Source organism: Aegilops tauschii, chromosome 7, assembly GCF_002575655.3.
Source record: "Aegilops tauschii subsp. strangulata cultivar AL8/78 chromosome 7, Aet v6.0, whole genome shotgun sequence".
Taxonomy (NCBI): Eukaryota; Viridiplantae; Streptophyta; class Magnoliopsida; order Poales; family Poaceae; genus Aegilops; species Aegilops tauschii.
In genome coordinates this window covers 497,784,734-497,928,912 of record NC_053041.3, presented here as the reverse complement: position 1 = coordinate 497,928,912, position 144,179 = coordinate 497,784,734, and positions in this window count along the sequence as shown.

The window sequence follows — 144,179 nt, the reverse complement described above, 5'->3', positions numbered from 1 at the left end:
AAATCACCAAGTTCTGATAAGTAACAACAGTAAACATCACATAGCACTATTGCACCAGAGGTTTGGGCATCAAGATGGACTCAAACGAGCATGGCATAATGGAACAAAATGAAGAGCATCTCGAGGCGAACATTTCGATATATTACACGCACGAAACGGAGCAGTATGCACGGAGATATGATGCGATGAACGGAGCAAAATTATGCAAAAAACTTCGGGACTTGGAAGATTTCGGGGGGAGGAAGAAGTCAACCGTCTCTGTGGATCGAGATCCGGCGCGCAATCGAGGCAGCGGAGCGAGCTCGCCGGAGATCGGGCGAGGGAGGAGGAGGAGGCGCCGGCGGGGAGACGGGGCGCGGTCGCCGGGGACGATGCGGGCGGTGGCGCGGGCACGGGTGTCGGCGGGGTGGAGCTCTGGCGCGGGCGTCGAGGAAGAGGACGCGGCGGCGGATGGTGGCACAGGCGGCGGCGGTCGCGGACGGCGGCGAGGCGAGGTCCGGCGGGGAGCGGGAACGGCGGCGGCGGGGGGGATCCGCGGGAGGAGGCGGAGGCGCGCGCGGGTCCCCGGGCGGCGTACGGGCTCGGGCGGGCCCGACTCGGGCTCGCCGGGCCGCGGGCGACGAGTGGCGGCGGAGACAGGTGGCGTGATCTGATTGGAGCGGGCGCGGCGGCGGAAACGTCCGGCGCGGGGCGGACGTGTCCGGCGGCGTAGAGGGAGCGGGTTAGGGTTTGGTCTGTGCGAAAAATCCGAGGGGGTTCACTTATTTAGCTAGAGGGAGCTAGGAGACTCCAAATGGAGTGCGGTTTTCGCCCACACGATCGTGATCGAACGACCGAGAGCATGGAGGGGACTTAGGTGGGTTTTGGGCTGTTAGGGGGGGGTTTCTGCAACACCCAAAAGGACTTTGCGGTTACCCGTTTAACCGTTGGAGCATCAAACGACCTCCAAATGGAACGAAACTTGACAGGTGGTCTACCGGTGGTATACCAAGGCCACTTGGCAAACCTCGGTCCATTCCGAGAACATTCAACACCCGCTCATGAAAAGAAACAAGAGGGACGCGCCGGTGCGCGTGGGAGTGCCGGATTGCAAAACGGACAACGGGGAAAATGCTCGGATGCATGAGACGAACACGTATGCAAATGAGATGCACATGATGACATGATATGAGATGCATGACATGAACAAAATGCAAAACGAAAGACAAAACCCAACCACGGAGGGAATATCATAACACATAGCCGAAAATGGCAAGAGTTAGAGTTACAATTATGGAAAGTTACATCCGGGGTGTTACAAGGGTTAAAGTATTTCATCCAGACTACAATGAGCATCGAGAAGTCCTAATGAAGACAGTGAAGGATGGACGAGCAGCCATCACAAGTGGTTGGCCTAGAGTCGTGCGCGCATTACGCATGGAGGAGGGCACAATATGGGCATTCCACTTCACCTTGTGCAGCAACCAGAATGTCTTTCGGCTCTCTCTTTACAGTCTTTAGTACAACTGTGGTTCATCATTCTTTACTTGGTGCTTTTGTAGTTCTTCAGTATATGTACCTGTGCATCGAATTATGCATTCGTGGTTGAACCTATATTTGTAATAAACATGGTTGGATCTGAAATAAGTGATTGCCTACTTTCAAATTCAAAACATGTGATTTTGAAATTAGGGTTTAATTAGGGATTACACTACACACGGTTTGCGAAAGAGAAACGTCTACGATATACGTGGAGATCAGAAACGTTTCTAGGATCCACTACATGTGCAATCAATCTCCACTGCACACACGACTTTCTCTTGAAAACTGTTTGCGTTAGGCCACCTTGCGCAAACGTTTACCACATAAAAACTGTGTGTGATGGACAACCTTTGCCACACAGTTTCTTCTATGCACCGTGTGTGATGCATTCAATAATGCAAACGGTAAAATTATTAATATCGTGTGCAATGGCAACGCTATCACAAACGATTTAACAGGAAAATTTTTGTGTGATGTACCTGTGAACGGAAACGTTTTCCTTGGAGCGACTGTGTGGGATGTACATACGAACGGAAACGTTTAGCGGGGACTGACTGTGTGGGATGTACTCGTTACCGGAAACAATTTCACCTATATAATTGTATTTTTAGCTCTACTATACGTATTTCCGTATTTGAGCGCTCGCCGGTCGCACACGACCTCATTTTGCCGAGCATGTGTGCCAGGAGGGCATATCCCCGACGGTTTCTGGGTCGTGTAGGTAGGACCCCCTATCGCCCACACTCACTTGGCGACAGTTCCAAATGCCATCGCGGAAAGGGTTAAAAGCCGTTTGTACAGCACCGACACGCACCAGTGTTAGAACAAGTTGCTAAATCTCAAAGAGAGTTGCTTATTGAAATGAACAATAATATGAATGACCATGCTAGTAGAGTAATGACTAGAGGAGGTAGAATGACTGAGGAACCACTTTATCCTGAGGGACACCCTAAAAGACTTGAACAAGACTCTCAAAGGATTAATACTGATGCACCTAGTCCTTCTAAAAAGAAGAAGAAAAAGAAAAAGATAGGACTTTGCACACCTCTAGTGAACCTGAAATAGAAAACCTCCTGAAGATAATAATGATGTCTCTATCTCAGATGCTGAAACTCAATCTGGTAATGAACATTCACCTAGTGATAATGAAAAAGATAATGATGATGTTCATGAACAGACCCAACCAGACAATGATAAAGAACCAGATAATGATGTTGAGATAGAATCTGCTATTGATCTTGATAACCCACAACCTAAAAATAAAAGATATGACAAAAGAGACTGTTGCTAGAAAACATGGTAAAGAAAGAGAACCATGGGTTCAAAAACCCATGCCTTTTCCACCTAAACCAACTAAGAAAAAAGATGATGAAAATTTTGAATGCTTTGCTAAAATGCTTAGGCTAGTCTTTTTGCGCACCCGTTTGACTGATATTTCAAAGATGGCCCCTTATGCAAAATACATGAAAGATATCATCACTCATAAGAGAAAGATACCTGAAGCTGAAATCTCCACCATGCTTGCTAATTATTCTTTTAAGGATGGAGTACCTAAAAAACTTGGAGATCCAGGAATACCAACTATACCGTGCTCCATCAAAATAAACTATGTCAAAACTGCTTTGTGTGATTTTAGGAGCTAGTGTAGTGTTATGCCTTTCTTTTTATATAAAAGACTTGATTTGAATAAACTCACTCCTACTGAGATATCATTGCAAATTGCTGTTAAGTCAACTGCCATACCTGTCGGTATTTGTGAGGATGTGCCCGTTTTGTTGCAAATGTTAGTATCTTAACACACTTTGTTATACTTGAGATGCCCGAGGACGACAACATGTCGATTATCCTTGGTAGACCCTATTCGAATACTGCAGGGGCTGTTATTGATTGCAATAAAAGCAAGGTCACTTTTCATATCAATGGTAATGAGCATACGGTGCATTTTCCAAAGAAACAATTCCAAGTCAATGGTATTAATGTTATTGAAAAGTCTCCGATGGTTACACTGGAAGTTTTCAACTACCTCTACCTACTGCCAAAAAGAAATATGAAATACTTATTGTTGGGGATATGCATATCCCCGTTGAGGTAAGTTAGTGTTTCACGAAAGTTCTTCGGTTTCATGCTAATCGAAAGTGGTTGTTAATAAGACTTGATCAACCTTATTAACGGATCACTTCTGAGAGGTATGAAGTTGATGAATTTAGTAGGCACAACCTTCTGCTCCCACCTTTTGTTTCATGTTTTTCTTAGTTAACTAAATAAAATGCCATGTTTATCCTGTTTTCTGGATTTTCCGAGCAATAAAAAAAGTGACTCAAAAATAAAAGTGCTCAGAATGCTATGAAAATTTAATACGGTTTTTTCTGAATATTTTTGAATTGCTGGTGCAAATAACATCAGAGGGGGTGTGCACCTGGTTACCACAAGACACCAGGGCGCACCAGCAACCCTAGGCGCGCCCTGGTGGGTTGTGGTCCCCACATGGGTCCCCTCACTTATCTCTTTAGCCCGTTGAGGGAGTCATGGATTAAGGGGTCCTCGGCCAGCCGGACTATATACTTTGGCCAGACTGTTGGACTATGAAGATACAAGATTGAAGACTTCGTCCCGTGTACGGGTGGGACTCTCCTTTGCGTGGAAGGCAAGCTTGGCGATTCGGATATGTAGATCTCCTTCTCCGTAACCGACTCTGTGTAACCCTAGCCCCCTCCGCTATCTATATAAACCGGAGGGTTTAGTCCGTAGGATGACAACAATCAGAATCATAGGCTAGCTTCTAGGGTTTAGCCTCTACGATCTCGTGGTAGATCAACTCTTGTAATACTCATATCATCAAGATCAATCAAACAGGAAGTAGGGTATTACCTCCATCGAGAGGACCCGAACCTGGGTAAACATTGTGTCCCCTGCCTCCTGTTACCATTAGCCTTAGACGCACAGTTCGGGACCCCCTACCCGAGATCCGCCGGTTTTGACACCGACATTGGTGCTTTCATTGAGAGTTCCACTGTGCCGTCACGATAAAGGCTTGATGGCTCCTTCGATCATCGGCAACGATGCGATCCAGGGTGAGGTTTTTCTCCCCGGACAGATCTTCGTATTCGGCGGCTTCGTACCGTGGGCCAACTCGCTTGGCCATCTGGAGCAGATCGATAGCTACGCCCCTGGCCATCAGGTCAGGTTTGGAAGCTTGAATTATACTGCCGACATCCGCGGAGACTTGATCTTCGACGGATTCGAGCCCATGTCAGGTGCGCCGCACAGTCACGATGAACATGACTTAGCTCTGCCGTCGGACGGTGTTCGGGAGACCACACCTGCGGCTACTCCGGCCCTCAATCCGGAGCAGATCGTGCCATCCGAGGACGGGTGGATGGACCCTGTCACGGAGGCCGCACACTCAGCGGTGGTAGAGCCGAATACTGATTTCACCCCCTGTGAGACCCGTGTCATCGGGCCCTTGGATTCGTCCCCGGCCACAGGCTCCGAACCGCTTGCGTCCGTGCCTATCGAATCTGATTGGGCACCGATCATGGAGTTCACCTCTGCGGATATCTTTCAGCACTCGCCCTTGGGCGACGTGCTAAATTCATTGAGGTCTCTCTCCTTGTCAGGAGACCCTTGGCCGAACTATGTCCGGCTTGAGTGGGAAGCGGACGACGAAGAAATTCATTCCCCACCCACCACCCACTTAATAGCCACTGTCGACGACCTATCCGACATGCTTGATTTCGGCTCCGAAGACATCGACGGTATGGACGACGATGCAGGAGAAGAACAGGAACCACCGCCCACAGGGCGCTGGACAGCCTCTTCATCATATGATATATACATGGTAGACACACCCAAAGAAAACAAGGACGAGGAACGGAAGGATGCAGAAAAGGATAACCTCCTCAAGAAGCAACCAAAGCGACGACGTAGGCGCCGCTCCAAGTCCCGCCTCAGCAAAAACAGCGATAACAGCGCAAGAAAGAATAATACCCCGGTTGACTCCAAAGGAAATGACGACCACATGGACCCAGCGACAGAGCAGGATGAGCCAGCGGACGGCGAACATAGTACGGAGCCGCTGTCCGATCACGGCGACGCCGAGGGTAAAGCTCATCAACCTGTCTCCGGAGAGGAGAACAGTCCGGACGACGATGCACACATCATCCCGGAGAGGCACTTGGAACAAGAGAACCTCCATAGAAGGCTTATTGCCACCGCGAGGAGCCTGAAAAAGCAGAAGCAAAGGCTTAAAGCCGCGCAGAACACGCTCAACAGCAAATGGAACAAAGTGCTCGACACTGAAGAAAAGTATGGTGGCAGTCGCCACACAAAGAGCTATCCAAAGCGCAAGCTGCTGCCTGAATTCGACGACGAGGCTTTAGAGCCCATTGAGCCGAAAATGAAACGACCGATCAGCCGGATCGACCACCCCATGGCCGCGACAGGGCGGCTAACGACGCCGCACACAAGTCAGCGCATGATTTACGCGAGGACCCGCATAAAAAAGCCGGTATGGCCAGGTCCATCTACGGATCTAGGAAGCACGCTCCGGCACAGAATCATGGCCGCCCAAACGACCATACTGACCGAATAACAGTTCGGAATCAAAACCGAACACTACAACCGTCAGAAGAATGCCATGACACATCCAAATAGAGGGGTGCCGCGCACCCCCTATGCTTCACCGATGAGGTGCTGGATCATGAATTTCCAGAGGGATTCAAACCCATGAACATAGAGGCATATGACGGAACGACAGACCCTGGGGTCTGGATTGAGGACTTTATCCTTCACATCCACATGGCTCGCGGAGATGATCTCCACGCCATCAAATACCTGCCCCTCAAGTTGAAAGGACCAGCTCGGCACTGGCTGAAAAGCCTCCCCGAAAACTCAATTGGAAGTTGGGAAGAGCTTGAGGATGATTTTAGGGCCAATTTTCAAGGGACCTATGTCCGACCTCTGGATGCAGACGATTTAAGTCACATAATTCAACAGCCCGGAGAGTCAACCCGAAAGCTTTGGAACAGATTTCTCACGAAGAAGAATCAAATCGACGACTGCCCGGATGCCGAAGCCTTAGCAACTTTCAAACACTGCGTCCGGGACGAATGGCTCGCCAGACACCTCGGCCAGGAAAAACCGAGGACAATGAGAGCCCTAACAAGCCTTATGACCCACTTTTGCATGGGCGAAGACAGTTGGCTGGCCCGTAGTGGCACCAGCGACCCTGTTACATCTGAAGTCAGGGATGGCAACGGGAAACCGTGACGCAATAAAAGCAAGCGTCAAAACAATGAAGACAGCCCAGACAACATGGTGGTAAACGCCGGATTCAGGGGCTCTCGACCCGCTCAACGGAAAAAGCCCTTTAAAGGCAACAAAGATGGACCGTCCAGCCTAAACAAGATTCTAGACAGATTATGTCAGATTCATGGCACCTCCAACAAACCTGCAAATCACACCAACAGAGAATGCTGGGTCTTCAAGCAGGCCGGCAAGCTAAACGCCGAACACAAGGGGAGGGAGACACCAAGTGAAGACGAGGATGAGCCTCGCCAGCCGAACACTGGGGGACAGAAAAAATTCCCACCAGAGGTCAAAACAGTAAACATGATTTACGCAACTCACATACCAAAGAGGAGGCGCAAACGCACACTCCAAGACGCATACGCTGTGGAGCCCGTCACCCCCAAGTTCAACCCTTGGTCGGCTTGCCCAATCACTTTTGATCGCAGGGATCACCCGACTAGTATCCGACATGGAGGATCGGCTGCCTTGGTGCTAGACCCAATAATTGACGGATACCATCTCACCCGAGTCCTTATGGACGACAGAAGTAGTCTTAATCTAATATATCAGGACACCGTCCGCAAAATGGGGATAGACCCGATAAGAATCAGCCAAAGCAATACTACCTTTAAAGGAGTAATACCAGGCCCAGAGGCCCGCTGCACGGGCTCTCGAGTACTAGAGGTTGTATTCGGTTCTCCCCACAACTTCCGAACCGAAGAATTAACCTTCAACATCGCTCCATTCCGAAGCGGCTATCACGCACTAGTCGGAAGAACGACCTATGCTCGTTTTAATGCAGTACCGCATTACGCCTATCTTAAGCTTAAGATGCCCGGTCCACGTGGCATCATCATAGCTAGCGGAAACACAAAGCGTTCCTTACGTGCGGAGGAATATGTGGCGGCTCTAGCAGCCGAACACTGAACGGCCTCTCCAACCAGAATAAATGATCGGTCGTCAAGACCGCGGACACGGTTAGACGAGTCCGGTGCACCACTAGCTGTAACAGCTCAGATAAACCTGAGATTGGGTCGATGAATATACCCCCATAGGTGGTGCTAGGGGCTTCCCGCATGTAAAGAGGGCTACAGTTCGGCTTGGCCCTATTTAGATTGCATTTTAATGGTTCATTAAGAATAACCAATTTTTCGCACGAAGACTTTCACCTAGGTTTTTCTCTTTTACAGATGATCATCATGCTACACCCTTCCAGGATACGGCACAATGGAGACACAGGCGCAGACGTGTAGCAGGGCCCCGCTCCAAGGTTTATTTTTAGATTAAGACCCTGTGTAAACCTTTTTTACTGTCTCTTGTTGCTTCACACCCTCCGGATACTCAACACAACCGAGAGGGATGCTGGCGTTATTGGCATTTCGTCCCGTCAGACTAATGCACGTACCTGGAAATTCAGGGCTCATTATCGAGGGCGTTACTCAGCCCAGTATATGTTGTAAAGTCCGAATACCTTAGGGAGTGTTCGGCGTCGCGAGTTTGGCCTTATATTCATCAGCTCCGAATCATGTCTTTGGTCAATAGTTGGGTTTGCCCGGCTCTTGTGTTTTGCTACCTTACGTTCCGCTCTATCGGCTAAGGTGGCACCGGGAGAACTAATCTGATTGTGCCATGGTTCATTTGGATGAGCACCTCAGTTGAGAAAGCCGAAAACTGATTGTCATGATAAAGCGCGAGACTGGTCAACCACTCGATGACTCAGCGGAATCTTCGCGATTCCTCCGCATTAACGAAGGACCGGTTTTCCGGTCATGTATGTACGCGCACCGTATTTGAATGAGCGCGGAAGTATCAGGGGCTATATAGTAGCCCCACCGTCAAACTCCTATGGCTAAGTGAAAGTGTTAAAGCTATATAGTCCGATTGCCTTGTTCGCCGCGCTATCACCTCCTTAATGGACCAAGACGTTGGATCAAGTGTGAATACGCGCTTTTCTGAACACCCCCGCATTATATGCGTGGGGGCTGAAGCCGACGACTGCAAACTTTTAGGTTATATACATACATAAACGGCTGCATAGGAGGCATCATAAAACTTTCAGGCAAAAGTATAAACACAGCCTTTATAATCCAAATAGCATTGTTTTTACAATTGGGATACGTGTCACTCAAACATGATACTCTTCGAGCACTGAGCCTCTATTAAACGAGCGCCTTCTAGAACTTCTTCAAAATAGTGCTCGGCCGATACCTTGCCTATGGCCGGACCCCAGGTTGCAATAGCGGTGGCCTCCATCTCTGCCCAGTATGTCTTAACACGGGCAAGAGCCATCCGCGCACCCACTATGCATGCCGACCTCTTTATAGCGTCGATATGCGGCACAGCACCAAAGAATCGTTGCACTAAACCAAAATAACTATTCGGCCTTGGTCCCTTCGGCCAAAGATGATCCACGACAGACCTCATGGCAAGTCCGGACAACCTATGGAGTTCGGCCCACTCGGCCATTTGCTCATTTAACAGCAGCGGACGCGTTGGGGCATTGAACTGCGACCAGAACAACCTTTCCACTTCATGATCTTTTTGATCTTTGAAAAATTCAGTAGCATCAGCAGCACTCATTGCCAAGTCCAAGTACGCGTCTGCAGCGCTCCATAATTGATCCAGAGGGGCATACTTCGGATCTCCGAACTTCGTCCGCAACAAAAAAGGCTTCCCAGCCGTGATATCTCCGGCTTGACGGAGCTCCTCCTTCGCCGCCCTGATTTTGAAGTGGGTTTCCTTGGCTGTTTCCATGGCTTTCTTCAGGTCAGCCGCTTTCGCTTGGCTTTCCTTTTTAAGAAGCTCATATCGGCCGGCGGCATCTTTCAGCTCAACAGCCATCTTGGCTATTTATCTTCGCTCTGGAAATGAGCAGCCTGTTCGGCTCTTAACTCTTCGGCCGCCTTTAGGGCGGCCGCATCACTTCTCCTGGCTTGTTCCTTAGCTCGGGCAAGTTCCGCCCGAAGGGTCTCCACAGCGACAGCTCCATCTGCAGTCACAACATATTATAGATACTAGCATCATGCTCCTCTTAATATTTGTTGACCACCCAAAAATACATACCCTGTGCCTCGTCCAGCCGCTTGTTCACAAGCGTGATGTCGGCATCGGCCGCGTCAAGTTGCCGCCTCAGTTCGGCAAACTCAGCAGTCCGGCCAGCCACCGGACCCTCAGCCGCCTGCACATGAAAGCAGCGTGATAATTACCTGGGACTATGATCCTCTGTTTGCCGCCTCTGGACAACAACCAGAGTCTCAGGGGCTACTATCTGTATAGAGCACACCTGCGTGTGCGGTACCATCAAAATATATATATTACTTTGCGTACCTCAAGGCCTCTAAGCAGGCTCGTAAAAGCTTTATGCAACCCACTTTTGGCGGATGAAATCCTCTCAACCACCGTACCCATTAAAGTACGATGCGCCTCTGAGATAGCCGCTTGCTCCAGAAGACCCATCAGTGTGTCCGGTTGAGCACCGGACAGTCCCGGACTCTTTCTGTTGCTCTCCTTAGGAGCCGAATACTCTGGACTTCGGGTGGCCGAAGGGTTACCTTCTGGCCCCGGCGGATCAGGAGAAATCCTCCATGATGACACCTCAGGGTCGTCCGCCCCATGAGGTGGGGAGACAGGGGGAGGTGTTTCGCTCTCCATCATCTCCGAAAGAAGATCCCCCGAAGACGAACTCTGTCGAGAAGGGCTACGAGCCAGACTGCCAGATATATGTCTCGGTTATTGTCCCCGGAGATAAAGCAGGATATATTTGCCAAAGTACTCTTGTTCACTTACAGCTCGGTGGAGGGCAGGCCCCCCTGGCGAAGGTTTCTTCCCTCGTTTGGAAACCTTCGTTTCCAAATCTTCAGAGGCGGTCCTTTTCCTTCCTTGGGGAGAGGGGATTCTAGATTCTTCTCCCCGGTTATCCTCCTTCACGGAGACACTAATTCCCCAGTTTGGATGTGTAATGTGTGAAGCCTGCTTTCGGCTTCTTTATTCCTCCCTTTATCTTCCCCTGATGGCACTTGATAAGGTGCGTGCTCAAGCATCCTGGCTTGTACAGGATCCGGTGAGCCTTCGGGAAGGGGGGCCGAACACCTGATCCTCTCCGCCCTTCTTATCCAGTCCTGGCCGAGAGCGATTTTTTCAGAATGATGTTGTGACAAATAAAAAGACAGCATGTTCGGCCGCAGAATTAGTTACGTGGGTATCTAGACGGTTGCAGTTGAGACCCGCATCCTCGATGGTGTCGGGACACTTTATTCGTGATCCGAAGAACAATCCATACATCTCTTCGAGCGTCACGCCGAAGAATTGCTGAATAGTTCGCGGTCCTTCCGGGTTGAACTCCCACATACGGAGAGATCGACATTGGCATGGCAGGACCCGACGAACTAGCATAACTTGCATTACCTTGACAAGACTGACATCCCTCTTGAGGAGATCTCGGATGCGACTTTGCAATGTCAGCACATCATTAACTGGCCCCCAGTCAAGCCCCTTGTTGACCCATGACGCCAGTTGCGGTGGAGGGCCCGAGTGGAAGGCGGGGGCAGCTGCCCACTTTGTACCTCGGGGAGCTGTGATGTAAAACCACTCCCGCTGCCATAAGCTGGACACCTCCGGGAAGGAACCCTTTGGCCATAGAGCATCGACGCCTTTGCTTATTATGGCACCTCCGCATTCTGTGTGTCGCCCATCGATCGTCTTCGGCTTCACATTGAAGGTCGTGAGCCATAAGCCGAAGTGTGGGGTGATGTGGAGGAAGGCCTCACACACGACGATAAATGACAAGATGTGAAGGATGGAGTCTGGAGCTAGATCGTGGAAATCAAGCCCGTAATAGAACATAAGCCATCTAACAAAGGGATCAAGACTAAAGCCTAGCCCTCAGAGGAAGTGGGAAACAAATACGACACTCTCGTTGGGTTCAGGAGTGGGGATGACCTGCCCTTGAGCAGGCAGCCTGTGCGGGATTTCGGCGGTCAGATACCTGGCTTCCCTTAGCTTCTTGATGTTCTCCTCTGTGACAGAGGAGGCCATCCACCGACCTTGAAGGTTGGATCTGGACATGGTTAAAGGTCCGAAGTGCTTAGCCTGAGCTTTGGGTGTTGGAACTCGAGGTGGGGGAAGGGAATGATCGATCGTGAGAAGAAAAGGACAGGCCTTGGCCCCTTTATAAAGAGGGTGAATATCAAGCGTCCTCCGCGTGGCCATTTGGAACTTGCCTAAAATTGAGGAGTCATACTAACAAGCACGATTGGGTTACCCACGCCCATATTGATGAGAATCCCGTGATAAGGGGAACACGATCTCTGCTTCGACAAGACGTGCCAATAAAACCGCCTCGCAACACGTGAAGTGGCAGGCTGGGAAAAACGGTTCGTAATGACCGGACCACGGCAGGATGTCACGTTATGAAAAGTTGTCGGCAGATTAGATTTGTGGAATATTATACTCTCTACGGTGGTATGTGGAATTTGTTTTGCAGAGCCGGACACGATCCTTGTGTTTGAAATCTTCTATGAAGTATTCGGGGAAGGAACCCGCCTTGCAATGCCGAAGACAATCAGCGCGCCGGACTCATCGTCATTGAAGCCTGGTTCAGGGGCTACTGAGGGAGTCCTGGATTGAGGGGTCCTCGGACAACCGGACTATATACTTTGGCCGGACTGTTGGACTATGAAGATACAAGATTGAAGACTTCGTCCCGTGTCCGGGTGGGACTCTCCTTTGCGTGGAAGGCAAGCTTGGTGATTCGGATATGTAGATCTCCTTCTCTGTAACTGACTCCGTGTAACCCTAGCCCCCTCCGGTGTCTATATAAACCGGAGGGTTTAGTCCGTAGGACGACAACAATCAGAATCATAGGCTAGCTTCTAGGGTTTAGCCTCTACGATCTCGTGGTAGATCAACTCTTGTAATACTCATATCATCAAGATCAATCAAGCAGGAAGTAGGGTATTACCTCCATCGAGAGGGCCCGAACCTGGGTAAACATTGAGTCCCCCGCCTCCTGTTACCATTAGCCTTAGACGCACAGTTCGGGACCCCCTACCCGAGATCCGCTGGTTTTGACACCGACACCCATGTCATCTCCTACCTCCAGGAAAAAAAATCACCATAGCTCTCTCTCTCTCTCTCTCTCTCTCTCTCTCTCGTGTTCTTGCTCTCAAACCCGCGGATTGTGATCTCTTTGCTCGAAGCTCCGTTTCGGAAACTGTTTTGGGGAATTGCTACTTGGTATGTGACTCCTCCATTGCTCCAATTAGTTTTTGCTTTAGTGGTTTATATTTTGAATAATCTGCTACTTTTGGTGCTGCTGTAGATGGGCTTGCATGTTGAATTCTTAGAGTTCTAAGTAGTTTGAATGCTTGATATGGCCTCTAGGCATCCAGATGAGTAGTTGCTATCAACCTTATGAAGTTGTGTTGACAAAAATTTGGTGTCCTATTTTTTCCAGAAATTGTATGCAAATAAAAATGCAATTCTTTAGGAGTTCTTCGAGGAGGAGGTCTACGAAGGAATCATCTAGTAGTGGCTCGATACGTCGGTCTTATGTTGTGCCAAGTGCAAGCTCAATGCGGGATGCTACTATCAAATCATGCTTCTGGCCGTGCAATAATTTCATGGTGAGTGCAGGTATTACGGAAGAGTTTGAGCAATATGTGCACAACGCCGAGCTTGGCCCCTACATCGAAGATAAGTGCATTCAGCATCTCAACCTCACAGAAACATTCACTAAGAAATTGAAATACCATCCTTGTGAGTCTAGAGTTTCATTTAGTCTTTATGATTATCCTTTTACCATGCCTCTAGTCGTGTTCTGTGAAGCCTGTAAAATTCCATATTGGGGTTCGTTGGACGAACTGCCAAAATCTGAGTATGAGTCATTTTTGACAAATCTCTGCTATGGAGAGGATAGAGGAGTGACACAAGGTAGAATAAAAAGTATTCATTCCCATCAATTCAGTAATTTGCACTCTTTAATGGCAAATGCGTAGTAGGCAAGCAAGATTGTAGCACACTATGTGCTCCTGATTTGAGCCTCATAAACACCGCTTTGACTGGAATTAAACATTATAATCTTGGAGCAATCGTTGCACGGAGGCTGCAAAGTAATGCTGAGAGTGGTCACTTTTATGGTGGGATTTATGCTTCTCGTTTAGCTAAAGAGGTGGGTGTAACACCTCTACCTGATGACCCTATCCTACCTACTCAGTACTTAGACTTTGATGGCATGAACCATCATAAGTTCCTTATGGGCACAGTTGAAAATTATACTTATAACTTGAGGTTCAATGAAGAACCCATTGTGCCTGTTGTTTTTCCTGTGCCTACTCTCTTTGATTATCACAGCAAAAGAAGATACTGTGTTCTTGAGAACGAGGCCCGCGTGTACAACACAGAGGTCGAGGCTGCTCGGCGGTCTGAGGAGGTTGTACCAAGAGCCTCTATGAGCTATCATTCATATTACTATCCAGGCTGCAGATGGTGATTACCGAGCTAGGCCAAAAGCCTAAGCTTGGGGGAATACATATTTCCACCAACATTACATTCATGTTCACACATTTCATTCCAGTTTTCTGTGTTCACACTTTTTCATTGTATAATCTATGCTAGATTTATTTTCTCACTTTCTTCTTGTGTGTTTGAAAAACTTTGAGAAAATCAAAAAATATTTCCCGCTTCTTTTCAGTTTTTCTTTCTAGTTTAATTAGTTGTAGTATTAAAAGAAAACCCAAAAAGATTTCTCGATTCTTCTTTTGCTTGTTGGGAGCTTTCCCGTGTAAATAGTTTTTCTCGTTTTTGTTTTTCCTTCTTTAACTTGCTTTCTTCAAGAAAAACTAAAAACTCAAAAAATATTTCAGTGTGTTTCTCTGAATTTCTTTTCTTTTTGTTGAGTTGTACCAAGGAGAAGACCACGATGAAAATGTTGAGAGGCTATTATATGCATTGTTGTTGATCTAACAAAGAGCCCATATTACCCTGTCTTCTCCTTTTGAATAAAATGTTTGCAGATTCCAGCTTAGTCCACGCCACTCTTGCAACATTATTATTTTCGTATCATTCGGTCGTGCAAGTGAAAGGCAATAATGACGATATTTGATGAAGTGACTGTGGCAGAGAGAAATGGGTATGAACTCAACTTGTTTTGTTTTTGTAAATATGTTTAACCTAGTATCCATGATTCAGCATATTATGATCAAACATGTTTGCAATGACAATTAGAGATTATAGTTGCTCATGCCATGCTTAAGTAGCTAGGAGTGGATAATGATTTATCTGGATGTCAACATGTAGTATGACGATATGGTATCCTCCTCTGAATGTTTCAAGTGGCTTGACTTGGCACATGTTTATGCATGTAGTTGAATCAAAACCAACATAGCCTCTATGATATTTATGTTCATGGTGTTCATATCCTACTCATGCTAGTGTTCAATGTTGATTATGTATAACGCATGTTCATGACCGTTTTCGCTCTCTAGCTGGCCGCTTCTCAACCTATCTGCTAGCCTTCGCGTGTACTAAGCGGAAATACTGCTTGTGCATCAAAATCCTTAAACCCAAGTTATTCCAGATGAGTCCACTATATCTACCTATATGCGGTGTCACCCTGCCGTTCCAAGTAAATTTGCATGTGCCACCTCTAAAATTTCAAATGAACATCTGTTTTGTGTGCCTGGACCGCTCATGGAGCGACAGGGGGCGGCCAGTATCTTCCATGTTAAGCAGGTTATTCTCATGATGAGTGTTTATTCACTCATCCTTGCACGCGCGCGGGGGGGGGGGGGGGGGGGGGTAATAGGGATGCCTAGTCCCATATTCAAAAATTGCAAATAATTAAACAAAACTACCCCAGGATTGTTGTTGGTATGGACGGTACCCGTGGATTTGGCTAGCCGTGGAGTGTGTTTGCTGGTGGAGGGGGAGTAAAACTTTACTTTTATCGCTTCGGAACCGCCACTAGTGTGTTTAGCACGGAAAATATTGATAACTCTTGGTCGTAACGTTGATAGGAAGGGTGCACCTCCCAAAATTATATTTATCTCTGTTTTAAGCTTTGAGCTCTAGCACCTCTGCAAATCCCTACTCCCCTCTATGAAGGGACCATCTATTTAATTTTATGTTGAGTCATCACCTTCTAAAACAAGTGCTAGATCTGAGAGCACTATTGTCATCCTCATGCATTGTGTATAGTTAATGTTGGATGCATCATGACTAGATCTTTTCTACCATGAATTACAATGTTTAGTCGCTGCTTGAACTTTGGAGGTGCTCTGCATTTATGTTTTGCGGTCCCAATAAGGCTAGCGAGATACCACTGTTGTCATATTATATCATGATTGTTTTGATAAAGTGCTCGCATTTGATATATCTTATTATTGCTCTCTAGTTGATTATGCCATTGATATGAGTTAATATAATTTCTAAGAGTTATTGTTGACATGGTTAGTCATAGTCTTTGTTGAAAACCTAGGTGCTACTTAGGAGGTGTTTGTTTCAGCAATTTTCATCAGTCACATGTTTAGGCTGTAAACGGGTACCGTTACCTGCTTTTGGTGACAAACCTATGTAATCAGGTCCCTCCGTAATCAGTTCCAGGCTAGCTATTGATCGATACCCCCACCCCCACCGTTAAAGGTTTCCTACCACTCGCGAGTGCTCCTCCCCCGCGACTCCTCCTGCGCTCAATCTGTCTGCACTGCCGCTACCTTCCTTCAAGTCCAGCGCCACCACCTCCCATCGACCTGCTTCAAATCAGCGCCTCCACCTCCGCTCGACCCTCTTCGAGTCCCGCCTCCAGCGTCGCTGCCTCCCATCGGTCCTCTCCTTCTAATCCAATCGCCGGAAATGACCACGCCAGCCGCCGGCGGCGGCGGCGAGGATGGACCCATGAAGCCGTCGACGTGGAGGAGTAAGGCCTATATCTGGATCGATCTCTTCCTCCTCCATCAACCTCCTGCAGATCTTGGGGTTACTTGTCCATCCCTTCTTGATCTTGAAGGGACCTATTTCGTTTACACAGCTCAACCAAACAAGATATGGATTTTCCACTTTGGAGCCATTACGTCCTGTATCCTGATTCCCTTTACGATTACGTTAACACTCCTCAAAACAAACACCTGTTTAAGATTATTTATGTAAACAAGAGCAAAAGAGTTCATAAAAGTTTTTCTTTTTCACTTTCAATTTGTCAACTGAATTTCTTGAGGACAAGCAAAGGTTTAAGCTTGGGGGATTTGATACGTCTCCATCATATCAACTTTTCCTAACGCTTTTTCTCTTGTTTTGGACTCTAATTTGCATTATTTGAATGAAACTAACCTGGACTGACGCTGTTTTTCAGCAGAACTACCACGGTGTTGTTTTTTGTGCAGAAATAAACGTTCTCGGTTTGGAACGAAACTTTTTAGAGAATTGTTTCAGAATAAATAAAAAATACTAGAGCCAAGAACCACCGAAGGGGGTGTCCTGGCTGGGCACAAGACACCAGGGCGCGCCCCCCGCTGGCACGCCCTAGTGGGTTGTGCTCACCTGGTGGTCCCGCTGACCCTAATTCCAACTCCATAAATACTTATTTTCGGAGAAAAAAATAGGGGAGGAAGTTTCATCGCGTTTCATGATACGGAGCCGCCGCCACATTGAAAGTGAATTGTATTCCATGAATATGATATCTATCTAATGTGATATATGGAATATATGACAAAGCTGGAGTCTTGGAGTATTTCGATCGATCGGTCATGTAGGCCTGAGTCAGACATCAATGTTCTTCATTGGGAGGCAAAATCTGGAGCCCGTTCGAGGCTCCAGAGAGGGGAATCTTCGGTCTTCGTCATCACCAATACTCCATCACAAATTCCATTATGCTCCCCACCGGGAGTTAGTAATTCCTTCATAGGCTCGCTCACCGCTGAGGAGCTGGATGAGATTCATCATGTAATCGAGTTAGTTTTGTTAGGGCTTGATCCCTAGTATCCACTATGTTGTGAGATTGATGTTGTTATGACTTTGCTATGCCTAATGCTTGTCACTAGGGCCCGAGTGCCATGATTTCATATCTGAACCGTTTATGTTTTCACCATTATATCTATGTACTAGATCCGATCTTGCAAGTCATATTCACCTATTACGTGTTATGATCCATAAACCCCCGTGTGACAGTAATTGGGATACTTTCCGGTGATGACCGTAGTTTGAGGAGTTCATGTATTCACTATGTGCTAATGCTCTGGTATGGTTCTCTATTACAAGGAGGCCTTAATATCCCTTAGTTTCCTTATGGACCCCGCTGCCATGGGAGGGTAGGACAAAAGATGTCATACAAGTTCTTACCATAAGCACGTATGACTATTTGCGGAATACATGCCTACATTATATTTATGAACTGGAGCTAGTTTTGTATCGCCCTAGGTTACGACTGTTATATGAGGAATATCATTCAACGAATCCACCGATCCAATGCCTACGAGTTTTCCACATATTGTTCTTGCTAAGTTACTATCGCTATTGCTACTGTTACAACTTCTACAAAATTTTTACTGCCGCTACTGTTACCACTGCTATTGTTACCACTGCTATCAAAATTATCATACTACTATGCTACTAATCACTTTGCTGCACATATTTAATCTCCAGGTGTGGTTGAATTGACAACTCAACTGCTAATACTTGCAAATATTCTTTGGCTCCCCTTGTGTTGAATCTATAAATTTGGGTTGAATACTCTACCCTCGAAAACTATTGCTACCCCCTATACTTGTGGGTTATCAATGATCCATAGCAGATCTATCAGGGCCGACACTGTCCAGTCGGCTCACAGCCCAGTTGCCCTGAGGAAGAACAGATAGTCGCCTCCGCGATGAGATGATCGAGACCGCCACCAGGATCAGTACCTAGATCAGGGCCGTGATCAGTTTGCACCTCAGAGACATCGTGATGACCACCATAGTATGCCAACCCCCCTCTGAGGGATGACTCATACGCGCCCGGGCCGTATGATGGTAGACGTCCGTATGGTGATGACCGGAGGGCCAGCCCTCCTTGTTATGGTGGCGGTGGTTACCATAGGGAGCCAGTCGATCTCCGCGATCCACGGTTCAATGTGAGATTAGTTCTCACCTAGAATCTGGTTGATAGAGGTAGAGCTCACAGAGAGAATATGGACAAAGACCATTCTAGTGGAAGCGGGGCATTCATCTTCGGGCCTGAGTGTTTCAGCAGAGCCATCAGGGCTGTAGAGATTCCCCCTAACTTCATATTGGCAGCAGGAATAAGTAGTTTACCAGTGAGTCCAAACCAGAGACGTGGTTAGAAGATTACGCGCGGTTGTGTAGATTGGAGGAGGCAATGATTATGTAGCCATGAAGCATTTGCCCCTGATGTTGGAAGGGTCAGCTCAGGCTTGGCTAAACCAACTAACCCCTGCTAGCATATACTGTTGGGAAGATCTGGCTCGAGTGTTCATCAAAACATTCGAAGCCACGTGCAAGCATCCTACTGGGTTGACTGAATTGCAATACTGTGTTCAGAAGCCGAATGAAACTTTAAGGGAGTACATTCAATGTTGGACTACACTGCATCATGTGGTTGAGAATGGCACCGAGCATCAGGCGGTCTGTGCCTTCTAGGCAGGTGTCAGATATAGGGAGCTCATCCTGAAGTTTGGTCGGTCAGAACCCTTGACCATGAGCAGAAAGATGGAAATTGCCACTCGGTATGCGAATGGCGGAGAGGAAGACCATCTTCGTAATGGCAAAGGAAAGACTAGTGAGCCCAGTACGGGGAGCAATAACCCCAGTCGAAAGCAGAGGCGCAAGGCCGAGGGCCAAGGTCAGGCTAAAGCCGCGGCTTTGGCCGGAAAAGCCAAGAACAAAGGGAAAGCCAAAGAGAAGTGGATCGTCAAGAAGAAGAGAGATCAGTTAGGTCAGGATGTCCTTGATTTGCTGTGTCATTGTCGTGGGTGAACACGGTCACCTATGGGGCCATGAGCCTCTTTGTGGTTCGGCAAGGGGGAGATCACGTTGCACAAAGAGCGGAAGCCATGGAGCAGCACGACAACGATGACACTAGTGGTTTTTACGCAGGTTCGGGCTGCCGAGAAGCGTAAAACCCTAATCCTACTTTTGGTGGATTGGGTGAAGGAATCACAATAACATGCAATGCTCAAGCCCGGCAAGGTGGCCTCGGGGGAGCAACTATGCGTGTACAAGTGTGAGGGGGTTCGAATCCCTCTAAAGGTTGCCTTGGACCTCCTTTTATAGCTTAAGAGGTAACCACAGTGGTAAAACAGTCAATATCCTGTGATTAGATAGCAAACAATGCTATCATACCTAACTCTGGCACTTAGGACAAAATGCCAGAAATGTTGTTTAGGTGGCGTGCGGGGGTGCATCCCTGGCAAGCTTATGTCACCGCTTAACACCTTTTGCTTATCATCTTGACACGCCTTTGGACGGGTGTCAAATGGATATGATCTGCTTTCTATCATTCTCCCATGTGTTTAGTAAGAGCCACTTAATCACCTGGGGGGCTTGACACCGCATGGACAAGTGATTGGCGTTGCGACGCGATGGAGCGGTGGTGATTATTCTGTGCCTGCCGGGGGCGGTGCTTGCCGGGCCTTCTTGGAAGGGATGTGCGCCTGGGTCCGTGGTTGCCCCGGAGGCACGACTGGCAGGGGCTTGGCTTGCGGTATCGACCTTGCCGGCCTCTCCTGGCTGGCAAGGGACACTTCTCTTTGAACCTTGATTTATATGCTTGGCTTGGTCTTCTTGATCCGCTCCTTGATCTCACGAAGATATCTTACTTGCTTCTTCATTAACCTGTGATTGAATCAGTTTCCGGTTTTCCCGTGAGTCGTGTGGGACGACGTGGTGTTATCCACATAATGGCCCGCAGGCTGCCCACGTTCACGGGGAGGTAACTGGCATTTTACCCATCCCACTACTCCTGCCGTTTCCGCCACGTACGCTACATGCATTGCGCAGGGTTGGTGGCAGACGCGTAGGGTGCGGGAATTAGTGCCATGGCAGAAACCTTAGCACCGTGGGTAGGCACAGGAGGGCGGTCGTCGATTCTGGATGTCGTTAGCGGTGTAGAGGGAATGGATTGGCGGAGTGGGGCGGTTGCCTTCTGGGTGGTGAGGAGCCAACCCTCGGCCATGCTCCTCTAGAAAAGGAAGCGTGGGCGAAGAGCTCACCCACACACATCCACTCCTTCTTCTTCCTGCGTCCTTCTCTCACTATGGTGAGGGGAAGAGTACGCGGTCGTGCTCCAGTGGTGGCGACAAGGGTCTCTTCTCGGCAGTGCCTCCCTGGCCCAGCTGGAGATGCAAGGGTAGAATCCAGCGCACAGGGTGGTGCCGCAGGACGTGGGCGCGGCCGGCATGGCGCTCTGGGCCAGGGAGGACGCGATGGAGGCCCTGCTACTCCCCCTCCAACTGTTCCTGCTCCGATGGAAGGCCACGTCAGGGACACGTCGTTGTAGTTCATTGTCAGGCTACGCAAGCCCCCGCACAACCGTCTTCGGCTTCCTACCCCTTTTGCAAGGGTAATGGAGGTTGAACAACCATATGCGTTCAAGCTGCACATGAGGGGTTGCTGTAATGGCAACATGCAGGCGGACATGGAGTTCCCCGTGCCTCATGTAATGCTTCTCTGGCATGGCTAGAAAACCTTCACTCGTCCCCATAGCTTGGCAGAGGGGCACATCCTCCATTTTAAGTTAATGGAGGCAGATTTGCTCTTCATCAAGGTCATTGGGTGTTCGGGTGCTCGCTTAGGGAGCTGCGCAGAGAGCTTGACCGACGATGAAAGCTTTTCCTCGAGCGACAGCGACGAAGAGGATAGTGACGACGATGACAATGATGCCAAGCTGGAGGACGACGGCTCTGACTCCAGCTGAGCGTCGATCGCACCGTCACCGTCATCTAGGCACAGGTAACACCATCATCTGCACCAGGCCTTCTCTCCGGCAGAGCGATTTGCCAGGGTGTTGGGTGTGGATGCCTCCGCCTTCTCCAGCTGAACTCCGGCAGACTTCCTTGTGTACTCCGGCTTCATCTTGACTGCCAGTGTTCCTCCTGCTGCGTTCCCCTGGTCTTGGCGGTGGTGACCAGGGCATCGCCTAGCCACTCCTTTCGTCCGTCGTCTTCGTCCTCGCCCTCCCGGTCTTGTCAGGCTGCGTCCCGCGGGCCCTAACAGGGTTAGGCTGCGCTTCTGCCGAAGCACTTCTTTTGCCCTTTTCACCTCCCACTGTAGCTCCTAGGAGGAGAGGGACAAGAAAGGCATTAAAGGGCACTTATCTTTTTTTAATTCCAAAGATGTAGGCATGTGCCAAACTTTAGTCTAAATTATGTAATATTCCACCCATATTTGGACCCTGTATGGTGTGTACTTGTTCAGCAGCGTATTAATGAAAAAAGATATGCTTGCCGGGTGTTTGCGCATGTATCATGTCCATGCTGAGGAATGACTCATTATTTCCCAATAAACAAATCTTTCCGACAAGATATCTTGCCAGTCCCTTCTCATGCTGCCGCGGGAACCGGCCCCTTGTTAACCCTTCTCCAAATGCTACTGCAACCACCCTGACTGAATTAATACTTTGAATCAAAAAAGGGGCGGGAGCACAAATGTTGAGGGTTACTAGGTTTTTCTACGGACAAGTTTTTCATACAGAGGTACACTATGGATGGCTAGGGGAACTTATCTGCTTTATGCTGCCGGGGGTCGATACGCAAGCTTGTTCTCACTTTTTCTCCTTGGGAGTTTATCCACGGCAGGGGCCCTGTAGTTAGTACAGGGAAAAAAATACTAGCCTACGACCCTCTCTCAATGATCATAGCAAAGTTACACTGAAATAAACATGCATGCAAGTTTTTAGGCACCAACGCTTCGTTTTATTATCTTTGCACAAGGTCTGCGCCTGGCTTTGTACAAAGGGTTACATGCACATCAGCAAGGCATGTACAAAAGGTGGTTGCCGAGGCTGAGCCCGGCAGCCGCGCCTTACGGGTAGAACTTGCGAAGATGCTCAATATTCCATGAGTTTTGCACTTTAATGCCATCTTCGGTCTCTAGACGGACTGTGCCAGGTCTGGTGACTTGTGCTACCCAGTAAGGGCCTTCCCACTTCGGCGTCAACTTTTTGGAACCCTTGGCGGATTGAATACGCCTAAGGACAAGGTCGCCTTCCTCAAGGCTCCGGGCATGAATCATGTGGCTATGATAGCGGCGCAGGGCTTGCTGGTTGCGTGCAGCACACACAACGACCCGGAGACGATCTTCCTCGAGGAGCACGACATCGTCATGCCAAAGCTGTTCTTGCATTACTTCATCATAGGCAAGTACTCGAGGTGCCCGTATATGAGTTCCATGGGGAGCACTGCTTCTGCCCCATACACTAGGGAGAAGGGAGTCTGACTGGTGGCTCGATTTGGTGTCGTACGGAGGGACCAAAGAACCACCACAGCTCATCAATCCATCGTCTGCCACATTTCTGCAATTTATCAAAAGTTCTCGTCTTGAGCCCACGCACTACTTTAGCATTCATCCTCTCAGCTTGTCCATTGCTCCGGGGATGAGCAACAGAGGTGAAGGAGACCTTCCTCCCAAGGTTTTGGACGTACTGCATGAAGGTGCGGCTCGTGAATTGGGTGCCATTATCTGTTATCACTCTGGCATGTACTCCAAAATGGCACACCAATCCTTTCAAGAACTTGACAGCTGATTGTGCGGTCACCTTCCTCACTGGCTCCACCTCAGGCCACTTTGTACACTTGTCGATTGCAACGTACAAGAATTCAAAGCCCCCGGTGGCATGGGGGAAGGGGCCCAAGATATCGAGCCCCCAGACCAAGAATGGACAGGACAAAGGGATCATCTAGAGAGCTTGAGCTGGTTGATGAATGTTCTTGGAGTGTAACTGGCAGGCTTCACACTTGGTGACTAGCTTAGTTGCATCTTGGAGGGCTGTGGGCCACTAGAAATCCTGCCTGAAGGCTTTTCCGACCAGAGCTCTTGATCCAATGTGAGAGCCACACATACCCCCATGAATCTCCGCCAACAACTTCAGCCCGTCTTCCCAGCAGATGCACTTCAATTTCTCCCAATTTGGCCTTTTTTTGTACAGAGTGTCATGGACAAACTGGTACATACTGGATCGTCGGGCTACTTTTTCAGTTTCTTCATGCTCTTCGGTAAATTCTCCTATTTGAAGGAAATGGGCTATGTGATGCGCCCAAGTTGGAGCCTATAGCTTGACAACAAGAACCAAAGGCACCTCCTCATTTGTGGGAGCGCTACCTTCTACTGGAAGAACTTGTGGTTCTGCAGGAGGGTGCGGCTAACCAACCGAAGCAAGGCTACCCTCGTCAGCCTCTCTACCAGCAGCTTCGGGGAGGTTTGCCGGGAAATGCTTGTCGGGGTTCAACTCTCTCCTTTTTGTGGCCATCATTGCAGGAGATACTGATGGTTGAGTTAGGTGGAGGACAAAAGTTCCTGGTTCCACAGGGAGCTTTTGTGCGGCACATTTTGACAAGTGATCGGCAATGCCATTTTCTGCTCGTGGCACGTGCTCAGCTTGTAATCCATCAAAGTGCTCTTCCAATTTTCTCACTTCCTCCACGTATGCCTCCATCAACGGACTTTGATAATCTTTGTTGACTTGCCTCATCACCAGTTGAGAATCTCCATGAATGATTAGTTTCTTAATTCCCAATTCCACTGCAATTCTAAGTCCGGCAAGGAGGCCCTCATACTCAGCCGTGTTGTTGGTGGCCTTCTCCCGGGGAAAGTGCATTTGTAGCACATATTTGAGATGCTCTCCAGTGGGCGTGACAAGAAGCAAACCGGCTCTGGCACTCTGCAATGAGAAAGCACCATCAAAATACATGATCCACTCCCGAGGCGCCTCCTTGCTGGGGAGAGTTGTCTCTGGTACACTTCGTCTAGGGTGGGCTTCGATTCTGCAATGAACTCTGCCAATGCTCTGCTCTGAATGGTTGAAGTGCTTTCATATTTTAAGCCAAAGTTTGATAATTCTAGAGCCCACTCGACTATTCTGCCTGTGGCTTCGGGATTCCTCAATATGCGCTGTAGTGGGAAACGGGTGACAACTGTGATCTCGTGAGCTTGGAAGTAGTGACGTAGTTTCCTCGAGGCCATGATAAGGCCGAAGATCAGCTTTTGCACTCCAGAGTACCTTGACCTAGCCCCCTGTAACAGGGAGCGGACAAAGTACATTGGCCGTTGCACCACTTTCTTCCTTGCCGCGGTTTTGGTATTGCCTTCACTGACCAGCTCTGCCTCCCTCTGATCTGTGTCCAGTCCTGCCGCCACTGGTTCAGTTCCATCTCCTGCGGGGACAGTCGCTGCGGCTGCTTCCTCATCCACTTCTCGCAGCGCCACTAGCTCTGCACTAACCATGATTCATTGCCTCTAAGTATAGCAGCAACGGTTCTTGTGCTTTAGGCGCGACTAAGGTGGGAGCAGAGGAAAGGTAGGTTTTCAAATCTTGCAGCGCTGCTTCTGCTTCCAGGGTCCACTTCATCGGGCATGCCTTCTTGAAGATTTGGAAGAAGGGTAAGGCACGCTCGCCAGACTTGGAGATGAATCTACTCAGTGCGGCAACGCATCCAGTCAAATGCCTTACATCTTTAACAGTCTTGGTGCTTGAATTTGCTTTGCCTTGATCTTGTCGGGGTTTGCCTCTATCCCTTGCTGGGACACAAAGAAACCAAGGAGCTTGCCGGATGGGACACCAACCACATATTTTTCAGGGTTTAGCTTCAAATTGATCTTGCACATATTTGCAAAGGTCTCTTCCAAGTCTTGGATGAGCGTTGATTTATCCCTGGTCTTGACCACTATATCATCCATATAAGCTTCTACATTCTTGTGCAGCTGGGGTTCGAAGCCAATCTGCACTACCCTTGCAGAAGTGGACCCGACGCTCTTTAACCCGAAGGGCATTCGTACAAAGCAGTACGTGCCACATGGAGTTATGAACGCGATCTTCTCTTCATCTTCCTTGGCCATGAATATCTGATGGTACCTAGAGTACGCATCCAAGAAGGATAGAAAATCACACCCGAAAGTGGAATCAACAATTTGGTTAATACACGGCAAGGGGAAAGGGTCTTTTGGACATGCTTTGTTGAAGAATGTGAAGTCAATGCAAAGCCTCCATTTCTCGTTTGCCTTGCGTACTACCACTGGATTCGCTAACCAAGTTGGATGTAGTACTCCCCTGACCAAACCGGCTGCTTCAAGTTTCTTGATTTCCTCGGCAATAAACTGCTACCGCTCCAAAGCTTGCTTTCTGACCTTCTGCTTGACGGGCCGAGCATGAGCGCAGACATCAAGGTGGTGCTCTATTACCTCCCTGGGAACACCGGGGATGTCAGATGGTTGCCAAGAAAACACATCGACATTCGCCCGCAGGAAGGCAACGAGTGCCATTTCCTATTTGTCGCAAGGGTGGCGCTGGTGGTGAATGTACCGCCAGCGCCATCCCGCCTAGCCGGAACCCTGTTCACAGCAGGTGAAGCAACCTTGGGTCTCTTGCTAGTGGAACTCTCCGGCAGGTCATCAACAGGCGTGGCGCACTCCGAAGAGGCGCGCTTCCCAGAGTCCTTGCCGGCATCTCTGCTAGCCTTTTTTCCTTCTTTGTTTCCTTGGCAGGGGCTAGGGCATCAACTGCCTCAGTTGCTACCACATCCCGGTACATCTTGTCCACACATATGATTGCATCTTTCTTGTCTGATGGGATGGAAATGACGCCCATCGGACCTGGCATCTTCAAAGTGTTGTAGGCATAGTGGGACGCCGCCATGAACTTTGCCAGAGCTGGACGACCAAGAATCCCATTGTAAGGCAAAGGAAGTTAAACAACGTCAAACATGACCCTCTCGGTCCGGTAGTTTAGTTCGCCGCCAAATGTCACATGCAATGTGATCTTCCCCTTGGGTCGGCTCCTGCCGGGGGTGGCGCATGTGCTTTTCGAAAGTAAAGTGGGAACATTAGCTGACCAATTAAACATTCTCTGTTTTAGTACATGTCAGCATCATATCAGATTCGGTTTGAGCAATTAAGTTTGGAATTATGTGTGGCATGTTGTTTAGCTTGATGGGTTGAGGAGCACTGCTTGCACGTACGTCTCGAAGCGCCTACGATGATGGTACTGAATATATGGGAATGTCTACATGCAAGTCGCCCGACTTTCGTCATTTGGGTCAGTCGACCATTTCAGGCGGTTGGATGAACATCCTACGTCTGCTAACCCTTCTTCTTCCTTGCCTCTTATTCTTCCCCTACAGACCACCGCACGGGCCGCCGGCCGAACCACCGGCCCTCACCCTCCCCTGAACCGCCCACCACCTCCGGTCTTCCGCCGCCCCGGCCCTCCCTCTAGCTAACCCCACCCACATCGAGTTTTTCCTCCGGCGAGGCCCCACCATAACACAACGAGAGCCCCCCACAACCACTGTCCCCACCCGAAACCCTAAAATAGATAATGGGGCAGCCCTTCGGTGAGCCCCTTCCTTCCCTCCGGCGAACTCCCAAAAATGGACTGACCCCAATTTGAAATCCAGTCGCCTGTCATTTAAGCTAATGCGGAATATAAAAGGGGGAAAAGCATAAGCATTGCGAGTATAGTGGTGAGCGTGCCATGGCGGATCTGAAGGTGCAAACCGGACAAAGGCAACTTCGCAACCAATGTTTGGTTTCAACTAACAAGTAAGATTCTAAGTGATGGACAAGAAATCACAGTAAAGAAGTGGCAGTCTATTTTCTTGCTGAGATAAATAACTTGAGCAGATACGATAGAGTACCGCCTTAGTGTGGCGGCATGTAAGCATCTGCTGAGGCGTTGAGGGTGCTGCGGTAGCGATGGCTGTCGGCGGCGTGGAAGCAGATCTAGGAGGGTAGACGGTGGCGGCGAGGGAAATATCCCGGCATGGTGGACGAGACGGTCATATGAGCGGCCTCGGCAAGGTGGACGACAGCGCAGATGAAGCGAGAGGACACGATGCAAGGATCCTGGTCCGAAGCCGTGGATTAGAGAGGTCAATCTCTTGTAATGGATGACGGCGTCATGGTATTAGCTCCGGCATGGTGGAGGAGGACGGTGGTGGATGGGTGGCGAACTGAGGAGACTGCGGTGGAGAGGGTGTTTTGGCGCCCACAGAGTATGAATGGGGAAACAGAGGGAGAGAGGTAGGGGGAACTATGTCTTCAGGGCGCGCTTGTCTCAAATGATAGGAAATTTACAAACTTATCCCCCATTTAAAATTTCCTACATGACAACAATATTAGTCGGATGGTAATCTCGCATACACCGAATATTTGCGGACAAAGATTTTTCGTCCGAGGATAGTTTGTTTTGGCGCGCACCGTGCATGAATCGGGGAGGTGAGAGGCAATTTCGGCCAAGGAGAAGTTGTGTTTTGGCGCACCGTGTATGAAAATCCGGGGAGGTGAGAGGCGGAGGCGGTTATGTCATGTTTGATTGAAATTACAAGCCTACCCCTATCGAAACCTATAGAAATCAAGCAGATAGGCTTTGCGTGTCAGGGATAGGCAGTAATTTCCATCTCACAGATTTTGGTTTTGGGCGGTTACTGCAAGTTTCCGCACTTCATTCAAATTTTTGCAGAAAAAGAGTGCACGTTTACTGTGCCAACTCAATTCAAATCCATTTTGTATTTTTTCCAGGGAGGATCCATTTTGTATTCGAATACAAATCTATGTACATCATTTTTGAAATATACTTTCAAAAGCACAACACCCTTTATACATAAATATGGTTTACAAATGGCATGATCTTAGATTCATAAGGCTGGATCCATCTTACTTTGGATTTTCAAATATTTGAAACCACTATATGTTGAAATCCAATGTATGCATTCCTCGCTAACTGTCTCCAATTAATGTATCTTTCATGCGGTTTATTTATTTATTTCTCAAACACGTATAATGTGTTTGACACATGCAACATATAGTGTAACCCCGTTTAGACATTAATTTCATATAAACCATGCATTGTCTCTAATTAAAGAATCCATAGATCACTAATATTGGTAAACTATATAACATTACATGTGTCCCCAAATTCAAATAAATATGCATGTTTGATAGACCAATTTTCGTTATGATATTATCGATGTCGTGATCTCTAGGTTAAATATTTGAATCCCCTTTAATCCAGATATTCGTCTCATATAGCTATCACTCATGCTTATATCTCTCTAGACCTATACGCCTTCACCGTCTCTCGAGTATCACTCATGCTACTTGTATGTCGACAACGGTCTTTTATCTCCGTAACACACTGACGGTACTCGCTCCCTCGACCTTCATTCTATCTCTCTCTAAGTATATCTTGCTCCCTGCTGTGTGTCTCTAACTATGATTCTCCCTGTGAAATCTCTTTCTCTCACACAAACACAAACTTCGTCTCCCGGGGTCTCATTTCTCTCTACTATTCCCCTGTATGCCGCTCGCACACCCCCTCTCACACAGACATGTCTTGCTCTCATTAGGTATGAGAAGCTACGACTCTCCCTCTTAAATATCTCTTTCTCACACGCAAACACAAACTCTGTCTCTCAGGGTCACATATCTCTCCACCATTCCCTTATATGTCGCTCACACAATCTCTCTCCCTAGGGATATCTTGCGTTCCTTGATATGTCTCTCTAGCTATGGCTCTCCTTGTGAAATATCTTTCTCTCTCGCAAACATAAAACTCCGTCTCTCGGGATCTCATTTCTCTCTAATATTCGTTTGTATGTGACTCACATGCACCCTCTCTCTATCTCTCTCACACCCACAGACATAACTCAGCCTTCTGGTCCACTCGACTCTTATCTCTAACACACGTACTTGCTAATCTCCCTCTAGCTAGCTAGCATCTCTATCTTTCTATTTATCTGTTTCTCCATCAACCTTCTTTCTCGCCCTCACTCTTGCTTCCTATCACACACACTATACATGTTTCTCTCTACATGCAGTCATGCGCCCTCTTTTTATCTTTCTCTCACACACGCATAACTCACCCCTCTGAACCACTCGGCGGTTATCTCTAACACACAAACTAGCAGATGTCCCTCTAGCTAGCATCTCTATCTCTCTATCTATCTGCACTTTCTCACTCAACCATTCTGTCTTGCATGCACTCTTGCTTCCTATCACACACACTATATTTGTCTCTCTATACATGCATCTATCGGTCGATCTCTTTTGCACAGTCGTTGTGTCTCGCTCTCTCTGCTCGCCATAGATGCATGCTCCAGCCCACGCCACTATCTATTAAAGACAAAAACACATGCTCAATTATCAGGCCTTCTTCCCTCCACTTTCACATGCATGCATACTGTCATACCAATCCGTCTCTCCCATGTCGTTGATCTTATGACTTATGTCTTCTTTCTTTTATCTCGACCATGCGCGCACGCACACACACACATCCCATGTATACATGTATACCTCTTGCACATGCACGTTCAAGGTTTCCTATGTCTCCATACGTAGTTAATTACCCTCAGCCCTCACCCCACATCGAATCGTTCTCTTCTTGTGTGCACATGACTTCCGCCTGGATGGGTCTCTTCTCTAAAACATACACTCACACCTTGACAATCTTCTTCTAGCAACCCCCCTCTCTCACTCCTTGCCTATATCCCCGAAACCAATAAGACTATCCCTTCGTTTAATTCCCGCCTACATGCAGCATCGATATATAGTAGTCTTCCTCGTTGTCTCTCGAACAAACACGTTATCTCGATGTCCACTCCTCTCACGCACACACGCCTTCTCTTCCCTCTCTACGGGCCTCTTGTCTCTCGCACCCCCTCGTTGGAGGCCTCTGCCATACACATCACCTCTCTATAATGAAGCCACACACACTTAAATTACTTTCCCCACCGACGAATCCGCTTGACACACACACACACACACTAAGACTCCATTTCACACACACATGCTCTAGGTGGAGCATTTGTTCCTACCACCCTTCGTCCAACCTTACCCATATGATAAACAATCACCTTAATTTACTTATATAACATGGACAAATTCCACTTTATTTTAGTAGTTAGCAAACTTCTCATAATTATATAACGCCAATCACGAGTAGGAAGTGACATTTTTTTACACAACCACATTAACATGGCCACGTAAATCACAAGCTAAAGTGTAAATACCATTATACTTATATCCGGATGCAAAAGGTGGAGTACATGTCCGAAGAGTAGAGGCGCACACACGCACTCCGCCTCTCGGAATCTCACACACATACAAGTTATGTGACGCCCCCCTAAGCAGACCCGTATGTTACAATTTGTGCACCCGCGGGTACACGTGATGGTGCACATTTATTCAAGCCGGACGACAAACCCAAACAGTAGCTGCATTCATTCCCCTCTCGCCGCCTCTTCTCTGGTCACTGTCACCCAATAGCCATGGCCCGGCCGAAGGTAACGACATACGCCATGCTCCCGCAGGAGCGGCGCTTTGAGCTGCTTCCAGAGATCAGGAGGCGGCGCAAGGCCCGGATCGCAGCCGCCCTGCCTCCGGATTTTGGACTAGCCCGAGCCGGAGGAGGAGGCGGTGGAGGAGGAGCAGCTGTTGGAAATATACCCTAGAGGCAATAATAAAATGGTTATTATTATATTTCCTTGTTCATAATAATTGTGTTATCCGGAAATTGTAATACATTTGTGAATACATAGACCACAACGTGTCCCTAGTAAGCCTCTAGTTGACTAGATCGTTGATCAACAGATAGTCATGGTTTCCTGACTATGGACATTGGATGTCATTGATAACGGGATCACATCATTAGGAGAATGATGTGATGGACAAGACCCAATCCTAAGCATAGCACAAAGATCATGTAGTTCGTTTGCTAGAGCTTTTCCAATTGTCAATTATCATTTCCTTAGACCATGAGATTGTGCAACTCCCGGATACCGTAGGAGTGCTTTGGGTGTGCCAAACGTCACAACGTAACTGGGTGGCTATAAAGGTGCACTACGGGTATCTCCAAAAGTGTCTGTTGGGTTGGCACGAATCGAGACTGGGATTTGTCACTCCGTTTGACGGAGAGGTATCTCTGGGCCCACTCGGTAATGCATCATCATAATGAGCTCAATGTGACCAAGTGTTTGGTCACGGGATCATGCATTACGGTACGAGTAAAGTGACTTGCCGGTAACGAGATTGAACGAGGTATTGGGATACCGACGATCGAATCTCGGGCAAGTAACGTACCGATTGACAAAGGGAATTGTATACGGGATTGATTGAATCCTCGACATCGTGGTTCATCCGATGAGATCATCGTGGAGCATGTGGGAGCCAACATGGGTATCCAGATCCCGCTGTTGGTTATTGACCGGAGAGGCATCTCGGTCATGTCTGCATGTCTCCCGAACCCGTAGGGTCTACACACTTAAGGTTCGGTGACGCTAGGGTTGTAGAGATATTAGTATTCAGTAACCCGAAAGTTGTTCGGACACCCGGATGAGATCCCGGACGTCATGAGGAGTTCCGGAATGGTCCGGAGGTGAAGAATTATATATAGGAAGTCCAGTTTCGGCCACCGGGAAAGTTTCGGGGGTTATCGGTATTGTACCGGGACCACCGGAAGGGACCCGGGGGTCCACCGGGTGGGGCCACCTATCCCGGAGGGCCCCATGGGCTGAAGTGGGAGGGGAACCAGCCCCTGGTGGGCTAGTGAGCCCCCATGGGCCTCCCCCTGCGCCTAGGGTTGGAAACCCTGGGGGTGGGGGCGCCCCACCTGGCTTGGGGGGCAAGTTTCCCCCCTTGGCCGCCCCCCATGTAGATGGGATCCCAGGGCCGGTGCCCCCCCAGGGGGCCTATAAATAGTGGGGGGGGGGAGGGAGGGCAGCAGTACCACAGCCCCTGGCGCCTCCCTCTCCCTCCCGTGACACCTCTCCTTCCCGCTTGCGCTTGGCGAAGCCCTGCCGGGATCCCCGTTACTTCCACCACCACGCCGTCGTGCTGCTGGATCTCCATCAACCTCTCCTTCCCCCTTGCTGGATCAAGAAGGAGGAGACATCGCTGCTCCGTACGTGTGTTGAACGCGGAGGTGCCGTCCGTTCATCGCTCGGTCATCGGTGATTTGGATCACGACGAGTACGACTCCATCAACCCCGTTCACTTGAACGCTTCCGCTCGCGATCTACAAGGGTATGTAGATGCACTCCTTCCTTCTCGTTGCTAGTAAACTCCATAGATGGATCTTGGTGATGCGTCGAAAATTTTAAAATTCTGCAACGATCCCCCACAGTGGCATCATGAGCCAGGCCTATGCGTAGTTACTATGCACGAGTAGAACACAAAGCAGTTGTGGGCGTAGATGTTGTCAATTTTTCTTGCCACTACTAGTCTTATCTTGTTTCGGAGGTATTGTGGGATGAAGCGGCCCGGACCGACCTTACACGTATGCTTACGTGAGAGAGGTTCCACCGACTGACATGCACTAGTTGCATAAGGTGGCTAGCGGGTGTCTGTCTCTCCCACTTTAGTCGGAACGGATTCGATGAAAAGGGTCCTTATGAAGGGTATATAAAAATTGGCATATCACGTTGTGGTTTTACGTAGGTAAGAAACGTTCTTGCTAGAAACCTATAGAAGCCACGTAAAAACTTGCAACAACAATTAGAGGACGTCTAACTTGTTTTTGCAGCATGTGCCTTGTGATGTGATATGACCAAAAGGATGCGATGAATGAGATATATGTGATGTATGAGATTGATCATGTTCTTGTAATAGGAATCACGACTTGCATGTCGATGAGTATGACAACCGGTAGGAGCCATAGGAGTTGTCTTTATTTTTTGTATGACCTGCGTGTCATTGAATAACGCCATGTAAATTACTTTACTTTATTGCTAAACACGTTAGCCATAGAAGTAGAAGTAATCGTTGGCGTGACAACTTCATGAAGACACGATGATGGAGATCATGATGATGGAGATGATGGTGTCATGCCGGTGACGAAGATGATCATGGCGCCCCGAAGATGGAGATCAAAGGAGCAAAATGATATTGGCCATATCATGTCACCATTTGATTGCATGTGATGTTTATCATGTTTTACATCTTATTTGCTTAGAACGACGGTAGTAAGTAAGATGATCCCTTATAATAATTTCAACAAAGTGTTCCCCCTAACTGTGCACCGTTGCGAAGGTTCGTTGTTTCGAAGCACCACGTGATGATCGGGTGTGATAGATTCTAACGTTCGCATACAACGGGTGTTGACGAGCCTAGCATGTACAGACATGGCCTCGGAACGCACGCAATACACTTAGGTTGACTTGACGAGCCTAGCATGTGCAGACATGGCCTCGGAACACGGAAGACCGAAAGGTCGAGCATGAGTCGTATAGAAGATACGATCAATATGAAGATGTTCACCGATCTTGACTAGTCCTACTCACGTGATTATCGGACACGGCCTAGTTAACTCAGATCATGTTTCACTTAGATGACTGGAGGGATGTCTATTTGAGTGGGAGTTCATTGAATAATTTGATTAGATGAACTTAATTATCATGAACTTAGTCTAAAATCTTTACAATATGTCTTGTAGATCAAATGGCCCACGTTGCCCTCAACTTCAACGCGTTCCTAGAGAAAACCAAGCTGAAAGATGATGGCAGCAACTATACGGACTGGGTCCAGAACCTGAGGATCATCCTCATAGCTGCCAAGAAAGATTATGTCCTAGAAGAACCGCTAGGTGAAGCACCCATCCAAGAGAACCAAGACGTTATGAACGCTTGGCAATCACGTGCTGATGATTACTCCCTCGTTCAGTGCGGCATGCTTTATAGCTTAGAACCGGGGCTCCAAAAGCGTTTTGAGAAACATGGAGCATATGAGATGTTCGAAGAGCTAAAAATGGTTTTCCAAGCTCATGCCCGGGTCGAGAGATATGAAGTCTCCGACAAGTTCTTCAGTTGTAAAATGGAGGAGAATAGTTCTGTCAGTGAGCACATACTCAAAATGTCTGGGTTACACAACCGCTTGTCTCAGCTGGGAGTTAATCTCCCGGATGACGTGGTCATTGACAGAATCTTTCAGTCGCTTCCACCGAGCTACAAGAGCTTTGTGATGAACTTCAATATGCAGGGGATGGAAAAGACCATTCCTGAGGTATATTCAATGCTGAAATCAGCGGAGGTGGAGATCAGAAAGGAACATCAAGTGTTGATGGTGAATAAAACCACTAAGGTCAAGAAGGGCAAGGGTAAGAAGAACTTCAAGAAGGACGGCAAGGTAGTTGTCGCGCCCGGTAAGCCAGTTGCCGGGAAGAAGCCAAAGAATGGACCCAAGCCTGAGACTGAGTGCTTTTATTGCAAGGGAAGTGGTCACTGGAAGCAGAACTGCCCCAAATACTTAGCGGACAAGAAGGCCGGCAACACCAAAGGTATATGTGATATACATGTAATTGATGTGTACCTTACCAGTACTTGTAGTAGCTCCTGGGTATTTGATACCGGTGCGGTTGCTCATATTTGTAACTCAAAACAGGAGCCGCGGAATAAGCGGAGATTGGCGAAGGACGAGGTGACGATGCGCGTCGGGAATGGTTCCAAGGTCGATGTGATCGCCGTCGGCACGCTACCTCTACATTTACCTACGGGATTAGTTTTAAACCTCAATAATTGTTATTTAGTGCCAGCTTTGAGCATGAACACTGTATCATGATCTCGTTTAATTCGAGATGGCTACTCATTTAAATCCGAGAATAATGGTTGTTCTATTTATATGAGAGATATGTTTTATGGTCATGCCCCGCTGGTCAATGGTTTATTCTTAATGAATCTCGAACGTGATGTTACACATATTCATAGTGTGAATACCAAAAGATGTAAAGTTGATAACGATAGTCCCACATACTTGTGGCACTGCCGCCTTGGTCACATTGGTGTCAAACACATGAAGAAGCTCCATGCGGATGGACTTTTGGAGTCTCTTGATTACGAATCATTTGACACGTGCGAACCATGCCTCATGGGTAAGATGACCAAGATTCCATTCTCCGGAACAATGGAGCGAGCAACCAACTTATTGGAAATCATACATACTGATGTGTGCGGTCCAATGAGTGTTGAGGCTCGCGGTGGCTATCGTTATGTTCTCACTCTCACTGATGACTTAAGTAGATATGGGTATGTCTTCCTAATGAAACACAAGTCTGAGACCTTTGAAAAGTTCAAGGAATTTCAGAGTGAGGTTGAGAATCAACGTGACAGGAAAATAAAGTTCCTACGATCAGATCGTGGAGGGGAATATTTGAGTCACGAATTTGGCACACACTTAAGGAAATGTGGAATAGTTTCACAGCTCACGCCTCCTGGAACACCTCAGCGAAATGGTGTGTCCAAACGTCGTAATCGCACTCTATTGGATATGGTGCGATCTATGATGTCTCTTACCGATCTACCGCTCTCATTTTGGGGCTATGCTTTAGAGATTGCCGCATTCACTTTAAATAGGGCTCCATCGAAATCCGTTGAGACGACACCGTATGAATTATGGTTTGGGAAGAAACCTAAGCTGTCGTTTCTAAAAGTTTGGGGATGCGATGCTTATGTTAAGAAACTTCAACCTGAAAAGCTCGAACCCAAGTCGGAGAAATGCGTCTTCATAGGATACCCCAAGGAAACCGTTGGGTATACCTTCTACCTCAGATCCGAAGGCAAGATCTTTGTTGCCAAAAACGGGTCCTTTCTGGAGAAAGAGTTTCTCTCGAAAGAAGTGAGTGGGAGGAAAGTGGAACTTGATGAGGTGATAGTCACCCCTTCCGAACCGGAGAGTAGCGCAGCGCGGGAAGATGTTCCTGTGGTGCCTACACCGACTGGGGAGGAAGTTAATGATGATGATCATGAAGCTTCGGATCAAGTTACTGCTGAACTTCGTAGGTCCACAAGGACACGTTCCGCACCAGAGTGGTACGGCAACCCTGTCCTGGAAATCATGTTGTTAGACAGCGGTGAACCTTCAAATTATGAAGAAGCAATGGCGGGCCCAGATTTCGACAAATGGCTAGAAGCCATGAAATCCGAGATAGGACCCATGTATGAAAACGAAGTATGGACTTTGACTGACTTGCCCGATGATTGGCGAGCCATAGAAAATAAATGGATCTTTAAGAAGAAGACAGACGCGGATGGTAACGTGACCATCTATAAGGCTCGACTTGTCGCTAAGGGTTATCGACAAGTTCAAGGGGTTGACTACGATGAGACTTTCTCACCCGTAGCGAAGCTGAAGTCCGTCCGAATCATGGTAGCAATTGCCGCATTCTATGATTATGAGATATGGCAAATGGACGTCAAAACGGAATTCCTTAACGGCTTTCTTAAGGAAGAATTGTATATGACGCAGCCGGAAGGTTTTGTCGATCCTAAGAATGCTAACAAGGTATGCAAGCTCCAGCACTCCATCTATGGGCTGGTGCAAGCATCTTGGATTTGGAACATTCGATTTGATGAGATGATCAAAGCGTTTGGGTTTACACAGACTTATGGAGAAGCCTGTGTTTACAAGAAAGTGAGTGGGAGCTCTGTAGCATTTCTCATATTATATGTGGATGACATACTATTGATGGGAAATGATATAGAATTCTTGGAAAGTATAAAGGCCTATTTGAATAAATGTTTTTCAATGAAGGACCTTGGAGAAGCTGCTTATATATTAGGCATCAAGATCTATAGAGATAGATCAAGACGCCTCATTGGTCTTTCACAAAGTATGTACCTTGACAAGATATTGAAGAAGTTCAATATGGATTAGTCCAAGAAGGGGTTCTTGCCTGTATTGCAAGGTGTGCAATTGAGCACGGCTCAATGCCGGACCACGGCAGAAGATAGAGAAAAGATGAGTGTCATCCCCTATGCCTCGGCCATAGGGTCTATTATGTATGCCATGCTGTGTACCAGACCTGATGTAAACCTTGCCGTAAGTTTGGTAGGAAGGTACCAAAGTAATCCCGGCATGGAACACTAGACAACAGTCAAGAATATCCTGAAGTACCTGAAAAGGACTAAGGATATGTTTCTCGTATATGGAGGTGACGAACAGCTCGTCGTAAAGGGTTATGTCGACGCTAGCTTCGACACAGATCTGGATGACTCGAAGTCACAAACCGGATACGTGTATGTTTTGAATGGAGGGGCAGTAAGCTGGTGCAGTTGCAAGCAAAGCGTCATGGCGGGATCTACTTGTGAAGCGGAGTACATGGCGGCCTCAGAGGCAGCACAGGAAGCAATCTGGATAAAGGAGTTCATTACCGACCTAGGGGTGATTCCCAATGCGTCGGGCCCGATGACTCTCTTCTGTGACAACACTGGAGCTATTGCCCTTGCCAAGGAGCCCAGGTTTCACAGGAAGACTAGGCATATCAAGCGTCGCTTCAACTCCATTCGTGAAAATGTTCAAAATGGAGACATAGATATTTGTAAAGTACATACGGACCTGAATGTAGCAGATCCGTTGACTAAATCTCTCCCTAGAGCAAAACATGATCAACACCAGAACTCTATGGGTGTTCGATTCATCACAATGTAACTAGATTATTGACTCTAGTGCAAGTGGGAGACTGTTGGAAATATGCCCTAGAGGCAATAATAAAATGGTTATTATTATATTTCCTTGTTCATGATAATTGTCTATTATTCATGCTATAATTGTGTTATCCGGAAATCGTAATACAGGTGTGAATACATAGACCACAACGTGTCCCTAGTAAGCCTCTAGTTGACTAGCTCGTTGATCAACAGATAGTCATGGTTTCCTGACTATGGACATTGGATGTCATTGATAACGGGATCACATCATTAGGAGAATGATGTGATGGACAAGACCCAATCCTAAGCATAGCACAAAGATCATGTAGTTCGTTTGCTAGAGCTTTTCCAATTGTCAAGTATCATTTCCTTAGACCATGAGATTGTGCAACTCCCGGATACCGTAGGAGTGCTTTGGGTGTGCCAAACGTCACAACGTAACTGGGTGGCTATAAAGGTGCACTACGGGTATCTCCAAAAGTGTCTGTTGGGTTGGCACGAATCGAGACTGGGATTTGTCACTCCGTTTGACGGAGAGGTATCTCTGGGCCCACTCGGTAATGCATCATCATAATGAGCTCAATGTGACCAAGTGTTTGGTCACAGGATCATGCATTATGGTACGAGTAAAGTTACTTGCCGGCGACGAGATTGAACGAGGTATTGGGATATCGACGATCGAATCTCGGGCATGTAACGTACCGATTGACAAAGCGAATTGTATACGGGATTGATTGAATCCTCGACATCGTGGTTCATCCGATGAGATCATCGTGGAACATGTGGGAGCCAACATGAGTATCCAGATCCCGCTGTTGGTTATTGACCGGAGAGGCGTCTCGGTCATGTCTGCATGTCTCCCGAACCCGTAGTGTCTACACACTTAAGGTTCGGTGACGCTAGGGTTGTAGAGATATTCGTATGCGGTAACCCGAAAGTTGTTCGGAGTCCCGGATGAGATCCCGGACGCCACGAGGAGTTCCGGAATGGTCCGGAGGTGAAGAATTATATATAGGAAGTCCAGTTTCGGCCACCGGGAAAGTTTCGGGGGTTATCGGTATTGTACCGGGACCACCGGAAGGGTCCCGGGGGTCCACCGGGTGGGGCACCTATCCCGGAGGGCCCCATGGGCTAAAGTGGGAGGGGAACCAGCCCCTGGTGGGCTGGTGCGCCCCCCATGGGCCTCCCCCTGCGCCTAGGGTTGGAAACCCTGGGGGTGGGGGGTGCCCCACCTGCCTTGGGGGGCAAGTTTCCCCCCTTGGCTGCCGCCCCCCCATGTAGATGGGATCCCAGGGCCGGCACCCCCCCCAGGGGGCCTATAAATAGTGGGGGGGAGGGAGGGCAGCAGTACCACAGCCCCTGGCGCCTCCCTCTCCCTCCCGTGACACCTCTCCTTCCCGCTTGCGCTTGGCGAGGCCCTACCGGGATCCCCGCTACTTCCACCACCATGCCATCGTGCTGTTGGATCTCCATCAACCTCTCCTTCCCCCTTGCAGGATCAAGAAGGAGGAGACGTCGCTGCTCCGTACGTGTGTTCAACGCGGAGGTGCCGTCCGTTCGGCGCTCGGTCATCGGTGATTTGGATCACGACGAGTACGACTCCATCAACCCCGTTCACTTGAACGCTTCCACTCGCGATCTACAAGGGTATGTAGATGCACTCCTTCCTTCTCGTTGCTAGTAAACTCCATAGATGGATCTTGGTGATCGGTAGAAAATTTTAAAATTCTGCAACGATCCCCAACAACAGCACGCAGAGCCGGAGGAGGAGAACAACGACGCGGGTGACGCGGAGCTGGAACAGGAGCACGACGACGTGGGAAAAGAGGAGCAGGAAGAGGAGGACGATGACGCGGGCGAGGCGGAGCTGGCGCCATCGGCTGCATGCTTCGCCACGGCGGATTTGACCCAAGCAGAGGGGGCGGCGGAACAGGGCCATCCTCGAGTCCATCCTGTTGGAGGCCGATGTGGAGGCCAACCGCCGCTTCCACCGCCAGCGGGAGTGGGGGATCAACGAGATGTTCGCCAAACTGGAGGAGGAGCAGGAGGACCTGGAGTTGCAGCATGCGGCCGCCTACCCATCTCCGACGACGAGTAGTGTGGTCTAGCTTAGGTTATGTACTTACTACTAGTTACTACTATTGTATGGTAATATGTAGAGATATCTAGTACTCCCTCCAAAGCTAATGTCATCTTTAGGTTGTGCACCGTGACCAAGGCGAAGGAAAAAATGAGATAATTTAATGCTTATTTGCTAATTAATAACATTTCATGCAATGAACTGACCACCGCATGTCATGTTTGAAAGTCTCAAGTCATTGAAGTCATACTCGCCCCACATCTCTTATTGGTGAAGAAACAAGAAACGAGGTGAAATTTAATGCACCGCGTCTAAGTGTTTTGGGATTATTTGGTTTTTGTAAGATGACTTATACAGTACTACTCCTCGATGTAAACTGCTTTTAAGATGAATGAATGAAATCTTGGCGAGTGCCTTTTGTTTGTTAAAGAAACATACTTCTAGTACTCCCTCCTTTCTTGTTTACAGGGCTCGTCTAAAAAAATAGATTTCCATTATACTCAGACTTAAAGGGCTTTGAGTTTCACGCCACATTTATTTCATTGAGATAAGAGAAAGGAAAGTTTAGTGGTCATGCATGCATCTTTTTGTGCTAGCACCCTTATATAAGGGTTGACAAGCCCCTTCCCGTGGATGTGCGCGGGCGGTGGAAGAGGAAGGAGAAGGGAAGCGGGCTGTGGAGTAAGCCAGTTGCAGCATGAACTCCAATGAACGTTCGTGCCAAACAATGCATAGTAGTACAGTATAGTCCAGCGGAGTATGAATTGGCCTTTAGGTTGTGTGTGGATGACATGGCTGCAGCATGCATGCTGTAGTTCGATAGCCTATCACTCCGCCTCACACGGTTTAGTCATGCAAGATCTGCATGCACGCATGTCACGCACGTACTTGTCGAAGGTGTGCTCAAAAAAGGGCAACGAGGTCCACTAGTCCGCGTTGGTCCATGCGCCCGAAAAACAAATAATGCCAATCACTATAAATGCTGCGCGTGCTTTAATTCCGGGCTAGTGGATGGAGGCGAATGTGCCTTACAACGAACCACCCACCAGCTCCCTAATATATACTCTTATAAATCTCTACTCTTATAAAAAACCGAGTTGGTGATGATGGTGTGCCTGCCATCCTACAATATAGACTGTCCGATCTATATCTGACGGATAGAAAGCAAACTATGGCAATTTTGCAAAAAGATAGCCGTACCCCTCTCCACATTTGCAGATAAGGCCTTTCCTCATTCATCTTCATCTCCCACAAGATAAACAATTTGTATAAATGCATCTTGATGTTCCATGCAACGCATGGGCCTCTTGGTAGTCTCAAATATTAACTGCACTATTGCGCGCCCGCAGAACATCCTTTCCGAAGGGACGAAGCCCTGGTTACCATCTCCTCTTGTGTTAACTAGCTTCACAAAGGACAAGGCAGTTCGTTGCCATTGCCAAGGATTTGCAAGGGGGTGGTGCTTCTCGTCCTTGTCGAGGTTGGGAGGCCTTGGACGACGATCCTTTGGGAGAAATCGTAAGTCGCTCCGACTTCCTCACATCCACAAGACTTAGCGGTACTTGCACCAAATATTTTAAGAGGGTGCGTAAATATGCGTGGAGAAGGCCATGCTAGTTGGTCTGCCATGCATCCTCGGGGATGCGGATGTTTCCTTGGGGGTCTCTCGAGCACTGCGTGGCCATAGTTGCAAGTTGACGCCCCTTGAGATGCCGTCGTTGAGGGGCACTCGGATTTTGTCTGATGAGCATGTAAGTGATGAGTTTGATCACGTAGTAAATGCATTGTAAAGACTACTTCCGTGCCCATTTCCTAATTACCCCACTGCCCACGGTTTCACAAGTTAGGCTTGGTGCCAGTGGAGATTGGCTTGCATATGTACAGGAGGGTACCAACATCAATTTGCACAACATCTACAATGGTGACACTGTTCCCGTAGAACCTTTGTCCAACATTGGGATCATCCCTGCAATGGGCCATCACATGAATTGGTACGATGGAAGCACAGTGAGATTGAAGTAGATAGCAATCCAGGAAAACCCGATAAGGTCGTCCGCCAACCAAAATTACACTCTCATCGTGGTGTTCGACATCGCGATTGCTTTCATGAACCCTACACACGGCGGTCAAAGGTGGACCATGCTGTCTGCAGTAGATTTGTTGCCGTACGAGTACGAAGACGTTGTGCTCCTTTCTAAGCGCATCTTCGCGGTGACAAACCAGGGGACTTGTTTCGTATGGGACACATCCTATGGTATACTCACTATCTTCCAGTTTATTTGTTTTGAATTTTTCCGTTTTAGAACTTTCAAATTCAAATTTAGAGCTCCCCATCACATATTGAGATTACAATGTGCATTAAATCGTTGCGTGCATGTAGTAGTTTTTTATTGGTCATTTATATTGGTCACGCATGCATGCATTGCAAGTAACGTTTTTTACCACAATTTTTTAGGAAACTGAGTGCAATAATTGAGTAGTTTTGCAAACTACCAGTACTACACCTGAAACGGTACAAAATCAATACCACCACCACGCCCGCGTCTGACCGCCCTGGCCGACCCAAACCCCCTCCCTTGTCGGCGCGCGCTTCTCGCCTGAAATGGTCAGCGCTGCCCCAGAGCGTCAGTGCCGCATTAATGCCCGGCTAGAGTGGAGGCAACCTCTCACTGGCGCCGGCTTCCCGGTGCAAGCGACTGCTCCACGTTGAGGCTTGCCATAGTGGTGGTAACTTAGCTGGTACATACACTCGGGAATAGCATACATGGTGATGTGGAAGAGAATTAAAGAAGAGACACGGTGTCATGCATGGCAATAAATATGATCATATATGATACTACACTATGATACTATGCACTATAAAAGTAGTATATCATACACTAGTATCATGCACTAGTATATTGTATATGACACTCCCCACTATGAGTAGCTCAAACGACACCACAGCCGGCCGTCGTCCGTGCGCCGCCCCCATTACAGTTGCAACTTGTTTAGAGTAGGTTTTACTCCGGTTTGTATGAAAACTGTAATGTATATCGTCCGATTTATATGAAAAGTTTTCGAAATGTAATGATTTTTGTCCGGTTTCTATGAATTCCACCTTGTTTGCACGATTATGCAGGGCAAAGTCATCCCCCGATCAAAATTATATCGCCAATCATGGATGTGCATGGGGCATTTGGTCTAACTTGGAACCTTCTAGCTGATGACACCTAGTTGGGACGTACTATCTTAGCAGTCGTTACCCATGGTACCATTGAAGGGCCACAAGGTGGCACAATCTATCACGATCAGACCCTGATCATGTACCCAGGTAATCCCTTCTCTCTAATCCAAGGAGCTATCATATATCTTATTGCCATGTCATTTTATAACATTTCGGTACATGTCTCTTTATACTCCAGGAGCAGGAGTAGTTCTTTCCTTCTTTTTTTATTGATTGGGATAGTCATCTACGCAACTTTATAACGCAAGTTGTATAAACTATAAAGGACTTAACAATTTCGATTCTGTGTAGTACTAGCTAGGTAGCCATAATCCCATCAAACAAAACTACTCCTACTTTAATTAATGTACATGGCCCAGGTAACACTCTCAAATTGTTTGTCGTCGCCCGTGCCGCAGCTGGTCTATACATTGCTTCCCTCCCCCCTCATATAAATAAGCAATATAATGTATTTTATTTTAATCTGTATCCTCTGCTTACGTCACCTTATTATACAACATGGACCATAACCATGCACGTCACCATGTATCTAGATTTGAGATGTCAGGTGTACCAGATGGACGGCGGCGTGTTCGACCCCCGTGATGCTACCTAGGTGCGGATGAACACACTTGAAGAGTACTCGATTTTCATTGGGGACAACTACCCCATAGTGCAAATGATGCCACCTTCCGTGCACGATGCCGACGGCCTGCCGTTCATGAAGAATGGGTGCATTTTGATTGCGCACCGACGGATTCATATCTTGAACGCCCCTATCCCTGATCTATGCCACTTTAGTTTGGATGACTCTCCATCATGGGGAGCCACACTAAGAAGCTGTGATGATATGGACTCCCGTTGACCACCGTTATGGATCGTGCCATCTATACAAAATCGCGGGACTGGAACTATGAGACGAACATGTACCAAGGGATGTACGAACCTGAGTAATGTAGCACATTAAGTGAAGTAGAAAGGCACAAATAGTATGACATGCGTGGCATATAGGCATTTGTCTTACTACCACTAAACATTGTACATGCAATGCATGATGATATTATGATTTACGTGCCTAAGTACTCTACTACTATATTAATTGGAGGCTCATATTAGGTTTTATATTTGTTTACGTGTATGATCCGATACCTTCCAACTAGACGCGTCTGTCTCTTCGGGTCGCACTTTGTATCGTTATATACTACTAGTACTACGTGTGGTCTCTGACCTATAAGTGGAAGAAGTGGAGATGCTCTACCACGCTGTTAATGTCCCACTCCTTTCACTGACGTGTGGGACATCTAGCACGTGCCGTGTTTCACACTCCTTCATCGTAAGAGTTGAAACACTAGCTTTCATCAAAAATAAAAAATAAATATAAATCAGTAGTGATACTATACCATGCGGTTTCCTTGCTCCTCGATATCGGAAAGAATACTTTCGTTCGCCGACATGTGGGACGTCGACCATCCTGGTCCACTTGCCATGCACGCAGAACTCCAAGGGAGAGTCACCCCGGTCGTTGCCCCGCAGTAATAATGACTAATGAGCCGTCAAATCACAGGCCCAAACTTTCCTGCTGTAAAGTTGCTTGAACGAAGGAACCATCATGACTTAGTTGAATTCCGCTTCTTGAAGAAAACTACTTTGCCAACAATACTGCTAGCTACAGTAGTACTGTACAGCAGTGGAGGCCTCCTTTGGTTCATAGGATAGGAATTTTATAGGAATAGGAAAATCATAGGAAGTGAAATGACATGCATCTCAATTCCTTTAGAGAAAGAGATGCCATTTGATGCATAGGATAGGAGTTTTTCCATTGAGTCTAGGCTAATGTACTGGTAATTTGCTCTAAAAACTACAGTAGTAACTAGTACTGTTACATGCTCGTAATTAATTAAAAAAATGTATTGGCGACACAGACACACACACTAACTACTAGTACTACTACTTCTCACATGCTGGCCATACGTCGTCGTTCTCCTTCCCGGCTTTGTCGGCAACACCCCACCCGTGCTTGGATCTCCGCCGAGCTCTCCTCAGTAGCGCGTGTGTCCTCTTCTTTCTTGCAGCGGCGGGACTCTCTTTTCTTGAGTGCTTTCTGCCTTTTTCGCTCCCTCTGTGCGGCTTTGCCGCCTCTTGCTCTATCGCCCATTCGGCCTTGGCAGCTTCAAAGTCCGCCCACGTAGGTGTGAGGTCGCGAGCGGCGATGAACTCGGCACTGCGGGATGCCATCACTTCCCTACCATTTTGTGTGCGGTCGTGGGCGGCGAGGATGTCAGGACCCCGATCCTAAGCCACATCGATCTAGCATGTAACACATCATATCACTTTACGGACGCACGCATGGTATTCCCACGGGTGCCACCTTACCTGGCCCGGGACCATTTGCGCCTTTTGGCTCACGTATATGATAGTGTCGCTAGCATCCATATGACAGAGAACCCGGGCCGACATGACTCGTCGTGGACCCAAAGTGGCACTAACTTACATGGACAGGCATACATGACCCAGCAACGAACGTGTCGGTCATCAGCGAGTGAATTCGGGCTGTAGCAACTGGGCTAGCAGGACTCCGGGAACCCGGGCTATAGCAGGCTAACAGGACTCCGCAAGACATCACATGACATTTCCCGAAGGGACAGACACAGGATCGAAGAAGGAGACATGCCGGCCAGTCTTAGTGTTCCGAAGCAGTAGCAACTGGGCTAACAGGACTCCGGTAAATCGGGCTGTAGCAGACTACCATGGCTCAGTGGAAGCACTAGACTACATTTCCCCATAAGAGAGACTACCAAGGATAGACAACTAGGTTGGCGGATCCCACACATACCAAGCATTTCAAAATCATACACACAATATGCTCGATATGTGCAAATACAACATGGCATCACAACAAAACTCTACGACTCAAAGTATTTATACATTAGGCTCCGAGGAGCGAGATATTACAATCATGGGTCTGATGACCCAACATTCAAGTCATACAAGCAATAAGCACAAGCGGAAGCTTAACTTGTTTGAGTACAGACAACTACAAATGAAAAAGGCTGAGAAGCCTGACTAACTACAAGACCTTGCCGAGGGCACAAGATCGTAGCTGAGGTAACAAGCTAAACGTCGAAGTTAACGCAGAACTACTAGCGAGACTGAAGTCTCTCTACAAAACATAAATTAAGCAAACGTGAGTACAAATGTACCCAGCAAGACTTACATCAGAACTAACTACATATGCATCGGTATCACCAATGGGGTGGTGGAGTTTAACTGTAGCAAGCCAGCTTTGACTCAGTGGCTTTCCTAAACTACGACTGCAAGTAACTCTTTTGAGGTGGCGCACACGAGTCCACATATTCACCATATCAATACACCACTATGGGTCCGCTCTCGTCTCCCTACGAGAATGCCATCCATAGCACTCACGCTTATCTTGCGCATTTTAGAGTATCCACTTTCACTTGTCTATGAACAGTACAAGCAACCAAGAAGTCCTTTACCGCGGACATGGCTATTCGAATAGATCATTTATAACCCTGCAGGGGTGTACTTCTTCACACACGCTCTCGCCACTTACCACCATGTACACGTCGTGTATCTCGGCAACCTTCAAGCGGAAGCCTGGCGAAGGAGTCGGCCACGACCTGACTAACCACACAAGTCTCTAGTCCAGCTTTATCGCCTATTCGGGTTCCATCCGCAAGGAGATCCGGCCGGGGTGTCGCTCACGGCCCCAAACGATGAGAGCAGGGTTCCCGAGGCACCAAACGGGCGTCCCGGTACACCGTGCCTCGTGTCTCTACTGCATCATAGCCCACCCCTAGGGTCAGTGCTACGCACGGCCCCCAACACATATCCTACAAACACCAGAAACTAATTGCAACTCCTGGACAGAGATCAAGGCGATTAATAAGTCGAGAGGGGCACTTAAGCATTCCAATGCATGGTAGTAGCTGTTCATGGATCACAAACACAGAACTCCGTTCCTGAGGACGGCTGCATTGAGACAACCCACCATGTACTCCTACATGGCCTCTCACCGCTACCTTTACCAAATCGTGTTCACACACTTAGCTCTCAACAGTAGGACATGTTCACCACATTCCAATTCATCCCCGATGAATCAGACCTGACACAACTCTAAATAGTAGCTGGCATGACAACAAGCATGAATGAGTAGGCACATCAGGGCTCAAACAACTCCTACTCATGCTAGTGGGTTTCATCTATTTACTGTGGCAATGACAAGTCATACAAAGGAAAGGGGTTCAACTACCGCAGCATGTAACAGTTGAATCGTTGTTGTCCTAATGCAGTAAAAGAGAGCAAAAGCGAGGGAGTGGGATTGTATCGGAATGAACAAGGGGGTTTTGCTTTCCTGGCACTTCTGAAGATAGTATAGTTCTTCATCAGTGTCATCGATCTCATCGTCGAAACCACGTCTATCGAGAGGGGACAAATACCGGCAACAGAGAAGGAAACACAATCAATGCAATGCACAATATGTTGCATGACCATGACATGGCAAAATGAGTGTGTTGGGCTAATGCAACTACAACCAGATGGGTTTGAGTCATTTTGAACCAAAGGTTCAACTCCAAACTCAACCTATGAATTCAAATAGTGCATTATCATGTTTTGATCTAAACAGCAAGGTTAAGTTGTTTAAACATGCATGAAACCAGTACAGATGGATAGATTCGATTTTTCTGATCATTTTCATATATAACTTATGTCATTTGGAGCTATGGTTGAATTTCTATGATTTTTAGATGTTTTGGGCATTTTCTGGAATTTCTTGAATAAGAATAAATCCAGAATATAATTAACTGCATTAGCACTGCCTCAGTGTGACGTCAGCAGGTCAAACCTGACGGCTGGGACCCACATGTCAGTGTCTAACAAATTAACCTGAGTTAATTAGCTCTAAACTAACACTAAACTAGACTAGTTAAGGCCCTGGTCCCACATGTCAGCATTAACGGGGCTAATTAAGTTCAGTTAGCGCTTAACCTAAATTAGCAGGGGCCTGGGCCCACTTGTCAGCGACCCTAGGGAAGTCAAACAGGGTCAAACCCTGGGTCAGCGGGGTCAAACCCCTGGTCAACTGGGTCAAATTCGCCGGCGTTTAGCCGCCGGCGGGTCAGCGGCGCTCTTGTGCCTCGGGTTTCCTCTACGGGGCACCTTTCGATGCGCCGTTGGGCTCTACGGAGAGCTGGCGTGGCGGCGCGTCGGTTGGTGGTGGTTTCCGGGTCTGGGGTGGCCGGAGTCAACGGCGGCGAGGTCATCCGCGGCGGCCGGAGTTCGGGCGACCACGGAATAGCTGTTGCGGCATGCAAACGGAGGGCTACTTGCGCTAGGCATGCTCTGCGGGGTGCCACGAGCGCGTTGGAGTCGTCGGGGTGACCAAATAGTCATCGGAGCTGTGTCAACGGCGAGCTCGGGCGGCGGCGTGCTACGGTCAGCAAGGGGGCGACGGCTACGGAGAGAAAAGGGCAGCGGGGTTAGGGGGGTTAGATGTAGGAGCTCACACCGGGGTCGACGGTGGTCTTGGAGAGCTCGTGGAGGGGCTGATGAGGTCGTGCGGCCGCCGGCGATCTCGGGGCAGAGGCGGCGAAGATGGCGGGGCAGAGGGTGATGCAGGGCGTCCGGCGTCGTGTGAGCTGACGGAGAGGCGCGGGCGATGGATGCGGAGCCCGTGGGCAGGTCGGAGATGCGAGGGGAGCATGGTGGCTGCGGGTTTCTCGGTGGCGAGCGCTTAGCGGTTGCAGCCATGGCGGGGAGAGGGCGAGAGAGGGGACGAACAGAGGGGGGAGCAAACGTGAAGGCTCTGGGGGTACGCGTGGCGCACCTAGCGACGTCCAGGAGGAAACGGCAAGCAGGAGGTGGCCGGCGTGCGGTGACCACACGCCTCGCGTCCTTCTGGCGCGAGGTAGGCGATGACTGGCAGCTGGGCTGCACAGCACTGGGCCGGCGAGTGGGTTGGGCCGCAAGGTAAGCCAGGTAAGTTTCTCTCTCTCCTTTATTTTCTGTTTTTCTATTTCTTCTGTAACTTTGTGGCTTTAATTAAAATACTAAAACTATCTCACAAATCATGAAACTGCTCATGCCCACTGTATGGAATATATCCAACAGGAAACATTTTGGTTTATGATTATTTGGACATTTAAAATATTTTATATCATATAAATGTCCAGATTCAAATAACATATGATTTAATCCAGTGACCTTGTGATGTCCTAGAAACGTGTGCACCATTTTTGTCAGAGGTTCGAGACCAAGGCAAAGATGATGAACATTTTAGAAGGGCATTTCAGGTTCATTGAAAAAGATTTTGGTAAACCCTAGTTGTTTAGGGCGGGTGCTGGGGGTTCTGTCATCCCCATTTCAAGTTTCTGAGGGAAGGTAAACATGATGCATGGAGATTATGCAATGACAGGCAAGACTAAGCTAGGGTTGTGACAACTCACCCCCACTAAACAAGAATCTCGTCCCGAGATTCAAGCGTAGGATAAGATGAAGGGGATTTGTCACCATCTTCATGATCTAGGTTGCACTTTGTAAGAACGTTGATTTGTCACCATCTTTGTCTCGACGTCTTGCTCTGAGAACTCGAACCAACATGACAATGAGAGGAAAAGGAAAAACTCTAGAAGGATCGATCTTCTCGAAGATCGAACAACCGATGATCAACTCACGGAATGAGACATTGAAACATCTCTCGAGATGAGACATGAAACATACATCCAGAGGGATGGAGTGTAACAAATGACGAAGGTTCACTAGGTAGACAACAATTTCACGCTTAAGAAGGTGGTGAACGGTTGTCAATGTAGCGAGGAGTTGAGTTGCCATGATACCATAACGAGACATCTCAGAGGAAGGTGATTCGCAGAAATATTCCCTTAAGTGGCAAAAAGAATTTCTTTTGATTCAGAGATCATTGAAACTCTTTATACCAGCCTAAGGCAAATCACAACAATCGTTTGGCGGAGTACGAAGGGATGGCATACCCGGACTAGAATGGATGATGTGGACTACCTTGTTGAAGACATCGCAAGGGATGATTTTCGCTTATCATCGGAAATGGATGGAACCCGTGGTAGGACCACTTTGAAGATGATCCTGATCAGTAATTACTGAGAAGGGTAGTCCATAGTAGGATGACACAATGGCGGTGCAAGCTGGGAACAAGATGCAAATGCTAGGAATGATTCTAGTAACTAGGGAGAAACCCAGCAGTAGAGAGAGATTCCACTATTGGAAAGGTTATACCATAACCGAGGAAACTGAGAGCGGATCCCAATTAATGCCGACGATAAATCCTAGTGATTGCACATGCTCTCAAGAACTTGAGAATTTCCATATTCATCAAGTTTTACTAATATCCGTGTCAAGGATCCTGGCAACACAACATACTACCATGATGAATAATGGTGGAGGATGCAGATGCAAAGAAAGATAACACTTTCTCAGATTTCACCTTAGCGAGGCCAAGGGATCAAAATCTAGATGATCGACCGAGAGACACTTAGCACTCCGCTTCTAATGTTCTCCTTGATGTGCTAGCGTCACCCATTTATTGACATGGTTTGGTATCTAGAACATCAAGTAAAAGGTCGGACTTCGGGAACCCAAAAATCCATAAGGAACAACTACTGGAATAAATTCTACGAGATCCTTATGGGGAGGTGGCCAACTTCTTCAAGCAATATACTACAATAATAGGTCTTCCGGTTGGGTGTGTTGGCCACGACATCCACTTTGCCGGTTACGGAGAGACCAATATTATAGTTCTTGGGAAATGTTCCAACCATCATATCTGCCTGAGATTCAGATCTGGTTGGTGTCAGAATAATCCAGACTCATCGGGTATGGAAAGAAAAATGAAAGTTTTGCAACGCAAATCAACGAGATGACGTTGCAAGATTCTTGGGGAAATGAACTACGATAGCAAGCTCCAAAACATGAGCTGGTTCTACTACACACATGTGAACACGCTGTCCCAGACAAGCATGACCACATAGTAGTCTTACAATAAAACACTACTGAGTTCTAGTTGGGAACCATCATTGGGGATATCGAAGTCCTTGTATAAGCCTGGGTCTTAAGAAGGAACTTCTTTTCCTTGAACAAGTCAATCAGTGGCTTAGTGTGCTAGGAAACACATATAGAATGGAGGCAGCCAACCTATCAAACCATAGAGTACTTCGCATATGCGTGACTAACTTGGGACAATTCCAGAGGAAGCAAAAACAAGCTTTCTCGAATTTACGGCGACAACTTGCATCAACTGCACATGAATTAGAGGAAGTCACTTCTTTCATCCAAAACATATGATTCATGAGCTAGCATGAAGAAATGCTTTCCAAGATTCCAATACTAGCTTAATGTTCAACATGAATCATGGACAAGATGAAAATATTGTCGATGGGCTAAACAACAGGTCATCCAGATTTCCATGAAGATGGAATCCCACAACTATGTGAAACAAGGCGATAGTATTGGTCAGACCCAAAAGATATAATGGTGTATGCTCGAGGGAGAACCGCGAGTAAGACAACATTACGAACATCGTTGGTTCTGATTTGATTTGACGATAGGACATACTCAAATCAAAGTTTTAACAAGACAATAGGCCCAACAACTGATCATGAGGAACATTTGATGAAGATATCATCTTACTTCAACATACACACAAAAAGATATCCCTTAGTGATGATCTAAGTCGGACAAGCTTCCATGTTCCTACTCTCCTAGTTGTTGTTTAGCCTATCCAACTAGCTCAGGGGTATTCAACACAGATTCTTGGAGAAGGAGTGGTTTATAAGAAAACCAACTTGATCGCAAGCTCAACATAACAGCCAGGGGGCAACCTGGTGATACTTCCGAGAAGATATTCAGAAAATCACGAAACACCTATATGTTACTAAGCTCGAGATCAATCTTGCTTTCAAGGCAAGATGATGTGATCAAATAAGCAAGCGATTAACACAATCCTAACTCATTGATCGAAAAGTGCTCCGGAAATAAGGACTAGGTGGCACGATCAATCTTAGGATGATGATTCAATAACCAACACCCTGAGGATGAGAATGCAAGCAACGGAGTTGCTAGGAGTATTGATTTCACACATCATGGTTCAGTTGTCGGCATTCCGGTTGCGACAACACAGGACCGAGGAATGAAAAATGATGGCAAGAAGTATCACTGCGTCAAGAATTCATGAGAGATGGTGCAATTCTCATGACAATCCTGACATAAAGGGGGTAATACTTTGAGGTAGAACAGAACAAAAGCTGGATTGGCATCTTGATCTGCGGAATACAACTACTTTGACCAGTTCAAGGAATGGATGAGGTGCTGGAGTTTGTTTCTCCTAGTCATTCTGGAATAGAATGGCTTGACGGACCACAAGAATAATAGGCATCGATAACACGAATGCATAACTAGCCCTGACTATCAATTGATAGACAGAGGTCATAATACAACTAAAGAGAGACAACTCAAAGGAACATATGGCTTTCTGAGTTGCGGATGCATAGATCTAGTATGTCAAACAAGTTCAACATATTTCTTCCAGATAATCCATGCAGAAAGGTAGAACTGGCAGAGTCACAATATGAATGGAGTACTCCTCAAGAGCACCCTGGTTGTGATCTTTTGGTTCAAAGAACTTCTGCCATCATGGTTCATGGTATTGGAAGAATGAGATACCACGGACCTCGAGGTCTATCACAAAGGTTACAAATATCATAAAGGTACGAGCAACACTATCAACACGAGGTAAGTAGAGTGAATCTTGGGCTTAAGAACCGAGAAATAGAATACCTACTATTAAATGGCATCACGGGATGCTTTCGAGAATGATGGCCAGAATCATCACTTTGGGAACACTAATCATGGCTAGATTACTAGGTGGTTCTCTAAGACACGTAGGGTCATAATAATAGCTCCAACATATATGTCGAGGTAATGGAGTACCTCAACTCAGCAATTAGTGTGGTTAATCTGGCCCAAAAGGATCATCGGGAACGGGAAGAAGGGATTTGCAAATGCATCAGACTATTTAGAAACCTGGGATGACTCGGACAGCATAACGGCTGTAAATGCTAAAAAATATTGAGACATCCTGCAAAAATGGTGGCAAAACCACTCAACATCACAATATCAAGGTTCTGAGATCAACTGTCAACACACAAAAGTAGTAGAAACTAAACTAGGGCTTGAGACCAACAATCCTAAGAGTCTACGGATTAGTAACACGTGATCCTGATAGAAAGACGAGGAAGCCTAGTTTCTTAAGCCCGTAGAAGAGAAGACGATGACTCAGATCAGAAGGGCATAAGGTGAAGGAGTAAAAAGAGCCTTACGTTCCCTTCCACAATCAATTCCCTTATAGAACTAAAGCATTTCAAGACACGACTTCGACCGGTTTGGCTTGGTAATCCTACAAACAGTCATGCTCTGATACCAAAGCTGTCAGGACCCCGATCCTAAGCCACATCGATCTAGCATGTAACACATCATATCACTTTGCGGCATCACGCACGGTATTCCCACGGGTGCCACCTTACCTGGCCCGGGACCGTTTACGCCTTTTGGCTCACGTATATGATAGTGTCGCTAGCATCCATATGACAGAAAACCCGGGCCGACATGACTAGTCGTGAACCCAAAGTGGCACTAACATACATGGACAGGCATACATGACCCAGCAACGAACATGTCGGTCATCAGCGAGTGAATTCGGGCTGTAGCAACTGGGCTAGCAGGACTCCGGGAATCCGGGCTGTAGCAGGCTAACGGGACTCCGAAAGACACCACGTGACATTTCCCCGAAGGGACAGATACAGGATCGAAGAAGGACACATGCCGGCCAGTCTAAGTGTTTCGGAGCAGTAGCAACTGGGCTAACAGGACTCCGATAAACTGGGCTATAGCAGACTACCATGGATCAGTGGAAGCACTAGGCTACATTTCCCCATAAGAGAGGCTACCAAGGATAGACAAATATGTTGTCGGATCCCACACATACCAAGCATTTCAAAATCATACACACAATATGCTCGATATGTGGAAATACAACATGGCATCACAACAAAACTCTACGACTCAAAGTATTTATACATTAGGATCCGAGGAGCGAGATATTACAATCATCGATCTGATGACCCAGCATTCAAGTCATCCAAGCAATAAGCACAAGCGGAAGCTTAACTTGTCTGAGTACAGACAACTAGAAATGAAAAAGGCTGAGAAGCCTAACTAACTAAAAGACCTTGCCGAGGGCACAAGATCGTAGCTGAGGTAACAAGCTAAACGTCGACGTTCATGCGGAACTACTAGCGAGACTGAAGTCTCTCTGCAAAACATAAATTAAGCAAACGTGAGTACAAATGTACCCAGCAAGACTTACATCAGAACTAACTACATATGCATCGGTATCAACAATGGGGTGGTGGAGTTTAACTGCAACAAGCCAGCTTTGACTCAGTGGCTATCCTAAACTACGACTGCAAGTAACTCTTTTGAGGTGGCGCACACCAGTCCACATATTCACCATATCAATACACCACTATGGATTCGCTCCCGTCTCCCTACGAGAACGCCATCCATAGCACTCACGCTTATCTTGCGCATTTTAGAGTATCCACTTTCACTTGTCTATGAACTGTACAGGCAACCCAGAAGTCCTTTACCGCAGACACGGCTATTCGAATAGATCATTTATAACCCTGCAGGGGTGTACTTCTTCACACACGCTCTCGCCACTTACCACCATGTACATGTCGTGTATCTCGGTAACCTTCAAGCGGAAGCCTGGTGAGGGAGTCGGCCATGACCTGACTAACCACAACAGTCTCTAGTCCAGCTTTATCGCCTATTCGGGTTCCATCCGTAAGGAGATCCGGCTGGGGTGTCGCTCACGGCCCCAAACGATGAGAGCAGGGTTCCCGAGGCACCAAACGGGCGTCCCGGTACACCGTGCCTAGTGTCTCTACTGCATCATAGCCCACCACTAGGGTCAGCGCTACGCACGGCCCCCAACACATATCCTACAAACACCAGAAACTAATTGCAACTCCTGGACAGAGATCAAGGCGATTAATAAGTCGAGAGGGGCACTTAAGCATTCCAATGGATCACAATCACAGAACTCAGTTCCTGAGGATGGCTGCATTGAGACAACCCACCATGTACTCCTACATGGCCTCTCACCGCTACCTTTACCAAATCGTGTTCACACACTTAGCTCTCAACAGTAGGACATGTTCACCACATTCCAATTCATCCCCGATGAATCAGACCTGACTCAACTCTAAGCAGTAGCAGGAATGACAACAAGCATGAATGAGTAGGCACATCAGGGCTCAAACAACTCCTACTCATGCTAGTGGGTTTCATCTATTTACTGTGGCAATGACAGGTCATGCAAAGGAAAGGGGTTCAACTACCGCAGCATGTAACAGTTGAATTGTTGTTGTCCTAATGCAGCAAAAGAGAGTAGAAGCGAGAGAGTGGGATTGTATCGGAATGAATAAGGGGGTTTTGCTTGCCTGGCACTTTTGAAGATAGTATAGTTCTTCATCGGTGTCATCGATCTCATCATCGAAACCACGTCTATCGAGAGGGGACAAATACCGGCAACAAAGAAGGAAACACAATCAATGCAATGCACAATATGTTGCATGACCATGACATGGCAAAATGAGTGTGTTGGGCTAATACAACTACAACCAGATGGGTTTGAGTCATTTTGAACCAAAGGTTCAACTCCAAACTCAAACTATGAATTCAAATAGTGCATTATCATGTTTTGATCTAAACAGCAAGGTTAAGTTATTTAAACATGCATGAAACTAGTATAGATGGATAGATTTGATTTTTCTGATCATTTTTCATATATAACTTATTTCATTTGGAGCTACGGTTGCATTTCTATGATTTTTAGAAGTTTCGGGCATTTTCTTGAATTTCTTGAATAAGAATAAATCCAGAAAATAATTAACTGCATCAGCACTGCGTCAGTGTGACGTCAGCAGGTCAAACCTGACGGCTGGGACCCACATGTCAGTGTCTAACAAATTAACCTGAGTTAATAAGCTCTAAGCTAACACTAAACTAGACTAGTTAAGGCCCTGGTCCCACATGTCAGCATTAACAGGGCTAATTAAGTTTAGTTAGCGCTTAACCTAAATTAGCAAGGGCCTGGGCCCACTTATCAGCGACCCTAGGGAAGTCAAACAGGATCAAACCCTGGGTCAGCGGGGTCAAACCCCTGGTCAACTGGGTCAAATTCGCCGGCGTCTAGCCGCCGGCGGGTCAGCGGCGCTCTTGTGCCTCGGATTTCCTCTACAGGGCACCGTTCGATGCGCCGTTGGGCTCTATGAAGAGCTGGCGCGGCGGCACGTCGGTTGGTGGTAGTTTCCGGGCCTGGGGTGGCCGGAGTCAATGACGACGTGGTCATCCGCGGCGGCCGGAGTTCGGGCGACCACAGAATAGCTGTTGCGGCGAGCAAACGGAAGGCTACTTGCGCTAGGCATGCTCTGCGGGGTGTGATACGTCCATTTTGCATCATGCTTTTATATTGATATTTATTTCATTATGGGCTGTTATTACACATTATATCACAATACTTATGCCTGTTCTCTCTTATTTTACAAGGTTTACATAATGAGGGAGAATACCGGCAGCTGGAATTCTTGGCTGGAAAAGAAGCAAATATTAGAGACCTATTCTGCACAACTCCAAAAGTCTTGAAACTCCATGGAAGTTACTTATGGAAATAATGAAAAATACTGAGCGGAAGATATACCAGAGGGGGCCCACACCCTGGCCACGAGGGTGGGGGCGCGCCCTACCCCCTGGGCACGCCCCCTGCCTCGTGGGCCCCCTGTTGGCCCTCCGGTGCCCATCTTCTGCTATATGAAGTCTTTCGTCCGAAGAAAAATCATATGCACGCTTTCGGGACGAGACTCCGCCGCCACGAGGCGGAACCTTGGCGGAATCAATCTAGGGCTCTGGCGGAGCTGTTCTGCCGGGGACACTTCCCTCCGGGAGGGGGAAATCATCGCCATCGTCATCACCAACGCTCCTCTCATCGGGAGGGGGCCAATCTCCATCAACATCTTTATCAGCACCATCTCCTCTCAAACCCTAGTTCATCTCTTATATGTAATTCTTGTCTCTAAGTCTGAGATTGGTACCTGTAGGTTGCTAGTAGTGTTGATTACTCCTTGTAGTTGATGCTAGTTGGTTTATTTGGTGGAAAATCATATGTTCAGATCCTATAAGCATATTAATACCCCTCTAATTATGAACATGAATATGCTTTGTGAGTAGTTACGTTTGTTCCTGAGGACATGCGAGAAGTCTTGCTATTAGTAGTCATGTGAATTTGGTATTCGTTCGAAAATTTGATGAGATGTATGTTGTCTCTCGTCTAGTGGTGTTATATGAACGTCGACTACATGACACTTCACCATTGTTTGGGCCTAGAGGAAGGCATTGGGAAGTAATAAGTAGATGATGGGTTGCTAGAGTTACAGAAGCTTAAACCCTAGTTTATGCGTTGCTTCGTAAGGGGCTGATTTGGATCCATATGTTTCATGCAATGGTTAGGTTTACCTTAATACTTCTTTTGTAGTTGTGGATGCTTGCAATAGGAGTTAATCATAAGTGGGATGCTTGTCCAAGTAAGGACAACACCCAAGCACCGGTCCACCCACATATCAAATTATCAAAGTACCAAACGCGAATGATATGAACGTGATGAAAACTAGCTTGACGATAATTCCCATGTGTCCTTGGGAGCGCTTTCTTCTATATAAGAGTTTGTCCAGGCTTGTCCTTTGCTACAAAAAGGATCGGGCCACCTTGCTGCACTTTATTTACTTTTGTTACTTGTTACCCGTTACAAATTATCTTATCACAAAACTATCTGTTACCTATAATTTCAGTGCTTGCAGAGAATACCTTGCTGAAAACCGCTTATCATTTCCTTCTGCTCCTCGTTGGTGTGGCACCCCGGCTCAGAGTGACCGGTTTACCCTGCATTGCCAGCCCAGAAATCATGTCTTCTGGCAACACACAACATATTGGTACAGAAAACAACCGCTTTATTGATGCTAGCGGAACAGAGTTCATATTACAACAGTGCTCGAGGCCAAGCGGCACACTCGGTGCGGCGGAACAATATGTACATTATTTAGTGAACAGAAAGGGGTCTCGACTCGAACAACTACGTGGCAGCAGAATAAAGTCGTAGCGGAAGCTCCATATCACAGGGACACTGATGTGGACACGATCTAGACTCGAACAGTGCTCCTTTCCAATGAGACTTTCCTGAAATCTGGCATGACACGCCAGGTTAGTACATTGAATGTACTTGCGAGCTCACAACAAGCATAATCATAATGACAAACAATATCATGATATTTAACCAATTATTAATAATGCAACATTATATGTCAACATGCTGTGATCAAGCCCGAACGTCCCTCTGGACAGCTTACCAACTGTGATCATCTCTAGACCACAAACACACCACCATAGTGGTCTTTCTCAAGAACAACTCGTGATCCTTACGGCGATCACAACCACGACCATCATTTGGTCCCAAATACCTCGATGGCCTTTCTGCCATCCATTGACAATGCAAAGTTCATAGCTTAGTGTGCAATTTTTATTAAACGTTGACTCATGGTGGGACCTACTACGAGGTGTCCGTAACCGCGGACTCGGCTATCGATAGATTATACACTCTGCAGAGGTAGCACACTGTACCCACACCACGGAACCCATGGCCTCGCATTCCCATTCAGGTGGACCAACGGCATTCCGACAAAACCCCTCCATTGCCACAGCACTCTCCCGGCCACTCCGACCCAAATCCCCAATGGTCTGGTCCTGGGTGGCCCCGTGTCTACCAAAGACACCCCGACCACCATCGTGGTCAAAACACTCCCACTTGGGGACTCAGTACCATAATCTCATCAACGAGCACACAAGATTATGTGTGCTTACCGGTCCAGGGCAAACACGACATAATCTTCCCTAGATGGAGGCACCGACCAGAGGCCGTGTCAATGGACCGAATCAAGGCCTTCCCACAAGGCAAATGTAGTTGCGTTGGAAAGAAACTCGATTCAGCGGCACCATGACCCAATCAACGGTATATTCAAGTTGAGTTATATTCAGGATTAACTTTAAACTAAAAATGACCGGTGTCATAGCATGCCATGAAATGCAAAACAACACATGCATCACATATTGATAAAAATGACCGACGTCATCCGTATGCACACCAAGCCTAAACGTCAACAACTCATATTACTCTACTTGCTCAAAATGACTCACAACTTAACCAAAATATTTTGCAACAAGTTTTATTAATTTCCTACGCAAGAAAGTAACTCCGATAAATTTTTCATATGCTTGACCAAAAGATATCATTATCAACAACTCTTAATTTCTTTATCACTAAGTTGGGTTCAAACATTCTGTAAGACAAGTAATATGATTAAACAAGTATTTAACAGAATATTTTCTAACAATTTTTTATCAATTTAAGAATCCAAACACAAAGCTTTAAATAATTACTAACATGCAAAACAAAATTATTTCTAACATCACCACAAATAAATTTTAACTTGCTTTACCCACTTAAACTAGTTTCAACTATTCTGTAAATCAAGAATAACAACTGACCAATACTTAACGGAATACAAATAATTCAATAATTATTTAAATGCATGGGTTAATCATTTCATTTAAGTGAGAAAATCACAAATATTGAAATGGCATCATAAAAATGTTTCTGTGGCTTGCCTTAGTGCAGATGAGGTTCACAAGCCTCCTGGTGATCCTCAAGACAAGCCTCACCTTGTGAAAATAATTTTAAACACAAAAAGAAAATATCAAGAACACTTCTGAAATTCACCAGAAATTCTAAACAGCTCAGAAAAATCTCATCTTTGGTGAGCTGTTAGATTTCCTTTCAAAGAATACAATGCAAAAAGAATCATCTCATTTGGACTTATGGTCAAAAAGTTAAAATTGTTTGAAGCTGTCTGGAATATAAATGAATTCGAATAAAAAGAAATAGCTGGGGGGGTGATGTCGAAGGCATAAAGCCCAGGGGCGCCACCACTCGTACCGTTTCGCGCGTGTACTGAGTGGCTGACTAGCGGGCCCCGCTAATCAGGTGGGGGAAGAGGGAGAGAGAAATAGAGAGGGCCGCGGCTTCGCCGGAGCTCTCGCCGGCGACGAGGGCTCCTTGGCCCAAACGAGAGGGAGGGATTGAGAGAGGGGACGATGGCGCACCTGCCCATACCCGTAGCGTGGCTAGGGGTGGTGGGACGGCGTCGGAAACTAGCTCGCAAGCGGAGGCAGAACGTGGAGGTCGCCAGAGTTGAGGAAGACGACAAGTAGAGGTCACTCCAGAGGCTCCAAGCGGGCGAGATGGCCTCACCGGAGAGAGGCGGAGGCCCTGGAGGGGTCGCCCAGGCCTGGGAGGGGCTGGAGCTACCGCGGCGACCAGAGGGGATCACCGGCGAGCTCGAGCTCGGGGACGGCGGCCCGAGGCCTGCCCGGCCGGGCTACGGCTTCCTACTTGATCGTCGGGTGTGTGTGAGTGCTGGATGGTGCTCGAGGAGGCTGGGGGTGGCTGTATTTATAGGCGAGTGGCATGGGTGCTTCAGGCTCCGCCGGTGGACACCTGTCCACGGCGCCCGGCGACGAGCGGCGTCAGTGAGAGGGGGAGAAGGCGACGGAGGTCACGCGGCCACTGTGGGAGAGCGGAGACGAGCACATGATCAAGGGGATGGCGACGAGCATAGTGCGCTCCGTACTGTTGGGCTGGCCGGACCTTGCCCGTGCTCGCTGCAGCGAGCTCCGGTGTCAGCGAGTGTCAGGGAGGAGTTAAGGACGTCGAGACGATGATGGTGGCGGATTTTGGCATGGTTGGGCAGGCGGGGGAGGCGAGCACGCTCGAACAGAGCGCTCGGCGTCACCCAGAGCGCGTCGACACGCATGCCTGGCATCATGGACACGCGTGGTCACCGCGCGAACTCTCTCCTCAGGCCAGCCTTCGTCCAAAAATCATGTCTGGGATGTTGTTCGTGGTAGTTTTGAAGTTTACCACGGTTTGGTTTGGATCCAGGTGCAGTTGAGAAGATTTTACAAGCCAGGTAAGTTTCTGGTCAGTAACTTTGTGATGTTACTGTGGTCAAATGGCTGGGAGTTTGGGGCTGTGCTTTGGAGGCTAGTTGTAAGTTACTAAGGTAAAGATGCACAAGAAAGTTCAGGTCAAATGGAGCAATTAAAATGGTAGTTGCTGTAGAAACCACCATTTCTGTCCAGAACAGAAAATATTTTCTGTAGAAAAATATTCCAAAAAGTGATGAAATATTTTTGCTTAGGGAGGTGCCCTAGGGTCCCTAGAATATTTGTGAATTATCTTAGAATTTTCTGAGCCATAAAAATTCGGGTTGCCTTGAAGCAAACAGATCTGGCTTAGGGTTTTTGGGAGAAAATGAATATTTTTCATTTAAGAAAAATATTCCAAAGGTTATTTTGTGGTGGATCAGAAGTGAAGTGATGGTTTGGGAGAGAAGTGAACACTTGGGTGAAAGCCAAGGATGCCCAAGTGTTTAAGTCCAAATGAAAAGATTCAGAAACTCCAAGTTTAAAAAACTTTCAAATGAAATTTCAAGCAAATAAGAAAGGGCAAAAACCAGGCTGTCACAAACGTCCCCCACTTAGAATGAATCTCGTCCTCGAGATTCGGTTGCTTGGGAAAACCACTCTTGATACTGACTCTTAAGGAACTCTTCCTGCTCCCAAGTTGCTTTTGACTCGGTGTGATGCTCCCACTGAACTTTGAAATTTTTTCTGACTTTGCTGCGAGTGACCCTTTCCACTTGATCCTAAATTTTGGACAGTCTTTCTTCATAAGTTAAATCCTTTGCCAATTCTATCTCAGGCATTGCAGTCCTTTTCTTAGGCGGGGATATGCATCGTCTCAATTGCGAAACATGGAACACATTGTGTATTTCTGAAAACTCCGGGGGTAGTTCCAGTTGGTATGCAACCGTACCCACTCGATACATAATTGAGAATGGACCAATGAATCTGGGTGCCAGCTTTCCACGAGTTTGAAATCTCTTAACTCCTTTCATAGGAGTGACTCGGAGGTACACATGTTCTCCGGGTTCAAAACTGACCTGCCAGTGCTTTGCATCATAATAACTCTTCTAACGGGATTTGGCCAATTGCAGTCGGTCTCTGATTTCCCTGACTTGTTTCTCGGCTTCCATCATGAGATCGGTTCCGAAGATATGGCTATCTCCAGCTTGAGACCAATTTAGAGGAGTGCGGCACTTACGACCATATAGAGCTTCATAGGGTGACATCTTTAGACTGGTCTGGAAACTGTTGTTATACGAGAACTCGGCGTATGGCAAGCAATCTTCCTACTTCGCCCCGTTGGCTAGCACACAGGCTCGCAACATATCTTCGAGTATTTGATTTACTCGCTCTGTCTGACCGTCCGTCTGGGGGTGATAAGCAGTACTATATTTTAGTGCTGTCCCCAAGGCTAGATGGAGGCGGGACCAGAAAGCGGAGGTAAACAAAGAACCTCGGTCGGAAGTGATAGTCCGGGGTAACCCATGCAGACTGACGATTCTGGATACATACAGTTGCGCCAGTTCATTTGCTCTGTATCTGGTGCTAACCGGGATGAAATGAGCAACCTTGGTTAGGGTGTCCACTATAACCCAGATTGCGTCTTTGCCTCGCTGAGTCCTAGGCAATCCGGTGATGAAGTCCATGCAAACATCATCCCATTTCCATTGTGAAACTGGCAGTGGTTGGAGAAGTCCGGCTGGCTTCTGATGCTCTGCTTTCACCTTGTTGCATATGTTGCAACAGGCTACAAAATAGGCAATGTCTTTCTTCATCCCATTCCACCAGAATATTTGTTTAAGGTCTTCATACATTTTCGTACTTCCCAGATGAATGGAATACGAGGATTCGTGTGCTTCTGACAAGATTTTCCTCTTCAAGTCCGGTTGATTTGGTACACAAATTCGTCCACGAAATCGGAGGGTACCAAAGTTGTCCTTGAAGAAATCTGGGGGCTGCCTTGCATGTTTTTGTAGCTTGGCGTCATCTGGCTGGGCCTTGCGGATTTCCATCCCAAGTGTGGGGGTAACTTCCAAATATTAGTGAGGCCAGCATCCACGATGACCAAGTTGAGCTGAGCGATCTCCTCCTGAAGTTCGGTAGGCAATGATTTTAACATGACATTTAAGCTGACGGGCTTTCGACTGAGCGCATCAGCAACGACGTTGGCCTTGCCTGGATGGTAATTTATTCCAAGGTCATAATCCTTGACCAACTCTAACCATCTTCGCTGACGGAGATTTAAATCTGGCTGAGTAAAGATGTACTTGAGGCTTTTGTGGTCGGTAAAAATTTGGCACCTTTTTCCAATGAGATAGTGTCTCCAAATTTTTAATGCATGAACCACTGCAGCCAATTTCAAATCATGAGTAGGATAATTTCCCTCATGTTGTCGTAGTTGTCGTGATGCATAGGCTACTACCTTGCTGTCTTGCATCAATACACAACCTATACCTTGTCTGGAGGCACCACAGTACACGTCGAAGCTGCGATAAATGTCTGGAAGAGTCAATACGTGTGCGGTTGTCAGACGCGTCTTTAGCTCATAAAAACTCTTCTCACAGTCCTTGGTCCACTCAAACTTTGTATCCTTTTTGAGCAGTTCCGTCATAGGTTTAGCAATTTTGGAAAACCCTTCAATAAAACGATGATAGTATCCAGCTAATCCAAGGAAACTCCGGATCTGTGTTACAATCGTGGGCGGTACCCAATCGAGCACATCCTTTACTTTGCTCGGGTTCACGGCTATGCCTTCGGCGGATAGTACATGCCCGAGAAACCCTACTTGCTTGAGCCAAAATTCGCACTTACTGAACTTGGTGTATAGCTGATGGTTGCGGAGCCGTTGTAGCACTGCCCGGAGGTGATCCTTATGCTCTTCTTCACTCTTGGAGTAAATGAGGATGTCGTCGATAAAGACTACCACAAATTTGTCGAGGAAGTCCATGAACACCTTGGTCATCATATGCATGAAGAAGGCAGGGGCATTGGTGAGACCAAAGGACATCACAGTATATTCGTAAAGACCGTATCATGTAGTGAATACGGTCTTAGGAATATCTTCCCTTTTAATCTTGAGCTGATGATACCCGGTCCGTAAATCGATTTTTCAGAATACTTTAGCCCCACTGAGCTTATCGAATAGATCATCAATCCTTGGCAGTGGGTATTTATTTTTGATGGTGACCTCATTCAGCTGGCGATAATCTATGCACATACGGAGACTGCCATCCTTTTTACCCACGAAGATTGCAGGTGACCCCCACGGTGAAGAGCTGGGACGAATATAACCTTTCTGGAGTAATTCGTCAAGATGTTTCTTTAGTTCCACTAATTCTGATGAGGGCATCCGGTAATACTTCTTGTATAATGTAGCGGTTCCGGGCACAAGATCTATGGCAAATTCCAGTTCCCGATCCGGTGGCATGCCTGGCAGTTCTTCTGGAAACACATCAGGGTACTCACTGACCACAGGAATAAATTCCAATTCGACCACAGCAGTGCACACTAGTTCTGGCTTGGGTATATGCTTGCGAGCATAGAATTTGGTGAGCTGCCCATTCAGACTGGTTAAATTGACTTCTCGGGTTGCGCAGCTTATACAAACTTGATATTTGGTTAGCCAATTCATTCCCAATATAATATCCAACTGTCAGACTCAATGATTATCAGAGATGTTGGAAAGTGGACCCCGTTGATATTGATCTCCAGATCACGGCAGACTAGATTGCTCTTGATTATAGATCCCGGGGTTTGTACCAGCATATTTTTGCCCAAGGCAACGAAATCGAGATGACAGACATCCAAGAATAAAATTGGGGAAAAGCCAGCAACAATTCTCGAAAAAGACAAAAGAGCGAAGAGAATACGGCAATTAATGTCCCATCATAATTATACATAGACTCATACATGAAAATTTGACAACCATCTGGTTCCACTACTCTCATACATGAAGCATCATGACTCGTACAACTACATCCGTACACCATCTAGACGGCTGCGAATACTCAAAGACACTACTGCTCTGCTGGTGCTGCGGTGTCCTCCCCTGAAGCGGTCTCAGATCCCGAACTGACGTGGTTAACAGAAACCTCCGGGTTAAAGGTAACACGACGACGCTGCCTCGAGGGCTCTCTCTCAGGGGCAGGGGTAGGATGAAGCATCGGGGCTGCAGGAGTAGCAAGAAGTGAGACCCACTCGGCAGGAGTACTGAGAGTGTTCACGGCCGGAATGCCTGTGCTACTCGGGGGAGTAACCGGCGAAATAGGGGAGCTAGAGCTAACTGGGACATAAGGGGTAAATCCTAGTGAGGATGGAGTAGTGGTGGATCTAGTAGTGACCAAGGTAGCGGCTAAAGCAGTACGGGCATGAGTCAGCTCTCGAGCCAGCTCGTGGATCATCAGATAGTTAGCAGTGATATAGCGAGCAAGATGGCTAGCAACACTATCAGACTCCGGGTTAACGAGAGGAAAACGGACACGACCGTTGTCGTGCAGAGATGGGTAGTAATAGAATCCTGGGTGATGCTGCATTTGGACCTTGGTATAAAGAAGCTCGACAAGGACCTCAAATGCGGCAAACTGGACAGCCTGAGAAGCGGTGGAGGCGTAACCGCTCCGAGAAGTGCGAGTGTAAGAGCCGGAATCGGAACTGGTGCGCAGAGTAACCACTGCGTGATACTCATACACTGAGTTTGCTAGATGCTCCCGGTACAAACGGTAGACTGGTTCGTCTCCGTGAGGGTACAGCCGACGCCACACATTGCGGAGAAGGTGCGGTGACGTGTACGGCATCAACTGCAACTGGCACGGATACGGCACCGGAGCCATCTGCACTCACAACCATTAACAGGTTAGCATAAAAATAATAATCAAATGACTACAATGCAACAACCAGCTATAACTACTACCGACACTCACATTTACTCGTGTCTAGCATCCAGTTAACACGTCGTAGTCTAGCATGGCCTACAGTCAGCGCGGCTCTGGTACCAACCGGTGTGGCACCCCGGCTCAGAGCGACCGGTTTACCCTGCATTGCCAGCCTAGAGATCATGTCTTCTGGCAACACACAACATATTGGTACAGAAAACAACAGCTTTATTGATGCCAGCGGAACAGAGTTCATATTACAACAGTGGTCGAGGCCAAGTGGCACACTCGGTGCGGCGGAACAATATGTACATTATTTAGTGAACATAATGGGGCCTCGACTCGAACAACTACGTGGCAGCGGAATAACGTCGTATCGGAAGCTCCATATCACAGGGACACTGATGTGGACACGATCTAGACTTGAACAGCGCTCCTTTCCAACGAGACTTTCCTGAAATCTGGCATGACACGCCAGGTCAGTACATTGAATGTACTTGCAAGCTCAGAACAAGAATAATCATAATGACAAACAATATCATGATATTTAACCAATTATTAATAATGCAACATTATATGTCAACATGCTGTGATCAAGCCCGAACGTCCATCAGGACAGCTTACCAACTGTGATCATCTCTGGACCACAAACACACCACCATAGTGGTCTTTCTCAAGAAAACTCGTGATCCTTACGGCGATCACAACCACGACCATCATTTGGTCCCAAATACCTCGATGGCCTTTCTGCCATCCATTGACAATGCAATTTCATAGCTTAGTGTGCAATTTTTATTAAACGTTGACTCATGGTGGGACCTAGTACGAGGTGTCCGTGACCGTGGACTCGGCTATCGTTAGATTATACACTCTGCAGAGGTAGCATACTGTACCCACACCACGGAACCCATGGCCTCGCATTCCCATTCGGGTGGACCAACGGCATTCCGACAAAACCCCTCCATTGCCACAACACTCTCCCGGCCACTCCGACCCAAATCCCCAACGGGCTGGTCCTGGGTGGCCTCGTGTCTACCAAAGACACCCCGACCACCGTCGTGGTCAAAACACTCCCACTCGGGGACTCGGTACCATAATCTCATCAACGAGCACACAAGATTATGTGTGCTTACCGGGCTAGGGCAAACACGACATAATCTTCCCTAGATGAAGGCACCGACCAGAGGCCGTGTCAATGGCCCGAATCAAGGCCTTCCCACAAGGCAAATGTGGTTGCACTGGAAAGAAACTCGATTCAGCGGCACCATGACCCAGTCAACGGTATATTCAAGTTGAGTTATATTCAGGATTAATTTTAAACTAAAAATGACTGGTGTCATAGGATGCCATGAAATGCAAAACAACACATGCATCACATATCGATAAAAATGACCGACGTCATCCAGATGCACACCAAGCCTAAACGTCAACAACTCATATTACTCTACTTGCTCAAAATGACTCACAACTTAACCAAAATATTTTGCAACAAGTTTTATGAATTTCCTACGCAAGAAAGTAACTCCGATAAATTTTTCATATGCTTGACCAAAAGATATCATTATCAACAACTCTTAATTTCTTTATCACTAAGTTGGGTTGAAACATTCTGTAAGACAAGTAATATGATTAAACAAGTATTTAACAGAATATTTTCTAACAATTTTTTATCAATTTAAGAATGCAAACACAAAGCTTTAAATAATTACTAACATACATAACAAAATTATTTCTAACATCACCTCAAATAAATTTTAACTTGCTTTACCCACTTAAACTAGTTTCAGCTATTCTGTAAATCAAGCATAACAACTGACCAATACTTAATAGAATACAAATAATTCAATAATTATTTAAATGCATGGGTTAATCATTTCATTTAAGTGAGAAAATCACAAATATTGAAATGGCATCATAAAAATGTTGCTGTGGCTTGCCTTAGTGCAGATGAGGTTCACAAGCCTCCTGGTGATCCTCAAGACAAGCCTCACCTTCTGAAAATAATTTTAAACACAAAAAGAAAATACCAAGAACAGTTCTGAAATTCACCAGAAATTCTAAACAGCTCAGAAAAATCTCATCTTTGGTGAGCGGTTAGATTTCCTTTAAAGAACACAATGCAAAAAGAATCATCTCATTTGGACTTATGGTTAAAAAGTTAAAATTGTTTGAAGCTCTCTGGAATATAAATGAATTTGAATAAAAAGAAACAGCTGGGGGGGGGGTGATGTCGAAGGCATAAAGCCCAGGGGTACCACCACTCGTACCGCTTCGCGCGTGTACTGAGTGGCTGACTAGCGGGCCCCGCTAATCAGGTGGGAGAAGAGGGAGAGAGAAACAGAGAGGGCCGCGGCTTCGCCGGAGCTCTCGCTGGCGACGAGGGCTCCTTGGCCCAAACGAGAGGGAGGGATTGAGAGAGGGGACGATGGCGCACCTGCCCGTACCCGTAGCGTGGCTAGGGGTGGTCGGACGGCGTCGGAAACTAGCTCGCAAGTGGAGGCAGAACGTGGAGGTCGCCGGAGTTGAGGAAGACTGCGAGCAAAGGTCACTCCAGAGGCTCCAAGCGGGCGAGATGGCCTCACCGGAGATAGGCGGAGGCCCTGGAGGGGTCACCCAGTCCTGGGAGGGGCTGGAGCTACCACGGCGACCAGAGGGGATCGCCGGCGAGCTCGAGCTCGGGGACGGCGGCCCGAGGCCTTCCCGGCCGGGCTATGGCTTCCTACTTGATCGTGGGGTGTGTGTGAGTACTGGATGGTGCTCGAGGAGGCTGGGGGTGGCTGTATTTATAGGCGAGCGGCGAGGGTGCTTCGGGCTCCGCCGGTGGACACCTGTCCACGGCGCCCGGCGACGAGCGGCGTCAGTGAGAGGGGGAGAAGGCGACGGAGATCACGCGACCACTGTGGGCGAGCGGAGACGAGCATAGGATCAAGGGGATGGCGACGAGCACAGTGCGCTCCGCATTGTTGGGCTGGCCGGACCTTGCCCGTGCTCGCTGCGGCGAGCTCCGGCGCCGGCGAGTGCCAGGGAGGAGTTAACGACGTCGAGACGATGATGGTGGCGGGGTTTGGCATGGTTGGGCAGGCGGGGGAAGCGAACACGCTCGAACAGAGCGCTCGGCGTCACCCAGAGCGCGTCGACACGCATGCCTGGCATCGTGGACACGCGTGGTCACCGCGCAAACTCTCTCCTCAGGCCAGCCTTCGTCCAAAAATCATGTCTGGCATGTTGTTCGTGGTAGTTTTGAAGTTTACCACAGTTTGGTTTGGATCCAGGTGCAGTAGAGAAGATTTTACAAGCCAGGTAAGTTTCTGGTCAGTAACTTTGTGATGTTACTGTGGTCAAATGGCTGGGAGTTTGGGGCTGTGCATTGGAGGCTAGTTATAAGTTACTAAGGTAAAGATGCACAAGAAAGTTCAGGTCAAATGGAGCAAGTAAAATGGTAGTTGCTGTAGAAACCACCATTTCTGTCCAGAAAAGAAAAGATTTTCTGTAGCAAAAATATTCCAAAAAGTGATGAAATATTTTTGCTCAGGGAGGTGCCATAGGGTCCCTAGAATATTTGTGAATTATGTTAGAATTTTCTGAGCCATAAAAATTAGGGTTGCCTTGAAGCAAACAGATCTGGCTTAGGGTTTGTGAGAGAAAATGAATATTTTTCATTTAAGAAAAATATTCCAAAGGTTATTTTGTGGTGGATCAGAAGGAAGTGATGGTTTGGGAGAGAAGTGAACACTTGGGTGAAAGCCAAGGATGCCCAAGTGTTTAAGTCCAAATGAAAAGATTCAGAAACTCCAAGTTTCAAAAACTTTCAAATGAAATTTCAAGCAAATAAGAAAGGGCAAAAACCAGGCTGTCATAGTTGGGTTCGTCACTCTTACTTATCGAAAGGACTACGATATATCCCCTATACTTGTGGTTCATCAAGACTCTTTTCTGGTGCCATTGCCAGGGAGTGAAGCGCCTTTGGTAGGTGGAATTTGGTAAGGAAAAATTTATATAGTGTGCTGAAATTTACTGTCACTTGTTACTATGGAAAGTAATCCTCTGAGGGGCTTGTTTGGGGTATCTTCACCCCGAAAATTAGAGCAAAGAGTTGCTCCTCAACCTACTGAACCTACTGAAAATGAAAATGTCTACTTTGAAATTCCTTCGGGTATGATAGAAAAACTGCTAGCTAATCCGTTTGCAGGAGATGGAACATTACATCCTGATGAGCACCTAATATATGTGGATGAAGTTTGTGGATTATTTAAGCTTGCAGGTATGCCCGATGATGTTATCAAGAAGAACGCCTTCCATTTATCTTTTAAGGGAGATGCATTGACATGGTATAGGCTATGTGATGATATGGGATCATGGAACTACAAACGATTGAAATTAGAATTTCATCAGAAGTTTTATCCTATGCATCTTGTTCATCGTGATCGTAATTATATATATAATTTTTGGCCTCTCGAAGGAGAAAGCATCGCTCAAGCTTGGGGGAGGCTTAAATCAATGTTATATTCATGCCCCAATCATGAGCTCTCAAGAGAAATGACTATTCAAAATTTTTATGCTCGGCTTTCTGACAACAATCGCACCATGCTTGATACTTCTTGTGCTGGCTCTTTTATGATGAAGACTATTGAATTCAAATGGGATTTATTGGAAAGAATTAAACGCAACTCTGAAGATTGGGATCTCGACGAAGGTAAGGAGTCAGGTATGACACCTAAGTTTGATTGTGTTAAATCTTTCATGGATACCGATGTTTTTCGTAAATTTAGCACTAAATATGGACTTGACTCTGAGATAGTAGCTTCTTTCTATGAATCTTTTGCTACTCATGTTGATCACCCTAAGGAGAAGTGGTTTAAATACCATCCTCCCATAGAAGTCAAAGTTGCGGCACCTATTAAAGTTGAAAAAAAGACTATCACTTATAATGATCCTATTATTCCTACTGCTTATGTTGAGAAACCACCTTTTCCTATTAGGATAAAAGATCATGCTAAAGCTTCAACTATTGTTCGTAAAAGCAATATTAGAACCTATACAAGTCCTGAACGTGAAGGCTCTAGGGGTCCGCATGGCGCACCTAGCGACGTCCAGGAGAAAACGGCAAGCAAGAGGTGGCCGACACGCGGCGACCACGTGCCTCGCGTCCTTCTGGCGCGAGGTAGGCGATGACTGGCAGCTGGGCTGCACAGCCCTGGGCCGGCCAGTGGGTTGGGCCGCCAAGTAAGCCAGGTAAGTTTCTCTCTCTCTCCTTTATTTTCTGTTTTTCTATTTCTTCTGTAACTTTGTGGCTTTAATTAAAATACTAAAACTAACTCACAAATCATGAAACCGCTAATGCCCACTGTATGGAATATATCCAATAAGAAACATTTTGGTTTATGATTATTTGGACATTTAAAATATTTTATATCATTTAAATGTCCAGATTCAAATAAATATGATTTAATCCAGTGACCTTGTGATGTCCTAGAAAAGTGTGCACCATTTTTGTCAGAGGTTCTAGACCAACGCAAAGATGATGAACATTTTAGAAGGGCATTTCAGGTTCATTGAAAAAGATTTTGGTAAACCCTAGTTGTTTAGGGCGGGTGCTGGGGGTTCTGTCATCCCCATTTCAAGTTTCTGATGGAAGGTAAACATGATGCATGGAGATTATGCAATGACAGGCAAGACTAAGCTAGGGCTGTGACAGAGGAACTCGGTGCGGCGGGATGCCATCGCTTGCTTACTGGTTAGTGTGTGGCGCGGTGGCATGAACGACGCTGGTGAGAGCTTTGGGGCGGAGTGGCCGGACAACCGTATAGCGCATTGGTTTGTCAAGAGCTCAAGGACAGACGATGAAGCAAATTTGGATTTTGAAAGTGCGTTATATCGACTAGAGGGGGGATGAATAGGCAATTTTTACAAATTCATCACTGAGAAAATACAGCTTGAGGAATTTGCTAAGTGGCGAACTACTAGCAGCGGAAAATAAGTACTCAGGTGCAAGCTTAACATGGCAGTAACACAGTCGTCATGATGATATGAAACAAGCACAGAGCACAGGTAGAATTTAAACAGGATAAGCAAGCAGAAGACAAGAAGACAAGAGCACAGGTAGCGTTTAAATAGGATTGAGGAAATTGAGAAAATCTTCAGTCAAAGTATTCAAACGATAATGATCAAGTTCATCAACACATGAATGAAGAAAAGGAAGGGTTGAGGAAATGAAACCAGTAGCTTGGTGAAGACAATGATTTGGTAGGCCAGTTCCAAATGTTGTGACAGTTGTACGTCTGGTTTGAGCGGCTAGGAATTTAAACCTGAGGACACCCAGTCCTCACCGTATTCTCACTGAGCTAAGGTCACACAGACCTCGTCCAATCACTCGTAGTAAATCTTCAGTTGACTTCCCTTCATAGACCCGGTCACTCGGCGATCCACAATTCCTCTTGGATGCTCTAGGCCATGACGCCTAACCATCTGGAAGATGCACATTCTTCAAAGGTAACAAGTGTCAGTTCCACACAGGAACAATCTCTTCAGTGATGCTCAATCACTTTGGGTTTTAGGTGTTTGGCTTTTGGTTTTTCCTCACCGATGATTTTCTCTCAAAGTCCTCGGAGGATGGGATGCACTCAATGACATGATTGGTTTTAGGTGTTTGGCTAGTGGTTGTAGGGGGCGGCTATTTCTAGCCGGGGAGCAGCCCGACATGATAAGACATAAATTCCCTTCAATGATATGACTATTAGGTGGATAAGATATTTTGGGACAGCTGGCGCGTAGCACATCAACGGTCAGAAATTTGAGCTCTCAAATTCCTCAGGGCTATCATGTTCCTCACTTGTAGGCAATCCGCAATGGCGAATTCCTAACTCCTTAGTCCGTACAAATTCCTCAGAGACTAGAATATCTTCGCCTCTGTCACTGAAGAAATTGATTGAATTGTATGAGATTTCCAATGGCTTCACTCGAAAGGGTTGGATATGTGTAGGCTTTGAGATGAGCATCATTTGGAAACTTTTCCTTAGTTTTACCTCGACCCCCTATGACTCAAGAAAGAGAAAATGAAACTATGAAAAAAAGTCTTCACGCGTCATAGTCCTCGCATCAATATCAAAGTCTTCAAGGTCACACCAATTTCCTCACTTTCGATGTCTTCAAGAAAACCAAAGTCTTCAAATGAAGACATTCATTTTTAGGGGTCGACTTTCATCGTAAATATCAAACACCTCATAGACTTATAGAACCTGTGTACACTCACAAACACATTGGTCCCTTAACCTATAAGTCTTCAATACACCAAAATCACTAAGGGACACTAGATGCGCTTACAGATTCCCGTTCAATCCTGGCCATTTATTACCGCACACGGTTAATTGGCGTAGCCTCTGGAAACTATGTGCGTTGACCCTATTGTGGGTTGCTTTCCGATTGGCCGCCACCCCAACCACGCGGATCGCGTGCGTGCATCATGATCGAACGACATTCCACGTCCATATCATCGCACCCATGTAGCTATAGCTGGGATTTCATATTTCTGCGCTACTACCTCCGTCCTGGTTGATGCATGTAAGTACAAATAATACCACTAGAAACTATGTTTATTAGCAAGGTACACGTGCATTGCACGCATGAAATTTGGCAACCAAGTTATGAATAAATACCACACTATAGCATGTAAGCTTTGAGATATATATGCATGATGTAGATGTTCGTTTAATTCTTATAGTTCATCTCATCCAAAATCAATTACTTCTTATAAAAAAGTTAATCTATTTTAAGATTCATGGAATTGTGCGTTGTAAACCATAAAGTAAAAACAAATAATGGCAATTCATCTAGAAAAAAAAGTTTTGGCAATTATGATACGGAAGATTCTAGAACAAAGGAGAAGTGCTTGTGTTTTGAGTTTGTGCATTATGCTTAAGTTCAACCATGGAGACTTCTAGATTGCACATGTGGCAGAATCTGGTGGAATGTAGATGATATCCAACGGGTAGTAGTGCTCGGATTTGCCATATTTGCACCGTCGGATTGGCTTCATCCAACGACCATCTTTCAAAGTTATTCACACACTATATAGGGGTATAGAAATATGAATCAAACGATATAATTTTTGGTGACATGCATTATTATTTTCTTAGTTCAATCTGTGGTCAAAGTTTGGCACAAAATACTAAGGGGACAAATAAATCGGGATGGTGGTAGTAAATTTCTACAAAATGCACATAATGGCCTAAATATGGTAAATGAACCTAGAGAAGTACCAAATTTGAACACGGTGCTTTGTAGGGTCTATGTTGATCATAGAAAAAAAGTGAACTGCCACATTAATTGAGTACTGTTTCAAACTAGAAAAACAATATACCACCACACCAACGTCTGTCCGCCCTGGCCCAGCGAAACCCCTTCCATCGCTCGCGCGCGCTTCCCGCCTGAAATGTCACCGTTGCTCCAGAATGTCAATGCCGCATTCACGCCCAACGCGACATCTCACTGGCACCGGCATTGCAGCAGCGCGACGGCCGAGAGGGTGCCACCTGCGCAGCATCCCGGTGCAAGCGGATGCTCCGCGCTAACGACACCATGGCCATCCTTCTGTCTGCCAGCCACGTTAATGACACGTGGCTGCCGATGAACCTACTCAGGCGCCAGCCGTCTGTCCATCTGCCGCGCCTCATTGCCATTCGCCCGCTATATTAACTTCAGCCCCAACCATAGACAAATACCCACAGTCATTCTCCTCTGGTCCCTTCCTTCTATCGGCACCACTCCAACCATGGCCTCCTCACGCTCCAAAGCTCTCTTGGACATACTGTCACAGGAGCAGATGAAGGACATCGCCGGCTTCGCTTCGGGCGTGCTCGAAAGCTCTCTTGGACGTACTGTCAGAGGAGCAGACGAAGGACATCGCCAGCTCCCCCCGTCCGACCTCCGCCGCCATGACCATGAAGTCGTCATGCGTGTGTTGGCGCAGCCAGCAGCGAGGAAGAGTAGTACATGGTAGGTCACCGCCGCTCTAGTCCCAGGCAGGCCACCACTCCTCCACTCAGTCGACGCCAAGCTTGGTGGGGTAAACATCGATGGCCGATTAGCCGCTTGACGGCGACATGGAGGCATAAATCTTCAGAACCTTGTGCTCCGAAGGAGGGGGTTATGGAGGCGGAGCAGGACAAAGCCGAGGTGAATGAGGAGGAGGCAAAGGCAATAGCCGAAGCATCAGTTCTCAGGGCTCATGGCCGGACATGGTGCTCGGGCGCCGGCGATCGTTTAGATTAGGTTTACAGTAGGTTTTAGCACAGTCTGTGCAAAATATGTAATGAATTTCGCCCCGTTTATAGGAAAAGTTTTCGAAATGTAATGTATTTCATCTAGTTAATATGAAATTTGCTTTCTTTGCATGAATTTCGTCCGGTTAGTTCATATAGTTGTCGAAAGGTATGCGGGCAACATTTGATGGCATTCTGTGGCATCAGTGTCCTCGGACAGATGCTGATGTAAAATTTGTGGGTCAGCGCTGGGGATACCCTAACTATCATGCTATAATCGCTAACAGTGCTCCATTATTTCATAGGGAACAGTTATCCCTCGATCAAAATCAGATCTGCCGTGTTTCGCACTCCTCCCTCGTAAGAGTGGAGACACTTGATTACATAAAAATGTAACAAGTGGACGGCACTGTAGCGTGTCATGTCACTCAAACCCACTAGGCCAAACTAGCCCACCTAACGCGTGTGAAAGCCCCGCCCTTATCATTTTGTTCTGGATTTCTATCGATCGATCGCACAAAAATGTTAAACTTTGCAAGTTTAAAAGGAAAAGGCGACACACTTAAAGCACACATGTCGCGTTCGCGTCGCACCCCCGACAGTCAGCCTCGGAAGCCGCTCACCAAAGGGGACACACGTTGTCTTGCATTTTCACTAACATGTGGGACTGCAATTAATTGAATAAACCGTCGATAGCTGAAATCCAATCGCTCGGCGGGCGTAGGCTGAGAAGAGAGAGACGGGGGAGGGAGAAGCGATCGCCCGCCTGCCGCGCACGGACTCGATGAAATATGATGATAATGTGAGGTGGGCCATGCGGGAGTCCGGACCGCTCCCAAGCCCGGTTCTGACCGCCCTGGCCCACCAGAAAATCCCTCCCCCCTCTCGCGCGTGCTCCCCCAGGCGCTAGCTGCCCACATTCAGAGCAAGTACAATACTGGGCTATAATCCCGCTTATGTGGAGGAGATGAGAGGCATTGAAAAAGTGAAGGAGTGGGCACTAATGCAAGAGACCGTCTCTACACGTGCTCCTAGGTATTAAAAAATATTTGTGTCTAAAAAAAGATGGTAAAAAACATTTGAGAGGAAATAGATAGAGAGAAAGTGAGAAAATTCGTAACCTTATAGTCAACACTATGGTACACGAGGAAGGAGGGAGTTGTGCACATGCCAAGTTCACTGGGGTGCCGTGTTTCACAATCCTCCTCGTAACAGTGGAGACAATATCTTTCATAAAAATAAACAATGAATACTCCTTGCTTGTCCTTGATATCAGAAAGAATACTTGCATTCGCTGACATGTGGAACATCGACCATCCTGGTCCATTTTCCATGCACAAAATTATAGTGCACCACACAATACTGCAGGGGAGAGTCACCCCGGTCGTAGCGCCGCACTAATAAGGAACCATCATGACTTCGTTGAATCCACTTCTTCAAGAAAACTTACTATACCCGCAATACTGCTACCACGCGCGAAGACTGGACTCCACTGTAGCACGTCATATCACTAAAACCCACTAGGCCAAACTAGCCCGCCTAGGATTTGTTCGTCTATGTACTGCTATGATTTTGTAGCACACATATCCTTTGTCAATCTAACTACTAGAAAGAAATAGAGGGTCTTTCTCTCTCTCTCTCTAGATCTATCTCCATCCCACAACCCCTCTAGCAGACGTACACACTCTCTGTAGCCACTCCGAAAGTAGGACATCACTACACTTTCACGCTTCCAGCAAAAAATTACACATTCATGCATGTTACGAGTACGTGCCTATTTTGCTGGCTATTAATGTGAATGTATCCGTGAACCAACTCTTTGAGTTTGATGTGAATTAATGTATAATTGTGGACTATTGTCTGATCAATCGCTAAACCTACAATTTTAGGAGCTTTGGCTATTGCCAATTGACGATGGATCATACCTATAAGCGTACCACGAGCTCATCAGCCCCAACGTTTCTCTTTGGTGAGTGTTTGCAAGTACTATAGCTCGCACAATAGCTAGCCTACTAACACCAAGAATCATTAAACAAGCCCTGCTAATATGGTAAACAATTCAAACTTACATCCAAGCATGCCATATATTACATCAAAAGCTGGTGAGGATACATCTGTTTCCATAACTCGGAGAGGGTTCGCATGATTCACTATCAAACAGAAGTAGCAAGTACCGCCCACACAACGCAGTGCACTAGCCCTAAGATGGTTTGATAACACGCATCGTTCTAGTAATTAAACACAATGCAAACTAAGTTGAAGGATTAGCGCGACCAACTATTTCTTGTCATCAATCTCTCGGGCAATGTCCACAGCATGGACAGCGGCATGGGAATCGATCTCTGGGGCGATGTCCACAGGACGGACCGTGACATCAGAACCGATCTCTGGGGCAATGTCCACAAGAGGGGCAGCGGCATTGGAATCGATCTCTAGGGCGATGTCCACAGGACGGACCGTGACATCGGAATCGATCTCTGGGGCGATGTCCACAAGACGGACCGCGACATCAGAATCGTTCTCTGGGGCGATGTCCATAGGACAGACCGCGACATCGGAATCATCATGACGTCCACCGGCAGCTGCGCAACCCTAACATATTAGCAAGCACATTGCAAATAATCAAAAACCACAACTATGGTAAGCCATTTTTTTACCTTGTGCAGCTCACCGGGGGATCCCATCCCTCTGGGGCCCATCTCCTCGATAGGGGCCATCGCCTTGTTAGGGAAATACTGCTTCTCAACGGTGAACATCTCCTCAAACTCGGCCTTGAGCCTCTCATAGGTGGCCATTAGAGTTTCGGTGGTAGGCATGGTGGGCCCTTGCTGTTCTTCCAGATTTCTTTGAGGAGTTCGTCCGCCAACGTCGTCAACTCTTTGTCCAGTGCTTGTTTCTTGGAGTTCTTCGTCTCCATGGGTTGGCCCGCCAACATGGCCAACTTGTTGGCCAGTGCTCGCTTCCTGGAGATCTCTGTCTCGAGTGGGTTGTCCGGCGGCAACTCTTTGGCTAGTGCTCCAGGATCCATCAATAAACTGACAAACGAAAAGCAATTGAAAGGAAACCATGATCGCAATGAAAACGGGAAAAGAATAGGCAGTGAGAATCGGTTGGTGCTTCTCAAAAAGAAGATTCTTGGAATGAAAATATAGTACCATCACTGATTCGCCCACCTTTCCTTCGTCGATACAAAAGAAAAATGGCAGAAGTGAGTAGCTTGGAGTGAGGTTTTCTTCAAGATAGGGGAGAAAGGGCTTCAATGAGCGTTCCAGTAAAATGATGGTTGCTTCGTCCCATCCAACTTCGAGGCCAGTTTACCACTGCTGGTAAAGGTGTGGGTTTTGTGATATGACGGGTCATGACGTCCACACTGGGGTGACTGGTGAGTCTGGACTGTAGCACCTCGTTGTGATTTGTTGGATGGCACACGGGCCCGGATGCTTGATGGCTCACATGTAATAGGGCGGCTAGTCATAGAGTTTGGACGATAGACAAGGAGCTCCGTCCTGGTTTATTGGTCCCTATGATAATCTATGCGAAATTTTGACGATAAATTTAACTAACCAAAAGTTCATGCATGTCACAAAAAATTACATCATTGAAAACTATGTTCAAATACGAATCCAAGGATATAATTTTTGTTAACATGCACTAACATTTTGTTAGTTAAATCTTTGGTCAAAATTTAGCACAACTTACAAAGGGGACCAATAAACATTGTACTCTCACATTTTGTTTTGAGGATACCCCCACATAGAAAATATAAATAATATTGCATGTTGGTGCAGCCCACGTTTTCGATAATTTGAGGCGTGGGCTTGTTCACAATTTTTACGAGGCGGTGGTTGTTCACTTAATGGAGGGTCTAGTACGAGATTTGAATGATACAAAGTGCGACCTGACACACCATTAGGGCTAGAACAAAAGCTCGTAGCTCGCGACCAATGATCCCTCGATAGTTCGGTTTGTTATCCTCATGGGTCGCTTCGTAATGAACAAAGCCAATCATCAATTTGTTAAGGAGCTTAATGAACCAGCTAACAAGTTTCACGCTAAGTTCGTTAGTAACAACACAACACATGTTTCATCTTACGTGAATTTTCTTTTAACGAGCTTCGAACGAACCGAGCCGAGCAGGGTTTTTTGCTCGTTAATCTTTCAGAGCTTAATGAGCCGAGCCTTAATGACCATGAGCTTAACGAGCACGAACCTAACGAGCCAAGCAACTCGTTAATCCACCCCTGCACACCACTTGGAATAATCAGGTAGCTATCTCAAAAAACAATCAACAACTCAAAAAAGGCGACCTAGCACGTACACAATTTTAAACGATTGTTTTGATGGAGTGATAAAAGAAAACTGCCCCACTATACGTATATTGTCGGATCATGGGTTCCGGCAAAACCCTTGAGGTTCGAACACTGGGGTGCGCACGAAGATCTCTCCCCCCCCTAAGCTCACACACTCCACGATCGCACGGTCTAGCTCATCGAACCCAAAGAACAAAGGGACACAAGATTTATACTGGTTCAGGCCACCGTTGTGGTGTAATATCCTACTCCAGTGTGGTGTGGTGGATTGCCTCGTGGGCTGATGATGAACAGTACAAGGGAAGAACAGCCTCCTGAGGACAGGTGCTCTTGTGCTCGGTGAGCTTGTGTGGTGCTTGAGGATGGAACGGCTCCGATCCGAGGTGAGTTGCCTCCTGAAGTGGTGGCTAGTCCTATTTATAGAGGCCCTGGTCCTCTTCCCAAATATTGAGCGGGAAGGGATTCCACAACGGCCAGTTTGAAGGGGAACAACTAGTACAAGCAATCCTGACTAAAGGTGGTCTTCGCCTGATAAAGGCCCTAGTGGTGACGCCGTCTTGGGCTCCACGGTGACCTCCATCTTGCCGTCCTGCTGGTCTTGGTCTCGTTGCACCGATATGGAAACCTTTGCCTGATGGCTCGGGACTCCTCGCCTGCGCTTGCCCCTTTAGCACCAAAGAGGAAACGAGGACACTGTGCGCGCTGGCACCCGCCTGCCGCCTGCCTGGCCTTGGTCTTCATGGCTTACGACAAGGGAACCTCGCGAGGTTCCCCTTTCCCTTGATCTCTCCGCCCCTCGCGAGCCAGCCTTGTGAGGCTGCTCCCGAGGAGGTCTTGTGTCGCCCGCCTCGCAAGGCTTGGCCCCTCGCGAGAGTCTTGGGTGTTTCCTGGTGAAGACGGGTCGCACAGGGCCGCTAGCGGAGCCACGCCGTGCGCCGCAGGCAGGCAAGTCTGGGGACCCCCATTCCCAGAACGCCGACAGTAGCCCTCGGGCCCAAGGCGCGCTCGGACATGGCTTCGAGGCGAAGCCAAAGGGCAAGTGCGTAGCGCCGCGGGCCCCAACAGCCTGCGGCCTTGGTTGACGCATGGCGATTGATTGGACGTGGGCATCTCCGCTTCCCCACGCTGCCTCGGCAACTGCCTGACTTGACGAGTCCCTGCTGCGTGCAAGGAAAAACCATCATTACCTGTGATCGTGGGGATCGCCGGTTGGCCTTCTCCTGGTATAAATGAGGAGGGGGGCGGAGCCCCCGGCGCCCATCTCTTCCCGTTTTCGCTTGATCCATCTCCCTTGCTCCATTGCTAGCAGCGACTTCCATGGCGCCGATCTGAAGGTTCTCGGCCGCGGAGAAAGGAAAGACCCCCCGCGGTGAGCCCGGGCCACTTCCACCAAAGAAGAGGCCAGTCCCCTGCCCTGGCATGGCCGGGGGGCTGGAGGTGACAAGGCCTTGGTGCGAGCGGCCTCCTCCCGGGTATCCGCCGCCTCTGTATGCCCAAGCCGAGGGCTCAGGAGGAAGAGGCGGCGGGCGGCACCGCCCACGCCGCAACCATGGTCTCCGTGCCACGGTGACACACGCTGTCGCCCCAGGAACCCACGTCGCGGACTCCTCGCGCGAACTCGTGATATGGGCGGCGATACCTCCGCGCACCTGGATCCGCTTCCCGCAATTCTTCTCCGCCGAGATGCCGCCAAGGGGGCCCCTTGAACTTTGGCTGCAGCATGCCGACTACGACTCCACAGCGACTAGAGCGGAGGTTGAAGTCGTTTCTCCGGGCAAAATCTTCATGACCCGCGGCTGGGGTGAGGTCGCCCGGGTTTGCCGTATGGAGGGCACCCTCGCGATCCACTTCGAGTACGACGGCGCCTCCAAGATGCTCTTCAAGGTCTTTGACGTGGAAGGCCGTCGCTTGGAGTGCAGCCCCGGAGAGGGCCGCCTGGACGGCGCCGCGGCAGGAGCCGGGCCGGCCGCCTGCCATGCTAGCGGTTAATCAAGCAGCAGCGACGCCGCTTAGGAGTCCAGCGACACTCCCGAGCCCTGCGAGACTCCGGAGACGAGCGATGACAGCTACGTGCCCTCGAGCTCTCGCCGTGCCCGCATCAAGGCCGCGGCATCCCACCGCCGCCGTCGCTGATCTGGATGGGGTTGGCGCCAGCCTCCTGAGGCCAACTATTGATGATGGCGTCGGTTGCACCGGCGCGTGTAGATAGGACCCCTAGAAGCTCCCTTCTTTCGTTCCCTGCGAGGAATCGAGACAAACCCCACGGGGGCGTGTAAAGGGTCTGTAGTATCTTTTGTTGGTATTGTCCTTATTATGAAGATATGCGTGCGCACGTCCTGTTTCGGCTCGGTTTCCCCTTTCCCGCCCCACGACGGCTTGATGCTCTATGCTGACAGGTCCCGGTCGCCAGGCAGGCTGCAGCCGTCGATGGCATGCCAGGTCGCGATGCCGTGGTCAAGGCCGGGAGGTGAACGGCCCGAGGTCCAGTAAGAGCTCCTGAGGCGTGATGCTCAGGTGGTCCCCTTTAGTGCGCAAGCGGCCGTCGAGAGGCAAGAAAGGGAAGCGACGTTGCCACAACAGGACTGCAGCAAGTGAGAATCCTATGCCTTAGTGATTGGTTGACCCGGGCGCGAAACTTATCTTTGCAGTCCAGGGTCGGTTCCTTGTGATGTGCCAGACTCGTGCGTCGGCGGTCGTAGCGCAGCCTGGCCAGGTCTGTGCGAGCCTCCCCCTCTTCTCCATGCTCTTCTAGGTGCTCTACATCCTCAGGTCCCGGCCCTCGAGCGAGCTCAGCTACCGCTGCTATGCCAGGTCGCGATGCCGTGGTCAAGGTCAGGGGGTGAGGGCTGGAGAGCCAGTAGGAGCTCCTAAGTCGCGATGCTCAGGAGCCCCACTTTTAACGCGCAAGCGAATCGCATGAGAAGAGGGAGCCCGTTGTACCGCCTGTGTCATCCTTGGGAAGTTCCTGTAGGTTGGCGCGAGGAGGGACAAAAGTTGCCACTACGATTGCCGGTCCGCCTCAGGTCGCTACGCAAGAAGACGAAGGCACTGAGGGTCTGGTGAGGTGACGTGCGCGGGGCGTGCCGCGAGCCAGAGCTCGACCGCTCAGATTTGTCGGTGTTGCAGGGACGATTCCGAGCACAAGCGCCGTGCCAGCGTGAGCAGCTCCCATGGTGGGTGACAATCAAGCAGGTGATAATCATAGATAGATTATGCATGGAAAGTGAATTAGCTTAGGTAAATGCAGGAATGATACATGCCACTGGGTCAGACCCGAGCGGCTTGGGGATGATGCAGCCGGGGGGCGCCCCCAGCAGAGTAAGCTAAATATGCAAAAGGATACATGCCGCAGGGACAGGCCCACGCCCCTGGGAATGATGCAGCCCGAGGGGCGCTCCCAGCTAAATAAACTTGGGAAATGTCACCTGGTTTCGTTGTCGAAGGGGTGTTGGGGTAGCTGAAGATGCGTGGCGAAGGGGTTGCTCCTCACGAGCCACCGGGACCCTGAGCCTCAGGAGGCTCTCGGGGTCCAGGCAGTTCCTTGAGGGCCGTCTCCATCTCCTCCAGGTCTGCGTGATGCCTGGCCTCCTGAGCCGCCAGGACGCTCCGCAGGCTACGCTGATAGGCGGCCACCATGCTCGGTAGGCCGAATGGCATGCGGACATAGCTGTGAGGCGGGCCCTCGCAATGTCCCACGCGCGAAGGCCAGAAGAGCTCCTGAGATGCGGCCCTGTTGAGCCCTGGGATGTCGATGCAGACGTGCAGCCCGCCATCCTTGCCTGGATGGGGAGCTGCGCCAGGTGGGCGGCGGTCGCCGCGCATGGCTCTTGCTTCTTGAAGTTCCTGGGTAGCCTGGGTGATGAACTCTTGAGCGTCATGCGCTCCTCGCCTGGTGCCCTCCTAAGGGAAATGTGCCGCAAAGCACGCCTCCATGTGGTGCCCAAGCGCCTCCCTCGTGATGTTGGCAAGGTTTGAGGCCCTCTAGAAGAGAGCCCCCGAAAACTGCCCGAGGAGGGCCCTGGGCGCGCCTTCCTATGTGTGGGAGGGAGGCGCCCCATCTGTGGGTGCATGTCTTGAGGTGATGCTGTTGGCGACGCCGCTCTCCTGAGGCCCTGCATGGAGCAGTTGCTTCTTCTTCTTGGGGACGGCCTCAGGAGGGTACAAGATTCCTTCGTTGTCGGGGTCTTCGATTGTTGCGGCCTGGAAGGCACACTCAAGGGAGCACACTGCATCCCTCTCTTCACAGGCGACAGTGATGACACCCCCAGTCCCTAGCATCTTGAGGACGTTGTAGCCGTGGTGACTCACCGCCATGAACTTGGCCAACGCTGGGTACCCGAGGATGGCATTTTGTGGGTGACGTCGAAGTCGATGAGCTCGGTGTGGTAGTTATCGTGTCCACCGAAGGTGACAGGGAGGCGGACCTGCCCGATCGGGGTGGTGGAACCATCAGTCACTCCTGAGAAGCGCTTGGTCGGCTGCAGCTGGTCATAGGGTACTTGAAGGCGGTCGAACATATTGATGGACAAGACGTTGAGCCCCGTACCACCATCGATGAGGGTCTTTGTGACTTGGACGTTGCTGATGATAGGCGAGCAGAGCATTAGGAGAGCTCCAGCAGTTGCCGCGCACTTGAGCTGATCTGCCGAGCTGAAAGTGATGACGTACTTGGACCACCTGAGCGGGCGCGTGGCCTCAAGCTTGGGAAGAGCCGCGTTCACCTCGTGAGCAAACTGCTTGAAGATGCGCTGGGAGGCCGGGGCTTGGGCTCCGCCCAAGATGCATGCGATAGCGCACGGCTGCTAGAAGCCCCAGCCCCCTCGTCCTGGTGGTGGTCGTCGTTCCTTCTTGGCGGTGGCGGCAGCGGAGGAAGGTCAGCGTTGCCCTGGGGGCGGTCCTCGCGAGGCTGATCCCTCCAGGCTTTCTTGTGAGGCCGATCCTGCCAGCGGTCCTCGCGAGGCCGGTCACGCCACTCCTGGTGGGGGCCTCGGTCATCCCAACTTCCTCCTCCTCGGCCGTAGCCCCGGTCATTGCGCTCGGGGCATCGACTGAAGCATCCATCTCGAATGGCCCTAAGCTCCTGACAGCCGTTGTGGCTGTGTACGTTGTGGAAGGCGCAGAACGGTCAGCTGCTCTTGGACGACTCGGGGTGATCCCGACTGCGCTTCATGTCTGGCTCCGCCGCAAGCACGGCACTCCCTTGCACTTCACGTCCTTGGCCTTGGCTTTCTTCTCCTCCAGGTCAGTAGCTTAGAGCTCGAGGAGGGAAAGGCGCCCTTCCTCAGCCCTCGCGCACTTGGTCGCCAGGTTGAATAGCTCCAGAGCCGTGCACAGCTCCTCGTGGATGGCGAGCTCCTCCTTCATCTTGACGTCGCGGACACCATCAGAAAACACCGAAATGATGGCCTCATCTGTCACCTTGGGGATCTTGACGCGAACATTGTTGAAGCGTTGGATGTACTTCTGCAAGGTTTCTCCTGCCTGTTGCTTGATGCGGCCAAGATCACCCACAGCCGGGGGGCGATCGCGTGTGCCCTGGAAGTTGGTGAGCTTTCACGCATCTCACCCCAGGAGGAGATCGAGCCCGGGGCAGGTTCAGGAGCCACGAGCGAGCACCATCCTTGAGAGCCATGGGGAACCAGTTCACCATGACTTTCTCGTCACTGTTGGCCGCCTCGATTCTTAGCTCATAGAGCTGCAAGAACTCCATAGGGTCGGGTGTGCCGTTGTAGCGGGGAGGTAGATCTGGCTTGAACTTTCCCGGCCAGACGACGCCGCGCAGCTCAGGAGTGAAGGCGCGGCAGCCCGCCATGGCCACCGGGGCCCGTCGTGGAGGCGGAGCTTGATCTTGGTGTCCCCGTGCTGCCACGGCAAGTGGCGCGTGGGCCTGCCGCGACAAGCGATCCTGATGTGGTGGCGCTGGGAGCGGTGGAGCGTTCTCTTGCGGTCGGGGAACTTCTTGCCAGCTTCCTTCTTCTCACGCAGGCGCCCGACGCGGTGGGTCTCGCCGGGGGACTACACGCCTTTGCGCCAGGATGGTGTCTTGGTGCGGAGGTGGTGGAGGCGCTCCACGAGGCACGTCGCCCACAGCTGGTGGAGGGCGCGACAGTGAGAGGGATGGCGCAGGGGAGCCCCCTACAGCGCTGATGAGCTCGGCGATGCGGTCCAGCTAGTCCTCGTAGAGGTCGTCGACGGGGCGGTAGCGCAGGAGCTCGCGTGCCATGAGCGGCGCGGCCTGCGCGTCCGCAGGAGCGCGACGGGCGTGAGACGACGAACCGGCTGGGGTTAGCGACAGAGTGGCGGTGCGGCCACCCCGCCGCACAGAGGGGTGCAGAGAGGACGCCTGCTGCTCGTTTCCCGCATGACCGGTGGCGGCATTGGCGGCGGGTGACGGAGAACGATGGGGAAGCCCGCCGACAGGGGCCGTCTGAGCGACACGGGTGGAAAGAGCGGCCCGACGCTCAGCGCGGGCCCGGCGAGCGTCGGCCGTGAACTTGGCGGAGTGGCGAAACGCGGATCAACGAGAGGAAAGCTTCAGCGCACCCCTACCTGGCACGCCAAATGTCGGATCACAGGTTCCGGCAAAGCCATTGAGGTTCAAACATTGGGGTGCACATGAAGATCTCTCCCCCCTAAGATCACACACTCCACAATCTCACGGCCTAGCTCGTCGAACCCAAAGAAGAAAGGGACACAAGATTTATACTGGTTCGGGCCACCGTTGTGGTGTAATACCCTACTCCAGTGTGGTGTGGTGGATTGCCTCTTGGGCTCATGATGAACAGTACAAGGAAAGAACAGCCTCCTGAGGAGAGGTGCTCTTGTGCTCGGTGAGCTTGTGTGGTGGTTGAGCATGGAATGGCTCTGATCCGAGGTGAGTTGCCTCCTACAGTGGTGGCTAGTCCTATTTATAGAGGCCCTGGTCCTCTTCCCAAATATTGACCGAGAAGGGATTTCCTAACTAAAGGTGGTCTTCGCCTGATAAAGGCTCTGGTGGTGACGCCGTCTTGGGCTCCACGGTGACCTCCGTCTTGCCGTCCTGCTGGTCTTGGTCTCATTGCACCGATATGGAAACCTTTGCCTAATGCCTCGGGACTCCTCGCCTGCGCTTGCCCCTTTAGCACCAAAGAGGAAACGAGGACACTGTGCGCGCTGGCGCTCGCCTGGCCTTGGTTGTCATGGCTTACGTCACGGGAACCTCGCGAGGTTCCCCTTTGCCTTGATCTCTCCACCCCTCGCGAGCCAGCCTGGTGAGGCTGCTCCCGGGGAGGTCTTGTGTCGCCCGCCTCGCAAGGCTTGGCCCGTTGCGAGGTTCTTGGGTGTTTGCTGGTGCAGATGGGCCGTACAGGGCCGCTAGCGGAGCCACGCCATGGGCCGCAGTCAGGCATGTCTGGGGACCCCCGTTCCCAGAACGCCAACATATATATATATATATATATATATATATATATATATATATATATATATATATATATATATATATATATATATATAGGCAGGAGCCTCTGCGCTTGCTTGCTAGGGTTGCTCTATTCACACACTCTCTACCTCTCCAGATCTAAACAAGATAGCGGTGGTAACACTGCTTTCTATCCTCGCCGTTGGTTACAGATCCGGACGTATCCCCTTCGCCCGTGAAGGGGAGGCGGGGCAGCGTTTAGGCCGTCTTCGACAGCGAGGGAGGAGAACCACTGTCGGTCGCACCGTTATCTCTGGTCGAGCGCCGGCGCGGGAGGTCCTCCGATCCTTTCGTCGCCGGCCTAGTGTGGGTGGATCCAGCTTCCCGCCGTCCACCTATCGACACCTTGACCTTCAGGTATATCTTCATCGTAATCGGCCTAGCTCTACTTCCCAGCTCGCTACGTCGCTGCATGTGCATCATTTTCTACCTCTGAGCCCCCCTTGTAGCTAGGCTCGATCGGATGGTCCAACGTCACCTATTTTTTTCCATTGTTAGAGGTAAAGCTACTTCATGGAGTCGAATCTTGTACTTGGTTCAACCAAGAAATAAAGGGAAAAAGTTAGTATGTACATCAGACTTGGTACAAATAGGAATGAAAGGGGGTGAAAGTAGTACAGATTGGTCATCCAACTGGTCTCTCGGTCGAAAAGGGAAATATAGGGGAAACGTTGTACATAGTGGTATGACCAGGACTAGAATAGCTATCCACGCATACGAATAGGTGGCTAGATTGAACAAAATTGGACCAACCCAGATATGTTGCTTGGATATTGGTTTCTCGAGGCAACAAACTCTGAATCACCAATTTATGCCTCGGTTTAGGTACATGGTGCTGGATTGCTGGTGTACTGTAAGTGCATCTAGTGCCCCTTAGTGATTTTGGTGTATTGAAGACTTATAGGTTAAGGGACCGATGCGTTTGTGAGTGTACACAGGTCTATAAGTCTATGAGGAGTTTGATATTTACAGAGAAAGTCGACCCCTAAAAATGAATGTCTTCGACTGAAGACTTTGGATTTCTGAAGACTTTCTGAAGACTTTGAAAGTGAAGAAATTGGTGTGACCATGAAGACTTGATATTCATGCGAGGAACATGAAGCGTGAAGACCTTTGTTTTCGTAGTTTCATTTTCTCTTTCTTGAGTCATAGGAAACACCGTACTGTTAAAGGGGGTCGAGGAAATACTAAGGAAAAATTTCCATGTGATGCTCATATCAAAATCCTACACCTACCAATCCCTTCGAGTGAAGCCATTGGAAATTTCATGCAGCTTAGTCAATTTCTTCAGTGACAGAGACGAAGTTCTTCTGGTCTCTAAGGAATTTGTTCTGACTGGGGAGTTAGGAATTCGCCAGTGCGGATTGCCTACAAGTGAGGAACATGATAGCCCTGAGGAATTTGATTGTCAAATTTCCGACCGTTGCTGTGTTGTGCGCCAGCTGTCACAAAATATCTTATCCACCTAACGGTCATATCATTGAAGGCCATTTATGTCTTATCATGTCGGTCTACTCCCTAAGCTATAAATAGCCGCCCCATACAACCACTAGCTGGTTGGCTGCTCCGAGAGAAACTGACACTTGTCATTTTAGAGCATCCCATCCTCCGAGGACTTTGAGCGAAAATCATCAAGTGAGGAAAACCCAAAACCCAAACCCAAACACCTACTGTCGGTGTCAAAATTGGTAGATCTCGGGTAGGGGGTCCCAAGCTATGTGTCATGGATCAATGGGTAACAGGAGACAGGGGACACGATGTTTACCCAGGTTCGGGCCCTCTCTATCGAGGTAATACCCTACTTCCTACTTGATTGATTTCTATGAATATAGGGTTACAAGAGTTGATCTACCTCAAGATCATATGTTGTGGTCTAAGACCTAAATGTATGATGAGTAATGTCATAATAATCTATCGACTAGCCTGGCCTTAGCTTATATAATGTACCAGAGGCCTAGGATAACAAGAGTCCTAGCCGGATACGTTGGTGGAGAGGAGTCCTTGTCTTGATCACCAAGTCTTGTGGAATACTCCTTGTATGCGGCATGGGCTGCCCGAAGTGGCCCATGAGTGAACCGCCATGGGGGTCCTCGGCCCGATCCACCTAGTCGGGAGACGATGTGGTGAGTAACCCCTAGTCCAGGACACCGTCAGTAGCCCCCTGGACCGGTCTTCAAGTTGGGGACGCTCCTTGATCCTTCCGAACTGTTCTTCATCTTCGGTCGTCGGTCTTGAAAACTGGTTCAACAAATCTTCTCATCTTCTTGAGGATCGCCAAAGCAAATCCGAAGAGTTTACACGTTGGGTATCTGAGGAGCCCCTTTAAGTTATCGGCCTTTATCAATGCCTTGTTATTTTTATGCCACCCCTCGTGTTTGAAGTTGTTCCCGGGCAGCAGTGTCCTCTTGCGTCCGGGCTCCAACGCCGGACTGTATTCGAGGTATCTTTTGCAGCCGAGGACCAACACCGAACCGCTTCCGAGCTCCAACGCTGGAATGTATCTGAGCTCCAATGCCGGACTGTATCCGAAGAGTATTGTTACAGCCGAGCTCCAACGCCGAACTGCATCCGAGCTCCAGTTCCGGACTGTATCCGAGCTCCAACGCCCGGCTATTTCCAAGCTCCAACGCCGGACTATATCCGAGGTGTCATAGATCCCCTTGGTTCAAAAAAGTTGAAGGAGTTTAGCCGAGCTTAATGCCGGAAGTGCCCTCTATGGAGCCACCACTGGTGCCCGAGCTTTATGCCGGACTGCTTCCGAGGTGGTGCACCAACCCGACTGCGGGCCGATTTTTCGTCAATATTTTTTATTGGTGCAATTTATTCTCTGCTGAGATATAGCCAGTAGCCCTCAAGGTGTGGATCAGTCAAAAACCCGAGATGCACCTGAAGGATGACATAAGACCGCTAATCCCAGTAGCCCCTGAGACTGAGGTTGATTCGCAAAATCGGCCTGAGGATCAACTCCTAGCTCTGCAGAATACTTCGGGACACAAAAAGCGGTGTGCAAAGTCCTCGAGACTCAGGTTGGGTGCGGCCGACCAACCTGAGGATCATAATCTCCTCGAAAACTATATTGTACTTAAATTTTCTGCATTGGATTGCCAATGCAGTAGCCCCTGAGACACAGGTCGGGTGGCAACACCAGATTAGGGGATCGATGTGCCACTTTAATATTTATAAATAATGAGCGTGAAGCCCAGTAGCCCCCGAGCCTTAATGTGGGCACGCGTGGCCGAATTAAGGATCGATATCCGGAGTAAAATCACAAATTATGTGTAATGATTCTATGTATCCATGTACTTGACATCATTAATGCTCGGATCCGCATTGTCCAAAATTTTGTTGACCGACCATCGGCTTCAACCTCCTTGGCCAGTAGTTGGGGAGTGTTTGTCCTACTTTATTAAGCCTTTATAAGGGCAAAGGTTTACGGCAAACAAGGCAATCCAATCATACAGTTTTATAAACAAAGGTACGCGGAGAGATATGTTGTATTACTTTTTAATGTAAGAACCATCTTCCAAAGAAAATAGTCCCGCTATCGGTTCCTTTCTTTGGGTCGTCATGCTTATCATGATCATGAAACCTCACCTCCGATCAATGTGGGAGGAAAATATTGAGGATTTAGGTCAGGGAAAGTTCCCGAACTCTATGGTATTAATGAACCAAAATTTTCACTTTCGTCGTTGCCGACCAATGTGATCCTTCAAGATTGCTAGCTTTCGGCTTCACCCAGTCTTAGGTACTAACTCGGATGACCCGGTAGTAACAATCACAGAGGTGCTCCCTTTACTGCCTAGCCGAACAATCCGGAACGTAGGGGTAAGCACATGAGCCAGGCAACCCATCTTGACCAAAATCTTAAGTCAAATTGATGCATATTTATGGCTTTATAACGATGATTATGGAAGGCGGCCCTCGTCTATTAAATACAAACACCAATGATATGTTTATTTTGACTCCGCTGCGGCAGTTTATCAGTTGAAAGTGGCCCATCGTCGGCTTCCACCCCCTTGTAGATGCTACACAGGGTGTTTCCGTAATAACAAAACAACCCTTAGCCGACGTCTCGGTGCCCGAAGGCGGTTGTGTTAGCGGAAATGAGGCGATCAGATATGCGAGATTTATAACTTTCACTTAGTCATAGGAGCTTTAAACTGGGGAAGCTGGCTATGAGCCCCCGGTTAGTGTTCGGCGACAGCTGAGGTCAAGCCGTAAACACTTTGGCCAATGTTATGAACGGCCCGTCATTTAACATGGGGTGACCTCTATCGATCTTATAGTTTAACACAGTCATCGGATCGCTGACCAGTTTGCGCTTATTGTGACAGCCAATTTTCGGCTTTCTCCACTGAGGTGCTTTAACCATGCTAGCTGGAAGCACAATCGTAGCAGTTCTCCCTTTGCACACCTAGCAGAATAAAGTGGAATGTAGGAGGCAAGCACAGGAGCCGGGCAACCCAACTATTGACCGAAGTCACAATTTTAAACCGACGAATATATAGCAATATCCGAGAATGTTTTTGTCGAATCTCTAAAGGTGTCCGGCGTTGCACAGTGAGACTTATGATGGAAACACACAACTAGTTTAAAAGTGCCATAGGCTTGGAAGACCAAAAAAACTCCAGTAAAAACTTGACATCTGAACTAGATCAAGTGTTTGGTGCCAATCCGAAAATTGGCCTTAGAAAAAAATTGTGCTTCGTCGTGCTTTAACATGACACATCCCATCTCAACACGTAAAGCGGGTCAGCCTGCGGCTTCAACCTCCTATCTCGAAGGCGGAGAACTTCTCATTAGGCCAGTTTAGCAAACTAAACTCTAGCGGCTTTGAGAGAGAAGTTAGGCTCCCCGGCTACTGACCACACACTCGCGTCGAAAAAAGGAGTGATAGAAAAAGACTTTGCAACGACTAAGAAGAACACTCATTATAAAACAGCTCATACTAATTTAAGAGCGCCCAAGTGACTTGGGCAAAAGAATTTTATGTATAATGATTGTTTGTACCGAAGTACTTATATCATATCTGCGTTCACCCGAACTTTAAACGCGTCTTAACCGATTGTCGGCTTCTCCCTCTTCGGTCAAGGGCCGAAAAGTGTTATGTACTCCACCTGTCGAGAATATCGACGGTGTTTCCGATAACCAGGCAATCAGGCCATAAGGCTGTAACAGACAAAGCGCGCTCCGGGAACTTATGCTATATTACTGACGAAGTGTAAGAAGCATCTTCGAAGAAAATAGTACCCCCACAAATACCTTTCTTCGGTTGCTCATTGTTACTATGAGACTTGTGCAATAGATTTTTTGTACTCGTGAGTTCTGTTGTGTGCCGACCATGATTGAAAACAATAAGAGCGCTAGATTTCGGCTTCACCAAGTCTGAGGTCCGAGCTCGGATGACCCGATTGTGACAATCGCAGAGGTGCTCCCTTTACTCCCTGGCCGAACAATCGGGAATGTAGGGGTAAACACAGGAGCGAGGCAACCCAGCTTGCGGAACACTTAAGTCAACATGGAGCATATTGTGGCATAATACACGAACAAGGAACGAAGCCATACAAGTATAATCACGTGCAAGAGGAAAGGCTTCATAAAGGAAGCCCCCAAGCAAACGGTGTATTTGAGTTTGTGTGTCACAAACAACTTTTTGCCAAAAAGTATAATGCTTGGTCGAACCGAACAAAATTTAAAACTGAATGTTTTTGAGCATGAAAGCGACTTAGCTGGTTAATGTGCTCGGTGTTGATGCCTGGCTCGAGCTTGCGGCGGACAATGTCCCAGCCCCCAAGCCGGTCCTGAGGTGGCGGAGCGAAGAGCTCGACACTCCGAAGTGGCGACATAGCAAGGCCAATGCAAGCCGACACTGTGACGCCGAAATCCCCGGCGTGGGTTAATGAAGTGATGACGAAGCCCCCGGTCCAGCCGAGGTGACATGGTACGTCGGTACGCCGAGGTGACGGTGTTGCCCGTCCCGGATCATTTACCTGTGCATAGAAAATAGTGCATGCCAGAGATAATAGGAATAATAAAAAAATTGTTGCATATTTATTAACTTATGCAAAGTGAGTAAAGAAATATGGCCCGTGTGCCGAACACTCGATGAGGTAGGGTTCTCTCAACGATGCCGAAGTCCCCGAGGCAACCGAACATGTCGGTATGGCAATTCAACCTACAAGGTGATCACGCGAGCCGATTTATGCCGATTGGGATGACGGCGTCGGCTTGCAGAAGTGACCGCGTGATGCAGTCAAAGTCGATCACCTACACATATAAATAGTGCGGTCCAAAAAGAACAATATAAATATATTTATAATCCTTGCATAATTTCTTTTTGCAAAAATAATCTATTCAAAGAGATGTGGCCTGGCGCCGAAGTCAATGTCGATGCAGGGCATCGGCGTGACACGGTGAAGGCGTGGCAAAGCCTGAATTCACAAGCCGGTCCGAGTTCCGGATGCGGCGTTCGCCGAACGGTATACGGAAACTGACCGAACCACCACGTGACCGTTGTTCATGCGGCCACCCTTTGACAGACCTGTGTACAGATGATGGAACAAACCAGAGTAAAAATTCCTCGGGAAAAATAAACCCAGGCAAGAAAATTACTAGGATTAATAGCACCTGGTTTATCTGATGTAGCAATATGAAGAAAGGTTACTCCAAAAATTGGGACTTCACCCGCACACCCATTGCATGATGGGCGATGAAGCGACGGCATGGCTATGCTGACAAAGGTTGGCTCGCCGAGGCAAAGCCCCCGGTCCAGCTAACGTGACGAAGCTGGTTGGCTGGTGACGCCGAAGTCTCCGGAGTAGGTTGATGAAGAGATGGCGAAGCCCCCGTTCTAGCCGAAATGACGGAGCGGGTCGGTAAGGAGATGTTGTAGCTGCCATGTTAGCCGAGGTGTTGAGGCAGTTCAGCGTGATGGACATCGGCTTGAAGAAGCAGCAGTGCGGCCATGCCGATGCTGGTCATAGCTTGTGAGGCGGTCAATGCCGGATTGATGAAGTGACCGAGCGGCGATGTCGGCGCGCCTGACCCGTGCAAGAGGCAATGGTGTTGGTGATGATTTAGCCTTCGTGATGCCGAACTCTTGTCTGGCTTGCCGAGCTGATGATTCAATAAGGTTAGGCTCGGCTCAATGAAGCGACGATCTGTCTAGCGCAGGTCGGCTGACGTGGAGCAATGTTACCGGACTGGTTTGACACCAGCGTCGGTGAAGAGTACCTCCAAAAAGGAGCAAAATTTGTGAGCATGTGTTCAAAAACAAAACACGATACCCAACAAAGAGATTCTTCCAAAAAGGTTGTCCAATAACCCGTTCATGAAGAAAGATGAACTCAGGTTGGATTCGTATTCGCACAGAAAACAGATCCGAAAATTGATTCACTAATCGAAAGGTTCGCGGAGTTGGGCGGTCGGATCGAGCTGAAATTTGGAGGGGTGGTAGATATAGGAATTCCACAGCCGATCAACGGTTGGATCTTCCAAAGGACGCCCGAGCTAGATGCTGGACACCATGCTCCAAACTCGTCCAGATTCCCGTCCAGATTTGAGAGGGCTCCGGTATATTGTAGATTGCCGGAGATTCCTCCATCAGAATTCGACGAAATTTTACAGGCTTGTTGTAGACTCAATTCTGCAAAATTCCACCAAAGGAATCGTCAAAGCGATGCTCGAGGAGGTGGTGGCAGGGGATACAAGTTCGCTGTCCGAAAAAACAGCACGGTCGCTCGAGGGCAATGTTGACGTTGAGCCCCCGAGCTCCAAGGGTGATTCCTCCATGATCATGATAGAGATCAGAGTCGATGTTGATGAAGGCCCTCGTCCGAACATGATGACCGGAGGCCGGGCACGGTCCTTGGTCAAGCCAAGGTGACCAGTCTAACCGACGTCGCAGTTGATCTGCGGGCGAACCATTGATCCTTTGTCGATCACACAGCGGAACTCTCAATGAAAGCACCATTGTCGGTGTCAAAACCGGCAGATCTCGGGTAGGGGATCCAAAGCTATGTGTCATGGATCGATGGGTAACAGGAGACAGGGGACACGATGTTACCCAGGTTCGGGCCCTCTCTATTGAGGTAATACCCTACTTCCTGCTTGATTGATCTTGATGAATATAGAGTTACAAGAGTTGATCTACCTCGAGATCATATGTTGTGGTCTAAGACCTAAAGGTATGATGAGTAATGTCATAATAATCTATCGACTAGCCTGGCCTTGGCTTATATAATGCACCAGAGGCCTAGGATAACAAGAGTCCTAGACGAATACGTTGGTGGAGAGGAGTCCTTGTCTTGATCACCAAGTCTTATGGAATACTCCTTGTATGTGGCATGGGCTGCCCGAAGTGGCCCATGAGTGAACCGCCATGGGGGTCCTCAGCCCAATCTACCTAGTCGGGAGACGATGTGGTGAGTACCCCCTAGTCCAGGACACCGTCACCTACAAACCTAAAGTGATTGAGTATCACTGAAGAGATTGATCCTGCATGGATCCAACGCTTGTTACCTTTGAAGACTGTCCATCTTCCAGATGGTTAGGCATCATGGTCTGAGCATCCAAGAGGAAATTGTGGATTGCCGAGTGACCGAGTTTGTGAAGGTTTGGAAGTCACCTGAAGACTTACCGCAAGTGATTGGGCGAGGTCTATGTGACTTTAGCTCAAGGAGAATACGGCGAGGACTGTGTGTCCGGGACTGTGTGTCCTCATGGTTAAATACCTAGCCGCTCCAACCAGACGTACAACTGTCACAGCAGTTGGAACTGGTCTACCAAATCATTGTCTTCACCAAGCCTACTGGTTCTATTTCGTCAACTCTTCCATTTCCTCATTACTCTGTTGTGTGCTTGTTCATATCTGTTTGAAGACTTTGACTGAAGACTTTCTCAATTTCCTTAGTTCAATTTCTTCAGTTTGTTTGTCTTCATCCTATTTTATCCTGTGCTTACGCTTTCTGTACTCTATGTTTGTTTTCATTTCATCATGATGTCTATGCTTATGTTATGTTATGACTGCATCTGTACTCTGTGTTTGTTTTCATTTCATCACGATGTCTATGCTTATGTTATGTTATGACTGCATCTGAGTACTTATTCCGCTGCAAGTAGTTCTTCGCTAAGGAATTCCCTCACCCTAAAATTCCTCATTGAAGAATTCATAAAAATCGCCTATTCACCCCCCTCTAGTCGACTTAATGCACGTTCATGTACCCACTGTCCCATGCCCTTATAGAAAATATTTAGATGCTCTTAATCTAATGCCCTTGGTAAAGTGAAGCCATGCCACTGTTATAAGCGATGACAAGTTTAACCAATTGTTTTTGCCAGTAATTGTTTGAGACTCTGACTGTTTCCTCTTTTTCTTTTTGTGCAAACAGGGATATCCATTTCACCTCGTTGCTATTGTGACCTTTTGGTGCACTGCACAAAACACTTCTTAAAAGAAGTGACTTTTGTGCTGTTTAACTGGAATGTCACAACGGAACCGTTGGTCCATTTCGGTGGAACTGCACAAAGGGAGATCTGTGTTTCAATCTTCATCCTCCATATTGGCACCATAACCTTCCTTTAGGTAAGAATGATATTTAATGCATGTGTTCACCTCTATTTTGCGACTGCCATGAGAAAATAATGCTATTGTTTACTAGTACACTTGTACTCCCTCACTGACAAAACCAAATCTAAAATAGAAGGCGAATCATGTACTTGGTTTCACCAATTGGCGAGGAGAAAGAGAAACAGAGCAACAAGAGGAAGAAGAAGAAGGAAATGAAGAAGATCACACGATGGTACCGTCCTATGTTATCCTGACATCTTGCTAGTGGTATTGTATTGCTGCGTTGCTACTAGTATTAATTTACATGAAGAAATGCACTTGTAGTACATAGCAGAGTAGTACTTGGATTGACGACACATCATACTAATTAACTGGATTCTGGATGCATGTGTGACCCAACTCTACATGATCAACAGTGCCAAGGTGATCTTGCTGAAGCCGAGGCCTCAGTCGAGGCCATTGAAGGGCTCCGACAACGTCTCCCTTACATGTGAGATGATCCTCCAGGAGCCCTTCCACTTCTGCTGTCAATCCTGCAAGGTCACTTAATCCATTAAGAGTACTTAAGTAGCACTAGATTGCTGCCTAATTTTCCTGTCGGAGTTAAACAAATCTTTAGTAGCACCCTATGCTGAATCATGTACGTGTGTATGTGTGTCTTTGGAGGTGAACCATGTGGTGGAGCAGGTAGGGGATCTTGCTAGTGTCATGACATAATAATACTATTTTTTTGCATGTCAATTTATTGCCAATTGTTCAATGAGGCAATGTTTTGCTATTGTATTGTCCATCATGAATTTGATGCTATTGTTAAAGTAATATGCTAATGTCTTTCTATCCTTTCTCACTAAGCTAATGAAGGTTTCACCTTGTTCCTACTTGTGCAAACAAGGATCATGTTGTGCCAATCGTACATTTTAGTGGAACTGCACAAGAGAATACAATGAACTGTATCCCAGTCAGTGCTTTAACTCTGCTGGAAGTTCTTGATAATCTTTCGATATAATCTCACCACTGGTAAACAAGAGTGATGTCAACCATACATTTGAAGTGCACAAAAATATATACTATTGAATGATTCAAGTGAGTGCTTTATCATCTCTTCCGGGACTACTTGAATAAGCTTCTTGCTCAGGTGGGTACGGGCCTAAGGCCTTCATCCATATTAGTTTGTTGTCATCTCTATTTGTATCGTGCTACTGTGTTGCTACTGTAATGAGAAACTCATTTATCTTTGCATGTTAAATTTTTGCAACCTATGATACATGGCAATGCTTTGAGTACTGAGCTAATTGGGACTGATTAAATAGCCTAATACATCTCTTTAAGAAAGATTACTATGTTGCTAACTTTACCCACTAAGATAATGAGGGTGCTTCTATTTGTTAGTGTATGTTTCGTCAACTAGTCCCACTATTACAGTAATCTCACTCTCTCAATATATGTGCCAACAGGGATGCTCGATTTTGGTGGAACTGCACAAAAACTTTGGGTGCTTCATTGCCTCGACTGCATCCTTCCTTTCCTGTTAGTCACTTATCTCGGCTTCCAGCCAAATGAAATAGTAACTGATATGCTTCCTCACACAAGTTCGTACCGGTCTTTATCCTGATTATTGTGCTTGTCATACGTATTGGTAATTTGGTATTGTGCTACTCTTTGACGATTTCATAAAGGAGTAACTTGGAGCTTGAACTCGCAGGCAAATCATTACATTGGGCGATTTTAGTAGAACTGCACAAAAAGATCAGATGGACAGATAATTATGCTGCAGCTATGTACTCCAAAGTTCCTCAGACAAGCATCGATGTTGACAAGAAGAGTTGCCAGAGTGAACGCCAACAATATTGCTTGGCGCATAGCCCAGAAAAACACAGTCTAGTCTTTGGTCCCAACATATGCCTTTTGGTTATCGGCGCACACTACAAAAAAGGACACATCCGTGACATTTTGGGCCGAACGAATTTTTTTCCTGTCATGCTTATGACACTCCTATGACGATAATTGTGAAAAAAGCACGTATCATCATAGATGTGGTGGGCTCCTACTTCTATGACAAAAAATCCTGACAAAAAATCATGACAAAAAATGGGCTTTTCTTCCTTGGCGGGCCAGGGACGCACCTGCATGACATTCTTTGGGCCGTCCATGATGGAACAAATCGTGGTAGAAGCAAGGGCGGGGAAAATTTCGGGGAGTTCCCGGTTACGGTGGGTGGTCGGGGCCGAGCGATGCACGTAGGGATTGCGTGTTTCTCTTGTACATGTACGCGCGTGTGTGCAAGGCGTTGGGCTCTAACTGAACCCGACTAAGGCGTTCACTTACTGAATCCGAGCGATTCCACTAGCTACGTTACTGAACTCGAGCGATCGATCCCTGGTTGTTAACTGAACCCGAGCGATTCATTCGCTACTGCTGCTAACTGAAGTGATCGAACCTGCTGCTGCCTCTTGATCAAAAGTGATCGCTGTTGGGGTTGGATGAACAGTTCCCGGTGGGGGTTGGATGAACAGGACCCCATGGTAGTAGAGACCATTGCTGCTGGATGAACAGGACCCCGATCGAGAGGAGGCCGCCACCCACCTGAGCCAGTTGGGGGTGGATGAACAGGACCCCATGGCGGGCTGGTTGAATAGGACCCCGTGTGGAGGGCTGGTTGAACAGTAGCCGGTGGAGGCTGGACGAATAGGACCACGTGGTGAACAGTAGCTGGTGGAGGCTGGAGGAAGTCGACGGTGGATGAACAGTAGCAGGTGGAGGCTGGAGGAAGTCGACGGTGGATGAATAGTAGGCCGTGGAGGCTCGAGCGAGGCAGTAGACAGTTGATGAACTATAGACCGTGGAGTCTTGTTTTGCGGTAAGCCACACCCCTCCCGATGAATAGGACCATGTTTCGACCGTAGGCGCTCCAACACAACTCTGTTTCCTCTGTTTTGCGGTACGCCACACCCCTCCCGATCAACAGCACCCTGTTTCGACCGTAGGAGCTCGAACACAAGTCTGTATCCTCTGTTTTGCGGTACACCAGACCCCGTTTCGGCTCTTCCGTCCAAGCCGGTTGGCTCCCGATGAACACGACGCATTCCGACTAGTCTGTTGCCTCCTGAGGAACACAACGTTCTTTCTCCGTTCCGACCCAGTCGGTTGGCTGTCAATGAATGGGACGCCATCGCAGTACACGTTCGTGACGCCGCCCGTATGTACGTGCGTAGCCGTATTTAGTTTCTTGTAGCATGGCTATACGTACTTGTAGACGATATAGACGGGACTGCCTAAAGAACTACCGCTCCTTACTGGGCCACGGTTCATCGTGGCAGAAAGACCGATGGACCAGTATGTACGTACACGTTTGCGACCAGAATGACAACGCTACATACTCTTCGATCTGGTGGGTCCCGACTGTCAGGGAGGATAAGGAGGCACTTCCTTGCGTGCGAAGATATTGATGGTGGGTCTGAGCTGACAGGGGGAGGATTCTTTTTTTTTGCCCATAATAAGGAGGCACTTCCTTGCGTGCGAAGATGTAGTTGGTGGGTCCATCTGTCAGCCTCACCGCGTATAGTCCTCTTCCGATGGCTATCATTCGTTGACCACTTTGACCACACCGTGTAGGCAGCACCAGGTGGTGGACGACGGTGAGGTAGGGAATGACGTGAAGCCTAGGAACACACGGAGCCTAGTACGAGGGTTGACTAGTTCGGCTGCGGTGTGACGCTGCTGTCGCCGCAAAATAACAGGGGGTGTGGGTGAGTAGAGGGATGGCCTTGCCAACGGTGGGAGTAGTTGGGGGCGGTGAGGCCTGTGCGGCAACACAGCCGACCACGTGAGGCAGGAGCATGCAGTGGTTTGGATGGCTGGAGCAAGAAAATCAGAGGTTGAAGAACAGGACAACCGTGGGATGTTAACAATCCAACGGTCACTGGTGATAGAATCGTTTATTGACTAAGTTGACAAAGCCCTGCGTACGCGTCAACTTAGTAGGGCCACAGGTCAGCCTCCAAATCTGGTGGGCCCCAGTTGTCACGGGGAGCACTCATTATTTTTTCCTTAATAAGGAGGCACTTCCTTCCAGGCCAAGATATAGCTGGTGGGTCCCAACTGTCATGGGGAGGATTCATTCTTTTTGGCGTAATAAGGAGGTACTTTCTTGTGTGCAGTGATGGACAATGTAGGTCCCAACTGTCAGCCTCTCCATGTACATCCCTCTTCCGATGTTGTCGTTTGTTGACAACGTTGACCACGCCGTGCCGAGAACACCAATGCGATGGACGATGGCGAGACCCAGGAAGGTAATGACCTGGAGGCGGCAAAGCCACAACAGTGGAGGGATGTGGGTGAGTAGAGGGATGGCCTGGCCAGCGGTGGGAGTAGTAGGGGCAGTGAGGCATGCGCGGCAGCACAACCGGCCATGGGAGGCGGGAGCAGGCGGTCCCGCCGGCGCTGGATTTGGCTGTTGGAGCAAGAAGATCAGAGATTGAAGAAGCACGATGGCCGTTGGATTGACATCCAACGGCCACGTCTGCTAGAATCGTTTGTTGACATATATAATAAGTAAACAAATCTTGCATACGCGTCAACTTAATAGGCCCACAAGTCAGACCATTCCTTATTTTTTTAATAATTTACAGCTCATTGCAACTTCTTATGCAATTTATTGCAGTTCATTTTTTTGTTGGCCAGGGCCAGGGTTAATAATTTAAATGAAATTTCGCATACTTCGGTGGGGTCCAAACTATTTTTAATACCAAAATGTCGAGCTAGATTTAAAGTACTGTGAAGATATATTTAAATTAGGTTAAAGCCCAGTGAAATTGGAATCTGAAAATGTGAAAAAAATCAGAAATTTGAAAGTAATTGCCAATTTGTCGTGTGTTTTTATATTTATAGCCCATTTCTTATTACTTTCAAGATTTGCAGTCGTCTTGAAAGAGTTGCTGCCCAGCACGACATAGAAAAATAAGTAGGCCTGGATTGGTATTCTCCAGAAAAAATAAACTGGGGTCATTTTCACAAAGAAAAAATAGTTGGGTTGTGGTGAACGTAAAATAGAAGCCTGGGCTAGACGGGCCACAGCCCAGTTGAAACCCTGCTCCGTCTCAACAATAACAAAAAAATATTGCTCGAGCAGCTACGTCCCAGGTGTCAGCCGATCTTATGTTGTTCTCTTTTTTGAAACTAGGCAAAAGATTTGCCATTTTCATTGATTATGAGGGGAGTTTAGAGTTCGTGGTCCAAGGCCAAATTACAAGACGCTACTCTCGTGGCATTATATTACACAAATGCATTGTGCTGTTCTCTTGTCTATTGACTATACGCTGACAATGTCGTGGGTCCCAGATGTCAGCAAACCACTAGGAGGAAGCATTTTCTTTTTCTATAAGCTGACAATGGAGTATATAACAAAAAATGAGGAACTTGCTTGCATACGACCATTGACATGGTGAGCCCCTACTATCATGCTCTCCACGTACAATCCTCTCCCGATTCCTGTTGTTTGTTGACCATGTTGACAGCGCGAGAGGGTGGCGCCACGACGAGCACACCAAAGCGTACGGAGGACGACGACGAGCCCTCGATCGTTAGCATTAACAATTTAGGAGACGGTGGGGTGGCGATGCGTGCACTGAGGCGCAACCAGCCATGGGAGGTGGAAGTTGGCGGCCCCGCTAGTGCTGGTTTGGTTTGACGGCTGGAGGAAGATAGGACTGAAGAAACACGACAGACTGTAAAAGCAGCATGAGTACTTAACAACCTTAACTGAAACCAGCAAGGGCACTCAACAACCATTGCTGAAAGCAGTATGAGTACTTATATAGGTTCAACCATAAAAAGCATGCCTTGAATAGTGCTACTTTGCCTACATTTAACCAAGGGTGAGGCCACCAAGCCCCAGGACAAGGCCCAGGCACAACGCTCTGCATCCACAACCTTCTGAAAGTGGCTTCATCTCGCAATGTGGTCAATAAACATGATATTCGCTTTAGAGCCACGGAAAAGCACGAGCATAACCTTTTGTCCTATTCTTCAAGATGGAAGGGATTCATTATTTGAGACCACCCATGAATAAGTATCTTTTCACCTCCAAGGGAAATGGAGTAGTTCGACATAAACATCATGTTGTGACCAAGCGCAAGTCTGACCCGACCATGGTCAGGCATCTGTATAGGAACAATAGAACTGAGCAGTTTCTGTTTCAAGAAGATCACAGTTGTAAAACTATGTATAAGCAAGAGTTTATGAAGAACATATATAACAGAAAATAGCTCGTAACATAAGTTTCTTGACACAGTTGGACCTGTTCAACGTGTGCAGGAGTGGCACACATATCCCATGTGGCCTTCCACCATTGAAACGCCCCACAAGGACCTCAAGATGATCAATAAAGTGTAGGAACTGGTGGATGTCGTCCCAGTCAACTTCAGTGCCATCAGTAACAGTCGAGTTCTTATAGAATAACAAATGAGTAGCGTGCATAACTATGAAATAACCTACACGTGCCACCAATTATAAGAAATATTAGTTAGAAGTAGCATCTTTGTGGGAGAAGGGAATCACAAATAGTTGGTACTTCTAAAGTTAAATTGTGATTAGTTAGACAAAATAGGTGGATTAGGAAGTAATCGAGGCAACATGAAAGAACCAGATACAAAACTAACATGGATGAACTACTGGAATGACGCCGGGGTGGACGAACACAGTGAAGATGAGACCAGGTTCTGCTATTTCCATCAACATTTGTGCGCCAACTTTCAGTCTGTAACACTTGAGAAAGTTTATGCAAGTTCGGCCATAAAAAAGCAGCGATCTTATTGATTCATGAACCCAACTCAGAACTTGTATCCATGGCTTGTCTTCAATGTGATAATTAAACTGGTGTATTCAATCATGGCAAGGACGACCATATTGAGTACATGTGTTCTGGCAGAGCAAGGAATGCACTGCAGGAAAAGTAATATGAGAACACAATGTATTCGCTATCCAAATCTAGAAATAATTTCCTCTTTCACGTCAGTGTTGACCATCGTACTAGTACCTTTTATCCAAATATAGCAATCCACATTTCCAAATTAGTCGACATCATGTTCAAAAAAACCCCACCCTCCTAGATAGAAAAGAGGATTCTCGACACAGTTGGACCTGTTCAAAAAACTTACTATGCGCGTTTTAAAATCTTGTGCTAGGATGAGAAGGAACAAGTGTGGTGTCTCACCGAGGGCGCAGAAACCTATAGGGTCCTCGCACATTGGGCACTTCAAATGAAACACACTAGATTCAGTAGGAAGAAAAATGCATCAACGGCGGCGGCTGCCATCCTAGGATTACCCGCGACCAAGGGACTAGGATTTATCAGGGATGGCTGAAGAACTCCTACCTGGTTCTCCATGAGAAAACCCTACGCAATCGCCAAGAGGGGGTTTTCTCTGAACAAGCAGACAAGGGAGAAGGGGATTCAGGCCCAGTGAATTATTTCTACTTCGTCCGTCCAGCTTACTGCTAAAGCTGGAAAGGTGGGGGTTTTGTGATTTGACGGCTCATTTGGCATTATTGCGGCGCTCTGACCGAGGTGAGTCTACCTTGCAGTTGTGCACTCTAATTTGGTGCATGTTACGTGGACCCCGTTGCCGGATGCCCCGCATATCAGCGAAAGGAAGTAGAAAGGCAGGAGTAACTAGTTACACATAAATATTTTTTTGATAGAGAGATACTCCCTTTGTAAAGAAATATAAAAATCTTTTATATCACAACTTTATACATAAGAAAAATCAAGGGGAATATATATAACATAATATGGGGGTTCAGCTGAGAATATAATACTCAGACAGGCTCACGGTTCTGGACTTTGGGCCACAGGCCGGTGGGCCTGCAGGTTTGGGGGCCCATTTGTTCTAACTCAACATATTTCATATTGCAAGCGATCGGTACGGCGCTGGTTTTAGATGTTGTCGCTAGGCGAATACATAAAATTAAATAAAGCATGACAGCTGTTAGAATGAAATCGAACAACAATTCCTAACCAGCTAACAAAGATGTAATTCTTTCATGATATCCTACGTGATAAATAATACTGTCGTACTACTTATACACATAGGACACTTGTTTCACCATGCCATATTATTACATCAAAATCTCTCGGAGGATAGATCAGTTCGGCAGTTGCATGATGCTACTGAAGAATTTCAAAGTTGATTTGGACCAGCTCTCCTTCCCGAGAAAGTTTGATTTTGACATCATCCCCTACCGCAAGATTTGATAGAGTTTTGAACCTTGACCATCCTTTAGCATCAATCATCATGCGACCATCCTTTGTACTTCTGGTATATTGAGCAGGTTCATTCACACCAAGGTTGCGCATGGTAAGATTAACTTGGCCACGGTCGCCCGGATTATTGAACGACTCCCTCATTGCTCTAGGAATTCTCTGTTTGCAAACAAGAAGACCTACAAAAACGGTTAGATCAACACAGTGAATCATGTGAAACAACATGGAAAGAAAAAACGAAGCACTTGGGCGGTCAAGGCTTACCAAGAAGGTGGAGATGTCGGTTTTTAGAAGGACTTTGGTATATGAAGTGCGAACTGTAGCCAAGTCTGTTGCCGGTGCAACTATTGGTTCCGGTGCCACTACATGGGCCGGAGCAGATGCAAATGCAACTTCAAGTATTGGTGGAAGTGCCAGGGTCGTTGCTGGTGCCCGTGCCGATGCGACTGGTAGTGGCGCTGCTGCTGCCGGAGATGGTGCTCCTTGTGGAGCTGGTGCCGGTGTCGGAGCAGGTGCCCGTATCGGTGCCCGATCCTCCGGTAGATCAGCCTGATCCGCTGACGCGGTCGGTGCCCAATCCTCTGGTGGATCATACTGAGTTGCTGCCGCTGTCAGTGCTAGAGCTAGTGCCATCTGAGAACGTGTCGGTGCTCGATCCGATGCTGAAGGTGGTACCGATGTGCGAGACAGCAGCGATCGTCTCTGGTCTGCTGTGATTTCATACTTCAGCTTTCTAACTTCACTAGGCTCCGTGACCTTGATCCAGTCTTTTTCTGCACTTCTTTTAAATGACAAAAGGACTGATTGTGGCGTGTTTGTTAAGCCAAACAACAGTTCATCATAGGACTTCAGATTGTACTCAGACAACAGACTGATCCAATTGTGTCCAGTAATATAAGTGATGGATGGTGCCTTCATTACTGACATGACATAAGAAGTGAAACCTGCAAAAATAACCATCATAGAGCAAACCAAACGGTTTATTCTGTAACGAATGTGACATGTAAAAACCTGCATCGTAAAATTACAGCAAAAGTAAGAAAACATGACAGTAAATCAATAAGATTTACTTGATGTGACATGAGTGAATCCTTACCAGGATATCACTATGTTTAATATCTAAACTGAAGGTTGATCGTCCCATTACGGGTGGCTTGCAGGGCCCCCGCTTACTCCCACAAGCAGGACAATCCAAAGGTCGTGACAAATCGTATGGACCAAACATCCATGGGACTAGAAATCATGGTGGTCGCGATAAACCCTGCAATGCATACAGATATTGGAGTGTAAGCTTAATTGATAAACCGTCCTCACAAAAAAGATGATCTGGATACTTCAAAATATACAGACTGAATTGAGTGGACAGACATTAACATAGACTATTCTCAGGAGTCACCACACAACAAAAGTGATAGTACTAAACAATACAGGGTTCACACACACAAATCAAGTACTGACCAATAGTACTTACTACAAACAAGCAAAGTTGCACTAATTAAACTACGCAGACTATTTCTTGCCACCGACCTATGGGATGTACCCCACATAACTGACTAGGCCACGAACTTTGTGAGAGATATCTACCGGCACCATCGCCATCCTCAACCATGGAGAACCTAACCGAATGGTCTTTCCACTCATAAACATGACGATGAAGACGGTCCGCATCAGATTTGCCGGGAAGCTTTACAAGAACCACACCCTTCGTAATTGAAGGCACAACTAGGAAATTGTTGTGGTGAAGTACACCCTGGAGAACACGCCTGACAACAATGCTACAGGAAAACACTAGCACTACAAAAAAAATACACTTCTGTGATGATACGTGTTTGTCACAGTAGGTCACGTTTTCTGTCATGCATGTACATCCACGACGATTTTATGTCAGAATCAAGATAGTCATACCTGTGCTGTCGTAGAAATGTTCCATGACATTACCAAAATTATCATCACGGAAGGGTCCACTTCCATGACGATAAATCGCGAGTCATAGAAGTGCTTTCGTCAAAGGTGATCGACACGTGGCATCGATCGTAACGGGTCGCTGTTAAGCTATCGGGTCCGGTTTGGATCCAATAACCCGTTAACAGCCTAGACCAATGGGGATTTTCCACGTGTAAAATTCTCATTGGCCAGAGGAAATACGTGTTTGCTCACCGTTGGGACAGATGTCATCCACTCATTGGACAGGAGGCGCCTATGATACATTGACACGTGGCACGGCCCAACAGTGGCCCATTATGGTGAAAAGGCCGGCCCAGCTAAAGGCCCACCATGTTTTTTCAGACACTAGTGGGTTGGCCCGATAACAGCCTACCATGTTTTGGGCCAAATTGAGGCCCATAGCAGATCAGACATGTTCATAGTCTGCCGTGTTTTGGGCCAAATTACGGCCCATATCAGATTAGACCCGTTAACATGCCGCTGTTCTTTTGGCCCATTCTAAGACAGGTTTGTATTTCAGCCTGTTAAATGCCCGTTTACCAGTTCGACCCGGTAATAGTTTCGGCCTCTTAGCGGCCCGTGGTGCATCTGGGATGTTGTCAGACCGGTTTAACTTTAGGCCCTTTAACGGCCCATGCAGAAACTGGGCTATTTCTTGTCCAAAGTAACTTTAGGCCTCTTAACGGCCCATAGTTTTGTGGATAAATTTCAGCCCAATAGGCCTATCGGCCTGTTAATGGCTCGTGTAACAGTTCGGCCTAATTATAGCCCGCGTTGAATCCGGCCTGCTTACAACCCACTTGATAATGGCCCATGACACTTTTGGGCCTATGGCCCGCGTGGATAGCAGCCTACTTAAAGCCCATAATTTTATTGGGCCAAACTTTGGCTTGTTAACTGCTCGTCCTATTTGGGCCAAACATGGGCCTTAGGCAGTTTCGGCTTGTATTGGCCAGTGAATTTTTCGGCAAAACACTGGACCAATCTAGGTTTTATCCTGTTAAAAGCCCATGGTATTCTCCGGCCCAGCTGGCTAGAACTTTACTTGGCCTGTTAAAGGCGGGAAACTACTATAGGTTTAGACCTGCTAATGGCCCAACATGATTATAGGCCCATGTTTTGGCAAATATGAGTAACGGGCTGGCCTGAAGATCGACAACACGGAGATCCACTGAACCTTCCGGCCTAAATTACAGCATACCGACCAAAGAATAAACCTAGACTATACAATAAAGAAATCACAGCATATTACATCCACTGAGAATCAAAGTTCGCTATCGGTGATAATAAAGTGCAACGTGACCGCAGATTACGTACAATGGGCATCAAAGATCACCACCAGTGCATATAAACGCGCTGACAAAAGAATATACAAAACTGAGAGCACTTCAGAAGGCACTAGGCCTGGCCAGGACGGGCCCCGCAAGCAGCCGAACAAGCTGATGACACCTCAGTTGTGTCAATGATAGATGCTCCATCCCTAGTTGTATGGCACCATAGTGTGCAAGGCAGTCCTCTGACATCTTCTTTGAATCTTTGACTTCAAGTCGGAGCTGAGTTGACGCAAGGCTTTCCGCTTTAAGTTGAGACTAAAGAAGTCGAACTGATTTGTCGGAGTAAATGGCCACGGGTAGCCTAACCGACTCCCCCTGGCTCTTCAAAAATTATCAGGTCAATCGAGCCTTCAAGCATCCAAAGCTCAGGGCCACCTTCCCCTGGCCGGCTATCTCCCGAGCTGACTCCTGGAAGGCGACCCAGCTTCAAAAACCTTCCCGAAGAGAACCACAAGATGGCTGACTCCAGGAAGCCGGCCCCAAGAGGTCCGACTCCCAGAAGCCGGCAACGAAGAAGACCGACTCCCATAAGCCGGCCAAGACAGCACCCTCAAGGGCTGCACCCACCTAACGGTGATGAGACGAGATGTGGCTACAGTACAACCTGCCACCACCAAATCCCGGAGCACATGTGGCCACAGTGCGTCGTACGGGTCGGACATCCCCCGTCCGGCGCGGCACTGTTGCCATGTTGACCATGACACCACCCACGACAGGCGCCAATACGGCCCGCGGGCGGCGGGCCCCTTCAGCCAGAGAGACGTTCGAAGGCGGCCAAGCCTTCCCCAGTCGGCCTGGGGCATAGCCGGCTCCTAATAGCTGGCTACCTCCCTCCCTCGAAGTATGTGCATCATTAAGGAGACAAGACGAGGTAAGGCTATAGTGAGAGCCCGCAAGGCGGCGGCACTGTGGCCATGCTTACCTCGACAAAGCCCTCGTCATCAGAGGCGAGGCTACAGTTACCAGCCACCAACAAGACCCCCAAGTGGCGGGGCCGGTTTGTCGGCCAAGAGGCCAGCAACCGGCGGGACCCACCAGTCGGCGGGCCCCAGCGGTCGGCAGAGAAGCCGGCGAACACAGACACTGACGGCTGGGACCCGCGCCCAGCCGGATTACCATTGTATCCCTGGGGGTAGGCCTATATAAACCCCCCAGGGCACCCATGCAAAGGGTTGATCACTTAGAGTTTTGACACCACGTAGAGAGAAAAGGAGAGCTAGCCTTGCCCTTCTTCCTCCTCTAGCCAAACAACTCAAGGAGCCTCTTGTAGCTACTTGTATTGATCTAGTGATCATGCGGAGACCCCGCAGAGCAGGATTAGGGGTGTTATCTCCACGGAGAGCCCCGAACCTGGGTAAGATTCGCCGGCGTGCATGTCTTCGCCTTATCCCGTTTCCACGCACCGGCGATGTCTTACAGGATCCCACGATGATAAGCCACCCGTTGGCATATGTCGCACCTACCACCCGACATTTGGCGCACACCGTGGGGTCAGGTGCACCGTCGTCCGGAGACCTGTTCTGGACGGGAACCCTTTTCCTCCCGCGCGAGCGTAGCTAGCCTGCCACGCCCGATGGCGCTTGCCCCAACGCGCTGCAGGGCGTCGACGACGCCTGCGCGGCGAGCTGCCTTGCTGATCTTCCTGGCGAGGCTCGCATCTCCGACGAGCCTGCGTCCGACGCGGGCACAGACTACCCCGAGAGCCGCCTCGTCAGCCTCCTCGACCAGCTCCACGTCTCCAGCGAGCTTGCTGTGTACTTGGGGTCGGTCGGCTCCACCGACCCGGTGCTAGTCGACTCCGACACGTCATCGCTTGATGCCTTCCCCACCAACGTGGTGATCATCGACGACCCTCTCCCTCGAGCCGATAGTGGCAGCAGCGCTGTCACTGAGGTGTTGGTCATCAGCCACGGCACCGTCTCCGGCGAGAAGGCCCACGACGCCCTACAAGCGGCGCTGCACGACTTGTCCATCCCCGTCCCGGCCGACGCCGATGCCGAGACACTGGAGGCACGCCGCCTCGCCCTCGTCGCGGAAGGCCAGAAGATAGCATCCATGAGACGCCTCATTGAGGCTCACCAGCGCGAAGTCGACCGCGCTGCCTTTGGCACGCCGCCCCCTGGCGGGCCGAGCCGAGCCGGTTTCGTCAAGAAGCGTGGCGCAGCCATCGCCAGCATGCAGTCTACGCCATGCCGCTCGAGAACCTGCGTGCCGCCCAGGGGGCCACAGACGAGCTGAACGGGCTGGGGGCCGACGAGCTCCCCTACATGACTAAACGCATCCAGCAGCTGATCGACGCGGCCGCAGGGCAGCATGAAGCCAGCGCCCGCGCTGAAAGTCCTCACCCACGCCGAGAGCATGGTGCGACATCCCGGACGCCGACTGCAGATGGCGCCCACGCAAGAAAAGACAAGGAGTCGGCTGCTAGCCGCAGCCGGACTCGGCTCACCACCGAGCGCGACGCAGAAGGCCGCCCCCGAGTTGTGGAATGATGAGGCGATCTGCCTCCTCCCCCGCCTCGTGGGGAGAGATATCCCACCCCGCCGCCTATCATGCATCCGACTCTCGGCGGCCGACTAGGCCACCGCGAGGGAGTCGGCGAGAATGATGCCCGCCACCGCATCGACCGCCTAGCGCGATCCCTGGCGCTAGAAGAAGAAGATGATGTCGGCCCACCTTGCTTTGGCCCCCGCATCCGCGACGAGCCCTTCCCCAAAGGGTTCTCACTCCCAAGAGACACGCCAAAGTACAATGGCTTTGTGAAGCTGGAAGACTGGTTGATCGACTACTCCACCGCAGTCCGCATAGCCAACGGCAACAGGCGCGTTGCCGTGAAGTACGTCCCGCTCATGCTTCAAGGCACGGCACACACTTGGCTGAACAGCCTCAAGCCCTACAGCATCAACAGCTGGCTAGACTTCACGGAAGTCTTCGTCGGCAACTTCACCAGCACGTACAAGCGGCCTCCCAAGCCTCGCCAGCCCTCCTTGTGCGTCCAAGGGCCCAGCGAATCGACTCGCGACTACCTCACGCGTTGGGCCGAGCTCCGCAACTCCTGCGAGGGGGTGCACGAGGTTCAAGCCATAGAGTACTTCACTGCCGGGTGCCGAGAGGGCACCCTCCTCAAGCACCGACTCCTCTGCGACGAGCCGACTACCCTCGATGAGCTACTAACCATAGCAGACAAGTACGCCACTGCCGACTCCTCGATGAAGACCGAGCTTCGAGTCGATACCTCTGGGAAGGTACTCGCTCCGGCTCCCAAGACGCCGGCTAGCGACTCCAACCGACGCCCTTACCAGAACGACAACAAGCGCAAGGCCCCCATGCCGCCTTCCACCAGTCGGCAAGTAGCCACAGTCGAAGACGAACAAGCCGAAGAGCGGCCCGCTCCCAAGAAGAAGAAGGGCGGCAGGCCAGCTTGGCAGCCGGCTTTCTCCTACGAGCAAACCCTTGATGCTCCCTGCAAGTTTCACAGCGGCGCGAAGCCGTCCAACCACACGACACGGAAGTGCCATTGGCTCACCCGGATCTCCAAAGGCGAGGGGCTGGTGCCGCCTCCACCTGCTGGCCCACCGCCTCCGACCCCTCAGCAGCCGGCTGTTTGACCAACAGTCGGAGCAATTCAGGATGAGTTCCCAGATGAGCACGCCGCCTACGTCGTCTTCACAAGCCAAATGGAAGACAGGCGCAGTCGGCGCCGTCAGCACCAAGAAGTCAACGCGGTCGCCTCCAACAACCCTGAGTTTATGCATTGGTTTGAGAAGCCTATCAGCTGGAGCCAGGCCGATCACCCAGAGTGATGCCGTCTCCCGGCTCCTATGCATTGGTGTTGGATGCCACCCTCGCGACAGAAAGGCGAGCCGTCCGTTTCTCCTGTGTGCTGATTGACGGCGGGAGCAGTATCAACATACTATACCGTGACACCATGGAGAACCTGAACCTCAAGACGAGGCAACTCATGCCAAGCCAGACTGTGTTCCATGACATCGTACCCGGCCAGTCCTGTTCCCCAATCGGCAAGATCAGGATGGATGTTCTCTTCGGTGACAAGGATCACTTCCACTGAGAGGCGATCTGGTTTGAAGTGGTGGATCTAGAGAGCCCTTACCACGTGTTGCTTGGCCGACCTGCCCTGGCCACGTTCATGGCTGTGCCCCACTACGCCTACCTCAAGATGAAGATGCCGAGTTCGAAGGGGATCATCACCATAGCCGGAGACTACAAGAAATATTCCGAGTGTGCTGCAGCCAGCAGCCGGCTGGCCGAGTCCCTCTTAATTGCTGAAGAGAAGAAGATGCTGGACCGAGTCGTGGCCATGGCCGGCAAGCAGCCGGCCCTGTCCCTTGACACCAAGGAATATGATGCTCAAGGCTCCTTCCAGCCGGCCAAGGAAACAAAGAAGATACCGTTGGACCCGGAGAACCCGGAGAGGTTTGCTGTCATTGGGGCAAACCTGGACAGTAAATAGGAAGGCGAGCTCGTCGACTTCCTCCGTGAGAATCGGACATCTTTGCATGGTCCCCAAAGGACATGCCAGGTGTTCCGAAGGATTTCGCCGAGCCAGTCAAGCAACCACTCCGTCAACTGTCGGAGGAGAAGAGAAGGATAGTGGGTGAAGAGATAGCCCGGCTCTTGGCAGCCGGCTTCATTATGGAGGTGTTCTTTCCAGAATGGCTTGCCAACCCGGTCCTGGTATTGAAGAAAAACAACAAATGGCGCATGTGTATAGATTACACTAGCCTCAACAAAGCCTTCCCCAAAGATCCGTTTGCCTTACCCCGAATTGATCAAGTGATAGAATCCACAGCCGGATGCGAGCTGTTGAGTTTCTTGGATGCCTACTCACGCTACCACCAGATCAAGTTGGATCCAGCCGACCGCCTGAAGACCGCCTTCATCACACCATTCGGTGCTTTCTGCTACCTGACTATGACATTCGGCTTGAGAAATGCCGGTGCCACTTTTCAGCGTTGCATGCAGAAATGCCTCCTCAAGCAACTCGGTAGAAATGCCCACGTCTATGTAGACGATATCATGGTGAAGACAGAGAAGCGCGGCACCCTGCTGGATAACCTCAAAGAATCATTTGCCAACTTGCGCCGGTTCCAGATCAAGCTCAACCCTGAGAAATGCGTGTTCGGAGTACCAGCCGGCCAGCTTCTAGGCTTCTTGGTCTCCGAACGCGGCATTGAGTGCAACCCAGTGAAGATCAAGGCCACTGAGAGAATGGAGATTCCTGCCAAGCTGCGAGACGTCCAGAAGTTTACCGGGTGCCTGGCCTCCCTAAACTGCTTCATCAGCCGGCTAGAAGGCTCTCGCCCTGTACCGACTCATGAAGAAGTCCACCCACTTCGAGTGGAACGACCAAGCAGACCAAGCTTTCCACGAGTTGAAGAAGATGCTGACCACGCCGCCTGTCCTGGCAGCGCTGACTGAGAAAGAGCCCATGCTCCTTTACATTGCCGTGACTAGCCGAGTGGTTAGCATAGTGATTGTGGTCCAATGCACAGAAGAAGGCCGAGCTCAATTAGTCCAGAGGCCGGTGTATTATTTGAGCGAAGTACTGTCCACCTCGAAGCAAAACTACCCACACTACCAGAAGATGTGCTATGGAGTATACTTTTCTACCCAGAAGCTGAAGCCCTACTTTCAAGAGCATCCCATCACGGTCGTATGCACTGCCCCGCTTGCCGAGATCATAGGCAGCCGGGATGCATCCGGCGGGGTGGCTAAGTGGGCCATTGCGCTGGCTCCTTACACAATCTTCTACCAGCCCCGCACCTCCATCAAGTCCCAAGCATTGGCCGACATCCTTGTCAACTGGGCCGAGACCCAGTACCTACCGCCGGCTCCCGACTCCACTCATTGGCGGATGCACTTCGATGGATCCAAGATGCGCACCGGCTTGGGAGCCGGCATCGCCCTCACCTCTCCCAAGGGCGACAAACTCAGATACACATTGCAAATTCATTTTGCCACCTCCAACAATGTCGGCGAGTACGAGGCGCTCATACACGGGCTCCGGCTAGCCAAAGAGCTCGGCATACGCCGGATCCTGTGCTATGGCGACTCGGATCTGGTAGTCCAACAATCATCCGGCGACTGGGACGCCAAGGACGCAAACATGGCGAGCTACCGATTCGTCGTCCAGCAAATCAGCGGATACTTTGAAGGGTGCGAGTTCCTCCACGTACCACGGGCCGACAACGAGCAAGCAGATGCCCTGGCACGGATCGGCTCCACCCGACAAGCTATACCGGCCGGCGTCTCTCTTCAGCGCCTCCTCAAACCGTCTGTCAAGCCGTCTCCAGAATCAGACTCCATCTTCGTACCGCCTGCCCCTGATGCAGTCAGATCCGACTTGGGGAACCCAGCAGGCGGCTCGGGGACTTCGACAGGCGGCCCGGGGACTGCCGTAGTCGCACCCGGCTCGGGGACTTCAGAACCCGGCCCGGGGACTGCAGCAGTCAGCCCGGGGACTGCAACGACACAACAGGCGGTGGCCGACTCCAACTCTTCACCACCCAACCCACCCACCCTGGTCGCAGTAGCCGTATTGGCGATAGAAGAAGTCGCAGCTCCATCATGGGCCCAACCCATCCTCAACTTCCTAGTAAACAGAGAGCTTCCGACTGATGAGATCTCGGCAAGACAAATTCAACGCCGAGCCGGAGCATACACAATAATAAACAGAGAACTTGTTAAGCGTAGCGTCACTGGAGTCTTCCAGCGCAGCGTCGGGCCAGAGAAGGCATAGCAATCATCAAGGACATCCACCAAGGCGAATGCGGCCGCCACGTAGCCTCAAGGTCACTTGTCACCAAAGCTTTCCTCCATGGTTTCTTCTGGCCGACTGCTTTGGAGGACGCCAAGGAATTAGTCAAATACTGCAAAGGGTGCCAAGTCTTCAGCTCCAAGCAACACCTGCCGGCTTCTGCACTCAAGACCATCCCCCTCACCTTGCCCTTTGCCGTTTGGGGGCTGGACATGGTGGGCCCATTCAAGACGGCGCGCGGCGGCATGACACATCTGCTTGTCGCCATAGACAAATTCACCAAGTGGATTGAAGTGAAGCCAATCAAGAAGCTGAATGGGCCGACTGCCGTGACATTCATCATAGACATCACCACCCGGTATGGTACACCACACAACATCATCACCGACAACGGCACGAATTTTGTCAAGGGAGCACTGGCACGTTTCTGCGTGACACAGGGCATCCGACTGGACTTAGCGTCCGTTGCCCACCCGTAGTCAAACGTCCAAGTCGAGCGAGCAAACGGCCTCATCCTCTCCGGAATCAAGCCCCGACTGGTCGTACCACTGGAGCGTTCGGCCGGCTACTGGCTCGATGAGCTGCCAACTGTCCTCTGGAGTCTGCGCACTACCCCAAACAAGTCAATCGGCTTCACCCCTTTCTTCCTTGTATATGGTGCCGAGGGAGTCATCCCGACTGACATCGAGTTTGACTCGCCTTGAGTCACCACGTACACGGAGGCGGAGGCCAAGGAAGCGCGAGAAGACGGCGTCGACCTGCTGGAAGAAGGCCGGCTGTTAGCACTCAGCCGGTCCGCCATCTACCAGCAGGGTTTGCGCCGTTACCATAACCGTAAGGTCAAGCCAAGATCCTTCCAAGAAGGAGATCTTGTGCTTCGGCTGATCCAGCGAACAACCGGCCAGCACAAGCTCTCGGCCCCTTGGGAAGGCCCCTTCGTCATCAGCAAGGCCCTAGGCAACGACTCCTACTACCTGATCGACCCACAGAAGCCGAAGGCACGCAAGAGAGATGATTCCGGCAAGGAGTCAGAACGACCATGGAACGCCAATCTCCTCAGAAGATTTTACAGTTGAAAGCAGTATGTACCACGCTACCTTTTGTATTAAGTACAAGACAGCGGGCCCCCCGAGGTGTACTCGGGGACTACCCTCTTTTATCTATGTATGACGAGTGTCATACCTATGAATGTATTGTTATATTTGATTTTCTGTCCGGCACCGGGTTCGACCAGTCGGCCCAGGGACTTGCCGCCTTGAATTATATTAAAGTTCTACCTGCAGTCAGAAAAGTAGTGTGCCAGCACCCGAGCCCTCTCTTGTTGAAAGTCGCAGCTCGAAGAACCGACTGACCGACTGGCAAGAGCCAAAGGACTAATGAACCTATATAACACAAGCCGGCCTCCCACCACGCCTACCGGCTGTCGGAACAGCCGGCTGGCCGGCTACCCATTCACTTTGCTACAATCCAAGAAAGCTAGAGTACTTGACCTCCCAACCGGCCAAGCACTTCTCCAGCCACAGAGTGCAGAGCAGCTGTCCGGCTAGGAAGGCAGCGACCAAGGGAGGGCGGCAAAGGAAACAGCCAAAAGATGAAAAGCAAGAACAATGGGAAGCCAAACACATGCATGATTATTTTACACCAAAGGCCTTCGAAAGGCCGGCATTCAACATAGTTTGAATACACCCCAGTGGGTGGAACTGCACAAATTTAACAAAATATTGTTCAAAGAGTAATAAAACAGGAAAGTAAAGGCGGCAGATTAGGCTAAGGGCGCAACAGGCGAGCCGGGCTGGTCGGTGGAGACGGCAGTGCCAGCTGGAGGAGTGGCCGGCTGGCGAGTCTCGGCTTGATCATCGCCGGCTGCAGGCGGTGCGCTCGCACGCGCCTCGCTGCTGGAGGCACGATCAAGCTGCGGCTGGCCGGCTGCTCCACCATCTGGCACGGCGTCTTCACCATCCTCCTCCTCCTCTTCCTCGCCCTCGTCACTGGAGTCGATCTCCTCCCCCGAGTCCTCACCATCCGCCGGGTTCAGCCCGAACCACTCCTCCGACTGAGCAACACCGTTATCATCCACCTCGGAAGCAAGGGCACTGGTGTCAGTGTAGTCGGCGATCGCCGAGGCACGCTAGATGATAGCCGGCCGCGCCGGCTCCAGCTCCGTGTCGGCCTCCTGCCGCCAGGTCGCCAGCTGGTCCAAGCTCAGCTCAGGATACCAGGCTTTGACGAAATCCAGCACCTGCCTGGCGCCTGACCGAGCCGCAAAAGCCTTCCAGGCCTCGAAGCGGCCAACCGCTACCTCCAACTAGTCGGCAGTCCGACTGGGGGTACGGGGAATCACCTCGCCGGGCCAGAGAGCGGCCAGCACTTGCGCCCCAACAAGCTGAAGCCGGCGGAGCATGCGGTGAGCCGGCTGGAGGTGGGCTTGGATCGCCAGGAGCTGTTCCTCAAGCGACCGGCGAGCGTTCAGCGCGATCTCAGCGCCAGCCTGCCTTTGCGCCTCGCGGTGGGCCTCGACGACCTGGTTGGCGGCAGTAGAGTAACTAAGGAAATACTCTACACAAGAAAGAAAGGAAGAGAAAAAGAAAAAAAATACAAAGTTAGAGAATGAACCAAATGACAAGCGGCAAGCAAGGAACGAAGAAGAACGCGGCTTACCGTCAACCAAGTCTTCGATCTGGCCGTAGCCGTTGATCAACGACTGCCTCGCCTCAGCCCATCTCGCCGCCTCGGTCTCATACTCGGCTTGGAGGGCGGCTTCACTGTCCTGCACCGCCTTCAGGGCCGCCTTGTGGCTCTCCTCCTGGTCGGCCAGCTTCTTGACTAGGCGGTCACGCTCCTGAGCCAAGGCGTCGAACTCGGCTTCCTTGGCGCGAAGGGCGGCCTGGGTCCCACCCAGCTACTCCCTCAGTTTGGCATTTGCCGCTGCAGATACGGCAAAGAAGAAAAAAGCAATAAGAAAGAAGTCGCCAGGAAAGATCCGGCCCGACTGCTCAGCAGTCGGCCCGAGTCTCGGGGACTACACCCAGTGGGTGCACTGACGCGCCCCCACGTGAGATAAAAAAGGAAGCACTTACCCCGGCTCTCCGTTAGATCAACGGTCTTCCGGGTCAGCTCCCGAGCCTGGGAGTTGAAGGCAGCCGCACGGAGGTTGTGGTAGTCCTGCAAGTCGGAAAAAGAAGCGAATAAGAACAAGATAGCAAACAAAGCCTACCAAGAAGTTCCAAGCCGCCTACTCAGCAGCCGACTCGGAACTCGGGGACTACACCTAGTGGGTGCGCTGACGCGCCCCCACGGAAGAAATCAAGATCAAGAAACAAAAAAGGGAGGACTCGCCCGATTGGCCGCTCGTGTCGCAAGGAACTCTTCATTGTACTGCCTCAGCACGGCGGCCTGGGAGTGAAGCCGGGTCCGGACTTCCTACGCCGCCACGTTCACCACGGCCGTCCCACCACCCGGCGTCCACCCCGAGCTGGCGCTGGCCGTCTCCAGATCCTGGGCCGACGAGCTGGAGCCCGCGGCCTTCTACGGGTCCGGCGCCGAAGTTGCCTTCCCCGCGCGCTGGCGCGATGACGACCGGACCGCCAGGTCCGTCCTCGCGGCCGGCTCGTCTCCAGCCGGTTGCGCAGACGGCGCGTTAGGCCGGCTGCCTTAGGCCGCCCCAGTCGGCGATGGCGGTGCTGCCTCCCTCTCCTGGACGACGACGTCGTCCTCCTCCCTTCCCATCCCCGGCAGGTCGCCACCGGCTTCCTCCGGCGGTGGCTCCGGGACCTCGGGCGCCACGGCGCGCAAGGGGGTGACAAGCAAGGCCCCCGCCGCTGCCTCTGCGGTTGCAGCCTCCGCATGAGCCTTGGCTGATGCGTCGGCTTGTGCCTTCGCCGACTCCTCCGCCACCTCCTGCGTCGCCTTGGCGGCGGCCGCCTTCCGCGCCTCCCGCTCCTCCCGCGCCTGCCGCGCGTTCCTCTCCGTCGCCGCTTGAAGCTCGGCACGGGGGTCCACGCGGCGGGTGCTCCCGGATCCTCCCACCGATCCAACCACGGAGGCGGCGGCGATCCGCTCAAGAGAGAGCGGAGCCCTGTTTGATAAGTGAAGAGAAGGATTCAGAAACCAACAAGAAAAGAAGAAGGAATACGCGAGCGAATCGAAACTTACGCTGAAACCTTTTGCGGCTGCTTCATGACCTTGCGGAAGCAGGCCGCCTTCGCGGCCGACTCTTCCCGCCTGGTCGCCGCCGCCCCGCTCTTGGCCTTCTTCGGCTGACTGCCGAATAGGCCCGACGTGGCCCGGCGCTTCTACGCTCCGCCTCGGGCAGCCGGCGCGGCAGATGAGCCCGCGCCTTGATCGAACGCCGGCTGGCGGCGCGGGACGATTTCCGCCTCGTCGTCATCCGGCCAGTCGTCGAAGCTGGCTCCAAGCCCGGAGCCGCCTGCTTCGCCACCTCCCGCCTCAGTGTTGTCATCCAAGTCGGGGTCCTCCAAGTCGTGCGCCGCCCGGTCGGGGAGAAATTGGCGATCCGCCCCCGCTGACCCGGCCGGCGGTCGAAGGAGAGTGTTCTGCCAAGACGAGCCGACTGGTCAGAGTCGGCCAAGAAAAACTTGGTGACTAAAGTACTAAAGAAGAGAAGATTTAGAAAGCATACCATAGGCGGAGGATTGGCACGGGAGTATGGCTCCTTGCCAAACTGCCACTCCTCGGAGAGCTTGCAGTTAGCAAGATAATTCACCATGTGAGCTACCTCGTCATGAGGCATCTCCATGGTGCACATCCGACTCGGGTCGAGTTGGCCGCTCATTTGACAGATCAAATGAGGGCGGCTTTGAAGCGGGAGCACCCGGCGCACCACGAAGGCGGCCAGCAGGTCGGACCCAGTCAGGCCCACCGACTGGATCATTACCCGGATTCGAGCGACGACGGCGGCTCCAGCCTGCGTCAGCGTCCTGGCCCGATAGGACCACTGGGGCCGCCTCCCAGCCGGCTGGCCGGCTACGTAAGCCGGCAAGGTGACGTAGTCGCCTTGCTGGGCGACGTTCTTCACGTAGATGTACGATTTATGCCAGAGCTTCACCGACTGGATCAGCGTGATGACAGGGAAGGGGTTATCGGCTGCCGGCCTCCGCATCGCGGTGAAGGTGCCGCTCTGAGCCAGCACGCCCTGCATGCGGGTGCCGAGCTTGGATTGGAAGAATTCCCCCCAGAGCTCGAGGCTGGGAAGAACGCCAAGGAAGCCGAGAAAGGGCGCGGCGACGGCGAAAACCCGGCCCCACGGCGGCGAAGCTGCGGGGTAGTGCAAAGATTAGAGGGACGGCGTGGCGGCGAAGGGCTGCTGCGATGGAGCGAAGGAAGAAGAAGATGGCGGAGCGAGGGTGAGCATGCGAACGTCTGTAGCTCCCCCTCATCCCCCTACTTATAGCCACGTGCGGCGAAGCCAAGGAGGCGAGACGTGGGAGGGAACGTGGGATTAACTGCGCCCACTCCCCCACGTCCCGCGAATATTGTGCCCTAACGACGTGCAGAAACTGCCGTCGGAAGGCGAGCGGCCCGCTTTGGGCCTTAGAAAATCCGCGCCTGGGCCTAGGCGTGGGAGTGGTGGGCCCCGGCCTGTGGCGGCGTCCCGTTATGCGCGTGGGCTGGCAGGGTTTTTCCAGCCGGAGGGTGCCACATGGCACGCGGGCGGCAAGCGGCCGGCCCGCAACCCGGCGTGCGCACCAGCTGGCTCCCGCATTCAAGCTTCAAAATCTCGCCAAGACAGCGCACCCAACCGAAGCTGGCCCCTAACTGCTGTCACGACCGGTTTTCCAATAAAAATATTTATTGAGAAACCGATCCCTTTAATGGACCAATAGGAAAAATCTTTCTTACTGGTAGACAATTTCTTGATTATAGAAAAAATCCAGGAGTACTAACTATAATACAAGGTTGAGCGGAGGCTGCTCAACAATTTATTACAAGCACGCCGATATTATACATAAAGGCGGAAATGACACAAGGGGGTATGGTGGCATACTACTGACTTGTAATAAAAGTGGTGGTGGATATGTCACAGCGAAGTGGGTGACAGGACTCCTAAATCTTACAGCACATCGAGCGTCGGGTGAGGCTCGATGATTATTATAGTGGGTAGCGGAAGCGTATATAATACAAGTGACCAAATCCAGGATCGCACGGGACTGACTGGGACTCCTCTAGGTGTCGGACTCGCTATCAAACTCATCATCCATGAGATCGCCTTCGTCAACATCTGGCCAAATCAACAAGCCAAGTGAGTACTATGAAAGTACTCGCAAGACAGTTTGGACATAAGATATAACAAATGTAAACATGATACACATGAGCAGATTAATAATGCACACTCAGATAATAAAATAGCAATGCATGGGAAATAAAAAGGAAGTCGGGCGGTAGTCCTCCCGAAATCCCAAGGTAATATTGAAAGCCAATCGAGTGTCTAAAATGACTCCTCAAAAGGGTACGAATAAATTAACAATGCCACAGTCGGACGTCTGAGCGACATCACATAAAGGGCTTATATCAAAAGTAAACAACAATAGTGCCACAGTCGGACGTGTGAGCGACATCGCATAAAGGGCTTATATCAAAAGTAAATGACGAGAGTGCCACAGTCGGACGTCTGGGCGACATCACATAAAGGGCTTATATCACATAACTTGATATTCCAGTAACTCCTGAATTTAAATCACCTCAAGAATATACTCAGGTATGAAATAATAAAGTGGTTAGTCCATCCACAGGAATAACATTCAACAGAGTTTACCACTCAAGCTTGTTCACCGACAATCCCACGGAAACTGACACGGGGACTGACATGAATATGGATATGTTGGCCACGGTCCTTGACCATGGACGCGATGACTCGGAAGGATTTGACTCTGCAGAGCTTGTACTATTTAACCACAGCCAACGGATTTCAGTAGTCACAAGGGACTAGTTCCGTTTATGGTATTTTAGGAGAAACACATCTAACCAGTACACACCCATTCAACATTCCGTTGCCAGGAATCACCCCAAGCAACGTTCAAGAAAAACCTTGAGACGGGGAGGCTACAACCTCGCGTAGCATGGGATCAAATTTATACCGCGCGCTCTAAGGGGTGCCCCCCTCTCGGTCCCAACCGGAAAAACCCATGCCCCCTGACCGGATGACTGGCTTTAATCCAGGGCCATGGAACCCTCATCCGGGCCCCTCTATTTGGTGTGTACAAGGAAAGAGGTTAGCAACTTACTAAACCATATTCTCTGCAGAAAACATGTGGCAGTACGAAAAGGGGACGAACGGTAACGTGGCTCGGTCCACGTTAACGTCGGAATTTAACGGTTGACATAAGACTGGCATGCTACAACAATACCATCTTACTACCTCTCATGTCACCACATGATCAGGTCATCTCTCATCAAGAGATCACAGTAAACTTCGAAGCACACGGTTAGTTGCCTTGCTTGCAACGAAACACTTACCGATGCCCATATTGCATGCACAAACTAATCAAGCAAACATGCAAAACACCCATCATATCATAGGTTCAAACATGCTTGCCTGGTTCGGAGAAGTCGGAGTCTAGCTCGGCGAAGTTCGCGGCTCGGTCACCTCCTCCGGAATCTACGGTATAAAGAAACCGTATACTAACGTGAATGCCGTTGCGTGAAGAAAAATTGTTCCAAATTTTTTCCAAATAAATACTATAAAAAACTAGACAAAAATATAATACTGAGAAAAAAAGAATCAATCAAAAAGCATCTTCTGTTTAAAAGATATAAAGGTTTTAGTCCAAGGACTAATCTGTGATGAAACAGAAAAGATCCAGGGACTTGTTTGAAAAAGCAGAAAACCCTTCGGTAAGAATACACCAGCCCAGAGAGAAAACACACCTTGCCCGAAGGCGCCTTCAGAAAACGGTTCGAAGGGAAAAGAAAGAGAGGCTGACGGGGGGGGTCCCACCCGTCAGGTTCAAAACTCCAACAGAGCTCGCCAGCGCCCGAAGGCTGCGGTGGTCGCCGGCGTTTATCCACGGTGAGGCATGGTGATCGGAGGGTACCTATGGGTTCAGGGTGTTCTTCCGCGTCGGTGGGTGGTGGCCTTGACCGTCGGCGAGCACCACGTCGGCGGCGACCTTATCTCCGGCGGACGGTGGTTCGGGCGAGGGTGGAGCTCTCAAGTGGATGCTGCAAACTTCAAATTGGTGTGCGGGTCAGAGATGTGGATGCAATAGGAGACTACTGGCATGAGCTGAGAGGCAGGGGTGCATGCACTGGAGTGAGTCAAGCCGGATCCCGAAGCGGGTCGAGGTGGCCGGAGTTGGGGAAGAAGACTTCCTCGAGGCTCTCCCAGTGGCTTGGCGTGGTACTTGTGGTGTGTAGAGATGGTGCGGGTTCGAGTTCGAGCTCGGGACCTCCTTTTATAGGCGATCCGAGGAGGTGGCCGTGAACGGGATAACGCCGGCGAGCAATTACGGCGAGGCAGAGGTCGGGCAGGAGGTTTAGGCGACTTGGCATCTTCGTGGTGGTCCACTGGCACCGTTTCTCCATTAATACCTCGGCCGGATTGGGGTAATGCTCTGGTCCTCGACGGAATGGCCGTACGGGCACGACGGTGGCAGGGAGCGTGCTCCGCGCCTTCCAGTTCACGACGACGGCCCTGCAGCGTGCACAGGTGAGTGGACGGCCACGCGGTGGTCTCTGGTGGCTTGGGCGGTGCTGGACAGCGCCGTCCAACGCTGCGCCTCTCTGGCAGCCGCAAAGGGCGCTGCCGCCGCCACTCACGGGGAGGCGCACCTCTGGCAGCTCATCACCGACGCCCGCAAGCTTCCAGGCGATCGTGCGGCGCAAGGATAAGAAGGAGGAACAGGGCGCAAGGCACCACTGCAGCTACTGGCGAGATCGAGGAGAGGTTCTGAAGAAAACGACAGCGTCTTCTGAAACTGTTCTCTCTGAAACTCTGAATTTCGATTGTAACAGTGCCCTTCAGGTGTTCGACGAAATGATTTGGCATGAGGAAAAAAATTTCTGGAGCTGGGACTTGGTGAGGTGACCTCTCGATGCATCCAGAGGCTACCTGAATTTTCTCAAATTTTTAGGACGAGGAAACAAATGAATTTCATGAAATTTGACAAATATGGCCCAAACTTGCAGCAAGTACCTTTTGAAAAATTTGAACTGGAGACCAGTGGATCTTCATGGATCCTGGTTGAGGGTTCTAAGGACTAGCCAGGGAAATTTGTTTGGAGGCAAAACTCAAAGGAGAACTAGTAGTTCCTTTGTAAATCTCCAAGGGTCAAAAATAGAGGACGGAAAAGTTTTTGATTAAAAATAAAAGGAGATAAGATCTTGGGGAAGTTTAACTTGCTGGATTTGAAGCTTATCTTGAAACAAAGTGGGGAGATGGCTTTTGGGAGGGGGATCTCCACTTAGGTCATGGCAAGAGGAAAATTTTGAAAGGGAATGGATCACTCCATATGCCATAGGGCTATTTAAAAAAAAAGGTTTTCAAAAACTTTCCCAATGAAAAATATTTGTGTTTGAGTAAATCATAAGGTGAAAAGCTTCCAAGACTAAAGATCAAGTCTTGGATGAAACCAAATGAAATACTTGTCATAAAAAAATTTTGAGAAGGAGAGTCCTTTTAGAAGAGAAATTTAAATAACCTCCTTCAAATCAAATAAAGATTTTGATAAAGCCAAATAAAAATTTTTGGGTGTCACAACACCTACCCCCTTAGGAAAAATCTCGTCCCCGAGATTTCAGCTGATCCTCAAATAGATGTGGGTACTCTGCCTGAAGAAAATCCTCTCTTTCCCATGTCGCTTCATCCTCGGTGTGATTGCTCCACTGAACCTTGAAAAATTTAATTGTTTTCTAGCGGGCTCTCCTTTCAGACTCTTCCAATATTTTTACTGGCCGCTCTCTGTAGGTGAGGTCTGGTTGCATGTCAATGCTTTCATGAGATACATGCTTTTCCGGGTTGCTCACACACTTCCTCAACTATGAGACGTGGAATACGTCGTGGATGTCTGACAGCTCTTGGGGTAGGCTACTGTGCCTCTTCGTGCAACTATACAGAAAGGTCCAATAAATCTTGGGGCCAGCTTCCCTTTAATTTTGAACCGTTGCAAGCCCCTCATAGGAGACACTCGTAGGTATACATATTCACCGGGTTCAAAGCTGACCTCATGATGTTTTCGATCATAATAGCTCTTTTGTCGGCTTTGAGCTGTCTTGAGTCTGTCCCTGATCTGTTTAACTTTCTCCTCGGCTTCTTTGAGCATGTCTGGGCCGAAGATACGACTGTCACCTGTTTCCGACCAATTTAATGGGGTACGACATCTCCGTCCGTACAATGCTTCAAAAGGTGCCATTTGTAGGCTGGCCTGGTAACTGTTGTTGTACGCGAATTCGGCATATGGCAAGCTTTCCTCCCAACTTGTTCCATAGGTGAGAACACAGGCTCTCAGCATGTCTTCTAGGATTTGGTTCACGCGTTCCGTTTGTCCATCAGTCTGGGGGTGGTACGCTGTACTGAATGCTAGTTGCGTCCCCAGAGCTTGTTGTAAATGATCCCAAAATTTAGAGACAAATTGAGTGCCCCGGTCGGATATTATGGTCTTTGGGACTCCATGCAAACAAACTATACGGGAGAGATAAAGCTTAGCAAGCCTTTGAGTGGAGTAGGTTGTCTTCACGGGAATGAAATGTGCTACCTTGGTTAGCCTATCTGTGATGACCCATATGGCATCATTTCCGCGTTGTGATCGAGGTAGTCCGACGATGAAGTCCATTCCAATTTCGTCCCATTTCCACTCAGGTATCCTGTTTGGCTGTAGCAGCCCTGCGGGTTTTTGGTGCTCAGCTTTAATGCGCTGACACGAATCACAGCAAGCAATGAATGTGGCTATATCCCTTTTCATACCGTGCCACCAAAATCTTTCCTGAATGTCTTTGTACATTTTGGTTCCTCCAGGGTGGATTGAATATGAGGCGGTGTGGCCTTCGGTTAGGATTTGCTGTTTGAGTTCCTCAATGTTTGGTACGCAAAGTCTGTCCCCGTACCATAATACTCCCTCCTCGTCTACGACAAACTCTGAAGCCTTGCCAAGGCTCACTTTTCTCTTTATACCTTCGATGCTGGGATGTCCCTGCTGAGCCTTCTTAATCTGTTCTATTAGGGTGGGCTGTATCTCCAGATTTGATACGCTGCCCTCAGCGACTATCACCATGTTGAGTTTGGCGAACTCCTGCTGAATTTCAGGCCTCAAGTTCTGTAGACTGTCGTTGCCCGAGCTGGGGTTCCGACTAAGGGCGTCTGCCACTACATTTGCTTTCCCTGGATGGTAGTGAATGCCGACATCATAGTCCTTGACCAATTCCAACCAGCGTCATTGTCGCAAGTTGAGTTCTGGTTGTGTGAAAATATATTTAAGGCTTTTATGATCCGTATATATCTCACAACGATTTCCCAGCAAAAAGTGCCTCCACTCTTTGAGTGCATGGATGACTGCTGCTAGCTCCAAGTCATGAGTAGGATAATTTTCTTCATGCTTCCGTAGTTGCCTGGAAGCATAAGCGACAACTTTGCTGTCCTGCATCAATACGCACCCGAGGCCCTTCCGGGATGCGTCACAGTATACTTCAAAACTTTTGTGTATGTCCGGCACGACCAAAACCGGTGCTGTTGTTAACTTCCTTCTGAGTTCTTGGAAGCTTTTCTCGCACGCTTCAGTCCATACAAATTTCTTGTCTTTCTTGAGCAACTGTGTCATTGGTTTTGCCACGGTGGAGAATCCTTCCATAAACCTTCGGTAATATCCAGCCATTCCTAGGAAACTCCGTACATCTGTTACGTTGGCTGGTGGTTTCCAGTCAAGTATGGCTTTGACTTTTTCTGGGTCTACGGCCACGCCTTCTTGGGTCAATATATGGCCTAGAAAACCAACTTGCCTTAGCCAAAATTCACATTTGCTAAATTTGGCGTACAATTGATGTTTCCTTAATTCTCCCAATACAATTCTGAGATGTGCAGCATGTTCTTCTGGTGTCCTTGAGTATACCAGAATATCATCAATGAACACCACAACAAATTTGTCCATCAATTTCATAAACACTTTGTTCATGAGGTGGACGAAATATGCGGGGGCGTTCGTCAGTCCAAATGGCATTACTGTGAACTCATATAATCCGTATCTGGAGGTGAATGCGGTCTTAGGGATATCTTCTGTCCGTACTTTTAATTGGTGATATCCCGATCTTAAATCAATTTTTGAGAAGACCTTGGCCCTTGCGAGCTGGTCAAATAAATCATTTATCCGTGGCATCGGATATTTGTTTTTGATGGTGACCATGTTGAGAGCTCGATAGTCTATACACAATCTCAGTGTCCCATCCTTTTTCTTGGCAACTAATACTGGTGAACCCCAAGGTGAGGAGCTGGCTCGAATAAATCCTTTGTCCAGTAATTCCTTTATTTGCTTGTTTAATTCTACCAACTCGGAGGGTGCCATTCTATAAGGTTTCTTGTAAATGGGGGTGGTGCCAGGTGCTAGTTCAATGCTGAATTCTATCTCTCGGTCCGGTGGCATGCCTGGTAGTTCTTCGGGAAATACGTCGGGAAACTCACAAACCACCGGAACTTTTCTCAATTCTGAAATGTCCACTTTGTTCAACTTTGGTTGCCGTGACCGTGGTCTCTCTTGAGCTGCAACTTTTATTGTCTTGCCGTGATGATGAGTGAGAATCACAGTCCGATTGAAACAATCGATAAATCCCTTGTTGGTGGTTAACCAGTCCATTCCTAAGATAACATCCAGTCCTTTATTTTCCAACACGATGAGATTCGCCTGAAACTTTAGTCTTTCAAATTCAATAATCACTCCTTGGCAGTAACTCTGAGTGATCTGCTTATTTCCGGGGGACTTGATGATCATGGATTTTTCCAAAGGAAGTATCGGAAAACCATGTTGCAAACCAAAACTCTTCGAAATGAACGAGTGAGAAGCTCCAGAATCAAACAAAACCGTGGCAGGTATTGTGTTGACAGGGAACGTACCGAGTACGATGTCTGGGGCATTCTGTGCTTCCTCCCTGGTCACATGGTTCAAGTGACCTTTCTTGTGATTGTTGTTGGGGTTGAAATTGTTACGCCTGGGGGCTGGATTATTCCCACCATTGTTCGGCTTGGGGGCCGAGTTCCTCGGCTTTGGGCACTGCTTGGCATAGTACCCCTCCTCTCCACAAGCATAGCAAGTGACACCTGGGCGGTACGTAAAGTCCTTGTCCCTTGAATGAAACTGTCTGGTTGGCCTTAGAGCAGTAGTCGTGGATTTTCTCGCTTCATTCCTCTGAACATCAATCTTGCTCCGGTTGTTGCGAGCAAGAGTCGTCTTGTCCCTTTTTTGCTTGCGAATATCCTCCAGACTGCGGCGCTCATTCTCCAACGTAATGGCCTTGTCAACCAGTGTTTTGAAATCTGGGAAAGTGTGTACGACTAGTTGGCATTTTAGTGCTGGCGCTAGGCCGTCCAGAAATTTTTCCATCTTCTTATTCTCAGTCATATGTTCATCGTGGGCATAGCGAGATAATTGAGTAAATTGACTGTTGTACTCAGTCACTGTCATGCCTCTCTGCTTGAGGTCATCAAACTCCCTCTTCTTGATCTTTATAATGCTCCTGGGGATGTGCGCCCCACGAAAACCCTCCTTAAACTCTTCCCAGGTGATGTTATGTTCATTGGGGTGCATGTGTAGAAAATTCTCCCACCATGCTGCAGCTGCCCCAGTGAGGTAGTGAGGTGCATAAAGCACCTTCTCACGATCTGAGCATTGTGCGATAATCAACTTCCTTTCGATGTCTCGAAGCCAATCATCGGCCTCAAGCGGCCTATCAGTGTGAGCGAACGTTGGAGGACGTGTCTTCTGTAGTTCAGACAACTTGGAATGCGGTTGGTATGGCTCACGGTGACTTCCCATATTGATAACGTGATTCATCATTTCTTGGTGCTGCTGCTGGCTTTGTTCGAAAAGGCGGCATACTTGAGATAATGCTGCCTCGCTGTCCTGCTGACTAGACTGCCCCTGTGTGAAGTTGTTGCTTGTCTGTGTTCCATAAACTTCTTCCGGTGGGTTTGGCATGGAACGAGTCCAGGGACGAGACATTTTCCACTCTGGGGTATTATTTTGCAAAACTCATGAGAAGAACTGTGTGGCACAAGTAAAATTTTGCAAAGGCCAAAATTTAAAAGACCTCAAGATTTTTCAAGAAACATACTCGATTGCGCATGGAGAAGGACTGCTCAGTACATACTTTACACGCGATACGCAAACATACGATACATCACTCAGGATGTGCGTACACATTCCTGACATGTTATTTAGGCTAGTGCACTCCTCCGGGATCCTACATGATGCGCACACAAACTACTACAAACCTATGTACATATAGAACATATCATACATGTAGGCACATTGCGCGGCTACTAGGCGCACTCAGTCGGAGATGGTGAATATGTCCTTCTGCCTGCCGAGGGTAAGACCCAGCGGTGCAGGGGACTCAACCTCCACCTCCTCCCTAATAGGCTCCAGGCGCGAAGCACTGCGCTGAGGAGATGGCGCTTGTGCGACAGGCGGTGCAGCTCTGACTGGAGTGGGAGCAATGACCTGGTCGAACTCCTCAGTGGTAGGCAGACGGCAAGCGGTGGCCAAAATGGCAGGTGAATAGGATGCTGAGGACGAGACGAAAGTCAGTGGCGGTGCCATGTGGAGAAGCTCCCTCCTGTTGGTGGAACAGCCCTGAACTAAGTCCATACGGGCAGCCACAAGGTCGTCCACGAGGTTGTCGAAAGATGCCTCCAGAGCTCTGAGATATTCAACAAGCATCTCGATAGCTTCATCTCTCTCTCCCCTATGGCAGGCGAATGCATAGTGACAAGTATATGGCACATGGCATGGGAGGTAGCGGTAGCGACGGGTCTTCATCGTAGGAAGAACATCCCGAAGACGAGCTATTGCCTCGCGGGCGGCCATCTGCATGGCATGCCTCTCCGAAGGCATGGCCCTTCCCACAAAACGGAAGTGGTGAGATGCAGAACGTCCTCCCTTGAATAGCACCACGGCCTGGTGCATAGACACGTCGTCGCTGAGCTTGTGCTGGTAAAGAGTGAACTCTGGACGAGTTGACGGCCCGATCGCGAGCTTGGTGATGGAGACGAGAAGTTTGACAAACCCCTCAGGCACATTAGTGAACACCCGGGACTCGCAGTCGTTGCCAGCCATCTGCAAAAGTAGGCAAAAATTCTGAATAGTCAAATCATAAATTTATGATGACCAACAGAAAATAGCTACACCTTGCAAAATGCTGAAAAAGCACTAAAAACGCTAATAACCGATTAGCGATCGCACCAAGTGGCTTCCTACAGTCAGCCTGGCTCTGATACCAAGTTTGTCACGACCGGTTTTCCAATAAAAATATTTATTGAGAAACCGATTACTTTAATGGACCAGTAGGGAGAAATCTTTCTTACTGGTAGACAATTTCTTGATTAGAGAAAAAATCCAGGAGTACTAAATATAATACAAGGTTGAGCGGAGGCTGCTCAACAATTTATTACAAGCACGCCGATATTATACATAAAGGCGGAAATGACACAAGGGGGTATGGTGGCATACTACTGACTTGTAATAAAAGTGGTGGTGGATATGTCACAGCGAAGTGGGTGACAGGACTCCTAAATCTTACAGCACATCGAGCGTCGGGTGAGGCTCGATGATTATTATAGTGGGTAGCGGAAGCGTATATAATACAAGTGACCAAATCCAGGATCGCACGGGACTGACTGGGACTCCTCTAGGTGTCGGACTCGCTATCAAACTCATCATCCATGAGATCGCCTTCGTCAACATCTGGCCAAATCAACAAGCCAGGTGAGTACTATGAAAGTACTCGCAAGACAGTTTGGACATAAGATATAACAAATGTAAACATGATACACATGAGCAGATTAATAATGCGCACTCAGATAATAAAATAGCAATGCATGGGAAATAAAAAGGAAGTCGGGCGGTAGTCCTCCCGAAATCCCAAGGTAATACTGAAAGCCAATCGAGTGTCTGAAATGACTCCTCAAAAGGGTACGAATAAATTAACAACGCCACAGTCGGACGTCTGAGCGACATCACATAAAGGGCTTATATCAAAAGTAAATAACAAGAGTGCCACAGTCGGACGTCTGAGCGACATCGCATAAAGGGCTTATATCAAAAGTAAATGACGAGAGTGCCACAGTCGGACGTCTGGGCGACATCACATAAAGGGCTTATATCACATAACTTGATATTCCAGTAACTCTTGAATTTAAATCACCTCAAGGATATACTCAGGTATGAAATAATAAACTGGTTAGTCCATCCACAGGAATAACATTCAACAGAGTTCACCACTCAAGCTTGTTCACCGAGAATCCCACAGAAACTGACACGGGGACTGACATGAATATGGATATGTTGGCCACGGTCCTTGACCATGGACGCGATGACTCAGAAGGATTTGACTCTGCAGAGCTTGTACTATTTAACCACAGCCAACGGATTTCAGTAGTCACAAGGGACTAGTTCCGTTTACGGTATTTTAGGAGAAACACATCTAACCAGTACACACCCATTCAACATTCCGTTGCCAGGAATCACCCCAAGCAACGTTCAAGAAAAACCTTGAGACGGGGAGGCTACAACCTCGCGTAGCATGGGATCAAATTTATACCGCGCGCTCTAAGGGGTGCCCCCCTCTCGGTCCCAACCGGAAACACCCATGCCCCCTGACCGGATGACTGGCTTTAATCCAGGGCCATGGAACCCTCATCCTGGCCCCTCTATTTGGTGTGTACTAGGAAAGAGGTTAGCAACTTACTAAACCGTATTCTCTGCAGAAAACATGTGGTAGTACGAAAAGGGGACGAACGGTAATGTGGCTCGGTCCACGTTAACGTCGGAATTTAACGGTTGACATAAGACTGGCATGCTACAACAATACCATCTTACTACCTCTCATGTCACCACATGATCAGGTCATCTCTCATCAAGAGATCACAGTAAACTTCGAAGCACACGGTTAGTTGCCTTGCTTGCAACGAAACACTTACCGATGCCCATATTGCATGCACAAACTAATCAAGCAAACATGCAAAACACCCATCATATCAAAGGTTCAAACATGCTTGCCTGGTTCGGAGAAGTCGGAGTCTAGCTCGGCGAAGTTCGCGGCTCCGTCACCTCCTCCGGAATCTACGGTATAAAGAAACCGTATACTAAAGTGAATACCGTTGCGTGAATAAAAATTGTTCCAAATAAATACTATAAAAAACTAGACAAAAATATAAGACTAAGAAAAAAAGAATCAATCAAAAAGCATCTTATGTTTAAAAGATATAAAGGTTTTAGTCCACGGACTAATCTGTGATGAAACAGAAAAGATACAGGGACTTGTTTGAAAAAGCAGAAAACGCTTCGGTAAGAAATACGCCAGCCCAGAGAGAAAACACACCTTGCCCGAAGGCGCCTTCAGAAAACGGTTCGAAGGGAAAAGAAAGAGAGGCTGACGGGGGGGTCCCACCCGTCAGGTTCAAAACTCCAACAGAGCTCGCCGGCGCCCGAAGGCTGCGGTGGTCGCCGGCGTTGATCCACGGCGAGGCAGGGTGATCGGAGGGTACCTACGGGTTTAGGGTGTTCTTCCGCGTCGGTGGGTGGTGGACTTGACCGTCGGCGAGCACCACGTCGGCGGCGACCTTATCTCCGGCGGACGGTGGTTCGGGCGAGGGTGGAGCTCTCCGGTGGATGCTGCAAACTTCAGATTGGTGTGCGGGTCAGAGATGTGGATGCATTAGGAGACTACTGGCATGAGCTGAGAGGCAGAGGTGCACGCACTGGAGTGAATCAAGCCGGATCCCGAAGTGGGTCGAGGCGGCCGGAGTTGGGGAAGAAGACTTCCTCGAGGCTCTCCCAGTGGCTTGGCGTGGTACTTGTGGTATGTAGAGATGGTGCGGGTTCGAGTTCGAGCTCGGGACCTCCTTTTATAGGCGATCCGAGGAGGTGGCCGTGAACGGGATAACGCCAGCGAGCAATTACGGCGAGGCAGAGGTCGGGCAGGAGGTTTAGGCGACTTGGCATCTTCGTGCTGGTCCACTGGCACCGTTTCTCCGTTAATACCTCGGCCGGATTGGGGTAATGCTCTGGTCCTCGACGGAATGGCCGTACGGGCACGACGGCGGCAGGGAGCGCGCTCCGTGGCTTCCAGTTCACGACGACGGCCCTGCAGAATGCACAGGTGAGTGGACGGCCACGCGGTGGTCTCTGGTGGCTTGGGCGGTGCTGGACGGCGCCGTCCAACGCTGCGCCTCTCTGGCAGCCGCAAAGGGCACTGCCGCCACCACTCACGGGGAGGCGCACCTCTGCCAGCTCATCGCCGACGCCCACAAGCTTCCAGGTGATCGTGCGGCGTAGGGATAAGAAGGAGGAACAGGGCGCAAGGCGCCACTGCAGCTACTGGCGAGATCGAGGAGAGGTTTTGAAGAAAACGACAGCGTCTTCTGAAACTGTTCTCTCTGAAACTCTGAATTTCGACAGTAACAGTGCTCTTTAGGTGTTCGACGAAATGATTTGGCTTGAGGAAAAACATTTCTGGAGCTGGGACTTGGTGAGGTGACCTCTCGATGCATCCAGAGGCTGCCTGAATTTTCTCAGATTTTTAGGAGGAGGAAACAAATGAATTTCATGAAATTTGACAAATATGGCCCAAACTTGCAGCAAGTACCTTTTGAAAAATTTGAACTGGAGACCAGTGGATCTTCATGGATCCTGGTTGAGGGTTCTAAGGACTAGCCAGGGAAATTTGTTTGGAGGCAAAACTCAAAGGAGAACTAGTAGTTCCTTTGTAAATCTCCAAGGGTCAAAAATAGAGGACAGAAAAGTTTTTGATTAAAAATAAAAGGAGATAAGATCTTGGGGAAGTTTAACTTGCTGGATTTGAAGCTTATCTTGAAACAAAGTGGGGAGATGGCTTTTGGGAGGGGGATCTCCACTTAGGTCATGGCAAGAGGAAAATTTTGAAAGGGAAAGGATCACTCCATATGCCATAGGGCTATTTTAAAAAGAAAAGATTTTCATAAACTTTCCCAATGAAAAATATTTGTGTTTGAGTAAATCACAAGGTGAAAAGCTTCCAAGACTAAAGATCAAGTCTTGGATGAAACCAAATGAAATACTTGTCATAATTTTTTTTTGAGAAGGAGAGTCCTTTTAGAAGAGAAATTTAAATAACCTCCTTCAAATCAAATAAAGATTTTGATAAAGCCAAATAAAATTTTTTGGGTGTCACAGCTGCTGGCTCTTCAAAATAGGAAGCTGACCGAGCTTCTCGTCCTCCTCTCAGCGTGGAAGCTCAACCAGCTTCGGGGACTACTGTCGGAGTAAATGGCCACGGGTAGCCTAACCGACTCCCCTGGCTCTTCAAAAATTATCAGGTCAATCGAGGCTTCAAGCATCCAAAGCTCAGGGCCGCCTTCCCTTGGCCGGCTATCTCGCGAGCCGACTCCTGGAAGGTGACCCGACTTCAAAAACCTTCCCGAAGAGAACCACAAGATGGCCGACTCCAGGAAGCCGGCCCCAAGAGGACTGACTCCCAGAAGCCGACCACGAAGAAGACCGACTTCCAGAAGCCGGCCAAGACTGCACCCTCAAGGGCTGCACCCACCTAACGGTGATGAGACGGGACGTGGCTACAGTACAACCTGCCACCCCCAAATCCCGGAGCACGCGTGGCCACAGTGTGCCGTACGGGTCGGCCATCCCCCGTCCGGCGCGGCACTGTTGCCATGTTGACCATGACACCACCCACGACAGGCGCCAGTACGGCCCGCGGGCGGCGGGCCCCTTCAGCCAGAGAGACGTTCGAAGGCGGCCAAGCCTTCCCCAGTCGGCCTGGGGCATAGCCGGCTCCTAATAGCCGGCTACCTCCCTCCCTCGAAGTATGTGCATCATTAAGGAGACAAGACGAGGTAAGGCTACAGTGAGAGCCTGCAAGGCGGCGGCACTGTGGCCATGCTAACCTCGACAAAGCCCTCGTCATCAGAGGCGAGGCTACAGTAACCAGCCACCGACAAGACCCCCAAGAGGCCAGCAGCCGGTGGGACCCACCAGTCGGCGGGCCCCAGCAGTCGACAGAGAAGCCGGAGAACACAGACACTGACGGCTGGGACCCGCGCCCAGCCGGATTACCATTGTATCCCTTGGGGGTAGGCCTATATAAACCCCCCAGGGCACCCATGCAAAGGGTTGATCTCTTAGAGTTTTGACACCACGTAGAGAGAAAAGGAGAGCTAGCCTTGCCCTTCTTCCTCCTCTAGCCAAACAGCTCAAGGAGCCTCTTGTAGCTACTTGTATTGATCTAGTGATCATGCGGAGACTCTGCAGAGCAGGATTAGGGGTGTTATCTCCACGGAGAGCCCCGAACCTGGGTAAGATTCGCCGGCGTGCATGTCTTTGCCTTATCCCGTTTCCAGGCACCGGCGATGTCATACTAGCTCCCACAATGATAAGCCACCCGTTGGCATATGTCGCACCTACCACCCGACATGATTGAGGCAGCGACTACACAGAGGTTGTCTCACACTGGCTGGTGAGTAGCTTCAACTCACTGTCTTCATCAAGACAGGACCTTGGGGTCATCTCGCTGTCCTCAATATGATTTGGCTCACTATCTTCCCTAAAGTTCTTCTTGGCATAAGAGATACGACCCTGAAAGAGAAACAAGGAGACACGTAACATGTTTCACAATTATATAAGCAAATAAATGGATCTGTTCTGCATAAGGAACATGTTTTTACAACTACAAATTAAAACGGGTAGTTGTTGCAAACATCCAATCAGATGTAAACAGCAAAGTAAACAGAAGTGGAGGAAATGATGCCTATCCAACTCTATACTAGAACAAAGTTTGAAGGCTTGAGAAGGATGAACTTACATTACATGTTAACACGGGCTGGACAAAGCCCTTCTCCATGTTGATAGAAGGATAATTCAATAAATTCCCCAAAGAAAATTCTTTATAAGCGTTGCCATTATTCTACATTTTCAAAGAGTAAGTATATATCAAATAATATTGGAAGAAACAGAGGATAATGAAGCTCAGGTGTAGACTGATGATACATAATCAAATAGCAATTAATTAAGTACAGGGTTACAAGGCAAAAGGTACTGACAAGAGGAATGCAGAAATCAACGTGTGAAGTGGCATTGGCTTCATTCAACATTTTGGTAAGAGTAAATGTAGATATGATAATTTGGAGAAAGTGGAGGGCAGGGTAGATAAGATGCAGAGTGATGCTAGACAATCAACTATCTCGCGATGCAAGTACAGTAATACCACCACCGTCCGTTATTACTTGTCGCTCAAATGGATGTATCTAGCACTATTAAGTTCTAAATACATCCAATTGATCAACAATTAATTCGATACAGAGGGAGTAGATGACAACAGGTACTTAAATGAGCAATCCAAAACTTCATAACCATTGTGTTAATTCTACATTTATCTAAGAGTAAATATAGATCTTATAATTTCAAGCAAAGGGAGGAGATAGAAGCGAACATTTATGGTGATGCTACCTAATCAAACAACAATGAGTGTAAGTATGCTGACAAAGGGCAAGAGGTACTGACAAGAGCAATGCAGAGCCCAGTATTGTTGTGAGATCCTATGATCCTTTGAGCTAGGAGATTCATCTGAAATTAGTTTTCATACAAGAGAGAAGGTAAGGCACATGCAGAAATTTAGGAGTTCATATTTTGAATTGATATCATAGACAGTACCTGACGCTGGGCTGTCAGCAGTTCTAATAGGGGTTTGGCCAGTGGAGTAGGGGTAAAGTGTGGTACAGTTGGGCCTGAGTTTTCTGTGGTTGCTGATCTATCTGATTTAATAGGTATCACTACCTTTTCCAAATACCTAGTTTGTACTCCTTGAGGATTTGCAGTCACCCTCTTCCTTTTGGACATATATTACGAAAAAACAACATTTGACTGAAAAAACATAGTATGACGACACATGGAGTAGGTACAGAAAATGGATAGGTATGGCATATACTCATATATGATGCTTAAACTAAGCAGATGGTGTAACAAAGTAGAAGTAATGCAAGAGGTCAGATGCAAAATATGTGCGACCAATACAACCTTGCCAAGTTAGAGCAAGCACCTTGATGGGTGAATAAGATTGGCCATCCTCCACCATGCCAAGTTTGTTAGCCAGTGGATTTTTCCGCAATATTCCTCTCGTCCGCCCATTCTCATATTCATTTTGAAAATGTTCAATACCTGACATGCATGAAAACATAAAAACAAGTGAGATTATCTTTGTAATGTAGAAGTGATTCTAATCCAATACTGCCTCCCTGTAAACCCCTTTGTGCTACCTCTACAATTCTTTTGAGAGATGCCATGCATGCTGTAATTTGGTGTGTGCATTAATATAATGTGGCCTGCTACTCAAAATATGAGAGCTCCAGAAGTGATGATACTTCGCAGATGACAACTTCAACATATAGTAAAGAAGAACAAGTCGACCTGACCTGACAGATTGAAAATATACTAAGGGAGAACAACTCGACCTGACTAGTCGACCGCAAATGTCTCTACTACTCTTCCCAACAAGGAACATACTTATTAAAGAAGAGAAGAGGGTCATCTTAAAGAAGAGCAGAAGGGCAAGCAGATTGAAGATATTACAAGTCTTTCTATACAATGTGGGTTGCCCACCCATGATGAACCAGAGCGCACAGAGAAATACTATTCCTTCTGGTCGCTCCATATGTGGCTCACATGCATTTCGAAACTAAAGTAGGAACATTTAGCTGACCAATTAAACATCTCTCAATTTTACTAATATCAGCATAATATCATATTTGAATTTGTACAACTAAGATTGTTTAGCTCGATGGGTGGAGAAGTGCTATTACAACACGGACCACGTAGGCTGATCGTGGGCATATAAAATGGGGAAACCGTAAGCATGATGAGTATAGTGTTGACCGTGGCAGTGGGATGGCAGATCTGAAGCTGCAAACTACACAAAGGGTAGTTAGCAACCTATGTTTGCTTTGAAATAACAACTAAGATTTGGTATGGACAAGAAAGTACAATCAACAAGTGACAAAGAAATGCAATTCTGCTATCTCTCTATATGTCGCGACATGCATTTGGAAACTCAAGTGGGACCTTTAGCTAACCAATTAAATGTGTCCAGTATCATATCACAATCATATTTGAACAACTAAGCTTTGGAATTTTGAGTGTTGTGTTGTTTAGCTTGAAGGCTGGAGTAATGCTAGTACGACACAAAGCACCTACGCAGATCATAGTAGAGTAGACAAAAGGGGAAAACCCTAAGCATCAAGAGTAAAAAGCATCAAGAGTAAAATCAGGAAAGTGGAACTAGCTGGACCAGTGAGTGGCGCATATGCTTTTCGAAATGAATATAGGAACATTAGGTGACCAATTAAACGTTCTCTATTTTAGTAATATGAGCATCCTATCAGATTCGTATTTCAACACCTAAGCTTTGGAATTATGAGTGGCATGTTGTTTCACTTGATGGGCTGAGGTCTTAAGGAGCAGTGCTAGCACGACACGAAGCACCTACGATGATGGTAGTGAATATAAAGGGGGGAAACCATAGGCTTTACGAGTATAGTGACCGTGCCATGGCGGATCTGAAGGTGCAAACCGGACAAAGCTACTTCCCAACCAATGTTTGCGTTCAACTAGCCACTACGATTTGGTACTTCACAACTTACAATCTATTTTCCGGGTGAGATAAATTACTTAAGCACATATGGAAGAGTACCACCTCTCTTGCGACGCTGTGTAGGCCCCTGCTGATACGTTGGGGGTGCTGCAGGTGCGATGGCTGTCGGTGGTGGGGAAGAAGACTTCAGACGGCAAAGGGCCGGGTCGGGGGATAAATCCTGTTGCCGTGGACGAGGCGGTCGTAGGAGCGGCAACGGCAAGGTGGACGACGGCACCGATGAAGCGAGAGGACGCGATGAAAGGATCCTCGACCGGTGCCGTGGATGAGAGACGTCCATTTCTTGGAGTGGACGACGGGGTAGGGGCAGCGGCTCCGCCAAGGTGGAGGATGGGGTGGCGGACGGAGGAGGCTGGCCACAGTGGGGAGGTTGTTGTGGCAGCGACGGTGTATGAATGGGGAAATGGAGGGGGAGGGGTGATCTCAAACTTTGGGACGCGCTTGTCTGAAATGTGGGAAAGTTACGAACTTATCCCCCGTTTAAAATTTCGGACATCACGTCGATTGGGGATAGGACGGTAATCTCACATCTCCCAAATATTTGCCGGTACCGATTTCGGGCAATGAGAGGGTGTTTTGCCGCCCACGGTTGGCGCCCACGGTGTATGAACAGGGCTGACAGGTAGGGAGGTTGTGTCACGTCTGAGGGAAGTTACACATCTACCCCTATTTAAAATATTTGCCTACATCGATTTCAGACGAGGAGAGTTTGTTTTGCCACCCACCGTGTATGAATGAGGAAATGTACGGTGAGACACATGTCTTTCGGTTGAGCTTGAATCAAATGTGTTTTGCCGCACATGTTTGGCGCCCACCGTGTCTGAATGGGCTCAGAGGCGGTCATGTCACGTCTGATTGAAGTTACTAGTCTACCCCTATTGACAGCAGTGTAAATCCGGTCAATAAGGATGTCAAAGTGTCAGGGGTAGACAGTAATTTCCATCTCGCAAACACTTGCTTCGGGCAGCCCACAACTGATAGTGGGTGTTTAGCCGCTTCATTCAAAACTTGGGAGAGTTAGCATTCACGTTTGCCCTGGGCCCTGGCAACTAAATTAAAATCCAATTTGTATTCGATTACGAATATCCAAAGATAATTCTATGTTTTGTTATTTATTTCTTCAAAACCACAACAAAGATTTATTCCACCTTTATATATGATTATGATTTATAAATTCTGTGATTTTCGAATTCAGTAGGTTGGATACACTTTGAGTCAAACAGTTATTTCATCCAATACAATATGCTCACACGAAAAAAGTTCACCTTATCAATCATACAAGTACTGAGGATTACCTCGCCTAAAAAATTCGGATCATTACAACACATGGACAACATAGGGGGTCTTACAACATAATCCATTCAGAGGCATGCCACAACATGCAAGTACAATCTAATGACAATTTCAATTGGTATCTAAATAAGAACTGGGATTACCCTGGGCTTCAGATAGCAGAAACGGCAGGACCTCCTCCGTCTTCAAACGCAACATTCTTACTTCCTCCAATTCTTGGGTTGCTTGCATAATGTGCAGCTAATTGCATAATTCCCAGCCTCAAGATCAAGATTACCTCATTCATGGCAGCCACACCATCTGTTTCTGCCTCTAGTAGAGCCTCAAGAATTATAATATCTGTGCTCAGACTGCTCTCTAGCGGTGTTGCCTCTGAACTTCTACCATCTGGTAACATGGATGTCACACTACTTCCACAAATAGATTCTGGGGTTGTACATTGTGTCCTAGTGTGAACGGCATCCCGAAAGGTTTTCGCTGGACACAAGAAAGAGATAGTTATCGCATGATCCAGGCAGTAAGCTTACATGGTAAATGACATATGAATTATTGCCGAGCATGGCAAGCTATATTTAAATGGTTTGAAGCAGCATCAGCCGAAAAGAAATTAAAATGGTAAGATGAAACTAGGGATGTAAGTGGCAAATAAACTTCATCCTCCAGTCCCATCTAGTTAGTTTTTCCTAGCTCCCTAGTTCATTTTCTGAAAAAAAAACTCTTTTGAACTATCACACCACTAGTGGACTTTAATCGGGATTAAACGGGGCCTAGTTGAGATTCCTAGGTTAAAGGGAGTGTACCACCGCTATATTTAAGTTGCCAAGGCATCTAAGCAGTTCAAATAATCTGAGAAAGCACTTAACTGTGTGGCCTCATATAAACTACGAAGACAGTCTTGTGATGAAGTTGAGAGGAAAAGTTAAGGACTCAAATGAACTAGGCGTGCATTTCTTTATGATAGTACAGCAGGCACTGCTGACATATTGGCCAACTCAGGTATAGCCTAACAAGTAACAAACAAGCATTCAAATCAAGCAATACAGCAAAGCAGACAACTGAACTATTTGTAATTCTGTAGGATTACAGGTTGAGGGCACAAGCCAAGAAAGCAGCCCACACGCATTACATTTCACATGTACTAAAACACACTGGCTTACCATATGTTGCTGTGAAGCCTCGCTGTTGTTGCAATGTTCTTTGAAGATATCGTCAACATCCCGTGGTTGCAAATCTAGTTGTTGTAGTTTATTCTGCACCCTCTATTTAGGTAAAATTAATTTTAATCACATGCACTGGTTCGAATTGATCATCAATGGTTCATCTAAACTAATGAAAGAAGGGTGTGTGCTTACACGACAATATATCTGCTTCACTCTATTTTTATGCTTGTTCGAGGTGACAGCCCCAAAAGAACAAATATTTTGCTTGATGGGGTTGGCAGCTCCATAATTAATAGAAGCATCAAATTAGTCATGCAACTTGGGAAGATCAAGAACACACAAAAAAGTAATGAACAGAGGCTTGGAGCAGTGATGTAATAGCTAGCATTAGAAAATGTAGGGTAAAACGAACAAAAAGCAGCGGAACCACATGGTAGTTTGCTGATGTGTAATTAAGCATAGAGAACATGAAGCAGTCTGATGGAACCAACAGGTGGCATCAGAACAACACCATTATCATAAATATAGCATCCAAGAAGTAAAATAGTAGGCAATGATATCTAGGAAGTATAGTAATACTTAGGACAAAACTAAAGCATATTAACTATATGTGCACTGGTATGTAATTTAGCACATTTAACATGTTCACTGCCAGAAGTATGGCCCTACAGGTGCAAGCAGAATAACACGTCTCATGAAAAATTGAATGATGCCCTGAAGAAATTCAAAGGTGCGGTGCTTATGCTAAGAAAGTGAACGTAGGCGCCGGCCGTTTGATAATAGTACCTGATTCTCGGCGGCATATGGGTATCGTTGTCATACTTGATAGCTAAGGATCGTCGATGGTGCTCGTGTTGCGATTGAGTTTGGGCCGGCTGCCGCCACCGCTGAAGCGGCTCCGGTGCTTCGGTTGCGGCGCCTGTCGACATACAAGAAAGCTCATCTGTGGTAAGTGAACAATTGCATGATAAAGAAGAGAAAAACCGAAGGAGCAGAAATCAAAATAACCTGATGAGGCTGCGGCGTCAGTAAAGCAGGGCCAGTGGAGTTGAATATGGCGTCCGAGGAGCGGGTCCGGTGCAGTGAACGAAGGCTTCGGCGGGCGCGGTGTACAGTGCTTTTGGTGAGGCCAGCGTTGCGGCGGACAAGGGCTTGTATGAAGGGCCAGCGATGGGGCGGACGAGGGAGTCGGTGAAAGGCCTACACTGTGGTGGACGATGGCGCCGGTTAAGCAGATCCGGTGCGGTGGACCATGATGGCGGTCAAGGAGATCTGGAGCGGTGGACAAGCCAGTCGCTGAAGCGGCTCTAGTGAAGTGGTGAGTTGGCAGTTGGGGGTTCCAAGGTGCGGAAGGTAGGTCCGGTGGGGCGTGAAGTCCACCGCTGCGGCGGAGGACTAGATTCGGCGGCTTGCCGTGGTTAGGGGGTCGGGGAGGGGAAGGGGAGGGGCTCTGGGGAAGAATGTTGGGGGCAAATATGGGAAAACAATGGAGTTACCAAAGCAGCCCTTTTCCGTTCATGTGGCAGGGGTAAAAAAAGGAATATCGCAGGGATAAACTTTCGGGCGCGAGATATTTCGATGTGAGCGGGAAGTTTGAAAGCTTTTGGCGCCTGAAATTATAAGTGTTCTGCTCTTGTACGGCCGACTATGATCTCATGGCCGAGAATTTATTTGTTTTACACGCAAAAAAAAGTGCAAGTTTTGAAAATCAATGTCTCCAACTCGAAACTTATATTGTCCATTCAATTCAAATATGGATCATTGAGCTAGTACAAGCAAATACCATCATACGGTCCAATTCAAATGAAATACCAAATGTGTTTATCCTAAATATGCTGACAAAAGAAAAATGTGTATGTGTATGAATAAAGTGGATGATTATAAATTTTGAACATGCCCGTATGTGTATATCTCTAGGTTTGATATATGAATTTGAAATCACGAAATCTCAGCTTAAAAAATGTACCTCCGTTTAAATAAATTACAAAAGCTAATGATGGAGTCGAATTCCAAAATTCCAATCTTAGGTTTGTAATTCTGGTACATCAAGGTATATCACGCATGTTCAAAAGTATCGTTATCTCATAGTCCAAACTGTGAAACAAATTGATCAACCATGACTGCACACACTATTGACCATATATATCTCAATACGCTAAAGTCCCTCAAATATAGACACCTCACTCATTATCTGAAGCCAAC